This window comes from Ischnura elegans, chromosome 5, assembly GCF_921293095.1.
Source record: "Ischnura elegans chromosome 5, ioIscEleg1.1, whole genome shotgun sequence".
NCBI classification, from domain to species: Eukaryota; Metazoa; Arthropoda; class Insecta; order Odonata; family Coenagrionidae; genus Ischnura; species Ischnura elegans.
The window spans coordinates 44477175-44621353 of record NC_060250.1 but is presented as its reverse complement, the minus strand read 5'-3'; the positions used below and the strand labels follow the sequence as shown (position 1 = coordinate 44621353).

The 144179-nt window shown below is 37.4% G+C and overlaps 4 protein-coding genes and 1 long non-coding RNA gene across 6 annotated transcripts; 3 read left to right on the top strand and 2 right to left on the bottom strand.

The window, feature by feature from the left end:
• Window positions 1-1265: 1265 nt before the first annotated feature.
• LOC124159813 (pro-resilin-like) lies at window positions 1266-6397 on the bottom strand. The gene is made up of 3 exons (XM_046535725.1): window positions 6320-6397; window positions 6136-6203; window positions 1266-2429 (listed from the first exon to the last, which is right to left on the bottom strand). The coding sequence occupies exons 1-3, from the start codon at window positions 6329-6331 to the stop codon at window positions 1457-1459; spliced, it is 1053 nt and encodes a 350-aa protein (XP_046391681.1). The 5' UTR covers window positions 6332-6397; the 3' UTR covers window positions 1266-1456.
• Window positions 6398-26771: 20374 nt separating this feature from the next.
• Window positions 26772-37015, top strand: LOC124158791 (motile sperm domain-containing protein 2-like). Of its 2 annotated transcripts, XM_046534107.1 has the most exons (11): window positions 26777-26880; window positions 27127-27293; window positions 27364-27510; window positions 28247-28424; window positions 28537-28700; window positions 28792-28994; window positions 29113-29197; window positions 29313-29425; window positions 30133-30330; window positions 31762-31914; window positions 35895-37015. In XM_046534107.1, the coding sequence occupies exons 2-11, from the start codon at window positions 27215-27217 to the stop codon at window positions 36078-36080; spliced, it is 1506 nt and encodes a 501-aa protein (XP_046390063.1). In that variant the 5' UTR covers window positions 26777-26880; window positions 27127-27214; the 3' UTR covers window positions 36081-37015. The 2 variants fall into 2 exon arrangements, with proteins under 2 accessions (XP_046390062.1, XP_046390063.1); XM_046534106.1 differs by having other exon boundaries at window positions 26772-27293.
• Window positions 37016-39538: 2523 nt separating this feature from the next.
• Window positions 39539-65991, top strand: LOC124158790 (probable ATP-dependent RNA helicase DDX28). Its single transcript, XM_046534105.1, has 11 exons — window positions 39539-39831; window positions 39897-40043; window positions 40124-40234; window positions 40311-40508; window positions 44489-44639; window positions 46117-46223; window positions 48081-48194; window positions 59430-59581; window positions 59749-59932; window positions 62490-62642; window positions 65830-65991. The coding sequence occupies exons 1-11, from the start codon at window positions 39679-39681 to the stop codon at window positions 65917-65919; spliced, it is 1560 nt and encodes a 519-aa protein (XP_046390061.1). The 5' UTR covers window positions 39539-39678; the 3' UTR covers window positions 65920-65991.
• A 1660-nt stretch (window positions 65992-67651) lies between these two features.
• Window positions 67652-100110, top strand: LOC124158788 (late secretory pathway protein AVL9 homolog). The gene is made up of 12 exons (XM_046534104.1): window positions 67652-67899; window positions 68083-68289; window positions 68485-68713; window positions 69146-69335; window positions 71536-71619; window positions 74244-74451; window positions 78257-78634; window positions 82426-82560; window positions 83394-83613; window positions 84389-84566; window positions 86725-86813; window positions 97498-100110. Exons 1-12 carry the CDS (start codon window positions 67813-67815, stop codon window positions 97896-97898), a joined length of 2406 nt encoding a protein of 801 aa, XP_046390060.1. The 5' UTR covers window positions 67652-67812; the 3' UTR covers window positions 97899-100110.
• A 35184-nt stretch (window positions 100111-135294) lies between these two features.
• On the bottom strand, window positions 135295-137816 carry LOC124158787. Its single transcript, XR_006864869.1, has 2 exons — window positions 137454-137816; window positions 135295-135454 (listed from the first exon to the last, which is right to left on the bottom strand). It is a non-coding gene; the product is annotated as an uncharacterized LOC124158787 (long non-coding RNA).
• Between the last annotated feature and the right edge of the window lie 6363 nt (window positions 137817-144179).

Sequence of the window (144179 nt, the reverse complement as noted above, 5' to 3'; positions counted from 1 at the left end):
AAGGTGGATGCAATAAAATGATCTTGATAAATATAAATAAGTTTTTTATTCGTCATTTGAAACGAGAAAATTCCAAAAATTAAACTCTTTAACCATACTTACAAGACACAATCACTTTTCTACAAGCTTCATAAATACGAATGAAAAACCTTTTGTACGACTGAGGAAATTTCGTTTTTCATGTTAATACGTATCATCTCTTTGGAATCCAAATACGAAAAAATAGTTTGCTATTTTTCTAAAGTTGACTCATTTTCCTGATACTATTATTCAGTCATTAGTTATTTTGAGACCTTTGCGATTTAGATAGCTGTTTTCCATAGTTTTATTGTATTCATGAAATAAGTATGTAAGTAAATTGTAGGAAATTAATTTTAATTTAATTTTCTCGTGCAAAGCTCTCTGCTAGCACACTTTCACAGGTTATAACATTTTTGCAAAAGGGTTTTCAGAATCAAATCTCATCAAAATCATTTAACGAAAGTTTACTGGAGTCCTTTTCTTGCTGTAAACCGTAAAGATGTATTCAGTAAATATGAATCGTAATGATTCTCTCATTTATGTTGAATTTTCCAGTAATCATCATTATCATATGGTCACCCGTTCAAATAAACCTTAGCATCGTATCTTTCCCGTTGTAGAGGTATTCTTTTCTGATTTACCTCCTCTGCCTATTTAAAGAGTCCTACTAAACGAGTTCTATTAACATCACTGTATCATAAAACTAGGAATACTCTACAGCTATTGACTACGATGAAAGACCATATTTTTTACATAAACATAGAATCCTTTACCCTACAGTAATAGAATTATCATGTATTCAGCGGTCTTACTCTATCTTACTCCGCTTTTTTAAACGAAGTCTTTGGCAACAAAATTATTCTCAAAGCCAATCTGGAGACATTTCTCTGCGTAATATCCGCTAGTATAACTTAGTATTAATAGAAATAAATTTATTTCATCCTGGTGACTATCGTCCATTTTTCCATGGTGTCTCCTTGGCGTTGAAATTAATCATCAGTCAATTATCTTCCTTTTTTTATCCTTGTCATCCTTATTCTGCCATTTTCCCTCTCTCAAACTATGACTCTCGACATGTTTTTATTATTTTCGAATTAAAATATTCGTGTTGAAATGAACTCATCGCACTTTCCCTCACTTCCGTTCTGAGAATCCAATTTTCCAAGAAAAGAAAGCCTTTTTTTCAATAAATAGTTTATTATATACAAAATTCAAAACAGAAAACAAGTAACAACGAGTAGGTAATAAAAAATTTGCTCATTTCCTTCATGATTGACATGTATCGTGAAAATTAATGACCTCCCCCTCTCCGCTGATCCGCGAGCATGAAAATACGATTTATTATATAAAAGAGAAAGTGACTTACTAAGATCCCTGGACTGACTATGGATTGACTTGGTACATTCGTGATTAATTGCTCACTCCCCTCCGGTGCTTATGCAGAATTCAGTACGGCGTCAATGATGGGCTGGAAACCGGAGAGGTCTGGCAAGGGCTGCGAGGGTCGGAACTCGTCCTTATCGGGTCCATCCGACTTCCTGTTGTGACCCTCAGGGGGCGGGAGATACCCGTTCCCTGGAGTCGGCCCTGCTGGAGGACCGTAGGAAGAGCTCGGAGGGGATGTCGGGTTACCGGGTGGTTGATATGTACCTGCGGAACCGAACTGGCCCGAACTCGAACCGGACGGTGCCGAGTAGTCCGGTGCCAAGTACACGGTACCCTGTTGGGGCTTGCTGAAGTCCGGAGCTCCGTAGCCGTTCCCTGGAGCGGGTTCCGGCGGGCCGTAGCTGCTGCTGGGGGACGGATCCGGTGGGCCGTAACCGTTTCCTGGTGTCGGTCCGTGACCACCGAAACCATTCCCTGATCCGAACCCGTTCCCGGGAGCCGGACCTGACGGAGGACCGTAACCGTTTCCTGGTGTCGGTCCGTGACCCCCGAAACCGTTCCCTGACCCGAACCCGTTCCCGGGAGCCGGACCTGACGGAGGGCCGTAACCGTTCCCTGGAGTGGGTTCCGGTGGGCCGTAACCGTTTCCGGGAGCCGGCGGATTCGGATCGGGTGGCAGGTATCCTCCCCCTCCGTTGCCTCCATTACCCTGGCCAAAGTCCGGTGCGCCATATCCATTGCCGTCCCCGGAGTCCGGAGCCAAGTAATCCGTTCCGGATTGGCCATTTCCGCCGTTCGAGGTCTGTGTCAGGTCCACGCCGTCAGCTCCGTTCTTCTTGGGATGCGGTTTGGCGATGGTCACCCATTCTTGGATCCACACTGGATCCCACACCTTCTTCCAAATGGGTTTCCACACTTTAGCTTCCTTCCATTCCCTGATCCACCTCGGTTTCCACACCATCTTCTTCTTCCAGATTCCATGCGGTCGCTCCTTCGGGGGCTCGGGTTCATTCTTCTTGAATCTATTGGCGTAATAAAAGGCGGAATTAAAAAGTGTTCTCAGGGAATTGTAAGCGTCAAGGCCGTAGCTAGAATAATATTTTGGGAAGCGTTTACATAAGGAGGGCATCAGTCGCGGATCCAGGATAGGGGCAATGGGGGGGGGGGGTTAAAATTCCAGCAGTTGTGGGGATCGGAAAAATTTAACATTCTATCTAATGTAAATTGGATACCCAAAGGGGGGGATATAGCCCCCCTTAGCCTCCCCCATATATCCGTCACGTAGGGGTTCAATTAGAGGGGAGGTATACGCCTCAGAACTTATCTCATTAACGAATTGTGAATATTGAACCCATTAACCCCTTCCCTCTCGCTTTGGCCTTTTCCAGCTTGAGTAATTAGTTAATATTTGCATAAGTTATAAATCAGGAGGTTCAGGTTCGAATCTCGATCGAGTCAAATTACTTTTTCATGGCGAATTTCCTCCAGTGATATTTATATATCTTTGCACCCGTATTCGTAGCTACGCACAAATTCAATTCCACAAAATCAAATTCAAATATCCTGTGAATTATAAATATCTTTATATTGTATCCATGGTGACATTTTAAGCATGGTAGATGTATTTTAAAAGGTAAATACCTAAACTTTAGGAGTAATTAGGGGGTTATAGAAACTGAAATCTAGGTGGACTACGTCGTCTTAAATGAAAACAAGCCTGGGAAATTATGATACATAATAAAAATAACTAATTGCTTGGTTTGTGAAATTCACCAATCCACTCGTATCCTGCGTACTGGGTATCACCCCAAGTAAAGTCACGCAACGAATAATAGTTGAGTAAATAAACAGTCAAGTTCTCTGGAATAAAAAATTTAGGTCCCAAGTCTTTTAAGGTTATAAATTTGCAGCCTAACACACCATAACTCGCGAGACACAATAGGCAAATAGGTAAAATTCTCGGTTAAAATAATCCCACACAGAAGCACAGTTTGCAATAAGGACGTCACGTTATGGCTCCATAAATCCTGCGAAGAGTTTCACTCCCCTACATTAATGAACACTAAAGCATTTGTTTATTTACTGAATGAGAGAGGAGATAAATATGATATGAGGAAATATATGAGGTTTAAGAAAATGGCATAAAATGGAATCGATCAGAGCACGATAGGATTATGCCGACATCCATCGCAGATGCGGCAACTCCCGGTAACGTGTACGGAATGCCCATCAAGTTTTGTGAACTTAATGACTTTTGCGGCACCATGGAAACGAGCATTGATATTCGCATGCATGCCTGTCATGCACAGCACTGGGCACAATGTCCTTTAAAGAAACGTTCTACATAAACCGACTGGATAGAAAGAGATACCGTGCCGTACCCTCGATGTAAGCGTGGTCGACACCCGAAAACCCACTCCACAAATGGAGAATAAATTAATTGAAAAATTTTGTAATTAAATTTGATTGTTGACATTACGTTGAAATTTTGTAACTCCACTTTTATTGGGTTATTTTCCATTGTTTATTCGCGGCCCCGTTTTTGATGGCTTTATACCATCTTCATGATGCTTGACTTATACTCCCGAAAGTTGAGTAATATATCAAATTACCCAGTAAAATAACCTATTTTTTCATGATTAGGTCATATTGCAAGGAAATTCCGGATGACTAATATAAAAAAGCTGATAATTCCTCAGAAATACAGATATCATTATATACAATATTCAATATAAATCAATAGAGATATCAATATATATAATACAATAATCGTGGCAGCACCATTTTCTTATCCTACCACAATTTGAGTCATGAATGTGTCCGTCATAACCGGAACAGTTTTTTCTTCTACGCGATTGTAACTTTTTCTCCAAAGAGAAGGAAAAATGAATGCCCTAAACGTGCGTCGAAAAAAAGGTCACTTAAAGTCATTTGTTATACTTCATTTAAAAAATAATATAGTGTCATTGACTGACTTGCGCAGTAATATCTTAGTAAGTATTGTAAGCATTTGGAGTATAGGGATCTTGAACCATTTTTTTCTGTTTCAGCTCTGAATTCGAAGAGGATATGCCCATCATATTTGTCTACAAAATGAACTGGGCGAATGCATGAATGACAGATTAATTTATTAATTTGGTACCTATGAAACCATGAACCACTTAAGGAAAAAATAATTCATAAAACAAATAATTTGTGTCCAAGAGAAAAATTCTCCAAATTGATAATTTTAATAGATGTTTGTTTTTTGTTCTATATATTATAGACTTTTACCTTGTGTGACGTATAACGAAATTGAACGAGATCGCATAAAGTGTTTTAAAAATACGATTCATCAATGTGCATTCAGGGCATATTTTACGGCGTCCTAGGGAAAATTTTTAAATGTATATTAGAAGAAAACTTTTCGGAACAATAAAAGATAATAACTATTTGTTATTCGAAGTTTTACAGAATGAAACGTGAAAATTCAAATTGCAAAAAGAAAGTCAATGCGAATACTTCAATAAGCCGACATTTTTAAGGGATGCGATCCTAAGAAATTAATGCCTGTCAATCCTGTATTGGTCCTTGACTTTTATTCACTTTACGTGCTTCCTTAAATTATTCCAAAAACAACTCGCACGGTAGGCAAAACCATTAGCAGTAATTCTGCCTCTTGTGCCTTCAGTACAATATTATTACCACTTAAATTGCTCACTTGAAGGCTAAAACGCGCAAAAGTACTTTTTTGAAAGGCTATTGGAAAACCTGGCATTTATATCTCACATAATGGTCTCTTCGGTATTCGGTTATCTTAATAGTGCTCTATATGATAATTCAAGGACGATCTAATTTTCTCCCAAATTTTTCATTCTTTGAGCTAGGGTAGGATCCACCAAGATAGCTCTTCTTAAGACGCCCGTTGGGTTAAATCAACTCACAACAATTATCAATTGGAACAATTATCTATTTGTGAGATACATGAAGAAAGTTTGATTGGTCGAAAAAATCAGAGAATTTGAAGCTTTACTTGAATTTTCATGCGGATTCGGACCAGTAAATCTAATCTTGCATAGACGAATAATTTAGTTTAATAATGCAGAATATTTTTATGAGATTAAAGGTTTTGGATTCTATGGGGGCGGGGTTTGTGTACTAGCCGCAGTGAAATTTAATTTCAGTATTTATCATTATTTTTCCTTTGATGTAGAAATAATATTAATTTTTATGAATCGTACGGTTCTGTTTTTCACTTTTTGGATATAAATGTTACCTCCATCTTGCCCCACACTATTAAAAATTAAGAATATAATTGTGCGTAGTAATTTTAATCGCGGCCCGGAAGTTCAATGCCATCTTCATTATGCATGATAATAATCCCAAAAGTTGAGTAATATATAAAATTACCCAATATTATTGCCAATTTTTTCATCATTATGTTATTTTGCAAGGTAACTCCTGATGACTGATATAAAAAAAAAACAGATAATTCCACAGGAAACAATACAATACAGCATTTGTAACTATTATTTAACTTTTACTCGACCAGTTACAACCGTTTCCCGTTAGCATCATAAAAACTTCTAATGATAACCATTATTGGTCTATATCAAAGTTATATAAGCATATGGAGTAAAGATTTTTTTTACTGCAGTGGTGTCGGCAATACACCAAGTTCCCTTGAAAGATACTGAATTTTTTCCTTTTCGAGTTCAGGGGCACGCTACAGATTTAATCTCTACTCACATGTACTTGGTGAAGGCGAAGGTGGCATCGCAGACGCTTAGCGCCGCCACTAGCGCCACCAGGACAATCTGCAAAGACAACAATCCATGATCACTCGTAAGTGGAAAAATCGGCCTGCGGCGACGTCCACAAGAAAATAAAAGAAACACTAAGAGCGATGAAAATTATCCCGTCGATTCCGTACCCAGATCCTCATCGCCTCGTCGTGTCGTCCACTTGTACGTCCGTATCCAAACTTTGAGTTCCTATATCCTTGACTCGCTGGTCGGTCACTGATGTTGGAAGGTCGCGACAACGGTCTTTTTATACGACAATGCTTCTCTAGTGAGGTAAAGGGTGGGGGTTAACGGGAAAGAAATACGCATGGGGCATCTTTTTGGTCAGCCGCCATCTCCGTGGCGCGGGACACTCGCGGACAGCACCCGCAAATGTTACTTTCTCGCGGTTGTCTAATTTCGGATGCGTCTTGTGTCTCCGACCTAGACCCTCGGACGAGCTGAGTAAAGAGAAAGGGATGGGTGATGGGGAATTCCTCGTTTCACCCCACGTTAAGTTGGTTGGATACCATCGTACATGAAAGCTTACTTTTTATAGGTATTTATTGATTTATTGCCTAAGACTTATCATTACCAAGATATTAGTACGCAGTGGAAGAGAAGAAGTCAAGACTAACATTAAAATAGGCAAACAAAAACCGTTGGAGGTTGATGAATTCTGATATTTGGGAAGCAGGATAACTAAAAATGGCAGAATCAAGAACTGCATTTTCAGCAGAATTATCCACACAGCGAGAATTCCACAGAAAGAAAGATCTACTTACAGCAAGAAATTTGAACATAGAAGTAAGGAAACAATTTATCAAAACTTACATTTGGAGTTTGCGTCTATATGGAAGTCAGTGGCGGATAAATTTGGGCGACCCCTCCCCCTTGCGGGGCCGCCTTCGTTGCCGAACATTGCAGAACCACAATTGTATCTTTCTTATATCATAAGATGGAATTCTCTTGTATACGTGTACAATCGTTTTAAATATTTTAGTTTATTTAAAGTTTGAATTCTTAAACTTTGAATTTTTCTTGATTATTTTTCATTACGATAAAAGTCTGGGTAGCTCAAAATATCTTTTGCGCCCCCTGCCCCCTTGAGTATTTTCTGTATCCGCTACAGATGAAGTGAGGCATGGAAAATGACAGCAGAGGAGAAATCATGGGTAGAGGCCTTGGAAATGAGATGCTACAGAAGAATGATGAATATCAAATGGATATCGACCGAGTTAGATGTTGATAAGGTCCTATGAAGAGTAGGAGAGAAGAGGAGCCTCATGAAAACATTGATAAGAACACGGAAAAACCTGATAGGTCACATCTTGAGACATGATCGCCTGATAAAGACAATCGTCGAGGGACAAGTAGGTGGCAAGAACGGAAATGGAAGACCTCAAGCAAAATATATGGAACAGGTAAAGAAGGATGTGAAATTGAAGAAATACGAGGACGATTGAGTGGAGAGATTCGTCAAACTAATCTTAGGAATGTTGACCAGGCAATTAGCCACTGAGAATCTGAGAACTAGCCGCTGCACGAAAATGCTAATGGAGAAAATAGCTTAAAGCGAGAGGACCTGAAGTGGACCAAGAATGAAATAAACTTATATCTCCTGATTTATTTCCTGATGGAAATTTTCCTATTAAGTAGCCGACTGCGTTTTCAGTCCAGAGTACTGCGGTCCTCTTAAAAGGGATCGAATGAATTCGTTCTCTCAGACGGGAGCGGAGATATACTTCTTTTGGAGACGTCAGGAGGATATTCAATACCTTTTTGATAGGATAATTCATTAACATGATCACCATTTTCCTATTTTGCCGGAAATTTCGGAGGAGCAGTAGTTCCACCCTTTGTGAATCCGCCACTGTTTAAAATAGCCGCAAAATTATGCAAATTACTCATTTCCCGCACGCTTTATTAAAGAAATATTTGTTTCGCATAAGGAGATGAGGCCTGTTTCGCTAAAATATTATGTGTTTTAATCAGCACATACTCCCTAACGAAGCTATTTCTCATTCAGTGACAATTTCTCGCAATAGCTCCTTTCTTTTTTATGAGTACATTTTATTTTTTGTTATTAAATTAAGGCATACTTAATTGTTTTATGAACTTGAAATACGTATATCTTTACTATTTATATCGAAATAGTGGTGAATATTATCGTAAGTATATATAAACATAAACAAGTATGGAAAAAATAAATATTATATAGCTGTTATCTTTATAAGGCTAGCTATGTTGTCGATAGCTTCCAACGGGGAAACATTATTTGTTTTCCAAGATTTTCCAAATTTCTTTAAAGACTGTGCTAATAAAAATTGTGGGTTCCATAAACGTAGTACATATTATTGTATATGTGCTATAATTGCTTAAAACTAAAAATTCCAAGTTCTTATTTTTTTCAAATAGTTTGGAATATAATAAGAAATCAAGGCATGATTACTTCAGCCGATGAAAACTCGATTTTGTGGACTGTAAAAACTACATGGAAAGAAAAATTTCTTAACGTTTCTATGAATTTAAATAATGAACGTTACTCGCTTTAATTTGCTTATAATTTTGAAACTTTAACCAGGCGTTTAAAACGATTTGATTTATAACATTAACTTTAGGACTATCTACTGCAAAGTAAATTATTTCTCCCTTCAATTCACCTTGCTGATGAGACTGATCAACAGTTGTATTTTATTTTTTTTATTTTTTATTTTAATAAAGAGATACACATACAGCAATACTGCCAATTTAAAGTGCACTTATAACAACAAATATTAAATAATTAAATAATAATGATTTGATTACAAATTTAAATAGAATAAAAAAGAAAAACAAACATTTATCCGGCTATCTAGTTATTTATGCGATAAATATGTTAATGCCCGATGAGTAAAATTTTTAAGTGTCAGACCAAACGGATCAATATCACTGGGCAGAGTATTTATTAAAAGAGAAAGCCTATGGAAAAGAGTATTTTTCATAAGTTATGAGAGACCATTATGTATCCTTTCGAGTGATAGGGTAAACCTCCATCGATAAACATTTTGTGAAGGGTCCGCCATCTACCCGATTTTTTTCAAAGTGCAACAAAAATATTACTTAATTCAAGGCGCATTGAATCGTATCGATGGCCATATTTGATGAATCTCCCCACTTATAGTTTCCCAATCAGTTTATTTCATTATCGAAGGAATTAACCATAAACTACCCAGCGGTGTATATTTACGTAGTCATCCCCAAGTGCTAACATGGTGCAAAAATTCCTTTGAAGAAAAATCATATGTCTTTGCAGCGACTCGAACTCGGCTCTTTCGACTTCACAACAGATACAACTTTTACTTCCAATGCCAGCGATAGCATTCAAAATAATCTGGTTAAATTAATATTTTCGTTAAGGCCGTTTTACACGGGGCACGGAATTGGGCAGGTTAGAACTGCTAAAATTTCTGAAATGGCGTGGAACTGCGCGAATGCATGAACGAAATTATAACAAGAGCTATTTTGCCATCTTACTTCCACGCATTCTCGCATGTGTTCTAGCAATTCACCGCTTTACACGACGCAATGTTGACTGCGCCTCCGTACACACGTCAGATTGTGCAAGTACGTGCTCCGTGTAAAACGGCCTTTACACTTCTTTTCTAAATTTCAGGTGATAGACACATTGGCGTGATTCCGGTGAATTGCTGGTCAAGGCAATTGATTTATTATTCTGCAGAATTTTCGTACCTCATACTTTTTATATTTATTTCTCTCAGAATATTTTCCAGTAAAATTCGGTAGGCAGGGTCCCCCGAAAATTTGGCATGTGTTCCAACCCTTGAGCAACCTAGGCCGGAGGTAAAAATCTGTGTGTACTGTTTTATATATAATTTTTGCTACACACAGGGGTGCCGACTTAGAAAAAATATTGGGGGGCCCAAACCAGGGATCTTGCCCCGGGAAATTTTATAAGTATTGAGTTTTAAGTTTTTTAAGCATTTTAGAAGAGTCATACGATCGACATTAGAACCCTGATAAATTTAATCTCGATATCTGGACACTCCGGGGAAAATCGACAAGCCTGACACATTTTTTTCTCACACCCATAACGAATTATTGAGGGGGCTCGGGCCCCCTCAGGCCCCATGGAGTCGGCGCCACTGGCTACACATCTTTTTAAAAGTTCAAGTGCTAGAAAATCTGGGTCGAATTCGGCCGGTTTAGGTGAACGATTATTCCTCTGTGAAATTTATACGTCTATGCATAAGTTCAATGGCAGAAAATTTATGGGATTTCGGCTGATTACCAGCCAAGGCAAGCAAATATTCCTCTGCGGAATGTTCATACTTCATACATCTTTCCATGTTTATTTCTCCCGCTGCATTTGCCAGGAAAATAAATGTCAGGCATAAACTAGCCGTGGTAAAAAAAGAAAAGGAATTAAATGGAAGCAATGCTTCGCACGTACCCTTGGCAAAGGTTTGCATCGGAGATTCCTTTGTGTCTTTCCCTGCCCCCACCTCGTGGAGTGAGGTGGGGGGGGGCGGCGGAGCACCCACCGCGGTTGGCCTGCTTCGAACGGGGGTGCAGCGAATGTGTGATGCGGGGAACAGAATTCCCCTCCGATCGATATTTCGGAGTCCGATCAGCGGCGGTGCTCTCTCGGGCGAAAGGGAATTTTTCTCCCGCTCAGATCGGACGGACGGCTTCTGAAGTTCGCGGGAGGAATTAGAATGGAGAAAATCCTGTCTACGGTTCCAGCGAGTTGAATCGTCGTGCTTTTAACCCCCTCCATCTCGCCTGTGTGAAAAGAAACGTTCATGTCTATTCATGAGCGATGTTCCCTACTCCCCTACGGCTGGGTTTGGCACCGCTCCGACCCGCAGAATATGTGTCACGGGATGTATTAACGGAGCTATTTCGCTTTCAATCACGTAGCTGATCGATCGTTGTCTATTCCGCTAATTATGTGAGACCATTATATATCCATTCGATCGATTAGGTAAATGTTAGATTGAAATATACAGTTTCCGGCGTAATTTGATGGAAATATACGATATTTAACCCCCTCTAATCCAGAGCTACTTTCAGGACAACTTAAATTTCAAGACTTGTCATTTTAAAATTGTGAATTTTTCCTACTCAATCATAATTATTGAGGCAGCTACATATTTTGCCATTAAATTTTACAGCTCAAAAGAACACGTAGTTTAAATCTTTTATGAATTGCGCTGAAAATGTATACTTTTGATGTTACTTAGAAACAACATTTGGTAGAAATGGGTTAACATAATGAAAGCACTTGTCTACTTCCACACTTAATCATGTCTACCGGCCCAGGTGTGGGGACATAATGCCAATTTCAGGGCTTTGAATATATGTCGCGGAATGTTTTAACGAAGCTATTTCTCTTTCCATCACGTAGTAGTGGATAGCGATCGATCGTTGTCTATTCCGCTAATTATGTGAGACCATTATATACCCATTCGAGCGATTAATTAAATGCTAGATTGAAATATAAAGTTTCCGGCATAGTTCTATGGAAATCTATGATGTTTAACATAATGAAACTACTTGTTTACTTCCACACTTCATTATTTCTACCGGCCCAGGTTTCGGCACATATAATGCCATTATCGAAGCCTTGAAAGTGGCATTATGTGAAGAAATAAGAAGTAGTCGGTAAAAATAAAGAAGTGTGGATATAGACGAGTGCTTTTATTATGTTAAACTTTAGTTTAGTTGAAAATATTTTCTGGGGGGTTGTTTCCACGAGAAGAGAAGGTGCATTTTAGGGGGGGAGGCTCTTCTGAAGGGGACGTATTATACCCTATCTTCCATATACATTTCAAATAACTGGGGGGTTTGTACCCCTCGAAATCCCCCACGCTTTACTCATCACAGGCATGCATAGAAATACTTTATGGAGGTCCCAACATCTACCCGATCTTTTGTACAGAGGTTTTACAAAATTATATTTTTTCAGAGTCAACGAAATAGAGATGGGATTTTTCCAGTTTTCTAATTTTCCAATCCGTGGAAATATACAATCTCTTTTTCATCAACTCAAGATGTCCTTCCACCTTATCTCGCCTGCCCCTATTATTTTGATTTTTTATTTTAAATTTTGAATGTTATCATCAGTCATATTCGACGCTCCCCTCCACTCATATTTCTTATTAACATACAATTCCATGCCTACATAATGCTTTTCCTTTGAGTCCTTCATAAATTTTTATAAATACTCAAATTACATGATATTATTTTCTACAAATGAATTTTAATCCCACTCGGATTTCAATGTTGCAACTCATTCTTCTGGGTGATGCTGTAACATGGGTGGGAGAAAAAGTTATTTTGTGGAATATTGCACCTAATTAATTAAAAATTGACAAATTCCACTCCAAATCGCTATAACCTTGGGATTATATGGTATCTTCTGCGGACTCTGATAGAAGAAAAAATTGCATGCAACCACCCCAATCGGTCGTCATAGCCAGTTGGCTATGACAACCAGCATTGGCGCTGTTGGATACTGGGATTTCAGTCTATTAGTCCAAGTAGTGGCAATTATTTTAGATATGCGACCCAGCATTATCCTGTATCGATTCCTATTCCTCGCCCATCTTGCATATGAATCATTCATTAAACATAATATATCATCGGATATTTAATTAACCAACTATCTTACGTGGATATGATGCGGTACGTGCACGAACGTGAATGATCAACTAAACAATGCCTCTGAGTAGATTCAAAGCAATGAAAAAACATCGAAATGACGAAGCTAAATTCCGCACAATGTGGCTATTGCTTCAATGATTACCAATCGATGCAAAGTTTTTATAGCGGATGTGAAACGGCGAAAATCTTCATGACTTGCATGAGCGGAGTTCCCGCCCCAAACGGATTTGGCACCTCTCCCATCTGCAAAGCCAGCAGAATATGTGTCATTGGATGTTAAACGACGCCATTTCGCTTTCGATAGATCGATCTTTTGCCTACTTCTACTAGTAACGTGAGACCATTAAATCTTCCCTCGATTTATTTGGTAGAAAAAGATTTTTGTATATCTGGGACCTTGAATCCGGTTCAAAAATGATGAAAATTCATAAGTAGCTTCATTTATACTCAAAGGAATATAAAATTATATTTAAATTCATTTAATCATGTTAATATGTCAAGTTGGTTGAATAAAAATGAGCCCTACTTGAAAGGTCATCGTCACTATCATTCGACAAACTTATAATTGGTTGACGTAGCTCTCCGCTCAACTCTGCTATCAGCTATCCTTTCATGCTTAAGCATTCCTAGTCCTTTCGAGCGAATATGCTAAACTCATCTGTGACGAACCCAGAAATTTATAGATATCCTCCGTACACCAGATCTTTTGAAAAAATTCCGATATTTTATTTTAATCAGAATAATTTGAAAATTTTCACAGGCCATATTAGTTATTTAATTTTTGCACCGCCTAATTACCCATAGAAATAATAGACGAGAAAAATTACTATGATTTGAATAGATTAAGTTAGTTTTAATTCATTTGATTTTTATCCTTGACCGATTATAAATTTTAGAAATTACAAACCCCTTATAAGATTAAGCCAGTGGAAATGGGCCTTATGTTTTGTTTCTCGAACGAAAATAGGGAGATACGATTTAGATATTAATAGTAGTTTTACTGGTAGCATATCAACTATTTTTCCAAGCATAGAAATAAATTGTTCATACCTATTCAGAACTTCTCTTTATTCGTGATTTTTTACTGATGCATGAGAACCTATATATTTCATTCATTGCCTTGAAGGCTACTCGATATTACCTGACTTCATTTTCATTTATATAGAGTATTTTTTTATAGCCTTGACTAAAAATAAGAACTATTTGTGCCAAAGGTTAGAGCGCTCAAGTAAAAAAAAACTAATAAACTCTTGAATGGTCAATGTAAACGTTATATATTCACTGTAATAGTTCCTTGGAGTTTGAATCGAGGAATTGGAATCAGCCAAGAGAAAGTCGGAAAATTATTTACGGAGAATCGATGGCCAGCATTTGGAGGAGAAAATATTAAGCAGAAATGATAAAGGAGGAGAATTGAAATATGTATTTCATACTGGTTTGATGGTATTTATGGAGAGTTTAAACGGAATTAAAATTTACCATATTTTACGAAATGAGTCAATGAAGCGCAAGTGTCAAGAAGAACGACCTGACGGAAAGGTCAACGCTGGACTTTTATGGGCACAAAAAGTCATCCAAAGCGCCCTTGCCTTGAGGTTAAAAGACATGAACTTGAATTGCTCATAAAATCCAAAAGAGAAAGAAAATTATCAATATTTTCCCAAATTTTCAATCAATATTTTCCCCCAATAAACGAGCAAAAATAATATTTCGAGTGGTCGAATTTCTTCTCATTGGGATAGCCTGTTTACACATTTTCCTCCATGAATCATGTGAAAAATAATTAACATTCATCCTCAGAAAATATTTTGGTGAAAGTCTATCCCCGCTGCTGCTGTGATAGTTCAACAGACGTCAAATTCTAAAGCATCCCTCAAGTTTATTACGTGAAGAATAATAGTAGAATTAGGTGCTCACTAGAGAAAAAAAATGCTAGTTTACAACATGGTTAGATTTTAAGTGTCTTTCATTGCTTATTAGTTATACTCATTTCCGTATCGTTATCTAAATAATTTCATTAAAATCTATTGATTTCCATTATTACAACGAGTTTAAGCGTTCGTCAGAAAATTTGTTAAAGTTTGGAAATATTTCAATATGCCTCTCAGAAAACCCTCCTTTAAGAAACCTTAGTTCAATTCATTTTCTATTTTTGATGCATCAAAAAAATACCTATGGCCCGCCCAACAGGCTACATAAAACAAAACACATACTCGAATTCCATAATGGGAATAGAAAACTAAAACCTTGTATATATTGCTTTGAACCTTAACCCCTTATCATTGACATTATGGTAGATGCCTTTATTGGAAAACGCCCTTGTAATTTAGAGCCTTTAAGATTGAAAACCACGATACTCAATCGAAAAAAAACTCAAAAATTAATATTTCTCAGGCGAGAAAACTAGGGCTTAAGTGGGAGTGATTCCAGAAGTCTAATCTGTTTTTCGCTTAATTAGCATAGTAATGAAGTGTGATTATACCTTTCAAAGATCATAAAGCAATCCTCAATGAATTCCTGCTTGTGGCAACGGTCCAGTCGACGCTTCCTCCTTGTGGTCACTCATTTATAATGCCAGGCTCGCCTATCCGCTAAACTTGAACTACACGAGCGAATCCGTGCGTTCCAACACTTTCCCTGGGTGATATGACAACCACGTCCCAGACGAGAGTCCGTGCTCCTGCAGGAGAGAGAGAGAGGTTTCGATCTGCGGTCTACTGTAAATTATCTTTTGACAATCGGAGAAAGTAATGTGGTCAGCAGATGGAAAGCTATAACATCATCGTGAGTCTTTATCTGATTCAGACGCAATCGATCTCGTTAATAGGTTCTATAGAAAAACACAGGTTCAATAAGTGGGAGGGATTTCAAACAATCACACGACAAAATTTGATGTTTCCTCGATATTCTACTTTCATCAACAACCTAGTCCGCAAGTCACCTAAATAGTCGTGTGGCCGGAATTGGTCTATCATATACACATGTAAAATGCACTAATCTGATCACTTTTTCGTTAATTTGGTTACAAGCTATCACTTTATACTGTAATTTCCCAAACGATATCATGATTCACGCTCTCTAAACACGAATGATAGAATTCAAAGTGAATTATTTAATAAAAGTATCTTAACTGGGACGCGAACCCGAATCTTCCAATTGCCAATAGGATACACTACCAGTCTCAGGGCACCACCGAGTAGACATTAGCCGTTTACCAGTTTGAGAATCCAAAAAATTAAGTACACTTTGTAAAAGACTTGACAGCCTGACCTCTCACTAGCATTTGTTAAAGTCTATTATTATGCCGCGGAAGACGAATCTATATCCGATCGGCAAAATATCTCTCTTATTATATCGTGTCCTGGAAATATAATAGATTGAGATTATATTCTCTGAGATTGTGTTCTCTTTGTCACTCTGAAATATACCTATTCTTATATTCTCCTAAAATCTAAGCGTAACAATGGTAAGAACATGAAGCAAGAGACAAATTACTGCTTGTAACAAGTAGGTACCTAACTTTGTAAGCATTAAATTGCTAGATTACAAATTGATCTTCACGAGGGATGATATGAAAATTCCCATAAAAATCAATTTGCTTGGTCCTACCCGTATCTTTTGGCCAAGCCTGGTTTCATTGAGTGACTGGTAATATTATTGACTGGCAAAGCGCTACGTCCGAGTTCTAATTCCGGCTCAACGATATTATCGATGGCTAATCCCATTCTGGTATTTAAAGTGCGAATTATTATATCCTTATGGAAAATTAGTATAGTTCTAAGGAGATATAACTCGAAGACAAATTAACGAAAAAACAATCGAATTCTTGAGATGCTTGCCTTGAAATTAAAATTTTCATTTAACCAAAACTTGAAGACAAGTTAAGAAAATAGTAATCGAATTGCCGATATTGTATGTATTCTTGTGATGCTTGCCTTGAAATTAAAATTTTCATTTAACCAACTTCTCAATATTTTATTCGTCTTATTTTACGAAAAAACTTTGTGCATCTTATAATTTTTTGACAAACGTAATCAGAAATTTTGAATCTTTTATCTATTTGATAGTTTTATATACAGGCAATAATAACGTCAATTCGTAGACTTGATCATCGATAAATCGATCTCACAGCGAGCTATACATAGAATTTTTAACATGATATTAATTTAATTATTTAAATGATCCAATTAATTTTTAAAGTTCCGAATGACAGTTCACGATTGTAGGTAACATTGAATTCCGATGATATGTCTGTCCAAAGGAAGAAAGGACTAATTGGAAAAAAATGGTTAATTTTCGTTTTTTTGTAGTGGTAATGAGAATATTATTGCAATTTAAATCTGCGGGTTATAAGCACACTTCATATTTACAACAAAAGTATATATTGTGATATTAATATTGTATTTTCAATTCATCTGCGGTCTTAAAAAGTACTCGATATGTAAGTAACTACTTTCTGGAAAGTCGTTAAAACACGTAATCATTTATATTTCGTATAAATTGACTTGGTTTTACCCACTCAACCTTATAAGTTTTTTAGCCATCAATGATTTGTTATAGAATTACATTTTGAGCTCAAGTAGAAGTACAAAGTTTTTTTTATAAAATACAACCAATTTATCGTCAAAAGAAATGGCTTTGGTAAATTTTCTAGTCATCAGCCATATTAACGACAATATGATTTACGTATTGCCACTCTTTCGTGTATTCTGTCTCGGGAAAATAAATTATTGCTATTTCTCTGATTAAAAATATCCGTGTTGCCTGTATAGCGTATTTTGTAACGACCGTCACCCAAAAAAAACACAACCGATGCGGGACCCTAATGTGTATTTTTTCCAGTTTATAGTCCGACCTTTTGCATTTTAAGAGCAAGTTATTGTTCATGCCTCTTTAATCCCAAGGCAAGGGCGCTTTGGATGACTTTTTGTGCCCATAAAATGCCAGCGGTGACATTTACGTCAGGTCGTGCGATGAAGTGAAACTCACTTTTTCAAGAACTCCTGCCGTCTTGTTCCTTGTTTCCGCTGGGGCTGAAATTTGGTCAATATTCCCACCATAGACCTCCACTTCACATCCTGTATAATATATCCTATCCTTAACAGTCTGTTAAATATCGCTTTCACGTGTCGCAGTTAATATTTCAATAGGACGGGTTTGTTAGCAATTTTCCCCTACAGAGTTGAAAACGTGGAAACATGTTCGTATCAACACGTATCCATCACACGTCCATCCATTATACCGTGATGTCCACAGACGACTCGTATATCGTAACGTCTGCAGAAATCCATCAGCAAACTTGAACAAAAGTCCTTGCTATAATAAAGATTTCGCTATGTTAATTGATTTATTTATTAATTAATAATGGCCTCGGTGGCGGCGGGGTTAAGTCTTCGACTGCCAAACAAGAGGTCGTGGATTAGAGTCTCGCCTGGGTTGGTTGTCCCTATCCAGGGCATGATTGATCGTACTCGTGTAATCGTTGAATTTATTGAATTCCTCGATGTAAAATGGTCAATATGTGCTGCATTAAGTGGTATTGGAATAAATAATAATATTAACTATTCCTTGAATTCTCTGGGAAGTCTTTAGTACGTCTTCGCTTCAATGATTAATTCTAAATTGAAGTATTTTTGTAATAAGTATATTAGACAAACGGTCAATAGGAGAATTTATTACACAATTAGAGGGGTATGGTTGAGATTTTTGGGTGCACATCCATGTATCAAGCTGCCTAAATCTTATATGAGGTATGACGAGACGCATGAATATTTGCTCAATGCAAAGGCCTAGGTTATCGGTGCACCTTTGAAGCCTTATTGCACTAGCTTCAGAAATAAGCCACGGCGGCAATCCGAATGTGGATCATTGACGTCCAGCGGTGGCCTGTCACGATCGAGCACTTTTCCTTTCGAAGACTGTTGTCTGAAAGCGTTCCTCTAACCTGATTAGCGATTTCACAATAATCGATCTGCGCGTTCATTTAGACGAGAGTGAAGACAAATCTCAAGGATAACTTTATCCATGAGGACCCATGACATTTCGTTGCGATTATTGTAACGACCTGTGTCTCTTATTGGCTCGCATAGACTTTTGTTAGATTTAACTATGCCTTTTGTCTTGCCCTTTATTGCCCCCGCGGGTAACGGTAAAGAAGGTACTGAATCCAAAAAGAGCTTCTCATTTAGCATCGTCCATGAATTATACACCCATTTAACGAAATTTCAGCATGAAATTACTCCCGAGCATATGCTGATCTAGGGGGGGGGGGGGAACGGGGGCACGTGCCCCCCCCCCCCCCCCCCCCCCAGACCCTTGAAAAATATGCAAGATTTGTAATACGATCCCATTATCATTGCGCTCGTTTTGCATTACGAGGAATTCTTGTGCCCCCCCAGAAAAAAATCCTGGATACGGCCTTGCTCGTGCCCTCCCACCCAGAAAGAAATCCTGGATTCGCCCCTGCTCCCGAGTATGAATGGATTTTTAGATAAATTAGTAAGTCAAAACAGATTAAAGATGTTCACAGATGCGTAAAAACTAAAACAAATACATCAAAGTGGGCGAAAAGGCGTTAAATTATTTCATGATGCGGTATATTTTTAAAATAAAGTCCACGAATGTTATATAATTAGACTGAGATTAAAAAAGTTAGGCTCTCTTCCACAGATAGATATTCAAAGCGCCAACCTAACAGCATGGTAATATTGACGTTGGCTCCTTAACTTTTGTTTTAGTACTATTAAGTAATAATCTGTTGAAATTTTTCCAGTTCCTACCTCAAGTACACTATAAATCTACAATAATCAAAATCTAATCCTGTGAATTAGAGATAAAATACGGTGAAACTGCAATAGCTTTCCCGGGTAGATGAGGGAAGTTTTTCAGTAATAATGGCGTGAATTGAAGCTATAATTCTCTTGCATAGAACCTGAAAGCTGCCTTACAACGAGGTCCGCAGGTAACTCTTTTGCGGGCTACGAGAAACCGATTCCTGCTCTAAATAACGGTATTATCCTCCCTCCAGTGGCATTAGCAGAATCTACTCTTTGCTCTGCTGTAAGAAAAGTGTGAGGATTAAAAAAATTCAAAATATCTTCTGTATCGAGACTGCTGGAGGTAACGAGACGGATCAATCAGCTTAATGTGCATTCATGTTGCAAGAGCTAAAATTAAGTTGTATGAGTCATGCGGTGACTCCGACTCCAACACTGTGATTAACAACAGGAAAAAGTGTAGCCCAACTAAAAGTTTTTAAAACATTTCAGTTCTCGAACACGCCAGGTTTAATTTTAAAAATAGCAGTTCTTGTCTCAGGGAGTACTCGAAAAGCGAATAAGCGAAGATTTATTTTGCATTTCACCAATGTTAATTTCATCATGGGCTCATTTTCCCGGATAGGGGAATGGAATTGATAGAGAAAGAACGGGATCAATGTATGTAATAAAATAAGGTGGGCTATGTTTGAAGCTAAAAAAAGGGAAATAATTTACCGTTAACAAATAGTATTGACTTTCCCATACGTTATCTTAAAGTTGCATAACTTTTGAGAGAGTATACCATAACTATTGTGGTCTTAAAAGCCTCTAATGCACAAAAATACATAAAGTATATGCGAATATTGAAACTTCCTTTTATTGATAGTATTATCTTAGTTAATTTATCACCCTGGGAAGGCCTGCTTGGAAGTGAAATAACCAGTCTTGAATCCACTTATCTTAATTGCTTTTGTCACTGAAATTATTTCCCTTTTTTAGCTTCATACATAGCCCACCTTATTTTATTACATCCATTGATCCCGTTCTATCTCTATCAATTCCATTCCCCTATCCGGGAAAATGAGCCCATGATGAAATTAATATTGGTGGAAGGCAAAATAATCCTTCGCGCTGGCATTATTCGCTCACCTGAAAAGGAGAAGAGAAATTATGGAAATTAATCCTTGAAACAATTTTTGACAGTGAAAATATTTTGATTAAAGTATACCGGGACTAGCCACGGTGATAACTTAACGGAGTCACCCGCAATGCACAAATCGAGCGAAAATTCCTCAGAGAAAAAAATCATTATCTTTGACGGATTCGAACGCGGATTCCCCAATAACCGGTCGAGTGCTCTAGCCAGTTAAGCTACTCTCACACAATTTATGTGTTGTGGGTGACTCTGTAAAGTTATAGTGGCTAGTCCCAGTATACTTAAATTGGTCAAGAGCGAACACCTCTAGTGCTCAAAGTTCGGGCTTCGTTCTCCGGCTGTGGCGCAGTGCACACGACTTGGACTGCTAGTCGTATAATATACCAAGCAGTCCAGACCATCTTGTCCGGTATTGTCCACAAATTTCCACAGAGGGAAAGTACGCCTCAGTACCCTAATTAGTTAAAGAACCCGTCCTGAAATCGAGGGATTCAGATTCGAATCCCGGTAAAGGCGAATGATTTTTCAATGTGGAATTTTGATTTTTATTCTTGCCCTCTAACGACATAATTTTCCTTCTTATATTATAATTCTCCATAACCAACTAAGGTATTCCTTACTGTTCTATAACACGATGCTGTCACAGTTATAGTCTGGAGCATGGTGTCTTCTCCGAGTAGTTTCCGCATTGGGTGAAACGCTTGCACTCCCGGCTGAAGGATCTATGATTTCCAGGTCCTCGCGAAATGATTTTAGTACATCGGGAATCTGTAAGCAATCAGTTGAGCCCCAGGGGCACCGATCCTTATTCAATGGAAAGGGTGATCGTTCTATTTCTCGCAATTGATCAGCGGAAGCCACATCGGAAAAATTAGGCCCATTTCAAATTGGAAAATATGGTAAATTTTAGTGGATTTATCTTTGACGAGCGTAAACAGTCGGAAAGGAGTGCAATGCATCCAACATAGATTACGTGGTCCTAAGAAAACTTGGAAGTTGACTATCGCGATTCAATTTTAAAGGGTTCGTTGCTCAACGAGTGAGTATCTTTGAACCGATCAAGTTGTCAATCGATTTTGAGGTTTTTAAGCACTTTTAATACTGAAATTGCCTGTGACATTTTTTCTCTCGCAATGATTTCAATCGGTTTTGAATGCTTGATTATTTCACACCACTGGCTAATACGCGTTGAATTTTACCTCCACCGAAAAAAGCAGCCTTTGAATTGAGATACCGGAATGTGTGATGGATTTGGTTATCATAAGATATATAAATAAAAAGTGGCACATAGTTTGCTTTCCGGCAAGTAATGAGGCACAGAATAACATTTAAAAAATTGAAAACTATGGTGCACACCATTGAACGAATGGATATTGACATTTTCTTTCTCTAACGTACCAGTTTGACTGCCATGTCTTCTTCGCGTTATCTATTGGAGCTAGAAGATAACCTTCGGAATGAGTTATCGCTAACACCTGATAAACGGAGGTATGCGCAACAGCTGGCATGATTTCGTAAGTTCAAATCGCAAAGAGTAAGTCCATGGATGAGTCGTCATAACTCACAAAAGAAATATTTAGAAGTATTTGAATTACGAATTTTGTTTGTTTCGTGTACTTATGGCCATTATAGAAGCTTTCAATGAATTTCAATGACTCTGAAACACCATGTAACATTTTTTATAGATGAAAATAAGTAAAAACCTTTGTCGTTATAAAAATAAGCCTGGGTAATCCGCAAAATTAAAAAATAAAATAGCGAAAATCTTCAACGTGTTCATTTTAGAAGTAGTTTGTCACTAAATGCACCAAAACTTTATTTTATTGCGCACAATTAATTTGTTGATGCGTGAGCAGGTAAAAGCTTGGTTCGCAGGTCCCACAAAGCATATATTTGCTAGCAGGTGTCAATTATACGCAAGCGCAGTTTATTGTACACACGTCGAACTTAATTTTGAACTTTGAACGCCAAAAATGTTTGGTCACTTCATTATTTATTCCAAGTGGAATATATGGAGGATGCACCAGTCCGTCCCGTTGAAGCTTGATTGTTATTCGCAATTTGGGTGCATTTTAATCGGTTTTCATGAATGCCCACGGCGCGGCGTAGACTGCTGAGCGATCCATTCATTGTCAATGTTTACTAGACGGTATTCAAAATCGTGAGGAATAACAATGAAGAGTTGGCAAAAGCCAAAAAGTTGATAGATTACCTCATCACGAATATAAATTCCGGTGTACAGCCCTAATAGGGTGGTTTCCTAATTTTTTTAAAATCTCCTAAATCGAAATATTATTAATCCCGGAGTACGTCTTTCACCCTTATAGATTTTTAAATGGCGATATCTATTTTTCGCTATTAAATGAAAAGTGAAAAATATCAAGCGCGCGAAAACGCGACGGCTAAGTATGAATTCTGGGAAAAGCCCGTTGTGACGTCATTCTGGTTCCGGCTTCCAGCGTGTGAGGCCACCTTGGTGCGAGGCTATGAGCGCCACTACGATGCAGGCTGCTAGCAGGCAGCAGAGTACCCTGCTAGCAGGTAGCGCTTGGCTTTAGGATTATAAAGGATTATTAATTGAAATAAGGGTTATTAATTCCCTATCAAACTAAGGAAACTTTCCGACCACAGGCAATTTTAATAGGTGATTATTAAGAAATGTTTCCCTAAGCTCTTGACCACATGCATGCATTGGTAATCTCAGATGATGTAAAACTCCTGACTAATCGCATATAATCTAGGTCCCTGTGAGGTCACGTATTGACATCGCATGGGCGCCAATCTGGCCTTTTTCAAATGCGGTTAAAATTGACCATTAACATTCGTCTAAACTGGGATTTCTAAAAACAAATAATTCGTATATTATGAATATCCTAATGGTGGGTAACGAATCGCAATCAATGCTTTTCATTTTTTTCTTTGATGAAGGAAACTACCCTATTGTAGCTTCTTTCCCAGTGAAATTCGGATCGCTTTACTCGTCAGCGACAAGAGTGGTGACTTAAATAAACTCTTTTTAATGCTTAGCGGGTGACAACACATCTGCAGTCCGACTGGAGAATCCTCTAACGTAATATCCGTGACTAATCCCACGCCATTTTACTGTATTTTTGCTTGATGTTGCTCCCCTCAGGTATTTACCGTCCGGTTTCTCTCTTCCAAATCCAATAGTGGGTGTTGTAAACTTTCTAACCATGACTGATTCTGACCCTCCCACTTCCGAGTTTTCAAGGTGCCTTCTCACCACCGTAGTCACTACATGCATCGGAAAATGTGATAAGAGTGTTATGTTTCCTTGTCGAAATATCGCCGGGTGTGTCGTTTTTCTTCGACTCTTGAGAGCGCGATAACCTTATCGGTTGAAGCAACGGAAGCCTTAACAACAATTAAATGGTCTTGCAACTAACGTAATTAGATTTATAGCAGATAAAAAATGAGCGCACCTGTTTCCTTTCTATTTTATAGTTTTTTAGGATTTTATTTTATTTTGGGCTATTTATTTTGTTTTTAGCATATTGTCGTTCAAATGGAAATTATGTTTTTAATCAAAAGCAATTAATCTAAAGTCATGGTCAGTGATTTAAAAATTGTCCATAGGCACAAAAAAAGTATCCATACACACACCATATATATCTCGCCCTCTTCATGATCCTACTATTACGACATTTTTGTACGTGATGCGGGAATTACAATAATTTAGAGAAAAATATTTTAAGCTTTCTTTAGAACCATTCGAAGGTGTCCCGCGTTAGAAATTTCCTTACTCGTGTTATTACATCCTATAGCGGGGAGTAATACTCGCCCGTCCCTATGAGTTTAATGCTGTGAATAACATCGGCTTCTCAAGAATGACCATGAACGCAGTTGCCGGAGGTTCTTTCTTTTACTCATTTCCAAACACCGCTTGTTCCTAAGTAGCATTTCTCCATCTCTCTTTCGAGGACTGACCTTTTCTAATAGATTTGGAATGACATATACCCGTTTCCCAGAATACAGATATCCCCCATTCCACCCAGATTAAGGCCATAGCTGGGACAATATGCTTTATAGTCATGCATCATCAGGGGCGTAGCTAGGAATAAAGTCTAGGGGGGTTTTAGGCGCTAAACACTGGGGTGTCTGAGGGTGTGGAATACCCGACAAGGGAAGCGGGAGGTGCGGGGGCCCTCCCCTAAAACAATTTTCAGATAAATGGTTCAATATGATGAGTTTTACACCCTTCTGAGGGATACTTTATTAATTTTTTACGTTATTCTATAAGTAATATTAATCCAACTAAGTAAAATGGATTAAATTTAAAAATTTCTCTGAGCTCTGGTGGGGGGGGGGCTTTATCCCCCAAAAGCCCCCCCTCGCTGCGCCACGTTGTTCATCATAACAGCTCATAGTATGTTTGAGGACAATATTTTTTTTTGATGAGCCACTATGAATTCCAAAATGTTGATGTAGGCTTGGCTACATAATATTCTAGGCCACCATCATCAGTCATCAATCCTTAAATTGATCTCCCCTCGATTTTATATTTACGAAGTATTTTTATGTTCTATCATTTACCTAGTATGTCTGCTCATTTATGGGAAATAATATTTTTTAAATTCAATAAACACAAAACTTTCATTGTTATTTTCGGGCGCTAAAGCCTCGCTTGAAAAATTACCTTACGTTGTAAAGTTGATTTACTGACTGACGGAAACATCTAAAGAAGAGGTTTTATGTTTAAGCTTTATCTGCGTGTGTTCAAATGATAAAATTAGAGCAATATTTTGTGAAGATATACGTTGACTGCATGAAACAGGTTTTTTGGAAAAATACGTAAATACTTTTGATTACGTAATCAGAACACATTGTGTGGACGGTGGGAGGGAAGCTTTTCTTCTTGCGATTTTTTCGTATCATCCACCGCGACACGATACCAGGCACGGCACTTGACAGAAGAGGATATCGGCACTGGACTTAATAAGAAATAGGCCATTAGGTTCGGCACCTACATTGGGCAAGTACAAAACATATATATTGTAACAGTATGGAGTAAAATTTGACTACTACGGGTGATTCAATTTATTTTTGTCTCATAAAAATGAAAATCAATCAACTTCCTTTTCCAATACAAGGCTTAAAGGTAAATCAATGTGCAAGAGATATACTCAACCACCGAAATATTCATTTCTATTAAATATCCATAGCAGAATTAATGGAATTATGAATGCAAGGGAAAAAATTGACTCATAATACGCTGCTTCCTTTCCCCGGTATGGTTAAATATTTCCTTACTTTTGGACTAATATAGTATATTTTATCAGATTGATGTACTGAAAGGGTTAAAAGCCATAATTTTATTCTCTGAAAAAGTTATCAATATTTACAATGATTTTTTTGTTAAATTTACTGTATATTCCAGTTTTCTTGTGAAAAATTGTTTGGGGATCCCTTTGTTACTTGCGTGCAATGGAACGCATGGGGGCGTAATTTTTAGGGTAGAGAAGCAGAGAGATGAGTGGTCTTGCGAGGTTGCCTTATCTACTCCATGATACTTGTTTTATTGGATGTCGTCTATAGATTTCATGATGCATGTTCATTAGCAATCAATGATTTCGCTAGTAATTTGTTGGCTGTCTACACCAGGCGCTGCATCCATTTATAAAACTTTGCCAAAAAATATATTCATTTGGGACAATTCTTAAGATAATGCAAGGTATTACCTATAAATTACTGTAATTCTTTGATAGTTTAATGAAATCTCAAGTTAAAATACGATACAATAGCAAACGCGATGAAATAATACCGTGCACTAATCCTTACGCATTTGAATTAGCGGCAATATAAAGAAGCTGTTATGAGAAATTCAGTTGACGGTGAAGAAGTTCATGACTGATTTGTTCTATAAAAACTCAGATCAATATCTCCACAAGTAATAGATAGTAACTTTTGCTTATAATTCAAACATACTATATCGCGTTTGCAAAATGTTTCTCTCTATTAATGTTAATTAGCACTTATACGGAGATTGTGTTGATAAAAAAAGACTGCCACACTGCGTAGCCAGGGCAAGGTCTTTCGCAGAATTGCCGAGTAATTATTCCGGGTTCGCGCTTAGTGTTGTTTTACTTGAATTGTGGTCAGCGTAAATGTAAGCGTGGAAAACCTAATTCAATGCCTGTATTCACTTCTTTCGAAATGAGCTTATGTGCCCTGTGTACCTATCTTACCCCATCTTTTGGTGTGAGGCTTATCACTGCGCTTAGGTCTTCCTTCGATTCTTGTTGATACCGTTCCGTGTGATGGAATACCGCAATTAGATTAAGAAATTGGACTTACTTGTATGATACTGTGCTCCTTTTTTATATTGAATCTGTGAATGTGTTTCGGCAATTAGTGTGTGTCCCTTATACACCGAGGATAACTTCTACATTGGGAAATAGTTAAGCTGCACAAAACCTCTATAAGAATTTAAGCTATCAGCAATGGAGCCGACTGCACAGCAAATACAGGAACTTCGAACTAAGTTTCTTCAGAAATTAGAGCAGCAGACTCCAGAATCTGGTAAGTGATGCTCCATTTAAATTCTTTTACTCATTTTGGTGTCACTAATCTAATTGCAAGTATTTTCAAGGTGGTGTTCACCCAGCTGATCTTGCTAAAATAAAGAACGGAGATGCTTGGCTTAGACGTTTCCTTACGCACAATGATTGTGACATGAAAGAGACATTAGATATGTTGTGGGAATCGGTAGATTGGAGAAATAGAGTCGGTGCCAATGGTATGAGTATTTTTATGTTATTTCCTTTTGTAGTGATCTTTTAGTTGTAAGCTACTGCTTGCTTGTGAATTGCATGTTATCTTATGTAGTTAGAGGTGAAATATAGGGTAAGACCTTAAATACATGTTGTTTTTTGGCTTTCACTGTTATGTGGTACCATATATTGGAGTTTTTCCTTATTGCCGTCATTATGGAGAAAACACTCACATAGTTACAACAAAAGAAATGCCTCAATGTTTTCATCTGTCACTTTTAGGTTCCAAACGTTTCCTTTCGCAAAGTTTTATTTCGGCATTTGTATTGATTTTTTTTTCTTTTTTGAACATATAAGTTCATTTTGAAGTTTTAATTCATTTTACTTTTTCACTGGTCTGCATTTTTTTGGATTCTAGATGGTTATGCAATGAGGAACATTGGCGGGTTGAGAAAACCGTTCAATTAGTGATCATTTGTATGTTCAGTATCCCAAGATTTGATGTTATATGCTTTTCATGTTCATTTCTGAAGCTTCCGAATATTGTGCATGTATTTCATCTAAATTCATATTTCAATGTCTATTTGGATGGATTGAATGTAACAGCCCTGGTTGCTTAAGTTCTTTTCCCTAATTCTCCTTTGCCATTTTGCCATAAGTTAATTTTAAAGCTGCTCCACCATTTCTTTTACCTTACCCCATCAGATTTAGCAAGTGATTAACTCTGTTCCCAAATTCATGAGGTTAAAATTTTCATTTCAGAAATAACTGAAAGTTCAATTAACAGGAACTTTTTAGAAGGTGGAGTCTTATTTGTCCGAAGTAAAGATAAAGATGGCAAGCCATTGTTAATTCTTAAAGTTAAGAAGCATTCCAAGAACCACGGTGATGCTGAAGGTCTTAGGAAATATGTTATTTACTGGTTTGAGCGATTGGAAAGGTTTGTTGCTGAAAGTTTTTATTTATTTTTTTTTTTATTTTTGTTTGACTTAAATTGATCCTCGGGGTCACCCAGCTTAAATTTAATTTTGTTTTCTCGCTTATTATTTCAGGCTCACAAAAGGGGACCAAGTTACATTATTCTTTGATATGGCTGATGCTGGTCTATCTAATTTGGATATGGATTTAATTAAATATCTTATTGGAATGTTTAAAACAAATTACCCCTATTTTCTTAATTTCATATTGGTGTTTGAAATGCCCTGGGTTATGAATGGTAAGAGAGGTGAAATTTAACTTGATTGCGATGCAAGTATTTGTGTGAACTTCATTTCTTTAAGAAGAAAGGAATCTCGTTTTAATTACAGCTGCTTTTAAGATAATCAAATCAATGCTTCCTGCTAAGGGAGTTGAAAGGCTCAGAGTTGTGAATAAGTCGAATCTGAAAGAGTATGTTGATCCTGAGAATGCACTGAAGTGTTGGGGTGGAAAAGATGATTACGAATTTGTTTTTGAGTCAGAGCAGTTACCACCACCTAAATCTGGTAGAGGCGATGATACCAGGAAAAAGGTTGGTGATCCAATAACATGAGCGAATTCAAAAGCATTTGGTAGTGAAAGCATTATTTTCCTATTTCTTTTGTATAGTCCATTTGATTTGCTTAATTTATTTTCTTGGTTCCTAAAAGGTGACATTTGCTGAGAATTCACACAGTGACATGAGCGGAGATGCCAGAAATGACATGAAAGCCTCTGATTCTATGTACTCAGGATGTAAGATGATTTCTCACGTTGTTAGACTGTGGCATGGCTATTTAGATGCTGCATGATATTTCTTTTTACTACATTATGTAGCTCTGACTTACTCTAGTTTTCCATTCCATTATAGCCAATTTGGTCAGTATTTCTCCAAGTGACTTCCTAAACTTTGTAAATGATGGTTCTAATTTGATGGGGACAATCACGCTCACCAACATTAGCGACGGATGTATCTCATACAAGGTGAGGAAACAAATTGGTTTCAAAATGATATTGCTAGTCTCTTCTAACAGCTGCTCTGTTTTGTCTTTCATTTCACATTCTATATCTTATACTTCTTGAATATTCGATTGCTATAATGTCTATGAAGTATAATATTTTCACTCAGACCTATGTCAAGCATTAAATCAATATTTTGATTTGGTTTCCAAAGGTCTAACAGGTTATATTTAACAATAGAAATTGATCTTTAATTTCTTGCTCCAACGAAATCTATATTGTCATTGTGTGATATACTCTTTGTCAAATGTAATGAATTTTTAATGTATCACCCATCATCTTGATTGTTTTACAATGTCATCATATGCCATTCACACTACAAGTGTTGAAGCCTACATCTCAAATTCAAGGATACCTCGTCTGAGGTCATGTCACAATTTATCCCAATTTAACCATTGCGGGTATGATAGTCTATCAATTGCATCTTTGAGACTATAAGTGATGGTCATTTAATTGCATGTTTTGCCAAAAAGTAATCCTATAAACCCATATGTATTTGTAGAAGTTCACTGTAGAGTCCTTTTAATTGATATTGGTGTGCCTGAACATCATTTGAGGCCTTTTGGTGGCTGTAAAAGTTTCTGATCAACCTTAGATATCTACATAGTTTTATATACTGATACTTACTTTGCTAATTATTTTCAATGTTTGCATTTCATCCACTCAATCAGATCAAAACTACCACTCCTGATAAATTCCGTGTGCGACCTAGCACAGGCACATTAACAGCTGGGTCAACAGTAAACATCACCATCATCCTGCAGCATGGCTATCCGATACCAGCATATTCTAGAGATCGATTCCTGGTGATGTGTCTGCCCATTGAATCGTCTTCCTTGGACTCTCAAGAGCTTTCTGAACTGTGGAAGGTATTAATACTGGGAAATGAAACAAGATTGTACTGATATTTGGTGGAAACATTTGCAATCTATTTTTTCTGGTTTTAACTGCAACGGCATAATTTTGGATATTGCTGTGAAATAACACTGGTAACATATTTCCTCCCTAGATGTACATAGTATATGCCTCCTTTATAAATCCTTCCTGCCTGGTTACGAGTGGGAAAAGATGCATTTAAAGGGAACAAGACACTATTTTAAGCCTCAAAATAATTGATCGAATCACTTGCCTCCTTCAGTTACGCAAGAGATTACGGAAAAATGCTAGGGAAACAAATGTACATCATTCCATAGTAACCTCATTAAAATGATTCTCCTAAATGGCTGATGCCCTCTCATCCGTTTTCATTTGAAATTGATGATTTTATTTCATATTTTCAAGATAATATCATTAATTTTAATTATACTACTACATAAAATACTGTCATCTGCAGTTATTAAAATAAAAATTATACAAAATGAAATCATCACCAAAGGCTTTTGCCTACAGTTTTCTTGCACACAATTTTGTAGCTGAGGTTTTCCTGGCTATTGTAAAGTACATTATTAAGCAGTGATTGGCTACTCTTACCGAGCCAGGTCTGTCGCTTAATTTGCTATGTCTGATATTCAATGGCGTCGAAAGCTTAAAATTTAACAATGCATGGAATGCAGTGGCCCCTGATAGCTTCTAATGACCACAGTAGTCATTGCAAAACCCACTGTCTAGACTGTGTATCTACCGATTTGATCGATAGATTTTTCTTCCTCATAGGAAAATCTACTAAAATTGGTAGCATATTAATTGCGTAAGCTTGGTTTCGCTGATGGTAGGACCTGCCCGCCTTGTGACGGTGCAGGATTCCTCGTCCCCTCCCGTCCTTCCCCTGGAGGCGTCGTCAGGCTCTCATCGCAGCGGCGCCTCCTTTCCTTGTTCCTTCCCGTCCATCCCCTTCTGGTGGCAGAGGAAAAAAGCTGATCGCATACAGTCCCTGCCCCAGGAGTGTATCCCGCGAGCCCGTCCTAAGAGATTCGTTCCCACTGTCTAGACTGTGTATTCCTGCTTATGTATCATAAATATCACCTTTGATATGCTGCATATCTTGCAGTATTATTAAGAGTATGATTCATAAACTACCTTTAAGTCCATATTCTTATGTTATTTCTCCTTTTTCTCTTATGCTTTTATATATTAGTCTACTTTTATTGTGTGTGTTTTAGTATACATAATGTTTTTCATAAAAAATGAGTTTTACTTGAAGCAGTTACATGTTTAAATTTTTTTTTCTAATGTATGGAAAGTATTGATTTTATTTCTACCTTCTATGTTGCGCTTCATAATTTTTTTGCCAATTAATCGTTTTTTTTCCTATCACTAAGCATAAGAATATTTTCTAAGAATGTGTGTTGCTTCTCCTTTAGCAATGCAATGGTAAAAATGTGGAGCAGCACCCACTGCGATGCAATCTTGGTTCTGGTTCCTGGCCTGCCGATTCTCCTGCACGATCAGGATCTTCTACAATGGCATCAAGTTCTGCAGACGTTGACAAGCAGCTGGCAAATATATTAAGAGGGGTGAGTTGTACATTGCCTTTGCAACCATTTTTCATTCAAACTGTTGTAATAGGTAGTTTAAATTTTCTAGAATAAACTACGGTTGTAATATTGCCATCTGTTGTCTTATCTTAGCATTTCCTGGCATTTAATTTTATTCATTGTGCCATCGTTTCAATATATATATCTTGTTGGATAATATGGCTGTGTATGAGGCACCATTAAGTCTCTTCAAGTAATCCAGAGAAAAACGGTCAGGTCTCCCTTAGCAGATACATATGTTTTCATCAGGATAGAGATAGGCATTTGTGGTCAAATTGGCTGAGCCAGAATTTACATAGAGAACATCAACATGGAAATTGTTGATGCTTTAAATCTGTTAATATTGATAGTAGAGCTTCGTTCAGAATTTGACAATTCTCATAATAAAACAAGGAATTCAATTCGAAGTTTGCAATTAACGTGCAAGCAACAATTATCCATGTAGCTAATTCATATAAACAAAGCATTAGTTGATCGCAAGCCAATGCCGCTGGTAGGGTTATAAATGCCGAAAGGAGGGTGCCAACTACCGTCGGTGTCTGAGATAATGCAGAATGGTCATAAAAGGTTGGTGCTAACAGTGCGTGATTATCTGCAAGACCCTTTTCAACGAATATCCAGAAATAATGCTCCGTACAGAGGGGCGTAAGAGTCTCTTGGGGCTCAGTCCACCAGCCATACTAAGGAGAGCTCCACCGTTTCAAAAGGCTTAACAAGGCTGGATATGAAATGAAGTACAATCACGTTAAGATCAGGGAAATAAAAAACAGGACTGAAAGTCATGGAAATGTCAGATGATATAGGTTATAGTCAGGGAAAAACTTTATAGACGTAGCAAAGAGATGAAAATTGTACTCGAACACACTGAGAATGGTTGCGTTTGAGCTGCAAGGTGGGCATTCTGTTGCTGTCCTGGCTGGGTGTCATGGGCCAACTTGGTACCACTTGACATCATTCCTACTGCTACTGCTCACACTAAGAAAACAAAAATAATGTTGGCCAAACATGTATTTCAGTTTAAAGACCTACACTCCAAGATTCAAATTTAATATAAAATATAGAGGTCAGGAAAAGGAAAAAATTTCACAATTTACCCTCCTGCATTTTTCCATCAAATGTCTATTAACAACTGCTTTACTCTTGACATAAAGTCAGGGAAATTTTGAAATTTCTGATTGGAAATTAGGATGAAGTAAGAGAATTGGGAAATGGAAAGTACATGTGAACCCTGTAATGGCAGGCAAGATTGTAGATTACATGGTAAATCCCTATCATCTCGTAATGAGGTAACTCACTCTTACCCAAAATTGCAATTTCAGAATCAATCAGAAGAATGTGGTAGGAATTGTTAATGAAGATGAAAAGAAAATTCATTCCGCTATTCTCTTATAAGTAAAAATGAAAGGCCCAAAACTTGCCGTCTACTTTTCATAAGGTGGTGGGTTGATAACAGTTCTGGTTGCATTCTTAACCCTTAGGCTGCGGGAATGTTTTTATACGGTTTGCATGCTGACTGCAGGAAAAGCATTATAAAATGTTGGACCATTTCTCAACTATCTACAGCAGTTTCCCAAAATTTTTATTGCTACCCAGATACTTGGGCACTCTCCCTCACTCTAAGAATCATCAAAGGGCTTATATCTCATGGGCCAGCCCTCACAGTTGGGGGTGCTTCCTGGAAATTCCTTTTTGACTGCCTATTTTGTATTGTTTCTTAACCACTCCACACTATAAATGTGCCTGCAAGACTCTTGGCCAGGCTAGGGGGGGAAATATTTCTTGCTTCTCTCCCGCATAGGCTGGTAGCTATAATAGGGTAGTTTCCTTCAAAGAAAATGAAAGGCATTGATTGCAATACGTTGCCCACCATAAGTGTATTCATAACATACAAATTACCGTATTTCTCCGAATAGGGTCCCCCTCTGAATATAGTCCCCCCACCCCTAATTTTGAGGCTTCAGTTTCAGGAAAAGTAAAAAAAATGCGTTTGAATATAGTCCCCCCTGTACTTTTACCACAGGCATTTTTTGAAAAAAAGGGGGGACTATATTCAGACATATACAGTATTTGGTTTTAGAAATCCCACTTTAGACGAATGTTATTGGTCAATTTTAACCTCATTTCAAAAAGGCCAGATTGTAAGGCTGTGCGAGACTCTCGACTCGGCGAGAGTCTCGCCTGGGTCGAGAGTCTTGACAAGAGTCGAGAAGTCTCGCCCCTTCGAGATTTCTAGACACCCGTCGAGACTCCCGGCTCCTCGAAAAAATAAAACTATTTCTATTTTAGGCATTGAAAATAATTTAACAAAAAGATTATTTTAAGACATCTTATATATTTCCAAAACTAAAAATGATTGTAATATAAGATCATCATTGACAACTTAAGCATATTTTATTATTTAATTAACCGAAATTGATAGGTAACCATGAACCTTAGTTACCACAAATAAGCATCGCAAAAAGATATATAAAATTCTATAGATTTAGACTATGATCTCTTCTTTTTTGTTCATTTACAAGTGAATTTTTTGTTATATTACTATAATAAGAAACATTGATGTAAACCTTTCATGCCTATATATCAAAATTATTTCAATTTAATTTTAAGCCCTGATAATGGTTTGTAAATAAACGGAAACGTCGGCAAAATTGACATTTCAGTTTAAAGACCTACACTCCAAGATTCAAATTTTATATTAAATATTGAGGTCAGGAAAAGGAAATATTTTTTTTCCAAATCCCTCGTTGGGAACTCTATTAACATCGTGCACACTCTTCAAAAAAATTGGATGCAGAGGGTAAATCATTAAATAAAATACTTTTATAATGTGAATAAACCCATAAAAGTCGTAAGAAATACCCCAGTAAACTCTATCATTGACTGAGTGCGGTATTCTTCGGAAATTCTTGCCTTGCCCGGGAGTCTCGACCGGTGTGGAGAAATCTCGAAGGGGCAAGACTTCTCGACTCTTGTCAAGACTTTCGACCCAAGCGAGACTCTCGCCGCGCCGAGAGTCTCGTCCTGACAATGCCGAGAAATGAAATTCTTGTCTCGACCGCCGAGACGAGACTCTCGCACAGCACTACCAGATTGGCGCCCATGCGATGCCACTCCATGTGACGTCACAGCAGCCCAGATGCTATGCGAGCAGTCAGGAGTTTTACATTGTCTGAGATTACCAATGCATGCATGAGGCAAAGAGCTCAGGGAAACATGTCTTAATAATCACCTATTAAAACTGCCTATGGTCGGAAAGTTTCCTGCGTTTGATAAGGTATTAATAATCCTTATTTAAGCCAAGCGCTGCCTGCTAGCATGGTACTCTGCTACCTACTAGCATCCTACGTCGTATCAGGGTTCAAAACCTCGCCCCAAGGTCACCTTACTTGCGGCTGTGGGAACCAGAATGACGTCACATGGGGTTTTCCCAGCATTCATACTTAGCCGTCGCATTTTCGCGTGCTTGAAAATGTTCACTTATCATTTAATCACAAAAAATAGATATCGTCATTTAAAAATCTAAAAGCGTGAAAAACGTACTTCAGGAGTAGTAATCTTTCCATTTAGGCAATAAAACCATAATAGGAAACCACCCTATTGGGGAGAACAGCTAGTTGAGGGAAGGAATTTCTCACAAGAGTATAAGCAACAGCGAACCACTTGAGATAGTTGCAAGGAGCCGAGGTATTGAAGACGAGGAGTGATGCACTCAGAAGGAGTTCATGACGACTTTATATTTTATGTGGTGGGGTAAAGGCAGTCAATTTTTGCCTCAAATAGCTGGAGATTTAATGAATGGTTTATAAAACAAAAAAGTTTGGTTCTCTTATTTTTCAAAATCTATCACGATCTTCAGATTTATAAAATTGATGGACGAGTAGCATGAATTAATTATATTCATATTATATAATTTGTGTCTAGATGTGGCACTTAATTTCTTTTTCAAACTTTGTACATAGGTAAATGAATTGAAAGAAGCTCAAAAAAGAATGCATGGAGAGCTGAAGTGGACAAAGAGATTACAGTGGTTCTCCGTCATTTTCATCGTGGTCCTCGCCAGCCTAGCGTACTACTGGGAAAAGAATACAGTGCCAGATGATGTATGCTACCCTCATCGTGGGGTAAACTATGATGAAATGGTTTAAGAACAAAAGTGTAGTATGAGTTATTGAGATACACAGCAAAGCAATATAACTTTGTGAACCTATTTTTGTATTAAACCATAATGTTAACTCTTTGAGCAATATCTAGTGTGCTTCCATTCCTTGGTATTTAAATAATTTAAAGGTATGGAAAAAACTCTCCAGTTAATGGAGTTTCTGTTACCATTTTTTAGTATTATTACTGTTTTTGTGAACTCTTTGGGAGAAACCTACCATATTTATGTGTATACTTGCAGAAGTAACACCTTTGTATTGTGCTCATACAGTTATTGTGATGTCTTTGGCAGCCGAACAAAATAAAGAAAAAATTGACGATTGCCCTTTGTCATTTCTATGGCAATCATTTGTTATGTGTATGTGAATGTTCAGTGTCAACTGTCCACTGAAACTCTAGAAGTGTTCTCTGTCTTTCTCATTTGAGCATTTGTTATGCATTTCTTTTCCACCACAAATGTTCACTGATTTCCATCTTGGTCTGTATGTATCATATTTAATAAAGATGAGCGTTGTTGTTTATGGGTGTGATAATATGTGATTGTTCAGTTAAGACAATGTTATCCTTGGATGGGTTATGATTCAGTTACGCAGAATTTATTTTGTGTGCCCTGCTTATCTAGTCTGCTGTATGCATTAAATTGCCGAAGAACTGTAGCTGAAATGACCTGTGGTACTTGCCATAAAATTCGGTACATATCAAAGCTTTAAGCACAATGGTATATTTTTGGGTGAATGTGAAGTGCATTACACTTTTTAGTTGAAATATATTTTTTCATGTAATACCTACTCTTCCTCCAAATGTCTATCATTTTTAATGTATTTTTTCACTCGTGTAAGAAAAATATTGATAATATATACAGTGTACATAACCGTGAGGCTTTGAAGTACAAATTGTTAATAATATAAAATTGTTAATGCTATTTCCATTTTGTTGTTCTTGTTTTTTTTCTGCATGTTATTCTTCACTGATTTCATGTGCCATTTGGTTTTGGTAGCTAATATAATTATTATTCCCTGACTATTATTTTGGAGTCTTTGATAGTAGTTTCAGTCTCTTTGCCCAAAGTGCTTCGCGCATTTTTATGCTTATCAAAAGGCATATAACCATAAATTATATGATTGCAAGTAATTTCAATGGACAAAGTATTTTTTATGTAGTGGTTTTTATTTTAATTCAGATATTTCCCTTTTCAAATGGTAAAAAAATAAGTGTCATCAAAATCGATTTAAGAAATAAACATTTCCATGCTTTTCATGTATTCTTTTTTATTCTGTTGTACACAGTCTGTAATTATACACATGGTACTTAATTTTCTTCAGAGTATTTTTGGAGAGTTTAAAATGCCAAGCTTAATGTTAGGCAATTCCAACCCAGGGAAAGAAATATTTCTTGATACATTTGCGCTTTAATTTATTTCAACAAACCCTTTCCAGCAGTACTGTTATTTTCATTTTTTTCATAATTTTTCAAACTTATTTAACCATGATCTGTTTGAATAAAGTGAGAAATGAATCGGGTTCTATTTCTTTTCAGCTATTTGTGTGAGTTAAAGAACTTAAATATTGATAAGAAGATCCAATTTGTTAGCACTATAGTTAATATACGAGTTATATGTAATTATTTACTATAACTATGGTTAGAGCCACCAATTACCGTATTTCTCCTAATATAGTCCCCCTCTGAATGTCCCCCCTCCCCTAATTTTGAGGCTTCAGTTTTGGGAAAAAATTTAAAAAATGCGTTTGAATATAGTCAATATAGTCCCCCCTTCACTTTTACCACAGGCATTTTTGGGAAAAAAGGAGGGACTATAGTCAGATAATTATGGTAAACCCTGTATTTTATATGAAGGGTATAAACTAATGTTTTTAGTTTCTTATGCCGAATTTTCAAATCGTTATTAACTAAAGTAACAAACCCATCACAGTTTACTGAATTACTTAAAGTATTTTTCATCAGAAGTAAATATAAGTGTTGAGTCAGCTTTTTCTTTACGAAAGAATGTGAAATCTTTAAAATTATTTAATGAGTTGGTGAATTTAGGATGTACACTTACCACTATTTGGTGATGCATTGTAGAGTCAAATATTAGCTGTTTGATTAGGCAATTTTTATTTTGAATTCCATTTATCAACTCCTACTTTTCCTCGATGCCTCAACAATCGCCCACCAAATCAAATCTGTTCATCTATAGTAGCCCAACAATACAGATCCGCTCAGCTGGCAGTGTACGGAGCATAAACGCTCACCTTAAACTTTGGAGAATACGAGATGAGCATTTATGCTCCGGACACTGCCAACTGAGCAGATTCATATTGTTGAGCTATAAGATGAGCAGCTTTGATTCGGTGGGCGATTGTTGAGTGTTTTTACAGTGGAGGTATCGTCCTGTCTCTGAGCACTCAAGTACCTTTAATAAATTACCAGGTCTTAAAATGAGACTCATCATCTTCGACCTCAGACATTATTATCACTGAGAGGAATTGCATACCACCAAGATATACTGCAATTCTTAATCGATTGTTACTTCTCAGCTAAGTTCTTGTGGAGCAGAGCATTAGAAAATGAACAGTGTAAGTTATCTTTCATTGAGACCAACCTTCATAAACACCCAAAATAAAACATATAGTTACACCTCAAGGGCGTACTCAGGATCAAAACTGGAAGAAGCAAGCCATGGTTGTTCAAGTTGTAGGTAAGATTTAAGCATGGAAAAAGTGAATTAAATCAACATTTTAAGGAAACTGTAACAGCTCTTTATTAGTTTTTAAAATTATTTGCTTTAAAAATATTATTTTCCTCAAAGACATTTGCAATTTTTGCTTCTGGGGGGGCAGCTGCCCCCTCCTGCCCCTTGCTGGGTAGGCCCATGTTACACCTGGATACAGACAGAACATAAAAATCCCAAGTACAGTACAAAGTGACACAAATAGGCAGCTGTACTTTTCCAACAAAAGAAGGGCAACTTATATGATTTCAATATGTAATGCAGTGGCAAGAAAAATCACACACTCCAACAAGGAGCTGCTGAAAAAATAGACTGCATCTCCAAAAATAACGGTACTAATCTGCCCCTGCTATAATTCCTGTATCGATGGGTCACAGCAATAATTTCCAAATTACTAGTAAGTGTATTCCTTTACCATTTGGGACTTCGAAATTCATTTTGTATGTATTAGAATATATATTCAGTTCAGGATCGTGTATTGTAAATTTTTACATGATAAATAAAATAGATGCGTCCGAACAGTGCAATGATTACCGGGAATCGGGCACTCAACTGTAATAGGAAAATGTTATTACTAATATTACTTTAAATCTAGCGCCATTGTAATACAGCGCGTGAGCGCTTAGCTAGAGAGAAAGTACTAATATTGTACGCTAGGAAGCAGCACAATGACGACAAGAAGCTAGAGCCTCTTATGGCCAACTCATGAACTTCGTGACTTCGTACAGATCAGTAAAAACAAAGACGAAAATATGTCCGCGGTAATTGCGGCTTGAAGAAAATGTGGAGAAGTAGCTCGTAATTCGAAATCTAGACCTGTGCACTTAGAGATTTGTTGCAATTAAAGATTTAGAATGATACCCACGAGTGTAGTGATGCTAGACGCTTCGATTTTATCGTTAAAATTTGGTAATTTTTTTAATATATGTTTACGGAGCTCGCAAGTCCTAGCTAAGATACAGGAAAACGAGGACGTCATTCAACCAAACCCAGCTAGTTCGAAAAAAGTAATAATTATTATAACGTCCATAATGTGTACGTTAAAAATTGGATATTAATACTGAGTTTTCAGGTCCTTGCTATCGATTGTAAGCGCAAGGAATTCAATCATTACAAAGGCCAAAGGTATGACAAATTCAAGCCGATCCCATTGGCATCTAAAGGATGGTTTCATAAGAAATCTAAAGGTGACTTTTTCACCATTAACAACAATCTTGAGGTAAGGCTCCTGCTATATGTCATCTTTTGCTCGTTTCAGGTATTAAAAACCTAACACTTTTATTATACTTGTGTTTTTAGGGGCGGTTAAATGAAGATGCACAGAATACATCTTTCACCGAGACCAATCTCGACATGCCAATTGTCAATTTTCTCGCCAAGCAAGGGCTTAACAATCCCACTGAAATTCAGGTAGTTATATTTACCCTGCAGTGTTCTTAACTATGAGTTTTAAGGACTACTACTTTTTTTTTCTTTTTCTATGCAGCTGAGAGGCATTCCATCTATTTTAAGAGGGCGGAATACTATCCTTGCCGCAGAAACAGGTTGTGGTAAAACTTTAGCATACCTTTTGCCCTTAGTACAACTCATTATGAGTTGGAAAAAGAATTTGAGTGAAACTCCTTTCAACTGTCCACTTGCCATAATATTGTCACCCAACAGGGAGTTGGCTCAGCAAATACATGTAAGTACTCAGCATTCTGTGATTCTTTCTAATTTTCAGGAATCAAACTTGATTTTACTGTAAAGGAAACCCTAATCTTGGTCGTATTTGGAAGGGAAATGGGGTATAAAATATCCTAATGTGAACAATAGATCCGAAAATTTTGAACCTATGTATCATTAAATTACAAAGAAAAATAAATTTTGTGATGTAATTGTACCATTATTTTGTGCTGAAAACATGAAGACTTTTACATTATTAAGGTTTACAACCTCATAATCCTTGTTGAATTAGGCTTGGGTGATTAAACCACACTATACCAATACTCAATGCTCAAGTATTGAGATTGACTTCTATGTTATTGTTAATTGAGTTGTTGATCTTGCCGGTGAGCTTAAAGCCACGTGCATCCATAGGGTTGTGGATGTTCGGTCAACCTCTCGATGTGGAGGTTAGCTGCTATATAAGCGAGTTTACTTGTCCAGTAAGCAGTCATGGACAAAAAGCAGTGGCATTCTGAGGTGGTATGCATCTATCTCTGGATAAGATAGGCCATCTGCATTATACATTAAGCCTGTTAATATGCTGTGACTTAGCAACAGGAGGCCACCAACAATTATGCCTCACATCACCCGGGGGAGAGGGCAGCAGCTCTTCTTCACATGAGTGAAGGTGTACACTACGGTGGTCAGTACAGCGACACTCATTTCACTGCAGGCATGGTAACAATTTCTTTAACGGCTGTAGTACTGTGATGTGGAAGGCAAGGGGAAACCACCACATTATTATCCCGAGGAGGCGCAGCTACTCCAACTTTAAATTGTCTGACATGATGGAATTCTCTCAGGTAAAAAATTCCGGAGGTAAACTAGTCCCCCATTCGGATCTCCGGGCGGGGACTACCCGAGAGGGTACATCGGTCAATTGTGATAAAGTTATGAGGATAGGTACATGGAATGTGAGATCACTCAGGACTTGCGGTAAGCTAGAAAACCTTAAAGTGGAAATGGAAATATTGAATATCGACGTGCTAGGAATCAGCGAAATGAAATGGCCTGAGGATGGAGACTTTTGGAGTGGAAGCTATGGGATTATACACAGAGAATCTCAAAACGGTAATGCTGGGGTTAGGATTATGCGCAGAAAGAGTGCCAGAATGCCTGTGAAAACTTCTTATGGTACAATGAAAGGATAGTAATGGTAAAGTTAGAGACTAAGCCGGTAGATACTGTAGTGGTACAGCTTTACATGCCTACGACTACGAGGATGAAGAAGTTGAAGACGTCTACGATGATATCAGGGAAGTAATCAAACAGGAATGAGGTCAAGAAAATCTTATTGCTTTAGGTGATTGGAACGCTGTCATCGGCGAAGGTCAGGATGGAAGAATAACTGGAAAATATGAATCAGGAAATCGAAATGAAAGAGGAGAAAGGCTCCTGGAATTCTGCACAGAATTAGTGGTTGCCAACATGCTATTTAAGGATCACATGTGAAGAATATATGCATGGAAAATGCAGGGGGTAGAAGAAGATGTCAACTAGACTATATTTTAGTGAAGCAGAGATTTAGGAACCAGATAAAGGACTGCAAAAGCTACCCAGGAGCAGATATCGACAGCGATCATGATCTAGTGATGATGAAATGCCATCTTAAATTCAAGACAGTAAAGGAATCAGTGGAGAATGCATGGCACCTAGAGAAACTAAAGGAGCCAAAAAATCAACAGGTCTTTCTAGTAGCAGTAGAAAGCAAGATAGGATTAGATCAGGCTGAAAAATCAGTGGAGAATAGTTGGACAAATATCAAAAGTGGGCTTCAGGAGGCCGCTAGAGAAGTTCTAGAGAGAAGAAAATGCCATGGATCATGGATGATGTCCTAGACCTCATTGAAGATTGGAGAAAGTATAATAATGCATATATTGAGGAAGGACAGGCTAGTACTAGAGAATAAGGAATGAGATATGCCACAAAGCAAGGAAAGCTAGAGAAGTTTGGAGGAACATATGCGAGGACGTGCAAAGTAACCTCACACAAGGGAAGGTGGAAGCGCCCTATGGAATAGTGAGGAACCATTTCAAGGAACGAAGCACAAGATGTACCATAGATGAAGGCCATAAGGGACAAGTATGGAAATATTTTAATTGAAAAGGAGGACAAAGCTGAGAGATGGAAGGAATACCTGGAGGAATTATACAACGGAAAAAATTATCGAAGAGGAAAGTTAAGTAGAAAAAGAATAACATGGGAGTGAGCATCTTAAGATTGGAAGTTTATGCTGCAATACGAAACCTTCAAAATAAAAAGGCCCCTGGAATGGATGGCATTCCAGCTGAGCTAATCAAAAATGCAGGAGAAAAGGTCGTAACTCAACTGCATAAAACTATCTACGATATGTACTCAACAGGAGATTTATGTAGTGACTTCGAGAAGAACATCATCATCCCATTAAGAAGAGAGAAGAAAAGTGCGAAGATTTTAGGACCATAAGCCTGACTACTCATGCATTGAAGATTCTCACAAGATTTATCTACAGGAGAATAGAACGAAAAGCAGAAGAATTCCTGCATGAGGACCAATTCGGATTTAGGAAAAGCAAGGGCAGAAGAGGCACCAATTCTGGCTCCTAAGCTGATCATAGAGAAGAGTATGGAGAAGAGCAAACCGACTTTCTTAGCATTTAGAGAAGGCATTTGATAATGTGGAATGGAATTCAATGCTTAGAATTCTGGAAAAAAATCAGAGTGCTGTACAGTGATTGTGGAATTGTTCACAGTTTGTATAAAAACTGAGTAGGTTTTTATTAATTACTAGCTCCTCATCTTTTTATTACCACTGGTGAGGACGGGAGTAAGTGATACATAAATTGTGGTCCCACAGGACTTGAATTATCCACTCTTGGGATTAATTTGATGGGGATTCTTCTCTTTTAACCATGAAGAGACTTAAACTCTGTTTGAATATTTCGTAAATCACTTGTCCTGGCACCTGTGCAAGATGTTGCTGTGAGCAGGAGGTTGAACTCTTGTGTGGAGGGACTGCACTGTTGAGTTTTCGAGATGGTGGTGTGGAGACTGGAACTCGACAACTCCTGTTGTGGGAATGCACCTTCGACTGAATGGAACTCGTCCCACAGTGATTTTGGGGATGTGGCATCCTGCTACATATCTTTCGCAGTCTGTCACCCCTATCAACCCAAAACCGCACCTCCTCTATGGGTGCTGGGATCAAGGCCTGCTGCATCTCATTCCCGCTCCTCGTGGTCATCATCATGATCTCAGTCTCCCGTATTGCCTTTCTCCGTCCCTCCTCTTCCTTCTATTCACTCCTGGTTTCAGTGTTTGACTATTTTAGTCTCTAGCTTTCGGTGAACTGACCCCTGCCTGGAGTCGGAACCTTGACCCACTCTTATGGCCCACGTGGTATCACCCTAAAAAAATCTAATTACCTCCCTTCCTACATTATTCTGGCGAACAATCACTTGTGTCGTCACAAGGTGGCGTGATTCTTACCATGTCTATTTTACTAAGGTAATTTTACTCAACCACTCGTTTCTTAAGGCCATCATTCATTCCATTCGCTTAACAAAACCTCGTTTGGGAAAAAAATGACCAGCGCAAAGGGTGCGCTAAATTCAAATAATGGCATATGACAGCCAGTCTGTCACAATATACATGTAATTATGGAAGCAGATTTGGAATATTTCAATTGGTATCTCTTCTACTGATAATAACTGGTAGCTGTGTGTCTCTGATCCTTTTTCCACCATCTTTGTTAAAGTTGTTTTTATGTTTTTTTTTTATATGCGGGGCTTCTCTAAAAATTGTCATTTTCTAATGCTTATCACATGCTATGATAGTGAACACCAACCTGGAAAGTTTTAATACTCTGATTTCAAATTTTATTGCCTCCATCTTTTTGTAGAATTTTTATTACATTATGTATTGTACGCTATGTGTAGCATGAATTGTAACGAATGAAATGTGTTTCTTCTTATCACAGGAAGTAGCTAAAGAACTTGGTGATGAATTCAATATTAATACCAAAGTTATTGTTGGTGGCCATACTAAAAGAATGATGGTCAACCCTAATTTTAATAATGTTGACATTTTGGTTGGAACTGTTGGAGCAATCAGCAAATTGGTTTCTAGTGGTAAGAGTTAAAATTTTCTAGTATATAAGCAGATATAATATGCTTGGAAGAGCCTAATGTTTAAATTATTTTGCCCAAAAATATAAGATTGAAGCTCCCCCTCTTATAATTTCTTTCTCCATGTTGAAATGAATTTTAGTGTGTTCATAGCCATTAAAACAGATGCCTAACTTTATCTAATTAAAAGAAGCTTTATTTTAGAATTCTGGGACATAATTAGTTGTTATCTTTGATAAAAAAGTCTTTCAAACATGACGATGAAATTTTTTATACTAGGCCTTCCTCATATATCACTCTGAATTCTAGCAATGAGTGCTGTGTGTGTATATTATATTGTGAGCAGTGGTGTGAAAAAATTAGGGGAAAAGAAGTTTATAAATGTTTCAGTCAAGGCCTATAATTGAATATTAATTAATTTCATGTCTTGTTTATCTGTTTGCAAAGATACAATGCATTGAGTGCATCATTTAAAAAAGAAACTGGAATAGTGGTACCACAATGTTTTAAATCACTATTTCTGCAACAATAACCTCTCGTTTAGTCACCATTTTAGTCTATGACGACATATTGACGAATCTGATACCTACATTTGTATGGTCTGCGGAGAATAAATTATTATGATTCTCATGTGTGACTCTAACAACATAGGTATCCATCTTTCTTTCCTATCCTAACCTATTGTTTGACTTAAATAAATATTTGTTTTAAGATTTTCTTTCTTTAGTTAATTATGCTTATACTTGATGCATTCATACCATATCTATGGACGAAAGAAGTATTTTTTGTGGAATTACATTTTTTTTCATTAGTAATTCATGGTGGCAAAATTCTACCAGGTAATAGCTAAATATTGTTCATTATACAATCCTCATCTTGTGAAATGCTCATTTTCATGACTTAATAGCAAATTGTAAGTGGCCCTTGGAAACGCATTTGGGCCATTAAATTTCATTCTCAAATTACTCAGAATGTAGTGAGGTCTATCCTCATCTATATAACCAGCCTTCGGGTTGTTGAGAATTTTTTAATTATAGTAGTTATCTAGATTCAGTTTTAGTTGTTTGTGATTATAAATTTGGGTTAATCCTTTTCAATCAAAATTTATGTTAAGTGAGGTAAATGTTATTTTTTGTTTTTTTTTCTTAGTAAGGTAGACATACTTAATTGAGAGATGCCTTTGTTTATTTTATTATAATTACTTAAAATTTTATTTATTTTAAGCATCTAGTATCCTGATAATGGGTATCTGGAGTCCCCAGAAAATGTATTTGAAGTCCGCATGTTTGGTGAAAAAATGTATACATCCTATATAAAGGCTGTCAATTCTGTAAGGGTTAAGTTAATCATTGGTTTGGTTTTAGCCCATTTTTGTGCAATATACTATGTCATACAACTGAGTAATTTTGCGTTGCATTAATTGATTCTACTAAAAAGATGACCATTAGTAACAAGTTTTATTTTTTTATTTTCATCTCAGGAATTTACAATATATCCTTGGTACGTCATGTGGTGTTGGATGAAGCTGACACTTTGCTTGATGACAGTTTTGAAGAGAAAGTCACTCCATTCCTCAACCGTTTTAAAGTAAGTTCTGCCACTTTAATGTACACTATTACTTGATCATAAAAATAAAAAGGTTCTTAAGTTTCATTGATTGGATGCATATGTGTAATGAAGTTCTCTGGGACTAGACATTTTGGTAATCATGGAAGAAAGCTGATGCATGACCTCCTAAGTTCTCAAATTAATGCAAGTGACAGTTTGTATTGTGACTTGGACCTCTTATATGTGTATTAAACATTGAACCTGTCATAAACTTTTGTATTGTCGGCAAAAAATCTTGTGAGCTTAAGTTTTATATTAATTACAGTTCATTAATTAATGATTTATATAAATTATTCACGAATGGTGACACTCAGGATTTATGAATAGACCTCTCAAATTTTTAATTAATATAATATGTTTTCTTTTCATATATAATGAAGAAAACATATTACATATATTAATTTAAAATCATTTTATTTATAAAATTAAAATTTCATTTGAGATACATACATATACATATGTTTATTACGTAATGCCAGCAAAAATATGTTCATATATGTCTTTTGTTATCAATTTAATGAGCATTAAGGGTTATCAAAATTTTCTTAGAATTTTTAATAGTGCCCTTAAAATCTCACTATATTTAATAAATTATAATTCCTACCTCATAATACTACAAATGCAAGTTTTCATTCTCAGACCATCTGGGAAAATTTATTGAGTCCTTTTAATCAGCTGTGTTTATTTCTTGTAGGTTTCAAGTGCTACTCAGTTGATTTATATTTTTTTCTACTAATTTTATACCATACATATGTCTATGGACCTATTTCAACTTTGAAATTTGAAAATTACGCTTGAATTTTTTGATGCCAGAATTCTCTATATTATTTGTTGATGAATATCTGGTCGCGGTAGGGAAATTTTAAATTACCGAGTAAAGATAGTAAAGTAAGGCACATGAGCGGTTAGGAAAAAATATGTAATTGAGCATATGAATGTGACAAACTTATGCTGTTGGTCTGAGTAAATAAATAAATTGGATTCCAAAACTTTGTCAGGAACTTGCCAGCACTTAGAGGATCATGGAAATTCAGTTAAATATTAGATAAACTGAAAAGAGAGGGAGAAAAAATCAGAAAATTCCTGGTCAAAGTTTCTTATCATTTTATGAATGTGTGGAAAGTTATGTTCTTTCAGTAATATAATTAACCTCCGTTTTTGGATAGTCATTTTTTTTAATAAGGGATCAGGAAAGATGTCAGAGTTGAAAATAGAAAAAGAAAGATCTATGGCTTTCCTAGTGGATTAACTGGACAAGGCTTTCTCGAGTTTCCAGCCAGGTCATAGAATCTATCGTATATAAGATTTCAGGGATACAATAGTTTCTTTCACCTGGCTTCCAGTAAACACCTATTTCCCTTACTTCCATGAAAACTAAATTTTTCTTTGCTTTGTGTTACTACTTCTTTTTTTTCTTTCACTTTGTTTCACGACTTCATTATTATGATTTTTTTAGCATTTTATTTTTATGATAATTTTCATTAGTGAAGGAAATCCATCTATAGATAAAACTATTCAAAAATCTCATTTATCAATAAAACCATGATTATATAACCCGGAAAATTTTCATCATTTTATACTTGAAAGCTGGAAGTATGATTGGGTTTTACATGCTAATGTTTGTGGGTGCTCTGATGTACTATACCATGTCATTCAGAGGAGAGAATGCATACACAGACCCAATAACTCTCATATTTGCTACAATATGTATCAGTGTCATAAAATCATCATTCTGTGTTGCTGTTTTCCTTAGCTGCAAAAATTCATTTGAAAGCAATGAATGGATTCATTTTTAATTTTGTATATACATAATATTCTTCATCTCTTTATTTTCAGTTCAGTTTTAAATCTGACCATTCAACAAATATGTACCCTGCTGGAGTTCAGTTGACTCTTGCCAGTGCTACAATGCCCAGAGGAGCTTCGGAACGCCTCTCCCAATTTCTACCTGTGAGTGTTGTCATGTGCAGTCATATCCTTTATTTTTAGATGTCCCGGAAATAGCTAAAATATTTCCGATTTCATGAAATTAGCAGCAATTGCAATCTGGCCATTGCATTAACATCTCAGGTAAATCGAGTAGCTTTTCTTATAATTTTGTTGCCTGTGGTGTGTATTAGTGGAACTGTTCACTAGTTGCTTTTTTGTATGAAATGCAGGTTAAAAATAAGGAGATCTGTATTTTTTTATTATTTAATGATGTCATATATATTTAATATCATAAGGGGAATGCCGTAACATACTGGGTAAAGTGTTTAGCTGTTGACCGAAGGGTCCAGGGTTCAAATCCCAGGTGAAGCCTTCAAACACCACCCAAATAAAATCTTCAAAACACATGATATGCCGTGGGAAATGCCCTCATCCCTGAATGTTTGATATTCACATGCCTATAGCTACGACTGGATTGTGCTTTGCTCTTACATATCCAAACCAACCTTTTGGTTGATTTAGGGATGAGTCGATTCCAAATGTCGATTCCCGATTCCACCGATTCTTGGGCACGGAATCGGAATTGAGAATCGATCGCCTAAAGTCGATTCCGATTCCATCGATTCCAGGAAGATAAATGTTTTGAGCGTATGCGATAAGCTTGGGGCATAAATGCTGCCACACACCTAAGCGGCCGCGGTGTTAGCCTTGCCCGCGCGGAGGATACGCCCGGCACGCGGGTGCTGCGACGAACATACCTAAGAGACCTCGGAAACATGAAAATGTCGGCAAGAGCGACAAACCGACGAACCCTGAAATGGCGCGTGTTCATGAGCAACTCTCAGAGAAAAAAAATTGGAAACCACGGGATCGGGAAGCAATGCATGCGTTTTCCGTTCTTTTATTAACCGCTGGTCACGGCAAATGAAATTATTGCGATTATGAATCACATTCGGAGAATTCATCTGGACCACCAATTTTAAAGCATAATATATCAAAATATTTTTTTATTTTCGAATGATATTTGAAGTCCGATGATAGTGAAACGTGCAGAGAGCGAGTTTTCCTGCGAAAAAAGTTTCTTATAAATACGCGCTGAGAGCAGTTTTTTTATACATGTAACTTTTTTAGACTAACACGCGTCTGCGTCAATAATAATAAAATTAGACACATTCGCGTTTGTATAGCCCAGTGTCATCAATGCAACCCTTGAGGAAGTTGATACTTGCTTGGCATAAGCCGCCGCGGCCTCCGGGCGGACTCGACAGGTTGCGTTCGGCCGCCACCGCGCAGCGCGCACCCGCCAGGCTGCTCTAGTGTGTATGGACGCAATGAACGCTACATTCTTGTTTAGCCACCGCGGCCAAACGAGGCTACCGCGGCTATTGTTATTTTTAGGGATGGTCGGATCGGATACCTCGGATCCAAATATCCCCGGATATTGCCCTTCATCGGATCCAAAGTCGCGGAAGACATCGGATCTGGCTCCGAAATTTTAAATAATAGATTCAGTGAATGCAACGCCCCATCAGGGTGGAAAGAGTTCCGATTCTCTCTTCGAATGCGTCGTTGCATGCGATTCTTGTCCTACTCATGAACCGTTTTGTTTGAAAGCTCTCGCAGAGGTTGCGATTAGAATTTCAGCCGTGGCCAGGATTTTCAGCCAGAAAATAAAAAAGGCAAAATACGACTGGCACATAATGTGACTCTTCCCAAGAGATTAAACAATCATCGGAGGAATCTCAGCGCCATAGGATAATAACCACGTCAAAAGTAACTACATCGCAGATTTCAGAAAACCACCCTCGGCCGTCCATCAGCCCGTGCCTCTGTTGTTTTTTTTCGTGTCCGAAATCACACGGACAAAAAATCATTGTCTTCTAAGGAAAATATCAAATCAAACGAAAACAATTGAAGCGTGTTTCATCCCTAACTCGTCTGACCAACACCTTTTTTGGCCTACCTGCATCATTTCTCCGTTTCTAGACGACAAATGCTAGGAGAGTGACTTTCTGAGCCAGAAGATATCTTGATAGCTTCGACAATTAGATGATATGCACGAGATTTAGAAAAGAATTAGACCAAACGAGATGCATTCCTGACAATATTTCTGTTTATTTTTCAGCTCTAATTGATTGCCACTCAGTTTTCTATCTACAATTCTACAATTACACTTTACTGATATGCAACATTGCCCAAACAGCATAATTTTCAAAGAAACAAGCGCAGCATTAACCCCTCAAACAATTAGAGATGGATTGGAAACGCCAACTGCATGTATCACGTAGCGCGCCCGGCTTCGCTTTGAAGGCAACGACGTCACTGAAGCAAGATCTGACTTCGTCGTCCGACTCCCTCATTTGTAGCCTTGTTGTTTGAAATACGGAGGGAGCGTGCTCATTCCTCTCCTCCTCTCCTTTACGTGCTCCTTCCCAGTGGCGTAGCCATGGGGAGGATCCGGACCCCACCACCCGAAATATAAAAACACAGTTATTGTCCTTCACAAAAGAAAACAAAATATTGAAAAATCAGGAATATACAAAATTTTTTCTTTAACAAATTAAGTTTTTCAATTATAAAAAGTGTTAAAATTAGTTTAAAACCCATTATTTAGTGCCCGGTTTTTTCAAAAATTTCCCCCCCTGGTTTTGGATCCCCCCGATTGAAATTTCTGGCTACATCACTGCTCCTTCCCCTCCACCTCTCCTTTACGAGCTTCTGCTGCCCACTCCTTCCTCATGCTGAGCGGTTGAGTACCTCGTCGCACATGATGATAATGCCGTTTTAAATACTGATAATTGTATTGCTGATACACCGATAAAAATGTCTTTCATTGTGTATAAATATTTCCATTGAGATAAGGAGAACCAATGAATGCCGTGTATGTGCACTGTGGCGTAAATTATCGCGAGGATGTGCTAAATCCACCTCACCATACTGAAGCATTTTCGGACGAAACACAAGTCCGTATGCGATGAGAAAGTAAAATTCGGGGGAAACGTGCATGAGGAAAATTTGAATTCAGTTGATGGCAGGGGGGTAGCCAGGAATTTTGTTAAGGGGGGTCCAAAACCAGGGGGGGGAAATTTTTAAACAACAGGGTAGGTACAAAGGAGAGGGTTTCAAACTAATTTTAATGCCCTTCATAATAGAAAAAACTTCATTTTTCAAAGATTCATTTTTTTTTTTTCATTTTTGTAAATTCATGATTTTTAAATATTTTGTTTCCTTTTATGAATGAAAGTACCGTATATCTCCGAATATAGTCCCCCTCTGAATATAGCCCCCCCCCCAATTTTGAGACCTCAGTTTTGGGAAAAATTTTAAAATGCAAAGGAAGGCAATTTTTTTCTGTGGTTAGCAAGTTAAGATTCTAGAGTCGATAAAAACTATTATTTTCGTGAAGATTAAGAACAAATCTGTTCTCATATTTTCCATCGCAACAAAAAAACTATACCTAAAACATGTTGTGATCCATTGCATGTATCAGTAATTTATAGTTCCTTAACCAGATGTAATGAAGAAATGAGAACATTTTTTAAGTATCCAAGGCTATTGTATTTTTTAAACATTCACAAATTATTAATATTTTTGATTTCCAAATGACTACAAACAATGTCAATATATAAGCGTTAACTTAAATCCCATAAACAGTACTGCATTTGGCCCTGAAACTTCCTTAGATCCAGTGTAACACACCCATCAAGTCATCACAAATCCAAGTGACCTGAAGAATTTAGGAAATCTAAATAAAATTGTGTTCAATAAATTATAAACATTATAAAAATATTGCCATCAAATGCCTGCTAAGCAAAATAATTAAACTACAGGACTTACAAATATCTAAGTAATAAAATTAAGAAATAAACTTTTTCCAACAAACATTAAAACTGAAAAAAATATTATATCAATTTTCAATGCCTCGTCACGAATCATTGCATAAGTTACACAAAGAGCTTCTGCTCTGCATTTGCGCACAAATTCGACGATATTTTCCTCTAATTCTTTGAATCTGCCGCATCGAGACCCCCGAAATGACTTCCGCGATGTAGTAGCGCTTTGCAAGCGCTGTGAATACTATGATTTACAGCGTATTCTGCAACGGCTATTTTTAAATTGGTATCGAAACTCCGTCTTTGATGGCCTCTAATCTGCCGCAGGATTGATCCTCATCTTTCTACTTGATCCATCACCTCACTGTTGAACGTAAAATTATTTTTAATAAAGAAAATATCGCGGAAATAATTGCGAAACGTTATGTGACGTAATTTATCGATCCTACTTACCCTGGCGAATTGAATATATTCCTCAATAAATTGATCACACTTTCAATGCTGAGTCGCTGGATTTCGATCAAATGCAGTAATGCTGGCGCTTCTGGTTTAAAGTCGTCGATTATTGCGCCTTTTCAGAAACAAATACATCACCTATTGCGCATTCTTGTTCTGTGAAGGCGGTAAAGGCAGTGGTTGTAAACACGAACCGCACGGACGTATAGTAGCTACGGACGCAATGAAATGCTAAATCGTCACGAAAGGTTCACTTTATCTGTTTATTTTTCGCAATTATTTAAATCGTGTAACTATTAAATGAGCGACGGGTACATATACTATTGATTCAATTCCAGTGTTCGATTGATGTAATGATAGTGTTTTCATTTTAATTATTTACTGTTTTGCGTCATTAAGTGATCAGTGTCGATTGAATTATTCTAACAATACTTTTCCCAGAAAAAATAACGGCTACCCGATGGATTCCGTGAAAACGCCTATTCGATATGCTATTTGAATCGGAAGAATCGTATCTTTGCAACATTTGTGGAAAAATTGTATAAATTTCCGGTAAAACGTGCCATATTTACTAATATCTCCGATTATAATCCTCATAAATAAACTCAAATAGAAAGACTACGAGAACATTAGCCATTATGCCGTTATTTATAACTTTATGGTCACCTTTAGTATGCTAAACTGGATTACACTCGATTATAGTCCCCCCCCTTACTTTTCCGCGGCCATTTTTGGGAAAAAAGGGGGGACTATATTCGGAGATATACGGTAATTGTGTTTTTATATTTTGGGGGGTCCTCTCGCTACGCCACTGGTCAGTGGTTCATCCTAAGATTTTTCCTATTTCCATTTCCTAACCCAAGCGTAACAGTTTAGGCCCTGAGTATGTAAAGATGCTTTTAAAAAACAACTTGAAAGCCCATAAAATAATTTTTAATTTAAAAAAATATTAAAATGTGTATGAAAATCTAAAAAGCATTCCATTGATTGTATGTACCCACGATAAACTTGAATAATGACTTTGAAAGGAATTTGAAAATGCATTTGGATTCGAAAATATCCGATTCGAAAGATCTGGCTCCAAAAATCCTGGATCCGTCCATCCCTAGTTATTTTATTCCATTTAATTCTTAAATTTTAATGACAACAATGCTACCGATAAATCAAAATCCCACCTGTTAGAAGGAGTAAGAATCGATGGAATCGGAATCGAGAATCGGGAATCGATTTGAAGGAATCGAAATTGGAATCGGAATCGAAAAAAAGTGGAATCGACTCATCCCTAGGTTGATTCACTGAATGAATGAATAAGTCTTTGCCTTTAGTTATGAGCAGTTTAAAAGACCACTTCCTCAACAAAGTCAGCATTTGAGAAAGTTAGGCTGCAGTTAGTTGGGATAGTAAGTTAGGTTAGGCAATTTGGATATTTGTAGCCATCCTGTGGTAGTATTCATAGGAAATCAATTATTTGTTTTTTTTTATTCCATTTTGATTTCAGTTCTAAGTTTTTACGCATTGATTTTAAAAATAGGTAAACACTTCTTCCATTTTGAATCTGAGAAAGAAGCTGGTACTTGTACTTATTGTTATTGGTGAATAATGTTTTAATGTGGTTTAAGTTGTATTTCTCTTAATCAGGTTCCATAAGGACTGTGCAACTTAAAAGAAATGCATTTTGCATACCTCATTGCAAAATTTTTGCTTTCATTGCTGAAATTGAAATGTAAAGGATAAATGCTCAGAATGTGGTCAGAGCATAATTTTAAGCCACCTAATACTTTTTCAAGCTTTGGGAGTAGCTTGCATGATTTTCACTCTCGCTCAATTTTTTCCGCGATCTTTATAAAAAAATAAAATTGGACGCAAAATCATCGGAATTACTGCAATAATGCTAGGATGCCCCGGACTCAATATTTCCGTTGGAATCCCCTTCGTGAAACGGAAGCGACTGCGCGCTAGATCCATTCACGAGAACACCATGTTCCTGTTTTCCAAGCCTCGCAGTGATCACGGACAGGGGCGCAGCTAAGAATTAAGGCTAGGGGGGTTTATAGACACAACTAATACTTAGGGGTGTGGGGGTATTGCATACCCGCCTGGATAAATGGGACGTGTGGGGGCCCTCCTCCAGAAAATGTTAAGGTTAATGGTTCAAAATGACTAATTTTACTGCTTTATGAGAGATATTTGACTAATCCTAACACTTTTCTACTTATAAGTTATACTCCATTAAGTAAAATGGATTAAACTTAAAAAATTTCTATGAGCTCTGGGGGGGGTATTATCCCCCGAAACCCCCCTTGCTGTGCCACTGATCACAGATACACGTCCCGCAGCAGTTGCAACCCAGGCAACTTGTGTAAGATGCAACTACATTGTGTGATGCCTGACTGTGTAGTTTCCAACGTCGAGCAGTGGTTTTGAAGCATTCGTGCTAACCACTTTTCTGTATCCTTGGTCACATAGCCTCCGATGTGTGGTTTTCAAAACCAGGCCTTACATGGAGGATTAATAATATGAGTACAACCATGTTATCGTCGCTAAAAAGATCGCGAACTGGCAAAGAAAGCTCTCATTGAGTCCGGGAAGCACTCTAAAATAACAGAATATCTGCATAAATAATAATATAATGTTTCCGGAGATTCTACATGTAGAGAAGAAAGGAAGGAAATTGGATAAAATGGAGGAACTAGAAATAAGGAGGAATATGACCAACGGTCAATTACTTAACGACATCCTTTATGAAAGGTTTTTTCCACTCCTACAAGTGTGCCTTAAAATCACGGACGGGCAAAAATCCAGAACCCTACCACCCCACTCCACATCCTCTAATTACCTACCTCTTCCTTAACCCCGACTCACGGAAGAACCCTTTCCAGTCCACCAACCCCACCCCCTCCCTCCGTCTCACCTACGCCGTCCTCCAACGGTTGTTTTCTCAATACAACCCCCACTTGGGGTTTCCAACCCAGCACCTTCCCCCCCCCCCCCCCCCCCTCCTGACACCCACTCCTTCCACTGTTTCCCTCAACCCCTTCAAGAGTACATATATATGTTTGCTTAACATTCGAAATTTTTGTACTTGATAATGACCTCGTTGGTCGAAACATGTCGTACCGCCAAAATAAATCTGTGGAAATGAACGAAGTCTCCTTTTCATTTTCGTGTATTAATTTCCACATAGTTGAGCCTAATACAATTGAACGAATAATATAATGTTTGTTTGAGGTAAATAATGAAAATTGCAAGACATTCAAGTGAAAGTTTGGGTTATCCATAGGGATGAGTCGATTCCAAATGTCGATTCTCGATTCCACCGATTCTCGGGCACGGAATCGGAATTGAGAATCGATCGCCTAAAGTCGATTCCGATTCCATCGATTCCAGGAAGATAAATGTTTTGAGCATAGACTATAAGTTTGGGGCACAAAGGCTGCCACACATCTAAGCGGCCGCGGTGTCAGCCTTGCCCGCGCGGAGGATACGCCCGGCACGCGGGTGCTGCGACTAACATACCTAAGCGGCCTCGGAAACATGAAAAAGTCGGCAAGAGCGACAAACCGACGAACCCTGAAATGGCGCGTGATCATGAGCAACTCTAAGAGGAAAAAAAATTGGAAACCTCGGGATCGGGAAGCAATGCATGCGCTTTCCGTTCTTTTATTAGCCGCTGGTCACGGCAAATCAAAGTATTGCGATTATGAATCACATTCGGAGAATTCATCTCGACCACCAATTTTAAAGTATAATAGATCGAAATATATTTTTTTCTATTTTCGAATGATATTTGAAGTCTGATGATAATAAAAACGTGCAGAGAGCGAGTTTTCCTGTGAAAAAAGTTTCTTATAAATACGCGCTGAGAGCAGGTTTTTTTTATATACGTAACTTTTTTAGACTAACACGCGTCTGCGTCAATAATAATAAAATTAGACACATTCGCGTTTGTATAGCCCAGTGTCATCAATGCAACCCTTGAGGAAGTTGATACTTGCTTGGCATAAGCCGCCGCGGCCTCCGGGCGGACTCGACAGGTTGCGTTCGGCCGCCACCGCGCAGCGCGCACCCGCCAGGCTGCTCTAGTGTGTATGGACGCAATGAACGCTACATTCTTGTTTAGCCACCGCGGCCAAACGAGGCTACCGCGGCTATTGTTATTTTTAGGGATGGTCGGATCGGATACCTCGGATCCAAATATCCCCGGATATTGCCCTTCATCGGATCCAAAGTCGCGGAAGACATCGGATCTGGCTCCGAAATTTTAAATAATAGATTCAGTGAATGCAACGCCCCATCAGGGTGGAAAGAGTTCCGATTCTCTCTTCGAATGCGTCGTTGCATGCGATTCTTGTCCTACTCATGAACCGTTTTGTTTGAAAGCTCTCGCAGAGGTTGCGAGAAGAATTTCAGCCGTGGCCAGGATTTTCAGCCAGAAAATAAAAAAGGCAAAATACGACTGGCACATAGTGTGACTCTTCCCAAGAGATTGAACAATCATCGGAGGAATTTCAGCGCCGTAGGATAATAACCACGTCAAAAGTAACTACGTCGCAGATTTCAGAAAACCACCCTCGGCCGTCCACCAGCCCGTGCCTCTGTTGTTTTTTTTGTATCCGAAATCACACGGACCAAAAATCATTGTCTTCCAAGGAAAATATCAAATCACATGAAAACAATTGAATCGTGTTTCATCCCTAACTCGCCTCACCAACTGACCTATTTTGGCCTACCTGCTTCAATTCTCTGTTTCTAGACGACAGATGCTAGGAGAGTGACTTTTTGGCCCGAAGATATCTTGATAGCTTCGACAATTAGATGATATGCTCGGGATTTAAAAAAGAATTAGACCAAACGAGACGCATTCCTGACGATATTTCTGTTTATTTTTCAGCTCTAATTGATTGCCACTCAGTTTTCTATCTACAATTCTACAATTACACTTTACTGATTGTCCAAACAGCATAATTTTCAAAGAAACAAGCGCAGCATTAACCCCTCAAACAATTAGAGACGGATTGGAAACGCCAACTACATATATCACGTAGCGTGCCCGGCTTCGCTTTGAAGGCAACGACGTCACAGAAGCAAGATCTGATTTCTTCGTCCGACTCCCTCATTTGTAGCCTTGTTGTTTGAAATACGGAGGGAGCGCGCTCCTTCCTCTCCACCTCTCCTTCACGTGCTCCTTCCCAGTGGCGTAGCCATGGGGATGGTCCGGACCTCACCCCCCGAAATATAAAAACACAGTTATTGTCCTTCACAAAAGAAAACAAATTATTGAAAAATCAGGAATTTACAAAATTTTTCTTTAGCAAATTAAGTTTTTTGATTATAAAAAGTGTTAAAATTAGTTTAAAACCCATTATTTAGCGCCCGGTTTTTTTTTTTAATTTCCCCCCTGGTTTTGAATCCCCCCCGAATGAAATTCCTGGCTACGCCACCCCTCCACCTCTCCTTTACGTGCTTCTGCTGCCCACTTCTTCCTCATGCTAAGCGGTTGAGCACCTCGTCACACATGACGTTAATGCCGTTTTAAATACTGTTAATTGTGTTGCTAATTGCACAGTTGCAATTCAATTTAATGATACGCCGATAAAAATGTCTTGCGTGTAAACATTTCCACTGAGATAAGGAGAACCAATGAATGCCATGTGCGTGCTTTGTGGCGTAAGTTATCCCGAGGATGTGCTAAATCCACCTCACCATACTGAAGCATTTTCGGATGAAACACAAGTCCGTAAGTGATGAGAAAGTAAAATTCGGGGGAAACGTGCATGAGGAAAATTGGAATTCAGTCGATGGCAAGGGGTACCCAGGAATTTTGTTAAGGGGGGATCCAAAACCAGGGGAAAATTTTTAAACAACAGGGTACAAAGGAGAGGGTTTCAAACTAATTTTAACGCCCTTCATAATAGAAAAACTTCATTTTTCAAAGATTCATTTTTTTCATTTTTGTAAATTCATGATTTTTAAATATTTTGTTTCCTTTTATGAAGGAAAGTAATTGTGTTTTTTATATTTATATTCCTCTCGCTACGCCACTGGTCAGTGGTTCATCCTAAGATTTTTTCTATTTTCATTTCCAAACCCAAGCGTAACAGTTTAGGCCCTGAGTATGTGAAGATGTTTTTAAAAAACAACTTGAAAGCCCATAAAATAATTTTTAATTTATAAAAATATTAGAATGTGAATGAAAATCTAAGAAGCATTCCATTGATTGTATGTACCCACAATAAACGAATAATGACTTTGTTTAATGGCAGGAATTTGAAAATGCATTTGGATTCGAAAATATCCGATTCGAAAGATCTCGCTCCAAAAATCCTGGATCTGTCCATCCCTAGTTATTTTATTCCATTCAATTCTTAAATTTTAATGGCAGTGATGCTACAGATAAATCAAAATCCCACCAGTTAGAATGAACAAGAATCGATGGAATCGGAATCGAGAATCGGGAATCGATTTGAAGGAATCGAAATTGGAATCGGAATCGAAAAAAAGTGGAATCGACTCATCCCTAGTTATCCATGTTTTCCGATTATTCTTACCGTCTCTTCCCATCATTAGCCTGGATAATCAGGATTGTACTGTACTGATAAATCAAAGAGCAATATGATGATGTGCAAGTTGTATGGCCTACAAAATTAGTTTCAATTTTTCATCAATATGACATTCGTATTCTGGTTTTAATCAGTTTTCCTTTGCATTGACATCCCCATATAAGCCTATTTTAACATTATTTTTTTCAAAAGGACATGCCAGAAGCCATGGCAGGGAAAGCTCAAATTTTGCAAATATCACATGAAGTTCTCTTAGAAGATGGTTTTTTATACATGTGCAAATGATACTTATTTCACATCCCAGTGGAACTTTCGTGGTCATATGCAAGTCTACTGTTGGTGATTGAGATTTTTAAAACCTCGTTATAATATTTATCATTTTCATTCATTCTCTCTGTCCCTTTCAGGATGAGAGTCTATTCACCATAAAAACCAAGAACTTGCATCACATCCTCGGCAATGTTAAACAGCACTTCCTTCGACTTGGACTAGCACATAGACCAGCAGAATTGCTTAACACTGTGAAGAAAAAAAATAGAGGCCCAATCATGATTTTCTGGTATGATGTTTTTGAACATTAATTGACTCAATAATTATATTTATATGTCGTGTGTCATTCTTTGTGGTATTTTCATTTTTCACAATTACTGTTAAATTTCATTTGGCCTTGTAGCTTGGGATGAAAATTTAATAATTAAAATAAATCGATATTTTTTTATGTTGCAGCACAAAAACTCCTACTAGTCAATGGCTTTCAATGTTCCTCAATGAGAATGGAGTTGATTGTATAAATCTCAACGGAGAAATGCCAGTTGAAGTTAGAGCTGGAAAATTGGATAGTTTTCTAAATGGATCTGTTGATGTAATCTCATGTACAGATATTGGATCTAGAGGTCTCAATACTGTTCAGGTTAGTATTTTACTACTTTTCATGTTGAGTATTGCGTAACCTAGGGAAGAAATATGGATTCAATTTTTGTAGGCTGACACCATATCAATTCCCTTTTGGTTGTATGTGTTTTAAACAAATTTTTGTGGGTCTCCCATTTTCACACTCAATGCGAATGTTTACTTTTTCATTCCTCTTTACTTATTGTAACCCACCCCAACTTTCTCCCATTTTGTCTTTCTTCTTGACATTGTGGTCGTAGGAAGTGACGGAGGAGATGAGGGGTTGGTCTAGGGGTGCTGGGAGTGGAGGAATATAAAATTGTGGCTAAAAAGTATGTATAGGGGTGTATGTAGGTGCCAAGCATGCTGCTCTTATTGCTGGAGAAGGCAGTCCAAGAACAGAGCAGGACAGTAAAAAGAAAAAAATGGGGAGAATGGGACTGCCCCATTAGTTAGTGAGCTTGAGCTCCTTCAGGGATGTGACCCATGATGCATGATCATGTACACTCTTTAGAGAGGGAGATATTGAAGTGGTCAAGATTTGGATTGGCAAGACACAGCACAAGCAATTTTACCCAGCATCTCAACAAATAATTTAATTCAGGAAAAAAAAACAACATAGTCCATTTCAATTCTGATTAAATCCTTTCGAAAAAAATAAGGGATTGCTGAAAGTTCTAAATGCCAGTACAAAATCCCCTGCAGAACTTGCGATAAGAAAAACATTGGGGAAATGGAACGAATGGTCAAAACTCGAATAGAAGAGCATAGGCGGGCCATTCGACTGGGTTACTCTTCAAATTCAGCCATAGTGGAACACGAAGCCACCGGACACGTGATCAATTTAGAAAAATCAAGAGTCATCGTGAGGGTAAAACATTTCAAAGCCCAACTCATCCGCGAAGCCATAGAAATAAAGAAGAATAAGAATAATTAATCCTTTAAGTTCAACAGATTCAGGCTTCAATTGGTGGAAGTTAGACATATTTAAGTAAATGAAAGGTCGTAGCACTTTTCCACAAGAATTTTTAATGCGTACAACGCGTTTCGGCTCACTGAGCCATCATCTGGTACAAGACGCTTGAACACATGTGAAGATCCCTTTTATACCCTTGAGAGAGGAGAGTATTGGAGAAGGAGAGGATTTGACATCTTTGAGGATGGGGGGGGGGGGGGTGGGAACGGGTGTACAGAGTATAGACAATGGGGAAAGATACAACTACGGGATGTGGAGAACCCACGTTGGAGGGAGGGTTCTGGTCATAACTGTAAAATGACGACACGTGCGGAAGACCATAGCAAAACAGGAGGAGGGGGTGTTGAGAAGAGTGAAAAAAGGGGGGCTTAGGGTAAAAGGAGGCCGCGTGTCTTTTGAAAGTGAGAGGAGTAAGTAGCGACGCAGGAAAAAAAGGCGGGGTGAGGAGTCCCTTTGGGTTAGCTGAGAAGGAGTGAAAGTTAGTGGGGGTACAATGGGGGGGGGGGGGGGGAATTGCCAGCAATAGAAAATGGTCAAATGCGTAGAGAGGATGGGCGGACGGGAAACACCCCGTGGATGTTGGGGCACTTAAGGCGTGGGTGAGGAAAGAATTTCACCATTTGTTTTGGTGAAGGGTATCTTTAGGAGAGGGGAGTGGGTGAAAAACACTTGCTCATTCATAAGCGTATTCAAATCACTTTGTACAATTTCGAATTGCTCAAAAACATCCAGTCTTGTACCCTTACTTTCTAAATGTAGAATTTCAGGTTTAAAATTACAATTACAATTAGCCGAAACGCGTTGTACGCATTAAAAATTCTTGTGGAAAAGTGCTACGACCTTTCATTTACTTAAATTAATCCTTTATCTAATTAATTAATATTAAATAATTAGATAAAGGATTGAGAATCAGCAGTACATGGAACCCAGTCATTCGCAACATTTCGTCATCTACCCCCTCCAATCCTCACTCCTCACACCCTCCGTCCGCCCCTCCCACCTGAAATAAAAAGGCAGCAAAAACCAAATCCCAGCATCATTCCCTTGAAGAAGTGACCAGTCAGTCATGAAACGTCAGGGCAATCTCCTCTACGTCATGCGGCATACACCTGTAGGTTTCTCCCTTTTAATGAAACATAAGCTCAGGTACACTAATCGTGTATGTTCCACTGATTTTTTAATAGTCTGACCCAGGTTTCAAAACTGCACACAATATCATTCTCAAAGGTGAAAATACACATTTTGTGAGCTTATTTATATGTACCATTTTGGAAGGTGGAGAGGGGTAAAGACAGGTCGTTTGAAGGTGGGAGGGGGAAGGTAACAGGGATATGACTTTCTCAAGGTCAGTTGGATGATGTGTTTTGCTTGGAGTCGAGGAGACATGACCGTAAAAGAGAGGAGTGAGAGTAGTTCATAAGGTCATTTACCACACTTAAATTTTTCTTGTGACATACATGAGATGAACTTTCATTAGATTTAACCTTAAGAGACCAAAATAAACAAGACTCATTAGATGTCTTGCATTCTCTTCTGTTTTTTATGGTCATTGTGGTTTCCAATTCGTGATTTGCTGATACCTAATTCTTATTAATTTTAGGTGGAGCATGTTCTGAATTATGAGTTTCCACTTCACATTGCCGATTACATCCATCGATGTGGTAGGACTGGCAGACTTGGAAGCAAAGGATGTGGTCTAGTAACAAACTTTATTTCTGGCCCAAGGGAAATAGACCTGGTTCAGAAAATTGAAGTAAGTTATCTGATATAATTTTGAAGGTTATGTATTTACAACAATTGTAAAGATAACTAGCAGGCCACCCGGCGTTGCTTGGGAAGGATACCCAAGTAACATTTTTGGTTGGCCCTCTGTTGGCAGATGGTGGGACACAGCGGTTGGCCCATGGTATGATTTGGCCACCTCGCCAACCGTATCCCAACCAACGATTCCCCAACGATGGGCCAACAGAACATTACAGTCGGGCCTTCGTATTCCCAACCAGAGGCCAACCCCTCTCCAACGATACACCGTTGGCCCTTTTAAATTCTGCCATCTGTTTCCCAACAAAAGCTATATTTTACTGGCATTTCTCATTTTTATAGAATGAGAGTTAAATTAATTTACCTTCTCACTTGATATGATACCGGTAGATAGAATCTTTACCTTTAACTCCCTATAAATAAAAATGAAATTAAATACATTAACAATCAATGCTATAGGACAAAGTAAGGTTACAGTGGTTAAAAGTGGAAAACAAAAAATCAATATCAGTTCAGAAGGTCCCCAACTTTTATTTTCACAAATTAGGACAATTTTTATTAGGACAAAATTAGGAAAATTTCAACAGCACCTTTCCATATTACAATATGGCACACACAAAAACTGTCCATCTTCTTTGTAGGGCAACAAAACACACTTAGATAAAATCTCGGTGGACTGCAATTTGCATCCAGGTACTAATTTTTTTTACTACAAATATACCAATGGTACCACTTCTAAGAGGTAATTCAAAGAAATCCTCCTTAATTTCAAACATGTTACACTGCAAGATGTACACCCCTGAGTTATTTGATTCACTTGCCTTCACAATTCCTATTCTCTGGTCTTCAGTAACGAAATTGTTAAGTTTAGTCCATTTTACTTAATTGGATTAATAAGTGCAAGATTTATAGGGATATTAATAGGAATCACAGAAACACAGATTGAGTATAATAGTTGATGTATTTTCCATAAAATAATAATTGTGCAGTTGTTATTTAGGTTTACTCATACAAATTCAATCTCATTCTCTTCAGAGAGGACTAAATCACTCACTTTGTCCATTGAAACACTGTTTTCATTAAAACTTCCACTTATACTAGATATGCCACAATCTGAAAAAATATACATATCGATATATCTAAATTAATGATGAAAAGTTTAAAATTCCACGAAACTATCTGTTTAAGGTAACATGATTTTAGGAATGCCAGTTTTGTAAGACTTACCAAATGAGGTCAATGCCTTATTTTTGTTAGAAGCACTCTACTTATTTTATTTAACAGCTATCACAAAGACAAACAACCAAACAAGTCGTGGTTGTTAGGTTGCTAGGGAAACATGTGAACCGTATCCTGCAACGTATGCAATCGAGGTATACATCGTGCTTATTCACGGCCCATATCGAACTTCCATCGGTTAAGTTAGACTCGAAACAGACAGATCTTATAAGTCTACAATTTTCCATGTGCCCTCCGGGATATATATACTAACAAGTCGCATTAAAGAAGCCTCCCCTTCTTGGAACCATTTATGTCAAATACCATGCTTAAAACACCAGAAAATTAGCAGAACATTACTTAAAAAAGAGTTATACATAATTTCCAAAAATTATCTTATAATATATTCTTAAAAAATTAACTTAAAATAATTATTCTGCATGCACATAGTCGATAGCACTGACTGTCAAAGCAAGTGATTATGCCATCCCTATTTTTAAATGAATAGATGCTATACCGATCCGATAACCATTTGATACGATAAATCGAATACAATGGAATTTCGCCCATCTCTACGTTGAAGATCTTGTCGGAATTTTGTTTGCAGCTCTCATGGCGGAAATTGAGGAAATGGTATGATGTCCCAACGGTGGCCCAATGATAATCTATTTCGTAGGGCCATCGTTGGGGATTTCCGTTGGGCCAACAGCATAAACCGTTTCGTTGGGCCGACGAACAATATATGCGTTGGGCCAACAGCGGAATTTGGTAGGCATATCCACCCACAATGAGCCAACCGTGACTACGGTTCCCCAACCGAGGCCCAACGGTCAATGTTACTTGGGTAGTACTCAGGGAAGTGGAAAACTTGGAACTTAGATTTCATGATCATACAGGATTTTTGTTTTCTCTTTACGCGTGTCAAGAGGTGTGCCTACCCGACAGGATGTCCAACCACAGAAGTTTTATGATGTGAAGTAACAAACAGTAATGATAAAACAACACAAAGGATGCGTTGGATACAACCAAAAGTAGCACTACAAAGTTTGGTAGCATGAGATGCACCTATATGCAAACTTAGGTTGCAATCCTTGCAGCAGAGTGGAGATACTTTAACTAGCGGACAGATGAACAGACATCCTCTTATACATATATATATGCAGATGTATGTACTAGGTTTGACATTTAGGTGGCGGTGACATTGTTATTCATTATTTGTTATTTATTTGATAATACTGTTGAATATTATTTTGTTCATTGTTGTTTACGTTTTGCTTACTATTAGTTAATAGATTTCTTTGTTATTGTGAGTCCTCTGTAAATGGCCTCGTGCTGTTTTTGACTGCGTTAAATAAATAAATAGATATAAGTTGGTACCATTGATACGCAGTTGCTTGAAAGAAAGTTTATCAGACGTCAAGGTGGGTTTATAATAAATAATATGTATGGAATATCCACAAAGTAACAGATGAATTTCCACTATTGTGTGTGGATCCTATTTGTTACAACAAATTCCGTAGCCATATGGCACCCTTAATTCTATAGTGGAAAGGTAGGAGTCACTGTCAGTGCCATGTCTCATGTTATATATAAACTAATGAGGCATTTACAAATATAATTTTCTTGTTTTCCATAGGCATTACTTGTATGAATAACAGATACATGCATACTGTTTTCTCTTAAATGTGTTTACAATTTTTCTTTTAATTTAACTCTTCCAATAGTACTACCTGGGCCTATCATGAACCTGATTTTATTTTGAAGTAAAAAAAAACTTTGTGAATTTCACATAGAAAATATAAATGGACAATTCCTCTCAGCGACAAAACGAGTTGATTAGAATTTTCACCTATGTGAAATTTACCTAGTTTTTCATTTCAGAAATTGCAGTTTCATCAAATAATGTCACATGCTATTCATATTCACATGTTATTAAATCATATCTTTTTATTACTTTATAGTTGGCAACCCGGACAGGTGCTGAGCTACCAAATGTGAATGGCAATATCAAGAGGCTAATCATTCATCGAATAAATAAAAAAACCACGTGAAGAAAAAAATCCTTTTATAATTGTTATGAATATTATAAAAATACTGTAAATATATTTAGTAAATAAATTTGTACTACATTTTTAATTATATTTTTCTCTCTTCTATTTTTCTGTTATCAACTTTTAACTTTGCCAGAAACTTATTCTCCACAGTTAGTGGGCATTCACTGCCACCACGGTTTAGTAAATCAGTGTGAAATTTCTAATAAACTATTTAGACCATTATGAATACAGCCAAAGTAAGAGTAAGTGATAAGCAACTCACCTGAAACAACCTCTACCTCATTGGCCAGGCATAATGATAGATCTACAACATCAGGCAAGAGCTGGCACTCCAAGCTATGGAAAGGTATCCTTCAACTGAGTGAGCCATAGCTACCTACCTATTTTCTGTTATGAAAGTTATTATTTTAAAATAGGTAGGTATTGACAGGATAACTTTTGCTCACCAAAAAGGAGCATCATGCTCCAAAAGGTTCCCTTCAGCTCTACCAAAGGCAATATCTTTCAAAAAGGGCATGAGACAAGGTTACCAGAAGTGGGGTAGCTATGTACACCTGCCATCAAGCTTCTTACATGCTTCATTAGATTGCATGGTCCCCTTCCTTTTACTAGAGAACCCTCTAATATCACTTGCTTATTCTGTACATGCGATAAACAAAAAACAATCTTCATGAGTATCAAAATTCTGTAAAGAGCAAGAAAAGTTTTTCACCAGTCTGGTAGCATATTGAAATATATGCTGTAGGCATTAAAATTGGGATAGAGTGATTTTTATCCAATGAAGACATGGAGAACATTCAAATTCTTAGCTTTGCAGGTATGATAATACCAGCACTTTGCAGCACGTATGATAATAATAATAAATTTTATGATGATACAATTCTTCTCCATAATAATAATAATTTTATTGGTCAATAGTATTCAGAAATACAGAGACCTCGTCAGAAAAAAGTTGTACAAAAATATACAAGAGAAATCACATACAATCAAATATATAGGTTACATATGCCTCGTGCACTTTGTGGCAGGGAATTGGGTTCTTTATATAAATTTTGTTCCTTAATCAGAACTTGTAAGAGAGATCAAGACGTCAATATTAAACTGAAAAACTAGTGAATAATTCCTTGTAAGTAGTTTTCTTGGAGCTCTTTCCTCAACCTTGTGATCCCACCCCCTAATTTCCTCTCTCAACTTAGCCATTACCCCTTTATCTTCACCTTCCATTTCACCTCTCATCTACTTTACTTTTTTCCCATCATCTCCACTACAAGATTATGAGGCATGGATCTTTCCACATACTGAGTTGCCATGCCACAATAATCCAGAATAATTCAAAGAAAAGTATTTATGTATATTAATAGAACTTAGAAAGGAAAAACTGAAAGATTGAATTAGTTACATTAAAAAGGAGGAGGCGACGAAAATTTTCTTGGAGCCCTCCCCCTGAGCAACGTAAACTTTGGAGACACATACGATTGGAATAGCTGTCACTTGATAAAGGATTCTATTATACTGGTTTCGCTATTTCCACGATGGCTGCTGCTTTTACAAAAAATTATCTAATCAATTTATTAATTTAAGTCTATTAATTTGACTTTAAGTTTAATTTATTTTCTAAAATCTATTTTTTATACTGATATTTTGAAAATATCTTTTGAAAGTGGCGCTAGTTAATGACGTCACTTGAGCAAACAACCACGTGACCCTATAGTTCGTCTGTCAAATAAAAATCTGAAGAACGTCACCAGCCGCGTAGGGAGTTGAAGATTTATCTCGGTGTTTCTTGGTTCCTGCATTTGCTGTGTGAACTGCGGAAGTTCGTCATGTGTTCGTACTAATTATTTCTCAAATATATAAAATATGTTTATATAACTAAGTCAAAAAGAGAACATGACTGAAGAGAATAAAAACGCTGGACCAAAAGGGCCGATTCTGCATGTTATCGTTGTTGGCTTCCATCACAAGAAAGGATGCCAAGTGAGTAAACAGGCACCTTGTGTTTAATTTGAACTTTAATGTACCCTAAATACCATTTTACATGACATTAATTGCTTCAAATAATTACTTAAGCGATAGCGATGTGGATGAATGGACAGAGTCAAATATCCCGTTATCATATCCTTTCACTAATGAGACATTGTCTCGGTTTGCTCTTGTAAGGTTGAGTATTCATTTCCACCCTTAATGCCGGGTGGCTCTTACGACTCAAATGAGTGCCCACCTGGTTGGAAGTATCTACCAACTTTGGCTCTACCTGATGGTTCCCACAATTTCACGGAGGACACTGTTTATTTCCATCTCCCGAGCTTAACCAATCCTAAACAAACAGTGTACGGTATATCCTGCTTCCGACAAATCCCAGTTGAGGTGAGTAAAAGAAATCTGGTACTTGACTTCACTCATTAATTCGTATATATTTGTGCATGATGGAGTCATCGAAGTTTTTATTATTTCCGTGAAAGTTATGTTTTGCAAACGTCCTAAGGCAACACAAAGGATTCCTCAACTATGATGGAGCAATCTCCTCGGAGTGTTGAATAAGACCTTTGTTTTTCATTGCAGAAAGTCACCAATCGAACTGCGGATATAACTCGAGGGACAGTTCAAAAATCAGTATGTGTACTGAGCACTTTGCCTCTATACGGCCAAATACAAGTGAAAATGGCCCTTATTACTCATGCTTATTTTGAGGAGGGAGATTTCAGCAAGGTGTCCCTGCTTCAAGATACGTTTACGAATTTAAATGACTGTCTTAGTGAAGAGATGCTGAATACTTCACAAGTTTTTGTTGGTAAGTTACACCTGTGATTGAAATAAACAATTTAATATTTGCATTAAACAGGAAACAGTAAATCTTGGGATTTTCCTAGTGGTTGAAACTATTAACCCTCAACATTTAATGACTATTCTGGGGCTGCAAACCTCATATCACCGAAAATAGCGAATTAAATCATGTCAAAGTGTTTTCCCCTATGTAATTCCACCAGATTTATATAAAAACTTACAATATCATTATTGTTTACTGGCAGCAGTAGATGATTTGAATATGTATGTCATGACCGAAGCATATGTTAATGTTTATTATTTTATTACTTTCCTATTTCTAAGCATCAGTTGGCAATTACAGCTGAAATCGAGGCTATAGCCCTATTGTGTGATTTTAGTTTCAGTTGATACATCATTAAAACAATAAAGCTATGAAGATATTTCAATTTCTTTCAAGGTCTCTCACCTCAAGATCTGATCCTACAGTTCAAGCACAAGGCATTGCTTATGTTTAAGTTGATGCTATTAGAAAGAAGAGTGCTATTTTTCAAATCTCCTGTTCAGCACTTGTGCTCAACAATTCTATCTCTATTATCTCTGCATCCTGGAATGATTGAAAAAGGTCTCATAGAGTCAGCTTGTGTTAAGTAAGTAACATTATTGTTTTTATAAAATATTATGTAAATGTTAAATCCTACTCTTTAGCATTTCACCAGTTGGTTTTTGTCTTTCATCTGAATGGTACATGCTACCATTTATGGAAGTACAGTAGATTCCGGTTAATTGGGACATATTGGGACTTGTGCACTTTGCCCCAATTAAGCGGCTGCCCCAATTAGGCGAACTCTCTTGTATATGGGCATAAAAAACTTTGAAATGGTAGAAAGAAGACTAAAAAATGTTTATAATGCAACATAGGTATTTTAAAATAGTAATTTGATTAATAAATCAGCGAGTTTAGTTAATTTATTATAATTTTTAATAATTATAACATTTTGTCAAAAATATTTTTCACAGCCACGGGCGACGCTGAATGAATGTCTTTTACGAAGTCCTATTAAAGAAAAGTCCTATTCTCTTACTGATACTATAACAACATGAGCTTTCAAAATAGGGCAAGAATAGGAACATGTGTGAAAAATAAGAGTGAATCGAAGGAGGAAAATATAAAAAATAGTATTCTGAAAACAAATAATTTTATTTTCGTCGCGAGTATAGTCTATGTCGCCGACTCATGGCCCAATGAAGCAGCATGCTGTCCCAATTAAGCGGAGAATACTCGGGGATATGTATTTCTCTATTGGGTTCTGTTCGTCAAGATCTGTCCCAATTAAGCGGCTGCCCCAAGTAATCGGTGGACCCATTAAACAGAATCTACTGTATTTCTATCTATCGTTGCATTTAGAATTGATATTTTATTTTGGAACATATTTGATGTTAATCTAATGAGGATTGTTCATTTCTGGAGGGAAATTTTGGCTTATTGCAGAAAGAAATCTGTATTATTAACCTATATCGAATTAAGTACTTGATGTTAATATGTCTACATACAGTATTTATGATCATGGAAAGTACTTGGTATCACAGTCTATTTCAAATGACTTTGTGGCGAGATTTTGATCACTCCCATCAGCTCTCATTTTTGTGTATCTGTGGAAATATGTGAATGTGATCCGGCTGGAGAGGAAAACATGATTCAGGGTAGAGAAGAGTGCTTGGAAGGCATTGCCGTTTTAGGAACTTTTAAAATTTAATGTTTTTGGAGAAAAATGAAAAAGAAGAAACTTTGTGCCTTCACATGAATGTTTATTCACACATTTACACAACCATGGTTTCAACATTAGACGTCATCATCAGGTGAACTCTACTGAGGTCCATCACGTCATTTAATACCAGGCTTAGAGGGGAAGGGAGGAAGGTATTTAGGTTGGACGGATTGGTCAACAGACCTAGTTCCAGCTAGGATTGGTCAATAGACCGTCCAACCTAGTTACCTTCCTCCCTCCCCCTCTAAGCCTATAATGATGTATAAAATGATGTGATTGACCTCTGTTGAGTTCACCTGATGATGACGTCTAACGTTGAAACCATGGTCGTGTAAATGTGTGAATAAATATTTCATGTGAAAGCCCATAGTTTCTTCTTTTCATTTTTCATTATAAATCGCTTTCACAAAGTTACGTCTCAAACAATCAGTTTTTAGAGAACACAAGGTCCCAATTGGGGAGGTCAAGGGGTTCACACCGTCCGTAAAAATGCTTTGGAAATACAGTTAAAGGTGTACCCCCTCCAAATGACCCCCTAAATGATGATTGTTGTTTAAATGATATAACTCCCCAAGTGGATTCCTCTAAAATTATATTGGGACTGTGGCCAGAAAATATTTTTGGGGAACATGCTAAGTAAAGTGTCAAGGTAAAGGAAGATCTTTTAGTGGCAGAAGCCAGATTCAGACTGAGCCCTCGGGAGGAGGAATTTCACTTCCCCAATCCCTTTGGTTACTTCAGTACATGTAGACCTCATGCTCTTCTACCCAGTCTTAATTGCCTCTACAAAATTGAAATACACTATAACTATGAAAAAGAATTATGTGAAGGAATTGGTAGGTGTGTTGCTATAACTCGGAAATGTTGACCATTGTAAATCTAGTGCTAAAGAGAAGAGAGATTCTTTTAAACCTTTGGTGTATGATATATATATATATATGCATGCTGACTACAAACTTGGGATGGATAATTATGTGCTTATAATCCCACCTTTTTCGTAATATTACCGTTGGAAAAATGTCTGTGGTTTGTCTTAATATTGTTTTGCCCAAAATGGCTGAGTTAGGTTTTTTAATTGCAGACCATCACGACCCATGTCTCCAATTCCAGACTTTAGTTCGGATGTTGAAGACAAGAAGGATGTGGAAAAAGTGGAGTTAACTAGGTATGGTACACATTTGCATGAACTTAAGATTGGATTTCTAATGTACTCCTGCTCAGCAGTTTTTATCCAGAGTTTTCCTTTTAATTTGATCATTCAGTTATTATTGGTTGTGCAATTGATGAATGAAATGGTAATTTCCTGTGTGGATGTTGATTTATTGATCACCGGTTTTGACATTCTATCATTTTAAAATTTGAGCTTTTAATCTCAAACATATTGTTGTTGTAATCATATACACGGTCAAGCACTATCTAGTAGATTGAACTTGAGGGGGGATAAGATGTGTTGGTAAATGAAATGCTCAAGCATGCCACCCATCCACAAGGATTATGAGGATAGTTAAAGAGTAGGGAGTTCTTGGATTGGGAATTGGCCTATTTCACTATCAAAGAAGTTTATATCACTGCATAAATCACTAATGATACCACAGAATGGAAACTAAATGGCCTATTAAACCTTCAGAAATTAAATTTGCCACGAATTTGGGCAATGACAGAGCTATTTACTTAATTTGAGAGTAGGGGTCATTAGTCTGTACTTACAGCTCTTCTACTATCAAGGGGAATAGTAATAATCAGGGTTGATTAGGGTAAGGTTTGGAGAGAAAAAGAGAAGCAGGGGTCACAAAATGATACCTATTGGTGGTGGCTTCATTAGTCATGTCATCTTCTTTCGAGTTGAGATGGGAAGGGGGGGGGGCACAATTGGACTGAACTTATAGGAATTTTAGTAATCATTGTAGCTGATGCACTTGCAGTGGCATTTCAAGACTCCATTAATGATTTGCCATTAGGAGAGGTGCCAGTGAAGATACCGGGAATTGGATTTTTACTCAGTCCAGTGGCTGCGACTTCTTCTCATCCTGACTCCTTGTCTCCTGTCCACGAATATCTTCATAGCTGCTACCTCCATTTTCTCCACTAATTTTTCTTTTTTCTGGCATGGTATATGCCCTTGTATGCTGTTTTAGAGGGACAGAAGTGGGGAAATAAAACCACTGTCTCAGGGAATAAGGCTGTACCACTACTAGACTAGGTAGGCCATTCAGATCAGTTGCAATAATTGTGTATGAGGTTAAGTGTGGAGGAGGAGGCGTTGAGTGTGGGTAGAGGAAAGATTACTTGGCTGAATGCTCCTTTGGAAATATGGGAAAAATAACACACATGGCACGCGTCATCAGTAATGCGTTTGCACTCAGGAAGGGAGGAAAGGAGCTTGAGGGGGTTATATTCACCCTGTTTTTCAGCCATTATACGAGTCCTCCCGCTGAATTTCACCATTTTGTGACTAGTCACAGTGTGCATTCTGTCTAGAGGTATGAGGCTGTGGTATTTATGATGGGAAAAACCTATCCATGGATGTTCTTGATGTTCTCTGTGGGAATCTTGTGGGGAGGAGGGTAGGATGGAGGAAGAGCACTTGGAGTTAAGCTCCAAAGAGCTACTTCAGTAAGTAGGGTCTTTGAGCATGTAGGTGGCACATGCCCTGCCCAGTAGATAGAATAATCAGGATGGTGTTGTGTGACAAGAATTAAAGACCTCAAGGTTTGTCTGAAAAGCAGGGACAAAAAACTCTTATTCGTAAAAACTTTCAACTATATGGGGCATCTGTGTTCTAACTATCCCAAAATCAGGTTCCCATTGTTTACTATTTGGTCTTATGGTTTGTCATATCTAATTTAGTGTAACTCTTTGTGTACTTCTTCACTGCTTTCATTCTCCTGTTCCCATTGCCTTCCAGCCCGGTCAAATTAGCCCAAAAAATAGGGGTACCCTTGCATAAATTGCCAACAAGCTAAAAATTTGCATGAACCTCAAGGATACCACTCTAATGAAATCTTGAAAAGTCCCCATCGATCCCGTGTGTGCAAAAAACTCATTTTTGTGACCTTTGACCTTGAATAAAATATTTTGCACACACGGGATCGATGGGGACTTTTCAGGATTTCATTAGAGTGGTGTCCTTGAGGTTCATGCAAAGTTTCAGCTTGTTGGCAATTTATGCAAGGGTCAATGTCTATTTTGACCGGGCTATTCCTTGGATACATGAGTTTTTCTATTTTATGTTTCTACTGTGATTTTATTTCTCTTGATTCATCCTTAGTTCAATATTTATTTCATTGGTACGATCTTTTGATTGTCGCTTGAGGTAATAAGTGCTCAAAGATAAAAACTAGTCTAAAATAAAGGTTTTATTTTTTTAAATTATATGTTAATCTTTCACCATGTCAGTATCATTTTATTATTCTATTATATATGTATATTTATATGCATTAGGAATACTAAGTAGGCAAATCAACACAAATATTTCTAGTCTTTATGTAAAATGATGAAACTGCCAAAACTAAGCATATGAAATATATTGGCATATATGAAGTAGAATGCCTCTGTGGAAATTTTTATCACCCCTATATGGAAATGGAAATTAGTATATGGAAATTAGTCTTGATAAACTTTGATGGAGAGAAAAAACATATTGAATATATTGTAGGAAAGTCTCACTAACTTGATTCTATGTGATGCCTTATGTTCTCTAGTTTGTTGGTCTCAATAATTGTTTTCCTAATTAATATTTATATCTTGTTTTTGTTTGTTAACTAACCTCTTTGATTCTAATTTTTCTAGCACCAATACCAATATATCTTCAGTACCTAGTGAAAAAGGTGATGGTCAAGATTTGAATGTTTCGAGAGATACTGAGGACAATAAAGGGTTAGTCTCTGAAGCTGAGGAATCGAAATTGGTGGACTCTCTGAAGACAACAGCCATGGAAATGGAGAAAGAAAAAAATGAAGATAGACAGAATTCAAGCGAAGATCTCTCCTCAAATAAGGTACTTGCTTGGCTTTGATTACATGCCTGTGAAACAAATGTATTAGCTGGGTAAGATAGGGATTTTGGACCTGAAAGGAAAATTCATTGGGAGTGAGAAGTATCAATTATTCCCATTAAATGGAGATAGCTATTGGTATTTTTATCTTGGCAAATTTTTACTAAAACTGATTTTTTTGATCAATTTTTGTAATCCATCAAAATATAGACAAGATCAGTAAATTTTACTGACTTTTACAATTATTCTTGACAACTTATGTTTCTAAGTCATGCTTCAAACAAAGTCTTTATTTCTACATCAGTATCACCATTTCTGCTTTTGAATGCATTTGTTGTTTTTTACTAATTCTAAGTCAGTTTTCCTCCATTTTTTAGAAATATAACAACATTGACTCCTTTTAACACACTTTATTGGATTCATTGTATGAGTGTACATCAAAGTATATTTTCACAATTTCATTTGAGTCATTCTGAGCCAGTTCAAACTGGAGTTGGCCCTTGTCCTCATTCATTTCTATGAACATTGGTAGTATGACTTTGCCTCCTCAAATAACAAATACCAGTTCAAGGATCTCTTTTCCGGCTCTGTGTCAGTTTACAAGCTTCATATGTGTCAGCCTTTCTTAAATTCAGTGTGAAATCTGACACAGTGAGATTAACATGCCTTGAAAATGGAAAACAACTTGTTATCAGTCACATTGGTGGAAATTAATCCAATAGCCTGGTGCAGAGCTTGAGAAGACTTCCTAAGTATTATTCACCATGAAAAACTTAAATAATGTATCAGTTAGTGTCTTGCAAAGGTTAAAAAAACTGCTAAATAATGTGTACTTTGTTAATTGTAGTCTTTTGGAACACAAAATGTACAATGTCACTATTTTTTTGGAAGAATCCACACAAGCACATGTTAACACGTTCGCTGGCGGGCCCGAATTCTGCTATCATTCAGCGTGTGCCAGGCGAATATTTTCAAACCTATTACCAAATGGCCATTATGATAATGAGCCTGACTCCGGGTTTTACTAATAATTTTTGGTATATTTACACTCATTACGTGATGCGCTATCGCTTGTAACTTTAGTCACGTGCGACGCCATAGGGCGTCTCCCCACTTTTGACAATGCCTAAAATTTGATGAGACGCCATTTGGCGGCTCAGGCAATTGGATCTGCGTTCCAACTTTTTAGTGTACACTCAAAACCTATGATTTAAAATAATGTTAAAACAAATTTTAATTGTTAATTATGCTTTTAATAATATTTGCTTTCGTATCCAAAGATGATTAGTGCATTGATTTAAATTTGGTAGGTATAGGTATGGCTGGTCCGAACAGAGCATACATTTGGTAGAAACACATTTGGCTTTACTGAGGGCAACTTTGCGGCTTATCGTCTGCGTGAATTCTTTGCAACATCCGCGACAGCCAACACGGGCTTTTCTAAAATGAAGAAACAGCACTAAAAATAGTGCGAAAAATACTAATTGTCAATTTTACGTAATGATAATTTTATCCTCTAAATTACCAGACTTCGAAGACTTCCTCCAGTGTTATTTGTATTTATCAGGTAGTGCGTCGATTTTTTTTAGATCCAATCAACGGAATCGCAAAGAATATGCAGCCATTCTTCTATAATTTATCGTCATAACTGCAGGAGAGAGATCATGTGGGCACCTGGATTCCGTGTTTCATTCCACAGTATAAAAGCATTAACAATGCAAGTCCCTAAAAGAGCATTATCGGCCACCTTGTGGTACCACCTTACTGTTTTTCGATGGGTGCAGTGATACAACGAAAGGGTGTCGGCAATGTCAATTCCTCCCTTTATTTTATTATACTCAATCACCATCTTTGGCTTAGTAACCACTTCCCCTCTTCGATTTCTTTCCCCGTTGGGATTATCTCTGATCTGATGGTGGTGGAGATCATCAATACGTCGCGCTGATCTTTCCATTTCTTTACCGTTACTCCACAAGTTTTTCATAGCACTGAAATGCCTTTCTTTAATTTAGCAGTTGTTATTTCTCTTAATAGCCCTTTCATATTTTTCCTAATGGTTCCCTCAAAACGAGTCTTATCTTCCTAGCTTTCTTTCCGTAGGCGTGGGATTAATCACCTCACTAGAAGTATCAAAACATTACAGGAGGATTTATTAGAAAGTGAATAAAAAAATCGAATGGGGAATCATACCTGTATTAGAAGAAGAAAGGTTACCTGACTCTGAGGATTCATACGACTTCTAAGACACCCTGAATTAGCGGTGTCTCCTTCAGAAAATCCTTCAAGGTCGTTGGTGGAAGCCGAATTGTCAGAATGAAAATACGCTCGATTTCTTCTTCGTTAAAACGTTTCTTTCCCCCAATAATGCGTGACGGAGTACACATGATATATTCACAGAACTGGTTATCACTTCCGTATCGAAGGCACAGACACAGCGAATAATTTTGGTATACTGATGCGCTCCTCACTCGGTTAAGTATGAGCGACAACTGACGGAAGGGAAAAAAGCTCTGGATATGTAATTTGAAACATTGTGTGGAGATATAACACCTCAAGCTTCCACTTGAAACATAGAATGATATAGCCATTGAAATATGCCACTCCCGAAAAAAAACACGAGAAACCGAAGGCGAAAAAAAATGAAATTCGAGCTAGAACGTGTTACCAATACCCCCCTTTCACAGAAGATATCAATGTCTCATTAGTGCATTAGGAAATGTAACTTAAATTTCAAGTTCTATGCATCGCTTGATGATTCAACGAAAACGCAACTTTGACGCCCATTGGCGTCTCACTAGTTGCGTCCAGCAGCAATGCGAGACGCCATATGGCGGCTCACTAACTCGGATTTGAAGTTATGTTGCGGCGCGTGGCAGGGAACGTGTTAAGGGATTTCATTTTATGTTGCATAATTTGAAAATTACAAAATCATAACTAAAATGTAATTGCAATTATTAATTGTTTAAACAAATTTTTGTTAAACTTTTTATGAAGGTATAGTAATTATGGTCATTTTTAATTTTTTTTACAATTAGACATTGTTCTATTGAGAATGGTAAATAAAATATTTGGCCGTGAGCTATTCCATTTACAGAGAAATGTTATATTGAGTGTCTTGGGCAATGTCCATTTTGAGTTAATTTAGAGATAATATCCGTTTGGAGATAGGATAGAAGACCAGGAAACCAGAAACTTCTAACTTGTTGTCTTTTTGGACATCTCATTTTCCTTGTTTTTTTTCCTCTAAAATTTTGAATTTCTACATCCATAAGGCAGTTTGACTGCATGGTGCAATCGCTTTTATTATTAATTTAATTAAGCCATTTTATGCCTCTATAATGGGTTAGCCAACTCACTCTGCACCAAAAAATTGCAAATGTGTTAGTATTTCTTAAAACACTTTCCTGAGTTCCCACTAATTTTAACTTTTGCCATGGCAAAACGTTTGTACCTAGGCTATGAAATAAAAATTTTGGCTCTATATCAGATGTTATAATTCATGAAATTCAATTGATAATATTTGTAAACATTAGTATTTAACAATAAAGAGAAATGGCATAAAATACATCTAATTAATATTTATTGTCTGGCATTAATGTGCAGCGTTAAAAAAAATGATTTAAAAATCATGATTCAGGGAAAACTGGTAGCAGAGATATTAAGAATACATATTAATATTATTCGAGGCAATTAGATTTTTCCGTATTTTGATTTCTTCCAGAAAAAAGCCGATCCTGAATCATATTGTTTCTAATATTTAAGCTCCCAGTAATTGTCAGTTCTTAATTAGGCATTTCTTGTATTCTAGGCTCTGAATGGATCCACCCAAAGAGAAGTCGATGATGCATCTCTAACTCCTGAGAATCCATCTGAGGACTCTAAGAATGCCCAAAGTGATTTGCCAAATTCGCAAGCTAACTTGGCCACTCATGCATTGAGTATGGTCCCAAATTTGAAAGGTAAATTAACAGGGGCAATCAGTTATTGGGCAGCTGGGAGAGACAAGTCTCCCAGCCCAGAGAAAGTGGAGATAGCAGTTGAAGCTGACATGGTTGGCATGGTTAGATCCAATTCAGATGAGAAACCCTCGGAGGGATCCGTGGAGATAAAGGTGCAATCCACCCTTTCATCAGTCGCCAGCCTCACTGCCGAGGAGTGTGGCTGCCCTATGGCTCTCTTCACTAAGGTATGTCATTTGTAAAGCTTACACTCCGTACTTAAACCTTTAACTGCGGAAATAAGCTGAAATAGAGCTCCCTACAGGCGCAAAAAAAATGACAATATTTTTTTTTATTTTTGCATAATTTTATTAATTATAACTTTTTACTTAAGGAAAAAATGTTTCAAAAATATATAATCGACTAATTTTCTGCTGCTTTTACTTGAAATGATTAACTCTAGGACATGTATTACAATTATGCGAAAAATAATTTAAAAATATACATAATAATAAATACTAGAGATGGGTCGAATAGCAGATTTCTCGAATTCGAATATCGAATTCGAATATCGAATTCGAATATTAAATCATTGCTTGAATATTCGAATACCTCGAATACTAAATGATGAATGCTGGATTATTTGACTCGGTTGCCTATGCAGCAGGCAACACAAGATTTTGGGGAGTAATTTTGATTTCCTTTAAATGATTCGAACAGGAATTTAGCTGATTAATGAATATTTTAATTTTATGGAAACAATTGGGCATATAATTAATTCAGCTAACATCGCTTTGCCCCCACTCCTGCTGCCAAGTGCTAGCTCACAATCTGAGGCATTTCGCAAAATACAAGCTCTTTTCCACTGGATTTTCTTCAATTATTTTCAGTCCATCTTTCGGAGTTCTCACGAGATAAGAAGATGAATTGGAATTGCTATCAGGGAGAAAACAAATATTCTGAGAAAATATCCCTTCGTCTGTGACTGTAACAATAAATATTTATAGCACCACTAATAAATTGTAACTTGATATATGTTTTCGGAAAAAAATACCTCATCAACTTCGGAGAAGCTCTGCTGCTCATATCGAGTTTCGCCAGAATGCTAAGTCTCCGTCGTATTTTGACATTTATTTCTTTGCGTAAAATGCTTAAATAAACTCAGAAATACGTCGTGTTTGGTCTTAATCTTTTTGAAATTACGCGCACATTACTAATATTTCAATTCAATAAAGGTGCAACATCAATTGACGAAAGTCATTCTTAGACACCTTTTGTGCTAATAGATGACTCATGCAGCGGTTGACCTCCACAGAAATGGGGAACTTCGAAGCTGGTAGGAAAAAAAAGGTCAGTGGGGGAGAAAAGGGAGGGCCCGAAACACGTTTCTATTGTTCTCGAAACACGTTTCTATTGTTCTCGTGTAACTTGGTATTTTTTCGATGCCAAGGTCTTCGTAATATGATCCCTGCGCGAGCTGTGACCTTTTTTTTTCGAAGAAGAGGAAAGCCTCAGAGGGGGGCTAGTGCTGAATGGAGAGGGATACCGGATCTTGGGAAATGCGCTAATGTAAGGGTATCGTATGGTACTCACACAGCAGTTGACATCCAGAAATGGGGAACTTCGAAGCAGGTAGCCAGAAAAAGGTCAGTGGGTGAGAAAAGGGGGGAGGGCGTGAAACACGTTTTTATTGTTCTCGTAACTCGATATTTTTTTCGGAGCAGGGGTCTTCGTAATGCGATCCCTGCGCGAGCTGGGACCTTTTGTTTGATTTCGGAGAAGAAGAAAGCGTCAGAGTGGTTGAGGCAAGTGCTGAATGGAGGGGGATAGCGGATCGTGGGAAATGCCCTAAGGTTGCTATCCCACGGCACTGAGGTTCTCCTGGTGGGGGGGATCGGGGATTTTTGGATTTTTTCACCCGACCATTTTCGGTTCCCCTCGTGTACTCTTTTCACCGCTAAAATCCACGAATTTGATGTAATTCGTCAACTTGCGTAAAACGGCGCTGCGAGCACTAAATGCCTACAGATCTCTACATTTTTCCGAGTCAACTACCAACGACGTACGTGCGACAGTGTATGACGCGAAATTCAAAGTATTCGAGGCGGTACTTTTCGCATAACTATTCGAAACCTCGAATATCGAATACTTTCTAATATTCGAGGTATTCGAGTATTCGCGGATACTATTCGCACATCTCTAATAAATACAAATCGTCAATAGACAATGGGAGCTGGTTAAGGTTTAATACTTACCTATATAGAAATTATGTCTCGTGACAACAATTTTAGTAAGATACAAATGATGGTACTTGAAACATTCACTACGAAACCGTCACACATAATCTTTAAGAGAAAGAGAGCATCATCTTAACTTCAACTGAATGGTATGTTAAGGGTCAACTGCTTCATATTCTAAAATGGAGTGTGTTATACATCTTGGCATGCCTTGAGAGTATGTAGGCATCTTACAAAAACCCTTTATTCAGAGCAAACATTTTGGATATTAAATCTGTAAGCGTTCAAATCCAATTGTACAATTAAGTAGGTAAAACTGACTTTGAATTTACATTCAGCAGACTCCCAATTATCTGGCTGCAGTATATCCGTGATGCGCATTGTCTGTGCATGATTTTCACTCTCGCTCAATATTTTACGTGATCTTTATAGAAAAATAAAATCAGACGCATAATCACCGGAATTAATGTATTTTAATGCTAGGGTACATTGAGCGTATTATTTCCATGAGATTTCCCCTTTTTAAAACGGAGGCATTTGTGCGCTACTTGCATTCACGGCTGCTCTGCATTCCTGTTTTTCAAGCCTCGCAGTACGCGATTGCACTCGGTGATCACGGATACACGTCCCGTGGCAGCTGCGACCCGGGCAGCTTGTGCGAGACGCGACTACATGGCGTGGTGCCTGAAAGTGTTGTTTCCGATGTCGCGAAGTGGTTTTTAGGCATTCGTGCCAACCACTTTTCTGTATCTGTGATCATGCAGCCACGGATGCATGGTTTTCAACACCAGTTCATATATGGAACCGTAATAATATGAGTAAAATCTTGTTATCGCTGCTAAAAAGATCGCATGCTGGGGATGAAACCTCTCAATGAGTCCGGGAAGCACTATAAAGTAACAGAATAACTGCGTAAATAACATAAAATTGTTTTTTTTTACGTAAATTAAGAAATTACTGGACATTAAAGTGAAAGTTTTGGTTATCCGTGTTTTCCGATTATTCATGCCGTCTCTCCCATCATTAGCCCGGATAATTGGGAGTGTGGCGTAATTAAATTTTGTGCGTATACTTATTCATAGTGCTTAACGTTGCGTACGGATGGCGAGAATTCTCGTCATTTTTTTTGCGAACATTCCGGACGGATGACGAAGATTCTCGTCATTTAGGCACGTCAACCTAAACAATTTGAAAGCGTACAATACGTGTTCGTTAGTACGTTTTCAGTTGTTGTTCGATATTCATAATGAATTAATGCATCATAAAGTTTGATTCGGTAAAGTTATATTCTAAACAGTAGCCTTTTAACCATGTTTAAACCTACGGTATAACGCCCTCATAGGCACATATTTCCCTGAATCGGCATTCCTAGGAATTTAAATACCCCGGTATGCAACGTGTTAAGATTTTCTCTTATTTTATTGTATGGAAATCACTTCATAAGAAGCCTGTGCGAATGCCTTGCTTTAACTAGTGGCTTCTTTTTGTGACTGCTAGTAATTTTGTTATTGAGGTTTTAAGTGGTAATTATGTGGTTCTCTCTCCTATAATAAATGATTTATCATACTGTGAAACATAATTTTCAGTTTTCAATGACCATCTATCTTTGCCAAACATTTATTGCTAAATTGTTGAAATAATTTACCTTTCATTGTCTTTTTTTTATTTAGTATTAAATAAGAAAATTTTACACCAGAGACCACTTTTGTGAACAGTAATACTAGAGCACAGTAATAAGTTAAGCCTTTATGTGAATACATAAATAGTTGAAGTCTTTTTAACATCTTTTTGTCATATTTCAGGGTTATTTGTGTCATCCGTATCTATCTCTACCATATCTTGATCTCCTCAGCGATGTGAAAGTTCGTGGATATGTAATTGGAGCTACAAATGTTTTATTCAAGCAGAAAAAGCAAGTCGCTGATGTAATTATTGAGGTGAGTTCAATACGACATTAATTTCTGTTGATTGAAGAATTTTAATATTTTCTACCTTATCATCAAGTATATGATCATACATGGTAGGCTTCTCCATCAAATCTCTCGAATAAAAAGGTTGGGAATTTGAAAATGCTGTCCACATTGGGAAAAATTTTATTGTTTTCACAGAACTCTGTCATTTTGGTTTGTAGTCTTTGCTGAAATGCTTTTTAGCCATATATTTTTTAAGGCTTGTGAGCAGTGCATCATAGAAATTTGAGGGAAGAAAAGATTATTGATTCAAGGAAGTGTTAAGATGGTCTTTGTTACTGGGCAACAGACAATCAATACATTTTCCAATTCAGTCCTCTCAAAGCAAAATTTGAATAATTTATGGAAATATGAAAATTGATACATGTTGCTCCTGAAAAATTAATTACAACTTATGCTTGGCAAAAGCTTTTCAGCATTCTGGTAGCACCCCATGGGTATGAATTAGCATCTTTCATGTTGATTGTATTGAGAGAACTAGTGCATGGATAGTTTTGAAGCAAGTATTTTCGTTTCTAGACTGACAGGTACAGGGTTAATAAATGTTTATGGAAGTAGATTGGTGTACTTAATATTTTAGTAGATTGATATACTTCATATTTTCAATTTAGAGTTAAGATTGAGTGACATGAAGTCACACATTCCTGTTTATTCACCTTTGTCTTTCCTTTTGTTGAGGATCATTTCTTAGTTAAGTGATTTGTGAAAATATCAGAGTATTGGAATTCTCTTTAACAATACTCAGCATTGAAATCGTCTAGGTAATAGGTTTCTTATTCCAAATCTCTCATTTTACTCAGATTGATGACATGAGGATTGAGACTCAAGATTTAGAATTACGGAAGCAGCTTCACTTAACCACACAAGATCTACGCTTTGCTGATTACATTGTACGGCAAGTATCTGAGGAGCGAACGGATGTCTTTTTGGATGGCGTTCGATGGGAAGGAGGAGATGAATGGATTCGCGCACAGTTCCGTCTTTACTTGATCTGTCTTCTGCGAACATCACTGATGGAAGGTTTGTATAACAGGTTTTCTCTTCATTGAATGACTTAGTTTTTACATTGTATGAGGAAAAGGGTATTTCATTTTTAATCTGATAAATTTAAGTATTGCGGGACCAGCCATGGTGATAACTATAGGGAGTCAGAAATAGTGTGAAAATTCCAGAGAGAAAAAATCCTTCGCCTTGACCAGGGTTCGAACCCATATCTCCCGATTTCCAGTCGAGTGCTTTAGCTGGTTAAGCTACCTAGGCGTCTTTCCCCTCTGTGGAAATTTGTGCACTCATCAAGAGCGAACATCTCTTAGTGTTGTTCAAAGTTCAGACTTTGATCTTTGGTGGTGGCCCAGTGCGCACGACTTGGACTGCTTGTTGCATAATATGCTCAGCAGTCCATACCTTCTTGCCTGGTAGAGTCCACGAATTTCTGCACAGGGGAAAGACACCTCTGTAGCTTAACTGGCTAAAGCGCTCGGCTGAAAATAAGGAGATCCGGGTTTGAATCCCAGCCAAGGAAAACATTATTTTTTTCTTTGTGGAATTTTCGTATTAAAACCTGATTCCCAAAAATTATGCTAGTACCGTATTTCTCCGAATATAGTCCCCCCCCCCCCCTAATTTTGAGGCTTCAGTTTTGGGAAAAGTTAAAAAAATGCTTTTGAATATAGTCCCCCCTTTACTTTTACCTTGGGCATTTTTGGAAAAAAAGAGGGGACTATATTCAGACATATATGGTATTTACGTGAAACAGGAATCAATAATTTTTTTCAATCTTAATTTTCTTTTGCAGATGGATGTAAGGACCATGAGTACTTCAACTCCAGTTTCATGGCCGCATGGAAATCAACCCATAGTTACAAATTGTGGGAAAGCAGTCAGCAGCACAAAACTGCTTTGCTCAAAGTACCTCCAGGACATCCTTTCTCAGGGCAACTCTCCGTTTCTGATATGAAACTAAGGTTGTCACAGTAAGTGTATTTTCATTTTTGCTGGACAAGATATAGTGAAGTAGTGAAGGCTGCCTGGGTGCTCCACCAGATATTCAGATAACTCATTCAGCCCCGAGGATGAAGTACAACTCGTACCCCGAATTGTCGGCAGCCATGGAGGAAATTATCGGGTGGAGGATCAGAGCAGTTTTCACTCCCAGAATACTCCCGGAAAACATTATTTCTTTTATAAGACTTAGTATGTTACTCCTTTTTCCCCATTTATTAACCTGAAAAAAATTCCTATAGGTATAATAAAAATCCATTTCTTTTCCTCTTTTAAGCAATGTTTTTAATGTCCTCAGCTGGAATTTTACCTTCTTCTGCTTGCTCCCACGATAACACAGTGGATTCAAATAAGGTGCATTGTGGAAGGAATAAGCTGCATCAAACCTGAAATTTTTTTCTGACAGACAACAAAATCCCTTGATACACATGCATACCAACTTAGTAGAATTAAATTGAAGTGATTCAAGCATTGTCATGAGCAATTGCCATTGTCAATTATAGCCGTAATCTCTTAATTTCTCCTAAGTCCTACAGTGTGCTTTCATTTAACATATTTCTGTGGAATGTATTTCATGGTGGCAAAACTTCATATCTGTTCTATTTTTGTGCCCTTTGAATTTGTGAATTTAAACCAGCACTTGGTTTTGGGGCTTAAATGGTTAACTTTGCCAGGGAATGAGAAAGTTGAACCTATACTAAACTTCTTAATCCAAGTACGTAACTTCAATTTCTCAATAGTTTTAATTGTATCACCTAATTTTGTTACCTGGTCTTAGTGGCTATCTTTCATAGTGAAGATCATACTTTTTGTTCTTTGCATTAAACTTTTTGCCTCCCGGATGTGAAGCCTCCTAAAAGAATTCTCTTGGGTTTACTGTGTCATGTTTTACTTTTTGTTGAACTAAAGGTCTCATTGCAGTTCAGATTTAACTTGTGGTAATTTCATTATGTCTAATGATGGGTATTTGTAGTTCTATAGAGTGGAATTTTGTTAGTCTTGATATTCTTGACTTTTAAAGTCTTGCCAAATCTTGAAATTAAAAGTTCTTTCTTGGAAATATCTCTTTGTTCAAATATATTATATAAGTCTTTCCTATTGGTTTCTTTCCTCAAAATGATTATACTTTTTGAGATATAACTACCTGAAATTTTAATAATAAAATATGTGGTTGTGACTGATTTGCTTGACTATCTATAATGGAAGTGTGTTTTTGAGTGGGTGACTCATAATGAGGTATTTTTATGTCTTTTTGGCATGTTCTGACAGTGTTTGAAGCACTGCAATGTAATTTTACTTTGTTGGGATGCATCTTGGAAGACTGGAAAATGAAAATTTTTTTCTAAAAATCAGGAAAATTTATTGTTGGTCAGGAAAAGAAATGCTCAGATTTGATACAGCATATTCCTTTCATAATGCACCTCATTTGATTGCACTGTGAGTACTACTGAGGTGATGGCTAATTGTGGAAAACCAATTTCTTATGACATTTGGTTAACTTACTCTGTTGTCATCATCAAGACTTCTGAATGCCATATCCTTGACTAAGACATCAGAAGCCCTTATTACATCTTTTGTGGTGAAGATGGATATGTCAGTGCATAGTGCATAGGCAATCAATAAGTGGAAGAATTTGAAAGAGTTCTCGTGACTGCAAGTAAGCTGAAGAGCAGTCTTTTAGAACGCTCCTCATTATTTCGTCAGTTTTCTGTAAAATAGGTCCAGAAAGAACTTATTTGCAATGAAAATTGCCTCATACTTGCAATGCTTACCTAACTTATTTTATACAAATAAGACTAGTATAATAGTTGTAATGACAGTCAAGTATAAGTAGATTTGTTTGTGCGCATGGAGAGATTTCCAGGTAACTGAAGTTGTTGACATCATTGGGTTCTTTCTTCACTAAGGGTTAGCAACTGCTAAAATTTGCTAGCACTAAGAAGGAAACTCAACAGTTGCAGCTAGAATCTCTAATGTTGTTACTAACTTGAATTAGCAACTTGTACTAGTAAGCAGAATACACCATGGTTAAATATTCTGGCTGAGCTAATCGGCAATGTTTTTCATGCTTCTTTTGAATGACCTCCATCAATTTGTTTGTGCTTAGAAGTTTTTCCCTGGTAATTACAGCACAATGCAGAGCACAGAAGGTGGGAGGAAGCTAAACCAGGCCATGACCAGCACAGGACGAGCTGTAGCTCACACGGGGAGAGCAATGGGTGAGTGAGGTCTATTTATCTTCCCTCCTCCATTTGCCTATAAATTTCTATTATGGGTGCATTCCAGTCATGATTGCATTGTTAATAGTGTAAATATTCATAAAAACATAGAATTTTCATTAAATGTGTGTCATTTGCCTTTACAATGGGTATCAAAATAGGTCTTAGCCTTGCCTTTCATTTGCCAAAGATCTGGCTCTATTATTGGCATGACAATTTAGAAAGATAAGGTGTATTTATGAATTTGGAATATTTTTATAGACACAATGCCTGTCAATGATCAGAAACTGTTACATTGGGAGTTAATATTAGTGAGAGGTATGAGTTTATGAGTATTTCATCACATTCTATGTTTAAAAAAAGATATCTATACTCTTTTGATAATTTGTCTTGCTTAATGTCTTAAATGATTATTCTTCAATATTTCAAGCATGATAGCTATAAAATTCATTGCAGTTGTATCATGAATACTTCCTATTGTTTCCGTTTAATTTGAGTTTTCTGTTCTTGGGTGTTTTATTTGAGGGCATCATTGAATTCCGTTGTTCATAAATTTATGAGTTAATTACATAAAAACATTATTGTAGCTAGATTAATATCATTATCCATGTTAGAAGCAAACATTGACATTTCATACCAGTCGCTGTTACAGAAGTGAAATGATTATTCTCTCTCACTGTGTCTCATAACCTGCATGCAATGATTGGAAAGCATCCATTGCTGTGTGTTTTTGTTTGCTTGTGCTTGATAACTTTCAATCTTCCACCAGACCATTTGCATGAGTATGTTTGGCTGTTACTCATTTTGAAATATTTATGGAAATAAAAATTACCGTATATGTCTGAAAATAGTCCCCCTTTTTTTCCAAAAATGCCCATGGTAAAAATAAAGGGGGGACTTTATTCAAACGCATTTTTTTAACTTTTCCCGAAACTGAAGTCTCAAAATTAGGGGGGGGGACTATATTCGGAGAAATATGGTAGTTTTAGGCAAGTGCATTGCAGAAATCCATCAAGCCTCTGTGTTTAAAAAGTTGAAAAATATCTGTTTCTCTGCATGTTTAAGATTTTAATTTTTAGGAATATTTTATTTTTTAATTATCGTTGAGTAATGACTGCATAGATGTCTATGCAAGCAGCAATTAAGTGTTTTCCGTAACTAATCTTCGGAAATGGTCAATTAGTGCTACCGTAAATCTTCAATTTTCTGTCTTATCCATTCTTTCTCTCTGATGTCAGTCGTGTGAAATGTAATACAGTGATCTAATTTATTTATTTATTATCCTTAAAAAGTTAATTTATCGTGTTAAATTATATTTATGTTTTGTCATTTTCTATTTTCTGGCAATTTGCAAATTTCAAAATATCCTTGGCTTTTCTCGTTTTTTTTCCTAATTAATGAGTGTTTGTAGATTTTTTTCATCAAAAGTTTTTCCCAGTGCTTTGCTTTTTCTGTGAGTGATAAAGAACTAGAGCATTATTATCAAAACAGCCACAGTGTGTGTTTCTGCTGGCTTAATTAGCATAAATTCAATGAAGCATGCCTTGAGGGATATTTCTTCCATTGGGGGTGCAGGAAAATTCTTGGCCAGAATGAAGAAGATGGGAACAAAGGAGTTAAATCACTGATGGAAAGTAGGTAAATACCCAGAACTGTAATTAACATACTTTCCTGACGATATTCACCCCTTGATTAGTACACTTTGGAATTACATATTTTTTGAGGAGCTTAAAAATCCAACGTACTGATCCTGTTAAAAATTTGGACCCACTCTCTTAGCTTTTTTATTTTTATTGCCACATTTACATATATGTATCCCTGTTTTAATGTTTGATTAATCAAAATGATGATAGTTAAGGACAAGTATTTCAGTAATATGCTTGTAAGAAAAGCTAGGAACCATATTAACAACCTGTGTATAGTTATTTTAATACATTGGGGATAATATTCTTTTTTATATGAGATTTACTTTATGAAACATTGTGACTTGCATCATTTATATTCTATATAATCAAACCTGCTTTCTCTTAAGTTAGCCCATCTGACATTTGAACCTTCTGTTTAAAGATAAATGCATGAAGAATTTTTGGCACTTGGTGATACTTAGCGAGATCTGTTCAAGTACCCTTCTTCACACGTTCGCACTCAAAATAGCAATCATCTATCAGCTAATAATCATGTCTATCATCATGCCAGAATTTTTGTCACATTTATGTTAAAAAGAACAGAAATAAGTTATGATAAATTTTTATACATGTGGACATTACAGGGAATACAGTGAATAAAAAGCCCTTTGCAGGAAAAAATTGTTTTGTGGCATTCTGAAAGCACCTGAATGCTTTCACCCGCACACTCATTGAAAGGAAACTTTTATAATAATAATAATAATAATTTTATTTCTGTTGGGTTACAAATGTAACATAGAAATCGTCATATAGTGGACAAACAACACATGAGATAAAAACATAAAAGACAGATGACATATATACATGTTATGGCTTGCAAGATGTCGAGTTCTTTTTGATAACATATTTTTTACACAAGTCGTAGTACCCATCTAGTGAATAAATTGAATTTTGATATATAAGCGTTTTTAATTTGTGCTTGAATGAGTTGCTATTTTGGATTGCTTTAATATCTGGTGGTAGTAAGTTAATATCAGCTTATGACTGACACTGAGGCATCAACATTGATATTGCATTAATCAGCATGTTTTTAATTTGTTGTATTGAGAGTGAATGTTTTCTTTTGTAAATTCTGTATTTATCATTTGCCATGTGCCTGGAATTGGATAATATGCATTGGTATGTAACTCTATGGCTTTATTTGGAGGAGCTATTCAAAATGTTGATTGCATGAGACTTTAACTTTTTATTTTACATCAGTATTTTTATTTACTGAATGGCATAGTTACACATTTCATTTTTGGTGACCATCAGTGAGTATTATTATGAGACTAAGGTGGTAAAAGGGGGCAATGGTAATGGTCAAGCCTCTCAAATTTTGAGTGTTATTTAAGGAAAATACTCATTTTGACCATTTTTATTAGGGCAAAGTCAATAATAATTTGAAGTAGATAAAAAAATGGTTAAAGCCAAACCATGTTGCACAATGTGTATGGTAGTGGGGAAAGACCAAGATGTTACATTAGTTCTTGTCCTTTATGCGAATCATTCTTTTGTGTATTTATATTACATCCATATGAAATTTGCTGAAGGGTTACCTCTTACATAGCTCAACGTAAGTATCATGTTTGAAACCTATTATCTGTTCACTTTATGTTTCCGGGTGATCTTTCTTGAGAGCCCGGACACTCTCAGAGGGCTTCACTGATGGGGAAGGGGTGATACCAAGAGAGAGAGATAGCCAGAGCGAACTCAACAATGCTAAATGTACATAGTCATCCTAGTTTTTATCACTGAAAACGTATGAGTAATGGGTGTCGACAGGTACTTTGTGCCCTAATGTATCTACTCATTTGGAAGGTGTATATGATGATCCCTTAAAGGAGCCCAAGACGTCAGCTATCACGCTGAATACGGCACCATTGGTGAAAGGCATACTTAAAGACATACAAGAAAAACACATTAGATTTGGCAATACTGCTCCATGAGCATATTCACAATGGAGGTCTGAGAGCGACTGAATTTTCAAAAGCATTTAGCTATGACTATGTACATTTAGCATTGTTGAGTTCACTCTGGCTATCTCTCTCTCTTGGCTACGCCTACTGTCTGCCGATTGGCCAAGGGAAAGTCACGTGTCAAGAAACTTTCCCTCACCTCACCCCCATTTTCTTTAGCCACTCCAGCTCACCCGCGAAGATAAAATGAACTGAGTGTAGTATTTCCATTGTGTTATAAATTTAGACCAATTAGCTTCTCAATTGCATGTAATGAAAAATATATACATATCCATGTTCATAAAATTTTGTTGATGTTCACATGCATTTAATGGTATTAGCTCAATCAACAATTAGCATACTTGAAATTACTGATTAACTTTGTCTTTGTGGGACTGTTCCAGAAAATTGCTTTGGTTAACTGGGAATATCAGTGCTTATCATCGTAATTCAGTAGGGTCAGGAACTTAGTGTAAAAGATTTAATTAATGTAATCATGCCAAGTTTTATGTCTCTTCTGACATGGATTGAACTGCTGTTTTTTGATTGCAGCTTGCTTTGTTTCAAGAAAATGGGCTCTTAATTCCTTTTCCTGCCTGTATTGCGACAACATCTCTTATCAAGGAGAATGGAGATTTAAAATAGTTATTTGGTAACATTAAGAATGTGAGAGTTATGTACATATAAATATTTATTCTCGCATCATAAATTATTGGCTGGCTGAGCGTCCCTACCCAGGAGTGGTACTTGCCAGTGTGTTGGCTTCGTCCTTATGGATTTTTTTTTTTTTGCTGTCTTATTTCAGTTTCTGGGGTCAATACATGACTTTGACTTAGCAGCTAATGTTTTCAGCTGTTGTCATTAGCCTTTACTTGCACTTGTACTGTATGCTTTGCACTTATTATCCTTTGCTTGAGGAACAGTACTCAGACCATGGGTTAAATATGAAAAATGTTTTATTGCTATTATTTTGTTAAATTCTTTTGCTTGAATGTATCTAGGAGAACAATTTCTGTCAGTATCTAAGTATAATGTAAAAAGTATGTAATCTCTATGTTAATGTTGCCTTTATTGTTTGTATGTCAATAGATCTGTGTGCCCTATGATTTGTCTGGGCTTTAATTATTAACTTCAGAATTCCTGGGGAAAACTTGATGGGTTCATATGAAGTGATTCTCTCACACTGAGTTTTGTACATGGGTTATCCTATATTTCTAAGTGAATATACCACATACGGAGCACATGGCATGTTGGATCTTCGAATAAACTGTGCGATGAGTTATTCATTGCTCAAGGCAACAGTAATCGTACAATGAAAATTAACTGTTCCTGTGGAATAGAGCTGTTTTTGAGCTGTGTAGGTGGTCTCGTATTGAATTTCCAAGCAATGGCCATGTTTGATAAAGCTGAGGCATCATCCAAAATTTGGAAGTACAGAAGAATCTCCCCCAGGACTATACCCAGTTTACTGTGGCACTTGTTCTATACTGAAGTCCTCTTGAATTCAAATTTCTCAGCCATTATCCCCTAGGCCAAATTTTACATTGGCCATCTGCTGCTGATTCAATAAATCCATCTAGTGATTGGCATTACTCAGCTCTAAGGCCCATTTAACATGGACACGCTATGTGTATGGATAAGGTTTCATTGACAACAATGGAAACTTACATATGAGTGCGGAACGTCCACATGCAGAGGAGCCATCCGCATGGCCCCTCCGCCCCACGGATCATCTGCTCGCATACGGTCCACAGAGGCAGGTTTGTGCTTACATATGAACGAGGACGGCTGATGCAGACCAAGCAAGTTTGTCAGTGTAATTAGAGCGAGCTTGATGATAACAATGCGATTACGTCTTTTCGCCTTGTATATTGAATTAGATTGTCTTCGATGGTCTTCTGTTTTGGGTGGGGGCATATGAAAATAATTGAATAACTTATATACATCAGCACCAGTGGCGGTTTGCCCATAAGGACTCTCGGACGCCGCCCCTCCCAAATATTTGAAAAAGTAAAAAAAATAAATATCCATTAATTTATAATTATACATCTGATTAATCAAAGCGTTTTTTCAGTCCCATACATCGAAAGTGTTGGAAAAACACGAAAAGAAATAGCGCGAGAAGTTCGTATTTGTAGCCGTGGGGCACTGGCCAGAACGTCCCAATCCATCCCCATGCAGTTATATGGAGAGTGGTAGTGGTGGGGGCCGCTGGTGCTATGACGCGTCTAGCGTTGTGTCTTATGGAAGTCTTGGGACGTCGTCCGAAAATGCGCAGAGCGACGAGTGAGTTGACATCGCTGCGCAGGCCGGCGGGCGTATAATCTGGCGTCTACTTGGTGCTGCCACAGAAAAGGGACGTACGGAATCAGAATGGTCACTGTACTGGGTGTAGTTATACGATTTTAATTTTTAATTACTGGTAGGTATTGCTACAGTAAATAAACTATCCCATTATGCTTGCGTTTTTTGGTGTTTGAATTCCGGAACACATAAAATCCAACCAGTTAAAGGCCGTATTGACGAAGGAAAACTATTCTCGAGTATTTGACACAGTTCTGTTATGATTACCTACGAATTTCAAGAACCTTGGGGAAACTAATATTATAATATTTAGGCCTTAACAATGTATTCATATCTTCCCGATGATTAGAAATACGGTACCTATTTTTCAGATAAATTTGTCAAAAGACCTGCAGTATTAGGAAAAATCAGTTAACATTCCCCACTGATTTATAATTTAAGAAATAGTTGCGTGCGTGATAGGGTGAAGGATTAAGTATGATTTAAATCGTTAAGCGCGACTTTAAATAGAGTCATTCAATTAATGTCATGAAGTTCCGCGTACAATGCACCTTTTGTGTGTAGGTTCATCATTTTTCTAGCCGTCCTTGTTGTATTAGTTCATGTTCACCTAATTCCTCAGCGGCAGAGCGGTAGCTGTCTGACGGAAAATGCCCACTTGGGTCTGATTTAAGTGGCCTCGAAGAGTTCATATCAGTGCGGAAATCCTTACAGCTCCCATCTGTGGCTCAGTCGAGTCGTCTTCTTTTACGATCTAGAACTTATTTTCTATTATATCATGGCAATGATTTCGAAGACACGGTTATTCCAAATGCGACCCGTTGGCGTCTCGTGTGTTTACCACCTATGAATCTTAGACTCAAGGAGATGGTCCGTGACGTCCTTTGTTTGCTTGAATGGCTTTGCTGACCTTAAATTCGTCCCTCAGCTGAATCAGCATTAGTGGACCACGACTTCTATCTCCCTTGAGTCGTCCTTATAGTAACGGCAAGACTCTCGGAAAGAACGGAGTGAAATGAGTTCAGACATCATTTTCGAGGAGTTAATTGTGCGTAATTGCCGATTAAGAAGTTTCTTAGTGCTGTGTGTACATTCAAGAAGACAATTTTGAATTAATCAACAGTGCTCGTTTTTTTAAGGGAAATATAGGGAAAAAATTTCCCAATTCTGTGTCCAGGCACCTTGTTCTTTTTGGTCGTATTTTTCGTCGGCCTATTTTGTGTTGTCCCTTGTTTATTTATAGACTAGTGCCCTTGCCATGTGTTCAATCAGAAAGAAATTGTTGTCCAGCGCTGATTTCAACGATCGTGTAATTGATCACCTTGCTGGACAAAATGAAAGAAGGATGGACTTTTGCAATATAACTAAAGGCCTGTGAGTATTTCATATTTTGTTAAAAATGTGTGAGAAATGTTTAATTGTTGATTTTAAATCATACTGTATTCAAGAAGCAACGCGAACACCGCCATCAAAGTTTACATCTGCAATAGCAAAGCGCGCGCATTCTAGTAGTGTTTGTTGCCTAGTGGAAGTCAGTGACACTCTCCTCCCTCCTCAGGTGTTAAAAGTGTCATTGCTACCTAAATCATTGCAAATGTTGTATAGATTTGACAAATAACGTATTATGATTGCAAAACGAACAACAGAAGTGTATTTCGGGCATATCCTCACGAAGAATGTAGACGCTAAAACCTAAAGTTACGTATTTTCGTTTGTATTTGCAAAATATCGCAGCAAATATATTTTTATTCTTCAAGATCATTGATCAGTATCATCGAGAGTCCGGACTAAGCCGATCCGTATGACCGAGAGTCTACTGCATTTAGTATTTATTAATCAAGCTTTATTAGGAAAACTAGGTATTTTTGTTGAAAAGAAACGGAACGTATGGCATCACAGAATTTAATTCCTAGATTGCCGTAAAAACTTAATAAAATACACGAAATATTAAAAAATTATGACCCCCCGGTGGAGTGCGCCCCCCCTAGCATTTGACTCACGAGCCGCCACTGATCAGCACATAGCTCAGTAAATGTGGTCTCAAAAGCAGCTTTAAATTTTCTTGTGCCACAATAGGGTGCACCCAAAACCTCCTTTGACGGGCATTTTTCTTCCGTTGTTTCTAACCTGGTATATTGCAATTGCTTGAATTGCACCTGGCAGTATGACGTTCTTCCACCTTGGCAAGCTACACATCTGATATTGTGCTGGACGCGGATGTTTTTTTTCCGTGCCTTTGTGAACAGCAGCAACTGCTCTCCTCGCCCCATGAGAGCATAGCGAGGCGTGCGGACTGTCTGCATCCAAGTGAAATGGGCCTAGGGGTAGCATTCTATTTTAAGTTCCCTTAATCATCTGGGAACCCCACCGTGAATTTTCAGCCAGTTAGATTAAATTTTTATGATTACTGTTTTCTTACTAATGACTTTTTATAAACTTACCTATTTTTAAGTATGCAACGGTCTATACAGGGTCTGCCAGTGAAACTGGATGACTATAGGTTTCCTTGAGGTGGAGTTGGGAAGTAATAGGCTACTGATGCGTTACCAACTGCACAATCTGCTATTACAGTTGCCATAGATCATTGGACTGGAGAGCCTCAATGCTCCGCATGCAAAGTGTTTTATCAAAATGATGGACTACATCTACAAGAAGGTATTCAGCCCTGAAGATGAGTGCCGAGACGGTACTTGAAACGTTGGCCGATATTAAAACATTAACCCGGTGGGAATCCCAAGAAAAGTTAACCCACATTATTCGCCGGGAAAGCATTAAATCATATTTTACATCTACAAGAGGTTACGCAAAATTGCCAGGCTGCAAGAACGACTTTACTGCGATGGTGGGCATAGTATTCAGAAAATAATTTTTCTCAATGGTATTCAAAATGGCTGTTTTTGTACATACTGTTAATTAGTAAGAAAATATTATTTTAATTTTTTTGGCAACCAATTCCTTTATCTAATCATCCTGATTTATTGGTGGACCCTGTACATATAAGCCATTGTATGCATGTAGTTTTGGTAGGAATAGGACAAGTGAGGAGTTACTCAACGTGGTTTTTGGGGATAGGAAACCTTTGGTGGAGATAAGTTAGATTGAGTTGGAGGTCAGAGGCAATGGTGAGGGACAAGGGAGTTTGAAATGTGGCAATAGAAAAAAGGATTTTGGGGGAGGAAAAAAGAAGTAAAAAGGCTTTTCCGTGGGATGAAGAGAAGATGGGACATGCATGTTTATGAGACATGGATTCATGTGGAAAGTTAAGTTTTATCATTTGGTTAAGGTTGCGGGTTAAATCGTAACTATTGTGAAAACCTGTTTTAGCTGATCTTGAATTCTATCTTGACGTGAATCAAAAGCATGTGAGACAAATGTCAACATTCATTCGTTTACTAATCTTTATTATGTATACTATTGGAAGTGAGGGTTTTCAGCAGGAGAACATCCTGTGCTAGTCATAAATAATCCTTGTGGAGTTGTTGAATTTCCTTGTTTGAGGCCGCTACTAATTCTTAAGGCAGTAACTACCCTGAGAAAAGCTATGAATAAGTTTTTCTCCAATAATTATTTGTGATTTGTATCCAAACTCAAGTCTGAAATATTTCATAGCCAATGGTAATTCCAAAATTCTCTGAAAAACTGCATCCTAATCAAGGATGTGGAGTAAAATGGTGGTCTATGAATGAGATCTTTCTATTTTTTTCAAAATTAATTCATGTATGGTATGGTATTTGGAGGAGGCGACCGACAGCTGAGGTCATTTGCGCCATGAGGGAAGGGTGTGGAAGGAAGGGCGGAGAGAAACCCGGCGTCGGCGTTAGCCTGCTCTTAACGAAAGGCACCAAGGGGGCCACGGCTTAACGTCCCATCCGACGGACGGAGTGTTGCGCTTGAAATGTCCTCCACACAACATTCAAGCAGGGATCGGACAGTCTCTGAAAATTCTCTGCCACTGCCGGGATTTGAACCCGAGCCCGCCGGGTGGGAAGCCAACACTCTAGCCACCACACCAACCCGATCCCCTTAATTCATGTAATTTTAACCCTAATGAAACTGCCGGTTATGGTATCTTATTTTTGTACAAAGGAAATGGTCAGCTGCCTAGGGAAGGGGTGCACTAAGAGAACCTTTTGCATTATGAACAACAAATGGAATGGCACTTAGCAAAGTATGGTCAATTGGTAGGACTGAGATCTTACAACCAAAATTTTTAATTTTAGTGCCTAACTGTCCAGTTTTTCAGTCAGAAATATCTCACATCATTGCAAAAAGTTTTTTGCATCCTCCAACTTCACTCTAACTGTATCAAAATAATTGTTTGAGTTGTCGTGTTCAGATGTTACGCATCAACAATAGGTTTTGGTTGTGCTTGTGCCTCACTACAAGTATGAGTAACTTGCAGTGGCACCGACTCTATGGGGCCTGAGGGGGCCCGAGTCCCCTCAAAAATTTGTTATGGGTGTGAGGAAAAAATGTGCCATGCTTGTCGATTTTCCCCGGATTGTCCAGATCTCGATATTAGAGTTAACAGGGTTCTAATGTTGATCATATGACTCTTCTTAAATGCTTAAAAAACTTAAAACTCACTAATTATAAAATTTCCCGGGGCAAGATCCGGTTTGGTCCTCATCCGGCAAGGTTTGGGCCCCCCCAATATTTTTTGTAAGTCGGCATCCCTGGTAACTTGTCCAGATTAGAGAGGATTTAATGCTCGACTTAGTGTCGTTAGTGCTTTATGAACATACATTTGCTTTGCAGGTGGTGCAATTTCTCAGGCCAAGGGGGCACTCTCCAGTTGGTGGACTACGCTGACTGCGGCACAAAGTCCTGAATCTCAAAACCCTGCTGAGAACCCAGAGCAGAGTGATTCTGGTGAATATGTGGGCAACGTTGACAATAATGAGGAAGAAAGGGCTGGAGATGAGGCCTCTCACTCTGATTCAGAACTGGATGAGATGAAAGTCAGGCAGAGGAATGCCTGCAACTCCAAAGGCTCGGGTGGCAAGGCTGACCCAGCGAGACACTCTTGCCTGCCCGAGCTGTCAAAAGATAACTTTAATGAAAAGCAAGAGTCTCAGGAGGGAAAGTGTGGGCAGGAGGTGGAATCTTCTGCGAATCCACTGGATCACAATGACGATAAGAGTAACATTGTGAGATAGAATAGGGAATAAAAAGAAGTAAGAGGAGATCATTACATTCCAGTCATTATTTTATTCATATAACATGATGATGATGTACATATGTGATTGATAGGAGTGCATGTTTGATTTGATTTTGAATTACCACACAGAAGTGGTTTTTTCTTATTATCAAATTGTTAAATGCTGAACGGGATACCATCTCCTCAATGAATATTTACTCTCGTAAACTTTTGCCCATGGCATCAGATAATGAGAAAGCATTGAATGGATGAGAATATAATAAGCCAAAGAGTATTAGAACTATTCATACAATGTTGGTATTATCAGTCACATAGGGATGCATTTATGACAGTCCTTAACCCTTGCTCTCTTTTTAATGCGAATTAAAAATTTGTTACTTTAATTTAAGGATTTATCATACTTACTGGCAACATTCAAAGGCATAGATACTTTACATAGTTGTTTAATTTCTCATTATAGGCTAGTGTGTATTGCATAACGAAGGATTTAACCATGCCCCAGTTTCCTTTTTTAAGATGCAGTCTACATTGCATTACATTGATTGCATTATACTTTTTCATGGGTGTAATTGGTTTATAAAAAATTTAGTTTTTGGATTATTTTTGTAAGATGCTGAATTATAACATCATTATCATTGTTCACTCCTGTATTTATAAGTTTAGGAGGACTATTTAAAGAAAATGATACTACTTATGCTCTTTTAATATTTTTGGAAAGATAATGCCATAAAAAAACATTAGATGAACTGTAGCTATTGTGTGATAAATTTCATAATATATTCATCTGTGATTGTTCTATCATTGGTGATGCCAAATATTTATTAAATAATTGATGTTGTCATTCAATAATCCTTCACTCAATTAAATAATAAATCATATATAAAATACTACGTACATGTTAGAAGTTGTGAATGATAGCATTTTTTATACTTTCATGTTTTTTATGAGAATTTTTTTCTTCATTTTTGTGTCTCTATTATTGCACTTCAGTCACATGGTGATGATAATTGTGGTGTTAAGGTTATTTTTGTTTTGAGGCGATGAAAATGCAGCTAGTCAGTATATTTATGTTGTTGAAGATGAGTTTTATTGTTCCTCTGGTACAACTTTGTTAATCTTTTGTCCTAATCTCTTAGTAATTTTATTTGCTTTACGACTCTCAAAACTTAATAGTTTCTTTGTGGTAGGTAACTCACAAATTTTCAGAAATCAGTGATATATATTGTGTAGTAATTAGTGTTTTTATACCTACACAGCCAAGCAAACTTGCCAATTTGACCCATTCCAGAATGTGTGCTAGAAAAGGTGGTTTACCTAGTATGAAATGGAAACTAGATGATTTGTAATTTTGGATACCACTGGATATGGTGGAAAAGTTAGTGGATATAATTGTGGTTTATTTATTGGGCATAAATAATTTATTAATAAATTAGTAAATTTGCAAAGAGGCATAGTGTCACTTAGCAATGATGACAAGTATTTCGTCTGCCTGGTGTTTGCATAGCCAAGAATGCATTGCAATTGTGGAGTAAGGTTTATTGATGGAGAATTTTAGGCTTTACCAGTGAATCATCTGGATGAGGTATTTCCTGATAACAACAGCAAAGCCCAACCCAGTGTAATATTGGTGAAGGCTTCATCCGGGTAAATTATTGTTTTCATGCTACCACTGAAAGCTTTGCTTTTGTTGAGAATTTATATGCATTTTATTTACGTGCATGGTGTGGATTTTGCTTTTAAAAAAAAGTAGAAATTATTGGCCATATATTAAGATCAATGTGCTTAAATTTATTGTTGCAAAATAGTAATTCAATTTGCAATTTGTATGGAACATCTGAGCTTAAATACTGTTGTGAAATCAATATTCACCGAAGGTTGAAGTGGAAGACACTATTTTATGAAATCACTTTTATTAATTTTTCAAAAATTTCAAGAACCAATGAACATATTTTCAAACTATGTATCTGGAATCTTGTTGAGATTCTTACCAAAGGATTTGGCTTAGATTTTATATCGTCTTTATTATTTGTCAATGCTGTAACTGTTGATTTAAATGGAAGAGTATATATCTTACTTAGTTACAATACTGGAGCCCAATATCATGTTGTATTTAAAAGGCATCAGTTATGGTTTTCAATTGAAGGTATTGAATGTAGCAGCCCTCATACATTTTAAATGCCTCAATAAAGCCATTGTTATTGATATTTGTACAAAGTTTTGTTCTTGTCATATTCATTCCTTTCTTCCCAATACTCATTCTGTATCTTATCATTTATACCAGAAGACTTCTTAGATTTTCACTCATGTCTTTTGGAATAGTTGGAAATTTTAGGAATAGAAAGATAAGGGGACTTTTATTTTCAATTATTTTTACATCTACTATACAAGTGTTAATCCAAAAGGAAGGTTCCCTAAGAGCTACAGCCGCGAAGGTGCTGGGCAAAGTCCAGCAACACTGCTGTGTGCAGCAGTTCCTTCTCTGTCGATTTTACCCATCCATGCTTTTCTTTGCTGCTCTGTCTTGGGTCATTAACCGTCTGTAACGGATGTGCCCATTGTTGATCCCGTTAAGTCCAAGATTCCTTCAGTAATTCTGTTTTTGCATGTGCAAGGGATTCCTCACATGAATATTCATTGTCAGTTGATTCAAGCTTATGGTGCTAAGTATATGTCCGCTCAACAAGTCAAAAAATGGTAAAGGGAGTTCAGAGACCCTCAGGATGAGATCCTTGATGAAGAACGGAGTGGAAGACCTTAAGTTTCGGAGGAAGTTATCAAAATGGTCCAATGTGAAATGCTTCAAATCCTGAGGATCACCATCTATGAATTTGTTTTTCGGATACCTGGAAGTTTTTATGGTAAATTGAAAGAGCTTTGATTGTAAAATTGGGGTATTACAAGTGTTGTGTTTGATGGGTATTGTGTATGCTGACAGCAGAGCACAAGAAGGAACACCTTGACTGTGCTCACCAATTTCTTCAAAAGTGTCAAGATCAAAAGGAAGTATTGTTGAACTTCTCCGTTTTGAGAGACAGAGTGTGGGTGTTTCATTTCACCCCAGAAGCAAAAGAAAAATCCAAAAATTGCATTATTTAATATCACCAGTTGTGAAGAAGTTCAAACGAACTCCTTCATCTGGCAAAGCCATGGTCACTGTGTTTTGTGATTGTAAGGGGATAGGTACTGCTGGTCCACTTCATGAAACCTGGAACAACACAGTGCAAAAATGCACAGAGAAAAAATCATTCGCCTTGACCGGTATTCGAACCGAGATCTCCCTAGATTTAGCCAGTTAAGCTGCTGAGGCACTTGACCGGAACTTGGGAGATACAGCGAACGAAAGATCCACGGAGAAAAAATCATTCGCCTTGACTGGGATTCGAACCCGGATCCCCCGATTTCCAGTCGAGTGCTTTAGCCAGTTAAGCTACCGAGACGTCATTCTTCCCTGTGGATATTTGCGGACACTACCGGACAAGGTGTTGCTGGACTGCGGGGCATATGATGCCACTAGCAGTCCAAGTCGTGCGCACAGCGCCACAGCCGCAGAGCAGGCCCGGACATAGAACACATAGAGGTGTTCGCTCTTGACTAGTTTTAAAGTGAGCCGGGACTAGCCGCGGTGATAACTTTTACGGGATCTTTCGCACGATTGTGCATTGCGGGTGACTCCCGTGAAAGTTATCGCCGCGGCTAGTCCCCGTATACTTTAAAACTTGGGAGATACAGGTTCGAATCCCGGTCAAGGCAAATGATTTTTTTCTCTGTGGATGTTTCGCAAAGTATTGTTACTGGTTTCATGTAGTCAGATCAGCAACATATATCCCCGTAAAATCCCAAAACACAGTGGCCATGACTTTCCCAGCAGTAGGAGTTGCTGCTTCGCGATAATGCCCGACCTCACATCTCCTTCCAAACCCATGAACTCGGGGGTAAATTTGGGTGGACTGAACCTCACCCACCTTATATTCCAGACCTCACCCCTAGTGACGATCACTTTTGCCCCAAGTTAAAGGAGCATGTAGGTGGCCAATTCTACCAAGCGACGATGGAGTCAAAGAAGAGGTGTAACACTTCCTTAAAGGGTTGGAGGTGGAGCTATACGAAATGAGAGTACAGAAAGTGGAGCACTGTTCATAAAAAGCAGGGTAAAAGATGGTGATTATGTCAAAAATTGGGGCAAGGTTTATTCTTTTCAACAGTGTCCATTTTTATGAGAACAAAATATGATGTGCATTTTTAAAAAGAAAGGGAACCTTACTTTTGGAGCAACCCTCAAGCAATATGTCTATAAGTTCCTTATTAGAATAGCCTTTTGTTACTTTATGGATTAGCAAACTGAAGAATGTACTTATTTAGACAATGGATTAGTTATTTTACTCAAATTAACATGATTGAATCTTTGTTATCATCGTTTCCACTTTCATAGTTGTAGTAAATACCCTTCTTATTATTGCAACAACTGCTTGATTCATAAATCTTCACAAAAGAAAAAAGGTAGGCAGGTGTTAATTAAGGCACATAACGAGGATAATTTCACTGGAAAAATAGGAAAGATCGTAGTCATTTAGGTGGCCCTTAAATTCAATTTTTTAATTCACCAGCTCAACAAACAATGATCAAAGACAATTGGAGAATATCTTAAAGTGACTTGTATGTATGCAGTCACATTAACATTTGAGAGGCATTACATACCACTGAAGAGCTATGGAAATTGGCGAGCTTCATTTTTGTTCTATATTTTGTGAAAATTTTTCAAAAAACTTGGGTGCACATTGCATATGGTTACAGATGAAATATGTATTCTTCACAACAAATGTCTGTCAAGTGAATTCATTTTATACATTGATACCTACTAATGTGCATTAAGATTATTTATTTTATTTTACTGTCATTTACATTTTGCTGCTAAAATTTTAAGCTTTCCTAAAGGGACATTTCTTCTCTGAGAACCTGGAATTATAAGCTATCATCATCACTGGCATTGAATGTCAGGAAGGTGCGAGCAGTACACATACTTGTAACTCTTACCTGCAGTTGCTAAGACCGTTAAGGCACCTCTCAACTTTGTTTTTCCAAGCACTCAACAGTGGGTGACCAATTCATCGGAAAATGGTGTCTCCTCTATTCAAGGTGAGTATTTAAGTAGGAAATTCTCACATAATGCTCACAAATCTTGAGTGAACCTTATACTGTATGCATTTATCCTATGTTGAAAATTATAATATATTGTGAAGAAAATTCCTAAGTTTATGACTTAATTTGTTCAATTTAATTTGACTTACATTTTTGGTCTATTCAACTTTGCTTTGTATGTAAATATATAAAAAGTTTCATTCCAAATAAAAAGTAGTTATTCATGTCTTTATTATGGAACCATTTATTTTTATTATAATTTCATGAAACCCTTGAATTAGGTCATTTAAACTTGTCATTAAATTTTATCCTCTCTTTTACTTTTTTCTCATGCTACAGCCTTACAAGCTCAATTCATTTTACAACTAGAAATCCCTGGCATTGAGCATGGGCTAGGTAGAAGTAGCAAAAGATAGGTATACAGATAAGAAGCTAAATTGAAGACATGTCATAAATCTTATGATGAAGGAGGGCTGTTTATATCCTCCAAGTTGCCCAGGAGTTGTGGTGTAAGTAATTGCTTTCATTTTATCTTTATTTTTATCTTTCACTTTAAACCCTTATTGGAATTAAATATTGCATTCATCCAATATTTGTGATCAACCTGCTTTCTTGAAATTAAAGGAGGAAGTATGATTCTTTTTTTAAGTCCATCAACTTGAGATAGATGTTTGTATATGATAGTTATTTGTAGATGATTATAATTATTATTATTATATATAAAGGTATTCTACCATTTTATATCAGTTTATACTTACATATCACTTTGGGAATAATTTTGGTATGTCCACCTCTCACATCGAACTTTTCCTCTTAAATTTAGCATAAGAATTATCCCCTTTCATTCTATCTATATATCCCATTCAGTGGCGGATACAAAAAAAGTGGGGGGGTGCTCGCCCCCCCCCACTTGAGGGCCCGCCCATATTGCCAAACATGGCAGATCCACAATTATAACTTTTTTTATATCATAAGATGCCATTGCCTTGTATATGTGTGTAATAAATTTAACTAAAATTTTCTTAAACTCTGCGTGTGACTTGATTATTTTTTATTAGGATAAAAGTAAAGGTAACTCAAGATATCTTTTGCACCCCCCCTCGAGTTTTTTTGTACCTGCTACTGATCCCATTCTCTTTCTCTCCCAAATTCCATCCATCTCTCATGCTTTTCATCATTCCTGCTCTACACACTACTTGCTCCATTGACGCAGTCTGTCTTCCTCTTTCTGAAGGAAGAGTAAGACAGGCTGCGTCATTTTTGGCATTGTCAGCAATTTTAAAATTCTTCGTTTTCATTCGTTATTTTATTTTCAACATACTCTGCATAAAAAATTACATGAAAAAATAATGCACTGAATTGTTGAGGCCTTTACTTTGTAGAATTCCATTATATGGTTGGAAGAAAATTACTTTGCTTTTTCTATAAAACACACATTTTATTACAGACTAGTTTCGGTGCACTGTAGCATTTTCAAGACTAGTGAAAGTCCACTAGTCTTGAAAATGCTACAGTGTACCGAAACTAGTCGGCAATAAAGTGTGTGTTCTGTAGAAAAAGCAAAGTAATTTTCTTCCAACCATGAAAAAATAAATCAAATAATGGTGTCAAAAGATAAAAAAGAACCCGATGCTTTGTGAAAGGGTTATTAAGGGTTCTTTTTGAGATTTCAGTGCAGTTTCATGCAGGGGCGGATCCAGGATTTTTTCTGGGGGGGCTAAGGGCGGGACAGGTCTTCTCGTGTTGGAGATTTAAAAAAGTACAATAATTACTGTAGAAAATATTCTCTTTATTTTGATGTGAAAGTAATTTATATTAAATGAAATGATTTAGGCTCTGTAATACAAAAATAAAATGAACGTGATGATAACCGTATTAAATATCTTGTCTATATTTTAAGCTTCTGGGGGAGCACATGTCCCTAAGAAGGCTGATATTTACAACCTCTTTGACGTGCCCCCCCCCCCCTAAATCCGCCTATGGTTTCATGTAAAAAAAAGTCACTAAATAGATAATAAAACTATAATACATAATTAAATTTTATAATCTGTAAAATTCTCACTTTTCATAATATTTTGTCTTACGAAATTTCTATTTTTGATTAACTTTCCCTAGTTTTTAAGAGCCAGAAGAACAGCAAAATCCATTTCCGGGCGTGCATTTTCCTAAAATTTTCCGGGGCAGGAGCCCCGCATGCCAGAGGGCCTCCTTGCCAAACCTCCCTGCAGGAGCCCTAGCCGAGGGTCGCCAATCCTCCCCAGACCGCTTCTGATTAAGGTCTAAACCACGTGAGGCCCATGCGTAAAGCCGAGGAGTAGCCGAGAAGCGGTGACCCGCTCCACACACATGCGTGACGTCATCAACTTTTCTGTGAAAGGTTTAAGGCCGTCAATTTTTCGCCGCGAATAGCTCTATAAGTCGGTGGCGGATCGAAAAACGGAAAATTTTACTGTTCTCTTTAATTTTCCAAATATTTCACAATCGGAAGTAAAAGCATTCTTTGGGCGAACCCATTCGCTAGATGCTGCTTCATTGATTTCCGCCCGTTCCGTTTAACGAAAGGGAGCCAACACTGGTAAATATCGTCCCTATGTTCCAAGGCGTGCTTGCACCATCCGCCAAATGCTGATAAGCATCCAGTTTTAAATAAACTGAGTTAAGTTTGGGTATTAGCTACACGTCAACATTCCGAAGATTGCTTCTGCTAATGCTCTCCACTCCTGTCTCTTATCAGCAAATCTCTTAACTCCAGCTAAATATGCTTGGAGTTCTGTTTTACATCTTTCCTCACCCACTCCATCTCATCCGAGATAACCTGGGAGAGGTAGATGTGGGAATTAAAGTAGGCGAATTGATGTTTTATTCAGTTCGTGGATGATTGGACGCGGATAAGCGAAACGGCGAACGGTTTTCAGACGCTCGTGTATGACTTAGGTAAATAGTGCGAGCTATTTGACATGATGATTAATCCCAAGAAGACCTGAGTCAAGTGTCTTTTTAGGAAGTGAAGAGCTAAGGACGTTAAGCTCTATTGAATGCAGCAGATGATGGCCACAAGCTTGAACAGTTTTTTTCCTATCGTACTTGAGTTAAATAATAATCATTCCTCGAAGGGGTGAATTTTATCTGGCCAGTACAACAATTAGCAAGTCACTTATGGGACGTATTTTCATGTAATGTATATTTTTCCCTTGCCATCTCGGATTCGAGCTGACCCTTGACCCCCTACATTGCGATGAGAATTGGTCAAAAATGTTTTCCTCTCCTTATAAAAAATACTATTTGAAGCGATTTTCAAAAAATAGAAAATGCGGAATATAATAACATCGTATTTTCAAAATGTTGGTTTCCGCATACCAGGGGCGCAGGAGGCGCCTCTTCCCCCCTTGCGTGTCCGCCCGCTTTGCCGAACTTACCAGAACCACAATTGTAACTTTTTTATACCGTAAGATGGCACTGTTCTTGCAATGATCTTGTATATTACATCAGTTTAAATAAAATTTTCCTAAACTTTGCTTGCGACTTCATCATTTCTTGATGACAATAAAAGTAAAGGTAGCTCAAGATATTTTTTTGCGCCCCCTCCCCCCCCCCCCCCCCCCCCCCGTTGAGTTTTTTCTGTATCCGCTACTGCCGCATACACGGATATTTTCAACGTCACATTCTACGGAAGTTAATCAATACAAACATATACTTGATTGCCTATTTGAAAAATCCGAAAATGTAGTTAAAATACTGTTTAAATACCTAATAATTATTTGAAACTCATATGAAACTAATAATTTTTTGACAGATCGTAAGAGAAAACGGACGTAGCATTGAAGATATCCGTAATAGAACGGCCCAGACAAATTAGGCGTATTTTTTATTGCGAAAGATGTGATAAATTACGAACCTGCCTCATTATCGGCGGTGAAATTCACAATAATGCCATTGCAAAAAATTCTCCTGGACCGGGAATGGATCCACGGACCTTCAGCTTTCCGGCTTGTAACGACTCATCCGTACCCCTCACATTTTACCTGCCTTGGATAAGAACGTCCTTTCTCCGCACAGTACCTAAAGCTGCCTTGACCGCGACTGCTCGTATTCCGCACATTACCTTTAACCCAGCTTTCCTGACCGTCGAAACTTCGCATTATTCTGTTATCCCAACGGCGAAAGCGCGTCTCTCGCATCTTAAGTAGGTACATAACAGTATGTCTCGTAATGTATAATGTCTCGTAATGTATGTCTCATAACAGTATGGCATAAAAAGCATCTTGATTTGTTGTGAAAAAAGTTGTTAGCTGTTTTTCAAATTGTTTGTTTAGATGCAAATGATGGACATAACTTACCTTACCGAAAACCAAAATTAAATTTCACTTTCAAGTTTCTGTGAAGTTTTAATTAGTAGAACATCAATGCTAAAAAAATCACAACGCTCGGAACAGATAGCTCCTGGTCATTTGCGGAATACAATCGCATGGATTATTGAAACTTTTTCGACTCTTTTTTTATGTCATAAAATTTGCGGAATAAAGATGCCAGAAAACAGATGACGTAAATTGCCGTGGGAATAAAGGAACTTGGATAGCGTAGTGGTCGGCGCCGGGGCCCGAAAAGGCACGGGTATCTAACCGCGGGGTCCGTGGTTAGATACCCGGAACGGGAATGTTTTGCCCATGACAATTAATGTAAAGTATGATAGGGTTAATGATAGGCGAATTTCCTTATTTATTCCTGAAGTATTCTTACTTTCGGGTTAATTGCTGATGGGTTAACTCCCCCACTCAAACGCCTATTAACATTACCGACATTTTGAAAATAATAATTATTCAGCTGTTTTTTTTTTAAATATATTTTTCGCTTTTTTTACGGAGAGGCAAACATTTTTGACATATGCTCATCAAAATCAGTGAGGCCAAGGGTCAACTCCACTCCTAGATGGCAAGGAAAAAATATATATTGTATGAGAGTCTTACAGGTAAGTGGAAAGATTTCTCTCTTAACTGGAAGAACACCCTCTCAAAATGTTGATATAATGTTCTTAGTGGTACAAAGTATTATCTCATTCTCATCATGAGTCAACAAGCCGAAGATAAGCTCCTCTCCACTCCGTTCTCCTATCTGCAAACCTTTTCATATTTACGTATTTATTCTCTTTTACGTCCTTAATAACATGTCCTATTTAACTCATTCGGGGCCGCACTAGGTCTTCCTTGATAGTTTATAATATCTAGTATTATAAATGACAATCGCTGAGTCATACAAGTATGTATTTTAAATCGATTTAAAATTAGATATTAAAAAATTATTTTTGCTGCATTTTTGTATTTTGAAAATAATGAGTCATAGAAATAAGTAATCAAGTATCTGCTTGGATTGATTCCTTTCCGTAGGGTGTGACGTTTAAAACATTGTGTTCACGGAAACCGACATTTTGAAAATAATAATTATTCATCTGTTTTTTTTTTTTTTTTTCGATATTTTACGGAGAGGCAAACATTTTTGACATATGCTCATCAAAATCAGTGAGGTCAAGGGTCGACTCCACTCCTACATGGCGAGGAAAAAATATATATTGCATGAAAAATGACATGAAAATACGTCCCGTACGTTGTCTGCGCGGATTAGTTTACTGTCCTTATCCGCATGATTTTACGCTTCTGACCTGAAGATGCTGAAGGATTGCCGGTCTAATTGTCATCTTGAGGCAGCACAAAGCACGGAGAACACAAAACCAATCATTACCAAGAACTATGCACTTAGCCACGGGGGGGGGGGGGGAGTTTGGGGGCTTCATTCTCCCCCTCCGAAATGATTTCCCTTGTGGCGACTACCCACTATACATCTACTGAGAAGGTCACTAGCCTAGAACACTCTATCCTGGGACAGTCCATTTGCCGGTATAGTTATTTTTCACAATTTTTGCCAATAACGTACGATGAATTTTGCTTTAATTATTTTGCTAGCGAAATATATTGAAATGTATGGTTTTCCGATTCGTGCGCACTGACGCCAAAATATGTAACCCCCATACCTACCAACCACCCCCTAAAGCGAATGTCTATCTACGCTCCTGCCAAAAGCCAAAAAATTAATGCATATTCGAGTGTGTGTAGAACAGCAGTGCACCTTGACGCCCAATAGAGGCGGCAGAGCAAGCAAATACTTCTGTCGTCCGTTTAAAATGCCGATACCGACATGTTTCTGCGAGCCGCCGCGAGTATAGGGTGGTTTCCTATTATTTTTTATTGCCGAAATCGAAAGATTATTACTCCTGGAGTACGAATTTCACACTTTTAGATTTTTAAATGACGATATCTATTTTTCGCGATTAAACGAAAAGTGAATAATTTCAAGCGCGCGAAAACGCGACGGCTAATTGTAAGTAGGAATGATGGGAAAAAGCCCGCGTGACGTATTTCTGGTACCCCCTGCCGCCTTGTGAGGTGACCTTGGGGCGAGGCTTGAGCGCTGATACGACGCAGGCTGCTAGTAGGTAGCTGAGTACCCTGCTAGCTGGTAGCGGTTGGCTTAAATAAGGATTATTATTCCCCTATCAAACGAAGGAAACTTTCCGAACTTAGGTATTTTAATGTGTGATTATTATGAGATGTTTCCCTGAGCTCTGTGCCTCATGCATGCATTAGTAATCTCAGACGATGTAAAACTCCTATCTACTCGTACAGAAACTAGGTCCCTTTGACGTCACGTGGAGCGGAATCGCATTGGCGCCAATCTGGCCTTTTTCAAATGAGGTTAAAATTGACCATCTACATTCGTCTAAACCGGGATTTCTAAAACCAAATAATTTGTATATTATGAAAACACTAATGGTGGGTAAGGAATCGCAATCATTGCATTTCGTTTTCTTTGATGAAGGAAACTACCCTATTTGACCCCAAAATCCGGCCAAAAGTATTACAGGCACTCCGAGATGTTGATCTAAAGTGCGAAATTAGCTATGGAGTCCTCAAAATTTTACATTGATATAAAAAAACAAAAATACGTTAGCGAAAAGTTTGGTCTTCCGCGGACAGTGTCGTAACTTTACTTGAACTTCATACCGACTTTTATGAACGCTTTTGCTACACTTACTTCCACAAGTGATTTTTGTGATAAAAAAATTGATAGTTTTATTTAACAGTTTACCAACTTCCCGCTTGCCTACGAGAACACTTTAATTGCAAAGATAACAGCGTAATAATTATACGAGATACGTTCTTGTTATCTCCATAAAAATTAACTCCAGTGAAAGGGAAATGAAATAAGTGAATATGGTGGATAATTTTATTACTAGACTTTGCTAAGTTAACGGTATGAGGTATATTAGCAAAATAAAAATATGTTTGCGACGATTTTAATGAATTATTCACTACTTAGCATAGTTATTGAAACCAAGCGATTAATCAACGCTTAAGTTTGGTTTATCAGCTAATATCAGTGGCGCCGACTCCATGGGGCTTGAGGGGGCCCGAGCCCCCTCAAAAATTCGTAATGGGCGTGAGGAAAAAAAGTGTCGGGCTTGTTGATTTTCCCCGGAGTGTCCAGATATCGAGATTCCAGTTATCAGGGTTCTAATGTTGATCATATGACTCTTCTAAAATGCATAAAAAACTTAAAACTCACTACTTATAAAATTTTCCGGGCAAGATCCCCGGTTTGGGCCCCCCCAATATTTTTTGTAAGTCGGCGTCCCTGGCTAATATTCATATGTAAGAGACCTCAGGATAAATAAAGCGTCTGGTATTGATGACATTCCTGCAGAACTAATTAAAAATTCAGGAGAGAAGACGTTGAACCAGCTATACAAAATCATTAGTGAAATGTATACGACAGGTGAGATACCAAAGGATTTCGAGAGGAACATTATAATCCCTACTCCTAAGAAGAAAAGAGCGGAGAAGTGCGAAGATTTTAGGACCATAAGCCTTACTACACATGCATCAAAGATACTGACAAGGATCATCTATAGAAGAATAGAACGAAAAGCAGAAGACTACTTGGATGAGGACCAATTTGGATTCAGAAAAAACAAAGGCACAAGGGAAGCAATATTGGCCCTAAGACTGCTCATAGAAAAGAGAATGGAAAAGAACAAGCCAACATTCGTTGCGTTGGGGACTTGTAGAGAAAGCATTTGACAACGTGGATTGGAGTACAATGCTTGGAATCCCAAAGGAAATTGGGGTTCTTTAAATTACAGAAGAATCATCCACAGTTTATACAAAAACCAAGTAGCCGTGATAAAATCAGGGCCCACCTGTGAAGAGGCAAGAATTAAGAAAGGAGTGCGACAAGGCTGTACATTGTCACCCGTAATTTTCAACGTTTACATTGAGAAAGCCATTAATGAAATCAAAGAAAAGGAATTGAGAGTGAATATCCATGGAGAAAAAATTAGCATGCTAAGATTTGCCGATGACATAGCCGTTATAGCAGAAACAGAGAAGGATTTGAAAAGTATTCTGGCTAATATGGGTTGGGTAATGAGTAGATATCAACTGAAAATAAGCACGAAGAAAACCAAGATCTTAGTATGCAGCAGAAGAGAAGAAGTCAAGACCAACATTAAAATAGGGAGGCAAAAACTGAGAGAGGTGGATGAATTCTGTTATTTGGGAAGCAAGATAACTAGTGACGGGAGAAGCAAGAAAGAAATTATCAGCAGAATAGCCCAGGCGAAGAGAGCATTCCACCAAAAGAGAGATCTGCTTACAGCGGGAAACTTAAATATGGATGTAAAGAAACAATTTATAAGAACCTACATCTGGAGTATGCTCCTGTACGGAAGTGAGGCATGGACAATGACCGCAGCGGAGAAAGCAAGGATAGAGGCCTTTGAAATGTGGTGCTACAGAAGAATGATGAAAATCAAATGGATCGACCGAGTTAGTAACGAGGAAGTCCTAAGAAGGGTAGGAGAGAAGAGAAGCCTCATGAAAACCTTAATAAGAAAACGGAACAACCTTATAGGCCACATCTTGAGACATGATGGCCTGATGAAGACAATCGTCGAAGGACAGGTGGAAGGCAAGAATGGAAAAGGAAGACCTCGAACAAAATATATGGAACAAGTAAAGAGAGATGTGAAAGAGAAGAAATACGTAGGAGTGAAAAGATTAGCTGATAGGAGAACTGAGTGGAGAGCTGCGTCAAACCAATCCCAGGATTGTTGACCAGTGATGATTCATATGTACTTCACTTTTATTTTTAATTTCACCTTCTTCAATTTCCTAATTATTGAAAAAAAATTATTATGCGAATGAATCATGGTGGCTAAAGTAGAATTAGATATTATTTACTATGTGGTTTACTTCTTTTTATTTGAAATTTCCTTAAATATAAATATATGAACCGGAGGTCTTTAGAAGTCTATTGAGCACATTTTAATACAATAAATGCTCTCAACAATCTGAACCAGAGTAGCCCGTACTATTTTAATGCTTATTCCTCGCTTCAGTGGCCTATTTGGGTAATTATACAATAGCAAAAATAGCATTTTGACCCATCGCGAGGTCAAGATCCAATATTATACGCGGTCGTTGGCCTGTAATATACCAAAAATACAATTCCGTGTCCAGTTCAGTAATTTCATTTAACTTTTTAACGAATGCATTAAAACTTGTCCACGTCAAATTCGCATCCACTACATTTTTTCTCATAAATTTCCTTTAGTTTCTAAATTAAATTTATAGTAAATCCATTTATGCTTGAATAAATTTATAAACTATCCCAAAACCGCCCAGATGAATTACTCTCACTACCATTGGCTTTCTTAGACATTCCAGGAGAAATCGTACAGTATATTTTTATTACCGTTATTTGCTGCTTTATATTTTTGTTTCTATTCCATTGTTCTTGCTTTCCATGATTTACCCTGGATTTAGTTTGCCTGATACAAAGTTCTTTGATGATGTCTCCATGCTTCTGGGTTTCACCGCGTGGATTTCTTTGCGACGACAGTTTCTCCGGTATTCCAACCGGCGTCTTCAGGTCTATAATCGACCTGAAGACGCCGGTTGGAATACCGGAGAAACTGCCGTCGCAAAGAAATCCACGCGGTGAAACCCAGAAGCATGTGGATATCATCTAGACAACGCCGCGGAAAACTACGCTTCACAAAGATCTTTGATTCGGAGAAATTGATACTCGTGTGGTAGAACGGCCATGGAAGCTTAGCTGTGCGACGAACCTCTCATTGGTATCCCTTCACTTAATTTGAATATTGAAAGTAAGACCACGAAGTAGCATTTCATAGCATAAGTTTATCCCTGATTGTATTCAAAAATAATTTGTCGTTTCTTGAAAAAATGTGTTATCACCCAAGATGGAAGCGTTTGGAGAAAAACCCAACTGCTTTCACGACTCGCGGCACTTAGGGCACGCTTTACAGTAGCTTGCTACCGAAATGTCTCATTTCGGCTCGAATGTTTCATCGTATTATTCAGATTTCAGAATGTATTTCAGAAATTCAGGTCAGAAGCCGTCTTGAGCCCTGAGGAGCCCTTCGAGACCAGGCCTGTGAGGTGCCAGGCCCCGTCTTTTCCTCAAAGTTCCCCGAGTACAAACCTAATTAATTTCAATGGAAGTTTCTGTATATTTTCATAAAATAAAGGCAGTTAAGGGGACTTATAATGTTTGGAATGTTTAATTACAAAATATAAACCCACACGATTGAGTATTAAATGTAACATATGAGGAAATATCGTATTAGGGTTGGGGTATTAGGGATCGCTTATACAGCAGTGCTTTGGCCCTGGAAGGAATTTTTGAATGTTTAACCCATATTCTTTAATTATTGAATTTTATTAGGTATATGAGAAAATGTTTTGCTCCAAAATTGATTATTTTATACATTGCACCTTTAATAACTTACATTCATGCGATAAAATGCATAAAGACCGTGATTTATGAGAATATGGTAAACCAAGATTGAATTTATGATTAAAGCTTAAAAATATAAAAAGTGCAAATATCAAGATTTTGATCCTTTTCCATCCCTTAAAAAAAGATCCTATTTTACTGTGCACTAAAAATTCGTGCCTGACGAAATGATTGCACCAGAAAATAAACAAGTTTTTTTATTTTGACACTTACTTCGGATGCAGTTTTTTAAGGCATGAAAAGCTAATAAATTGATTATTTTATATTTCATCGGGGCAAAAATTAAAAATATCATAAAACTGGAGGGTCATGAATTTTTATGCCGATCCGACCGTATTTTCAGCTGCAGCTCAACGATGAAGATATCAATTCAACCGTATGGCCATGGTCCGTATATAAGGACCATGCGCATGACAATGGTCTCGTTTTATGCGTAAATTAGAATCGACTAACTCCAGATTACTATGGCAAGTGACGGATCCTTAGAGGGGGCTGGGTAATCCAATTTACACTAGATAAAATGGCAATTTTGTTTTAACCCCAAATACAGCTGGGAGGTTACCCTCCACGCCCCCGCTACTAACCTCCCCATTGTCCGTATCCTGGATCCGCTTTTGGCTATGGCTGAAATGAATAGGGCGGTTTCCTATTATATTTTTATTGCCTAAATCGATTATTACTCATAGAGTACATATTTCACGCTTTTACATTTTTAAATGACGATATCTATTTTCCGCATTCAAATGAAAAGTGAAAATTTTCAAGCGCGCGAAAACGCAACGGCTAAATATGAATGGTTGGAAAAGCCCGTGTGACGTCTGGCTGCTGCTTTGTGAGGATACCCGGGTGCGAGGCTATGAACGCCGTTACGATTCAGGCTGCTTGCTGCCGAGAATGGAAGCGTAGTGTACCCTGCTAGCCGGTAGCGCTTGGCTTAAATAAGTATTATTAATAGCCTATCAAACAAAGGAAACTTTCCGATGTTAGGCAATTTTAATAGGTGATTATTAAGAAATGTTTCCGTTTGCTCTTGGTCATATGCATGCATTGGTAATCTCAGACAATGTAAAACTCCCGACTACTCGTATAGAATCTAGGTCCCTGTGACGTCACGTGGAGTGGCATCGCATAGGCGCCAATCTGGCCTTTTTCAAATGCGGTTAAATTGGCCATTTATTAAAATTGACCATTAACATTCGCCTAAACTGGGATTTCTAAAACCAAATAATTTGTATATAATGAATACACTAATAGTGGGTAACGAATCGCAATCAATTCCTTTCGTTTTCTTTGATGAAGGAAACTACCCTATTCTAACATCGGGTGTTGTATTTATTAGTTTCGTTCAGGGGCGCAGCTAGGAATTAAGGCTGGGAGGGGGGAGGGTTAGGTGCAACTAATACCGGGGTGTGTGGGGGTATGGAATACCTACCAGGATAAGCGGCAGGTGCGAGATTAATAAATTGCGGAATTTTTTACGTAAATGGTTCAAAATGGTGATTTATATGGCTTTATGAGGGATATTTTATTAATCCTTACACTATTCTATTAGCATTATTAATCCAATTAAGTAAAATGGATTAAAATTAAAAAATTCTCTGAGCTCTGGGGGGGCGGGGGTTTATTCCCCAAAACCCCCCCTCGCTGCGCCACCGGTTTCATTAACTATCTAACATTCTGGGAGCAATAATTTTGAACTTTTTCCTTACTTTTGAACTCGAAAAATCTTAAGAATTTGCACTATTGGCTAGGTTTGGAGGTTATTTACTCCTCTGTGCGTCCGTCTGCTGGTGTCATTCAAAGGTCTTTATACCTGACTGCCATCAAATCAGCACGTTCTCTTACGTATTTGGCGCTGTTAGTATCCGGTAGAAAGCGATGTTGGTTTCCCCCACCACCTACTTCCTTCGATTGAAGCTTGTCCAAGCTATGGCCTTGGCCAATGTTACTTCGACGCTTCTAAAGATTGCAAGTGATCTATTAATCTTGCTAAATATGGCGCGCGATAGTAACATTTTTCCAAGCTAACGATGATGTAAGTCTACTGCAAATCCACGATGTATCATATCAGTAGCGTGAATAGATTACACCTTCGGGAAGCGGTTAAGATCAATTCAAGATTCGATAAAGAACTTTTTAACCCATTATAACCCCCAAGTCTTCTCATGTTTTCAACCAATTGGTAATTCCATCTTAGTCTCGGTATTCCCCGTGGGCTCCTTCCTTCTGGTTGACCTCTCCACACTCTTCTTATCATTGCATCATCCACCCTTTCTTCTTACCAGACCACTCAGTTCTCCTACTTCTTATCACAGCCACAGTATCTGGTCTGCTGTAAAGGTTCCTGAGTTCTCTGTTTTTCAATGTTCAACATACATTTCTTCAAATGTTGGCCTATACGTCCCTCTAAGTACTTTATTTTTAAAAGTTGTTAACTTCTTCTGGGTATGTTTTGTTAGGTTCAATACCTCATAGTTAATAATTCATTAAGTATCAGGCCTTTTTGGCCTTGAAATATACTTTTTCCCTGCAAAATATTGAAAATGACTGGAATCCATTTCGTCAGATTGATTGACTCTATTTGTAATGGATGGAATGCTGACGTAGAACGACAAAGATTTCTGAGCTAATTAATTGATCTGGAAATAAAACACGAGAGGCTCATTCCTGACTGAAATTGAAGATGTAAAATTGGATAGGTGTGACATTGAAGATAGTTTAAAAAAATATCGAGTATACCATATCCTCATAGCGAAGGTGGAAAGTATAGGTACGTTCTAAAAGAAAGAGGGAAATATTTGGACAAAGGAAACTGATGAGTAAGTGTAAGTATAACGTCGATTTTCGTGCTTAAATACTTCTAAAAATCAAAAAGAAAATAAATTGTTTGCGCTAATGCTGCATTGAAATGTTTTAACGTTGGAGCATACTCCCCTAGGTGACAATGAGTATCCAAGGCTTGAACTAAAGGGGTAAATGGAAATAATTATTTCCATTATAATCAAAGTAGAAACTGAACTGTTGGACAGAAAGTATGCCTTCAATTTGAGAGTAAAGTCCTGATAAATAGATTTACCTCTGACTAATGGCTATAGTGTTTGAGCTAATTTTACCCATCAGAAATAACTTCGCATGTGGTTTAGAAGTTAAGGCGTAAGCCAAAAACATGAAGAAGTAAACCCAACGAAGCAGGAAAACATTCGTCCCAGTGTACCGATGGAGTATTCTCGCGACAGTAGTCTGCGAATAGATGAGCTCATGGCGGAAGATTTAATTACACTCATCCAAGTATTCTCGGCACTCAGCATGTCTTGGCCACTAACTCATCAATTTGATCGCCTCACTCGTGTCGCTGCACAAGCTCCTCACGCTCTCTTTTGGTCTTCTTTAATGCGATTTAACACATTCCATCAGTGGCGCCGACTCCATGGGGCCTGAGGGGGCCCGAGCCCCCTCGAGATTCGCTATGGGTGTGAGGAAAAAATGTGTCAGGCTTGTCGATTATCCCCGGAGTGTCCAGATATCGAGATTCGAGTTATCAGGGTTCTAATGTTGATCATATGGCTCCTATAAATACTTAAAAAACTAAAAACTCACTACTTATAAAATATCCCGGGGCAAGATCCCCGGTTTGGACCCCCCCAATATTTTTTGTAAGTCGGCATTCCATGCATATAGTTAGTTGTTTCAGGTGTGACTTTATGGAATCTACTTGACATATTTATATACAAATCTGTATCTATATATTTAAGCACATCGATATAAAATGTTTTCTTTACTTTTCAACATTCCACGGGCATCATATTTTGAAAGCCAACCCTCCGTGACTGAAATTTAGGTAAAATTTAATATTTTTCAATTTTATTTTGAATAAGCGAACACGTGATATTTGATGCTGGGACCGTGTTTTCGTTCTTTTTCCTTCAATAATCCATCTTATCGCATAAATTTTAAATTGCATTGTTGCACGTATCCTGCCTATTTGGTGATACTTTCCCGTAACACACATATTTATATCCGCTAGTTTTTTCTTTTCATCAGAATTTTGAAGAAAGCCTAATCAAGCCTCGTAATTTTGAAAAAAAAACTAAGCATCAACACGATGCTGCCATAATTAATTTTCTGGCCAGGAAGTGATACTAGGTGATACGATTTTATTAGTTTTGTTAGCTAAAGTAAATTTTACGAGTGATACTGATATTCTCACGAAGATGTTGTTTCCAATTTTGGATAATACGCTTACGCACTCAGTCACTCACTAGCGGCCTCCATGATGTAGATGTTACGTCATGAGCAAGAAATTTGGTAAAAAGCTGTTTCTATCTTAGATAGCTGACCGTCTTCGGTAGTTTTAGATGGAGAATTTACGTCACCCTTCATTTTTACACTCTTCTTCTTTTTGTCTGCTGGAATCTTATAATTGATTTTAACCCACATCTCATAGTCGAATCGGCTTGAAATATTGCACACTTCCTTGCATTTGATGACAGTAGAAAATTCAATAATCAGGCTTTTGACATTTTGTTCCACTGTGCTCTAACTAATTATCTAAATCTCCATTTTGAAAAATAGTTTTAAATTTTCTCAATTAATAGCGTAAGTTATAATTTTTTAACAGTTCTCGTTTCATCGATTACATGATTTACCGCTAAAAAGTAGAAAATAAAAATTCAATGCAAAAAATATTAAAAGCCACGCTTTTTCCAAAATAAGAATAAAATGCGCTAAAAAGTAATGAGTAAGATTTTCATCACTCTAAAGGCCGTTTTACACGGTACACGGAATTGCGCAGTCTGACGTACGTGTGAAGGCGCAATCAAAATTGCGTCGTGTAAAGCGGTGAATTGCTAGAACACATGCGAGAATGCGTGGATGCGAGACGGCAAAATAGCCCCTGTTCTAATTTCGTTCATGCATTCGCGCAATTCCACGCCATTTTAGAAATTAATACAGCTCTAACCTGCGCAATTCCGTGTACCGTGTAAAACGGCCTTAAGAATAAAGCATAAGTGATGATAGAGTTTACATATTAATATTGCATGCCAATCCTTAATCACCTATCAGACTCTTCTACACTAATAAGTATTTAATAAACCTAATCAGCACCCAAGCTGTGCTCACCGAAATATGAAAAACTCTTTCTACCTCTTTTACCGCACACGTGGTGGAGATAAACCAGATTCCTGGCATAGTAAATACCACTGCGATCATTGGCGTAGTCAAGGGGGGTCCAGACTACCCCCCTCCCCCGAAATATAAAAATACAATTATTTTTTCCATAAAAGATAACAAAATACTGAAAAATCATGAATCTGCAAAATATTCTTTTTACAAATGAAGTTTTTTCGATAACGAAAAGCGTTAAAATTAGTTTAAAACCCTCTACTTGGTACCCTGTTTTTCAAAAATCTTCCTCCCTGATTTTGGCCCCCCCCCCCCCCCGAACGAAATTCCTGGCTACACCACTGGCTGCGATGTAATTATCAGTACAAATTTAGTAAAATAATATTTATCCTAGTTCTTAAATTCACAACGCTCATACTCTTAAAAACTTCAGGAGTCAGTTCTACTAGGGAAAAGCAATGAATTTCATTGGTGTCGATTGCAGTAAAACTTTGTGGGGAACGAGCTTCCAGGAGATCTGGGGGTATGTAGTATCTTCCAGTGGAAGGGAAATCCGGAAATTACAGAAAAATTAATTATGGAAATTGTGATTTTTAAGCATTTTTAACCCATTTCATACCCAATTTTATACCTCGTTAAATTCTGTGGAGGACATATCGTTCATATCAAATATTTAGGCGACGCGTCTCACACGTCCACCACAGGATCGACGTCAGTGGTGAATTGTAATTAGAATTCAATTTATAGCTAGAATAAACATGCAAGAGACTGATGAAGCCAAACTCTGGTTTCCGCGCCACGTTGCCCTACACTTCATGTTAAAATTTTATGCAATCGTCTGTGTTTTTCCTCTGTCCTGTATTCACTTATTCAATTCCTTCCTTGTTAATTCATCATGCGCCGATGTTATTCATTTCCGCAATGCATATGTAATCTCGGAAGGAGGGCGAAGGGAGAAAGTTCATCAAGGGTTGGCTCAATGCGATGACCCTCGTCAACATGCACATTCCCTTCACAATGGTTGCCCTACATACGCAACCATACATACCTCCATCAACAATATGCTTTTTTTCTTGTCATCATTGAAACTAATGGTAGTTATTTGCTTAGCAAATACGTTATTTTTCTTCCGTTAATCGCTTGTTAAGGGATTGCTCACTCCGATCTGTAATCGCAATTTAACGCTAGATTTCGGTAGATGCAAGGAAAGGATGAGTTGAAATGAAATGAAAAAAATCTTCCTCATTAAGCCATTCTATCGAAAATTAAAAATTGGAAAAAAAATCGTGAAAGTTGCCTCCCACTTCACAAGAGTTGGTGACATCATTGGTGTTCTAGTTCATCACCTCTTTTATGGATAACCGCTGAATGAGGGAAGTAATCGCTAAAAAAAATTAAAAACAATGAATCGAGCGAGGACGCCTTCCGAGGATGCGGAGTTGCCTCCCACTTCACGTGAGTTTGTGACGTCACTGGAGTTCCAACTCATTAACTCTTTCATAGAGAACTGCTAAATGAGGGAAGGAATCGCTCCCAACAATGTAAACAAAAATGAATCACGCGAGACCAATGCGAGAACGAGAGGAATAGCTAGCGACCCGCTCAAGATGAGCGCGTGACGTCATCAACTTATCATAGTAAGGGTTAAGGACGTCGATTTCTCGCCGCGAATCGCTCAAAAAGTAGACAACGGCTCTATAACGGACAAATTTATACACCTTTTCATATAGAATTTCTATTAACTCATTAAAAACTTCTAATTTTTATTTTAAAGGTAGATAACCATGTACAGTAGTGTTGCCATTTTATAGTGGCCAGGTAACAATGATAAACTGATGCAATGTCAGCTATTTCCTTTCACGTATCAAAACTTCCTATCTCATTCTGAGGAACTCCTTGTCATTAGGGATCGTTGACGATATAACACTCCTTCAGCACTAACTATGAGAGCTGTTACTCCTTCGTTGAACAAGTTCAAAGAATGTATTATGAAAATTCTGACGTGAGTCTGATGGAGAAACGTGCCAATTTATTATTGAGTTGCTTTTATTTAATTCATATTTCAATATATATCTAAGAGTAAAGAGGTAAATTGTGGCTCGTAAAGTTGCAATTGATAATTTTACAACCGTGAAGAAAGATGGGAACCAAGGATAAAAATGGGATATTCTTCCTTAATAAGCGATTTATTAGGGCATCATTTCGACGAATCAAATGAAGGTTAATATGCTGGTACAAGATTTCCGTTATTCCTAAGTAGTCGCCTCCCTGACGTACATGCGAGACGTTAAAAATTAAATGATAAATAAATATTTAAAGAGCAGCAAAACTTATGTGCGAAACCAAGATACCTTTGGGTCAATTACTTGAGGGTAATAGCCTTCATAATCGTCGTATTTATGACGGGGTATGCGTTATGATGGTGGTGAGTTTAGATGGAGTGTATCAGGTCTCAGTCATTAGGCTGCGACGTGAGAGGAATAAAAAGGAAACAAGTGCGTTTAATAGGAATGTCCCCATTTAAGTAAGAAGATAAGAATCCAGTTGCAATCAATAGATTATCTTTCAGATTGGCAAAAGTCGTGGCCAGCTAAAAAATACGCCAGCAAACAAGGATAATTCCTAATTACTGATAATGTTTCGATTCAATCCACGAAAAAGTTATTTATTTACCAGCTCAAATGCATGGATATTTTTGAGAGACCTATTTATACACAAATCTAGACTGGAGGGATCTCTCATTTGCATTAATTCATCAATGACTGTGCTAAAAAGAATAACTTGCCTAGTAGTTTACCTGATACATCCGTTATAATCTCTTGAAAAATTCAATACTCACGCCCAATCCTTGTTTTCCGTAAACATCTTAAGGCATTTATCTTGTCCTACTTTTACACGATATTTTCATTTTATCAATTAAATTTTTTGTACCTATCTTTTCTAGTTTAGATTGCATACGCATTTGATGTCTGAAGTTACCTTAGAACTTGGCAGGAATGCCATATGTGAGCATCTACTTTGAGAAATAGATATATCCTCATCCAGTGGCGTAGCGAGGGGAGGGGTCCTGGGGTTCCGGACCCCCCCGAAATATAAAAGCGCACGTACTTTGCATCACAAAAGAAAACCAAATATTGAATAATCATGAATTTACAAAAGCTTCTTTGAAAAATTCAGTTTTTTCGATTATGAAAAGTGTGTAAATTAGTTTAAAACCCTCTACCAAGTACCCTGTTTTTCAAAAATTTCCCCCCCTGGTTTTAGGCCTCCCCCCGAACAAAATTCCTGGCTATGCCACTTTCCTAATCAGAAATATTACTATTACAGGCAGTGGGAATTAGGAGCAGAATTATGCTTGAAATTCCTCTGCTAATTCGATATTCAACCACAATGAGAGTAACGAAATTAAACCTATCGATGTCCGCTATCAATTTCTAACCTGTTTAACCAGATTTTTATGCCTGTAGCTCGACAGATTGGCATGAAACTAGTTACAAATACAACTTTGGTAGATTCCAGTGACTTGTTTTAACTATTTATAGCTTGAAGACAACATCTCTTGTCAGAATGAATAGCTCAAATCTATTCCAGGAATGTTTTTTGCTGTAATCTAGATGTGTCGCGTCGTCTTCCTGATAACAAAGAGACGTTTTTGAAATAATTTATTTTTCACTCTTAGAAACCAAGGCAATGATCTCTGATTGTGAGAGTCCAAGAGGTATTAATGGTGCCTTCTGCCAAGGCCGTAGCAAACAGATTTGAAGAACTTGACCCCCCCCCTCCCGCTGAATTCGATATTTTCTGGGGGTACAGGGTACAGTCTGCCCAGAGGTCATGACCCCCCCAAATTGTATCCACAATTTTTATTTAAATTAGCTTAATATTTTTTGTATCCATATGTGGCTAACATCCATTGTTCCATTTCATCTGTTGTTTGGAATAAAAATGAAATTTTTGGTCCCACACAAAAAAATTGTTTTTCTTTAATTTGATAAGGGAGGACACCCATCTCTCCTGGGGATATTCCTTACTCCCCGGGCCAATGTCATGACCACCCCCCTCAAATTTGATGCTGAATCCGGCCCTATGTCTACCGTGAGGTTAACCACCTTCATAGGCATCCACCCCCAACGGAAATAATTTCCTGACCAAGGCCTTGAGCTAGTCGGATGCTTTTCTTCTACACTTAGAAATTCGGCATTTTCCAATGTATTTCATTTTTCGTGCAATTTCTCTATCAATGAGCTAGCTACTTAATAAAAAATGTTTCAATGGAAAATCGTTAATCAATATGCCTACTGTTTGGAAGAAAAGCCAAAAAAGGCAATGGATCCTTGACCACCTAAAAATGACGCTAAGACATCGAAAACCGGTCGATAAATTTAAGTACAGTGGACATTTGTCTGTTTGATTAAATCAAAGAAACGAAATGCATAGATTGCCATTCGTTACCCACCATTAGTGCTTCATAATACACAAATTATTTGGTTTTAGAAATACCGGTTTAGAGGAATGGCAATGGTCAATTTTATCCTCATTTCAAAAAGGCCAGATTGGCGCCCATGCGATGCCACTCCAAGTGGCGTCACAGGGACCTAGTTTCTATACGAGTAGATAGGACTTTTACATCGTCTGAGATTACCAATGCATGCATGAGGCACAGAGCTCAGGGAAACATGTCTTAATAATCACCTATTAAAACTGGCTAAGGTCGGAAAGTTTTCTTCGTTTGATAAGGTATTAATAATCCTTATTTAAGCCAGGTGCTACCAGCTCGCAGGGTACTCTGCTACCTGCTAACATCCTGCGTCGTATCAGCGCTCAAAGCCTCGCCCCAAGGTCACCTCACTTGCGGCAGCGGGAACCAGAATGACGTCACACGGAGTTTTCCCAGCATTCATACTTAGCCGTCGCGTTTTCGCGCGTTTGAAATTTTTCACTTTCGTTTAATCGCGAAAAATAGTTATGGTCATTTAAAAATCTAAAAGTGTGGAATACGTACTCCAGGAGTAATAATCTTTCGATTTAGGCAATTAAAAAATAATAGGAAACCACCCTATTGAAAGAGCAGATGACCACAGGTGGGGGGAGGGTGATTACTAATATCGGTGTGTGATGTTACACGCAAACCTGTCGGAACCGGTATAGCACATGTAATTATAATGTCGTGAAGTGGATATAAGCTAATTTACTCATCGCGGGTAAATTAGTGTCTATCCTGGCTCAGAATGATACTGATATTTCTGATTTAAGTTGGATCTTTAATTAAATGGAAATAACGGTGTAGATCATCACATCTAAAATCAAACAAGAAAGGACATGACGAGGTGTAGAGGGCGCTTTTGCCTCCTGGCCAGATTATTTGAGCTCGACTTCTAAGAATGGGAGAAATAATTATCAGCCTTATCATGAATATTTGAACCATTTTTGAGCGATAACCAGGAAATTATGAAAAAATAAGAAATAAATGTATTTTGACTATTTTTATCGGCACGGTAGCATAGAAATAATTCTCGTGTCATTGCAATACCGGCGAAACGATGAATAAAATTGTGTTATAACGCCAATAATTATTATAGCTTTGAAGCATCTGTATGGATAATACGACTGACGTAATAGCGGTAATAACTGGTAGATTATCTTGGAATTCATCGGAGAAATGAACTTACGTCACGCCTTTTAGTAGGTCAATAGATACCCTACAACACTCACAGAGTGTATGTATCCTAAATATGGAACGCGTTTTATGGACTGAAAATCCAGAATTTTAAACTTGCGCATTTTAAGAATAGGCCTCACTTAATTTTGGCAATACATTGACTGGTGAGGACGCCGGTTGAATATCAAAAACCCTATTTCACACGGGATTCAGGCTCCAGTGAATACTACATTACCGTTTTCGGTGACTTTTTGCGCCCTCCTCTCCCTTCGTCGACAATCATAACATTTTTTCACCTTTTAACATAACACTTTTCCCTTTTCAAGTTTGATCTCTACAACTGTAACTTAATAGGAAATATTTCCTCAGCTATTTAACAAGTTATTTTAATGGATAGATTTGAATTGAGACGGATAAATCTGCCTCATGGGATATAAAATAACTATCTAATCGCAATCGAAACAAGTAATATTAAATTTTAAATTATCAAATGGAGTGAAAATAGGATTGCGATTTAGGTAATCTACGTTTCTTTGAGTAAACTCCTTCGATCACATTTATTTTATAGTTTTTTTATATTTTTGCTATTAATAGGCTAATTCCTTTGAGTAAAATGAAAATAAAAATAAACTACTTATCAAAACAAGCGCAAATACATGGGAAAAATGCATTTATGCGAATCTTAAAATTTTATCCTGGTAAGCAATTCCACTCCTTTATGCCTCTAAGTATGGAGGATTCCATCAAACTCTCCTGCTTTTAAACTTTAATTTTGAATTTTTGATCGTTCCTTCCATATAATAAAGAAGGTACGCCTTCCATACACTAGGCCAGTGGTTCCCAACCGGTGTGCCGCGGCACTAAGGGGTGCCGTGAGATCTTTTGAGGGTGCCGCCAAAATTTCGGGGAATCGTAATAATATTTTTTTTATTAAGGCAGAATCAGTGTAAACAGTATTCTCATATCATCTAGGACTAGGTATAAGGTGTTGTTGCATGCAAACTCTAATGAATGAAACAAATAAATAAATAATATTAAAAACCCTACGGAGATTTTAAATATCTATTTCCTTATAAGGGTGCCGGGAAATTTTGAAAGGCTTTCCAAGGGTGCCTCAAACAAGAAAAGGTTGGGAACCACTGCACTAGGCAGTTGTCCCAACTTTAACTCGGAGTACGGACGTCGCATGGTTTATATTTTCACCTGAGGAGCCTTGTCATGCATGGTTTTGAATTGTTTGTTTTAGGTTACGCTTGCACAGTGCGATTCGCATGGCGTGCGAAGATAATGGTTAAGAGCAAACTCCTCATGACTAAGCACGAAAAAGTTTTGACTTTTGGACCACTGGAAGTAACGCATTCAATATCTATATGATCAAAGGTGAACTCTGCACCCACTCATCACCTGCCTGCACCGTAGTTTTTAAGTGACTGCTGAGGGTGACCCCAAACACATGAGTAGGTGACGTAACTCGGCAAAAGAAAATCTTAGAACATTAATTGTGAGGTAAGGGTGCGTATTATCTAATGATAGGCTCATGGGCGTACCCAACAGAGCAAGAGTCTTTAAGGAAAATCAGGACTGGATTGAAACGAAAGTTTTCAACTTTCTCTCGATTTTTCTTAAAACCCATGAAAAATGATATTTGAATAAGACACGTAACTAAAACAAACTTTTTTCAAAGCGAATAATTTTAAAAACGAATAAAGCGCTTTTACAATTTTCTTAAAATACTGATCTCATTCACCTTTTCCATGCGCAAATGTTACAATTTTAACGACCATAGCTTGCCCCCCTCTAGTTTTCATCCTGGGTACGCCCTTGAATAAATAGGCTCTTAGCATGGTTTGGTTAAATTTTAAAATTTCGTTAAGTGGTGCATACTTTTCACGCGCGCGTTTTCGTGCTTCAAGATATATTCCTGGGAGGTGGTTGGAAATATTTGGAGCGTAACCTCCAACTCTGGGGAAACAGGATGATGATTTTTTTGCTTCCCGTAAGTGCATAGAATCCACCCAATTTTACCCCTATTTTTAAAAGGATAACCAGCTAAATCAGGAATGACCGGGAAACTTTCTGGGTCAAGGTCACCGACTACACACTCGCAGCGCTTGGAAAGGCCCTGATAGAAAAAACTGGGGATAAGTATCCATGCTTATAGAAAGCTAAAACTGTGCACTGTCATATAAATATAAGCTCAAATACTTAGTCATTTTACAAACCCTTGATGCATCTGTGACAGAGCATGGGGATTCAAAAACTAGTACTGAACACTTCTTCCAGTGGCACAAACTTTAGTAAGAAATTAGAAAATTCTTTGTACAACAAAGAAGTAGCTACTTTCATCAAGACTGCGGATGCAGTGCTAGGGGCGGATTTAGGCGGTGTGTCACAGGTGTCATGACCCCCCTAACATTCATCCAGCATTTTTAATTTTATTTGTTCATTAAGTTTTGTATCCTTCTGAAGGAATAGAGGTAGTGAGTATTCAAATATAAATAGCATAGCCACAAGAACCAAACGTGGGAGAAGTGTGAGTTTATTTTTCGTAGAGCGTAGTACTTACTTTCTGCTGTAAAAACGCCCCTCTCTCCCGGGAGGTATTACATACTCCACGGACCCAGGTCATGATCCTACCGCCCCAAATTTAATGCTGAATCCGCCCCTGGTTAGTTCATACGTTACTTTTATTTTTTATTATTTTCTAATTAAATCAATGCCCTTGAAAATGCGAGGTATTTAGGCTGAGGAGTTCACCGACGGATAGCAGTGGCTTTTCCCTCTGTTCTTTCCTCATGAATGGCCGCAGATTCCTCTATATTTTTCACCGCGTCGAAAATCCACCACTTGATGACGGGCTTACGTCGTTTTTGTCAAGTTTTCTATTCCCTTTTTTTGGGAACATGATTGCGCTGCAAGAAAGTTTTCTATCGCCTCAGGCTGAGGCATAAATTTCATAAAGAATCCATCGTCAACTATTCGACCTAGTTTTTTCATTCATTTAGCATTATTTTTTAGAGCCTCCAATGATTACAAGGGTCACCTTTGAGTTCTCGTGGAGGTTGAAGTGGGTGATTTCTTTTTTACTATTAATTTTTTAATGACCTTGGGTACAAATTTTTAAAAATAACTATCAATTATATTGGACCCCGTAACCACAGGATTTGTCCGGCAATCTATCCGCGTAAATCTGGCATAGATGATGCTTTTTCAAACAGCTAGGGATGATTTATTCAGTGCGATCGATTTTTCTAAACTTGCCATCGATTTTTCAGCAGTCGCGGGCATTTAGCGAAGTTTGAAACTTGCACTCCGACATCGCGCGCGAAAAAAAAAATTCTCCACGGCAAAATTAAGGCAGCGCGACAACTTTCCGGGAGCAAATCTGTCCCTCCTTCCCTGATGAGCATTGTTCAAACCAATCTCACGCGCGAGTGCAACGCCTAGAATCCCAGGTCAGATTTCAAGGCTAGGTGCTCATGATAAGTTCCTGATGGCATTTTGATGTACCCTACCTCGACAATTACACGCGGGACCGGCCGAAAATAGCCGAAGGTGTCATGACACATGACGTCACGGTCACCTATCACTGCAAAACAACACAAGTTGAAGTTGTAAGACTGTGGGAAGCATGGCCGCGTATTCGTGTAACTAGTTGCTACAAGCTTAAAAACTACAAATAGATTTAAATCAAGCGGGTGACTCCCAGGAATTATATTAGACTAGTGGAATACTCATATGTCAGGGTAAATCGTGATTTTACCCCGTTGAGAAGTGACCAAGCAAGAAGAGGATGTCGGCAACTGGCGGATGGACGCCATCTTCAATCTGAGTTTTTTTTTGCTATTCTCCGTGGACGATCATACCCTGAAGTCGGATTCTCATGTACATAAACTCAGGATATTCAGGATTTAACCTCTCATGGTAAGAAAATGAAATATTTCACTGTTTTTTTGAAACCATTTATAGGCATTGGGCTGCTACAGGAAGGGGAATAATTCATTCATAAATAGGCTGACCGCGCCATGGCGATGGTATGCCTAGTATGTAATAGCACTAAAGGAGTGAGGTGGTCAGTGTTCATGCAATTTCATGGCAAAATTTATTGCTTAAAAGTTCTCGCTCCTTTCGCTTTGAGTCTCCCGTCAACTTACATAGCACTTTATTGTTGAAATCCCATTGTATAAATCGAACGTTGAAGTTGTTTTGTTTGGCATGGTGTTTATTGTTTGTAGGTCCATCCCAATTTATGTATCATTTGTAAAATGGAAGTAATTGCGGTTAAAGTTTATTCACTTAAATTAGCGTGTAATCTTCTCGCATTAACATACGGAATTGAATAGTCGGCGTACTACTACGAGTTCAGTTGACACCTCATTGGGAATGCTCGACCATTGTTCTCCAATCGTCTTAACAATATTTTACTCCATACCCTACTTAGTTGACAAAATAAAAGAAATAATAAACCATGATTAAATTTTTCAAGAATGTGGGCAGAGCTTTTTGATGGACTTCGAAGATGAATAACCGACCAGACAATAATTTCGTCGTTTTTAGTGTGTGGCTTTGAGTTACCGTTCACTATTTAGTTCATGTCTATGTATCGTTAATGGATGATGTGATTGCAAATTTAGATATCAAGCTGATATTTATTAATTTAAAATCTCTTCTTGGCATATCATAATGAAATTGAGGGTAAGATTTTGATAGATGACTTAATTAAAGATTCCACTACCCAATCAGTATTATCTCTTTAATAATATTTCGCCAAATTTTCTTTGTTTTTTATGTTTTACTAGCCTGAAAGTTGGGTATATTGTTGTATTTAGCTTTCAATCCTAATTTTCTTTCTTTGATATGGTCGTTAGATAAATTTATTGGGCGGATTCTTCGTAATGTCTGAAGAGAATTCAGGGTTGGTTTCAGAATTTTGTAATGTTTTAATGGAAATTCGAGTATTTTGGGTTTTTAAATAGTTTTTTCAGTTTTGTTTCATGCTAAGTAGTGGTGTCATGATGAACCCCACCGAATATTCTAGCATTTTATTCTTTGGTTAATTTGATACTTAATTTTTTCATTCGTTCGTTAGATACTGTATGTGAGGAATTTTCCAAGTTTTATCTGCCTAAATTTAGTGTAAATTTTAATGTTTTTAAATTAAAAAACTATCTCAGTCAATGAGAGTTTGCAATTGTTTCACGACTTCTTCCTAAACAATCAAATACTTAATTGTGTTTGACCAAGAATTAGATTAATGGCTTATTTGAATTATTACCTCTTTCACTCTTTTGTGGATGATATATATCGCTAAAATTATTCGTCTTATCCATCTTGCTTGCTATTCACTGTTCAAGGGAAAGTACTGTCTATCAAAAAGAAAATTTATAGTACCCTCCTGCCAGGGTTTTTTAAAAGGCATACTTCTTTTGTGTTATAGACATCATTTAACCTTGTAATTTGTTGTCAGAATTGAATTATGGCTAATCAATGTAGTATATTTTTTAGGAAATAATTTGTTGTTAAGTTTACTTTGACATTGCATACATTGGTACAAATTCCCAAACCGCATAAATGTGTCCTTTTAGTTGTGTACTTTTTACCTTGTGCAAATTTCTGAGTATATGTCCATCTTTGTCATTGAATTTTAGCGGATTGCCCTGTAGCCATTTATTTGTAAATTTTCCCTGGAATGTCAAATTTTATCGTTTTATTTCCATATATGTCTTAATGATTCTAGTATAAAGTTAAATTATTAAGCATTTCACATTCTATATCAACTGCCAAACTGGCAGCTCCTAATTTAAGAAATGCCTAATGATGTTTCATGTGGTTGAACTGCAAAAATATATTTTACTGAATGATAACTTGACTTTAACATTTTTTTTAACATTTTAAAATTTTTTTCTCATAGTGGATATTTAGATTGTGCATAAGTACTCCAATTTTTATTTGAGGAAGTGAATTTTTGTCTTATGATTGGATAATAGTGTATTTCTTCTAACTTTTTAGGCATCAGCTTTGGAATTTAGGAACGTATAGTAATGTACTTGTAAAAGAAAAACACTTTCTCTATTGAGTTTCTTTGGCCTTCTCTTAAATCATTGAAATTTGAATGATTGGACAAGTGAATATTTTGAGTAATTGAGAATTAGGCATGATACTGAATGCTATAAGCAGCTTCACAGTCTTGGGTTAATTGCTCAGGAAGATAGTTAAGTTTATTTTGGATCTGCTCCAGATCACTTCCTCCATTGCTACGTCTGTTCAATAGAATTACTCATTATTAATCTCTGGGACAGATATCGATCTATAAAATATGATCGACATTTAGGATATGGCTCAGAAAAGTAACCCTTCCCCACCAGATGGTCACAGGAATGCTTAGTATCTTTCTGCCCAAGTATCACATCTAGAAATTAAGAGAGACTATTTTATAAAATTTAACTACGAGAAACCATCATGTGCATCTTTTTTGCAAGTGAAAGTAAATTGAAGGCAGTAGCTACTTATTGAACTGAACCAGTTTTAGATAGATACATTGTAATTATTTGAATAAGGGTGATTACAATACGGTGCATAAACATTAGAATTTCATGCAGAGATCATCCAACTATACCTGTATATTATGCCGTGGATGGTAGTAACTAAAGGCAACCAACTAAGTGAAGTACCTGGGAGTTGCAATAACTTCAAGCCTATCATGGGGAAAACCTTCATGGAATATTTATAGCAGAGCCCTGAAGAAGTTAGGATTTGTCAACTGTATTTTGTCACGAAATTTTCGGGCGAGAAAGTAAAAGAAAGGTGTCATTTCGCACTTGTCCGACCTCACCTTGAATATACAGCAAGCATATGGGATCTGGTGAAGAAAGACTTAATCTGTAAATTGAATAAGATACAAAGGAAAGCTGTGTAATTTGTGAAAAACTGCTTCAGGCATATAGACGGCATTACCCAGATGTTAAAGGAAATAGAGTAATATTTTGACGTGAGGGTCTACTGTGTTCTTTCTAGTGTACAGTAGCACTATAAGACATTTAATTAATTTCTTCAGTTTGGTTTAGTTCAGCATGTTAGATTTGTTTTTTTATGCATATGACACCCTTTAAAACTAGATTCATGCAACACCAGGTCGTGGGTATATTTCATCCTAGCTCATTCAGTTGGTTATACCCTCAAGTGTTGCTGTATAACCACAAGCAGTATGTAAATGGAAAGTATTTTCTAAGGTAGCAATTTGCTACAGTTTCATACCTGCAGACTCCATACATTGGCATGTAAATACAGGTACATACTTTTTGAGAATTTTTGTTGTATAGTTATTAATGAATTCTCTTTTCCTCTATGTTCATAAACATCATTTTAACAGTATATGTGGGGCACGGGTGGCTGAATCTAGAGACAGCTCGCTTAAGAAGGCATGCTTACTCAAGTAACTTAGGATTATATCCAAAGCATTCCTTCTGCTTTATTAACTTGTCTGAGGTATGGCTTGCATTGTAGGAAGAGAGAAGTTTAAAGGCATTCAGATTTACTATTGTGCTGATTTCGAGCTTTTAGGAGATATTCAGTTATAATATACTCCCTAATATAATTATTACATACATTAATCTAGAAGGGCATAACTGGAGTTATTTTTGTTCAGAATACTTCTGGTGAATTTCCATGTACTTCTATGGAGTTATTTCCTGATTTAGTGCTTTCCGGGGGAATTGATTGCGTGAAGAGTTTTTGGGATCACCACCGGGTCAGGAACTTCATTACTGCGGACGTTTTGATGTCTGACTTGGCCATCAACCTCAGATGGCTGAGTTGGACAATGAAACGTCAGCAGTAATGCAGTTCCTGATTCAGGAACTCTTTACAGAGATTTCTTTCTTTCTCTGTTTTCAAGCTATTAGCCTACTTATAATTTTTGATTCGGACTTCTGCGGAAGTTATGGTGTTATTTTTGATTTTTAATCTTTCTTGCAATAAATCATTCAGTGGTACAAGTTGACCCAGCAGAGGTATATCTTTCTCAGTCAGAACTAAGTTTTTAATATGTACTAATCCACATCTATTGATTTCTAATCGTAGTCAAGGAAAATTATTTTTCCCTCTTAGTAGATTGCACTTCTTGAAATCTTTAGAGTGATTCCATGAAGATGTGCTAGTCCTGGTTGGTTATTTCCTTGAGTAACGTCCCATATGGATGTCCTAATGGTCTATGTTCTGGCTTTAGCCTAGGGACTGTAACTCTGTGGGCACAAATACGCTACCTTGTGGGATTGCATGTCTGGCAGTGTAAACCATTTTATCCTCTTATAGCAAAAAGAAACTCGACAAAGAGGAAGAGATGCCTTAGTAGTTCAAGTGCTAGTACACCTGGCACAAATTTGGGAGATCCAGGTTCAAATCGCAGTCAAGGGAAATGATTTTTCCTCTGTGAATCTGAGAAGTTTCCTCCCTCTAAGTGCACTTGCGAGTTACTCCATACACTGCTGACTATTCTGTCATTATTTCATTAAATAATCTGCTATGTTGTCGATAAGATGGCTGCAGTCGATGAATCAACATTGGTCAACAGTTATGTCTGAAAAAGAAGTTGACTTGGTTCTTTGTTGACTTTAATAGCAATCACATGTAATCCCGAGGCAAAAATTGTGTCTGGATTTAAGACTACGGATATTAATTCACCATAAGTAATTAGTATGTATGTTGTGCAAATACATTTATCAAAATGTAGGGACCGTATTAATCTGTTTTGCTTCACTCTAATATTCGTCGTAATCTTATACATTCCATTACAAAATATTCTGTTCAATTGGCTTAAATGGCTGCTCATTTTCCTTTCCATCTTATCATCTGTAATTTGTGATTCAATTCATGAAAACCTCTCACAATTCACTGAATTACTTTTTTTTTACCTTAATTGAATTCACTTTATTAAATCATTATTATGGCATGGATAATTCCATGCATGCTGAAATGAGGATCTCGGTTGAAACATGTGTCATCGCTGAGTTCCAAGGTATGGTCACTTAAAAATTGCCATGCCCTTTGCTGCGAAATTACAAATTTACTCATTGAAAGGTTAAGTTGGGTAAATGTGAGCTCATGATTGCTATTGAATGTTGATGACTAAGTCTAGGGCCAGATTAAACCTCACTGAGACAATTCATCGAGATTGAATTTGCTGTTTTGTGTTGAACACATATTTTCACTGTCATAATCAGTTATTGTTAAAAAGTATTTCCTTCATCTGTAAGATTATTCCTTGAATATTTCTCTGGCTTTTGTTTCTCCATTCACCAAGGTGTGCTCACTAGTGATACATACCATGACCACCTAAATACTCAAGGCCTCCGCACTGAGTTGTGACGTCACAGCTTTGGGGCTGACGGACGGCCGGAGAACGACCACGGAACCCTGATCCCGTACCATAGGACTGGGAGGGTAGGCGCCGGTGGAAAACAATGCGAAACGCTTCAAGAATAAACACGGAATGAATCTTTTGGCAATTGCACGGTACAATGCCTTCACTTATCTATTGGATGATTTGTTTGAGTTATCCTCCAATATCATATTCGCCTCAAAATAATTATCAATGCGCGGAATAATTGTCAATGATCATCATTATGAATGCATTGGAAGACTATATTTCTGTACCTGACGGCTCTTAAGACTAAAGAAGCGATTTAAGTCCTTCAACTGCACTATTAGCGCTACAGTCATTCACCAAAATAAAACTTACGAATGAAGACGATAGCGGAATTCTTGCCAAATCACGAGAAGAATGAAGTTCTAGATATTGTTTATGAAGTTAATATCCATGACCATACCGTTCACGAAAAACATTAGAAAAGGGAAAATAAAGCATTAATCCCGGTATCAAGGCTAGCACTAAGAAACCGTAAGATTTTTTATGGATATTAAAATATCATTTTAAATTTGTCCAACCTCGAAAACGGATGAAAATCTGTTGATTAAGGGTACGGAAGAATCGCGACGGAGAAAATCAATGAGGTCTGTTTAACGAAACCAAAAGAGATAATATATAGACTACTTCCTGCGCTAATGATTTTAAAATGTGTCAAAAAATACCTCGTTTAATCGCATTGTTCAGTGTCGGACGAATTATTGAACAGGTTCTACGTAAAGGATACACAGAACACAACAGTCACAGGCTTGTGAAATTTTCAGAATAAGAACCCCTAAACTCATTACATTCAGACGCACTCTAGAAGGGGTTAGGAATATGTCTGATCTCTATCAGAGTGAAACCAATCATTAATCAGATTTAACATCCCAGAGAGCCAGACAACACTAGACCATTTGCTACCCAAATCATTTAAAAATGTGTGAAACATTTACCTCCATTTCTCACCACCAGCAGAGAGGACACCAAGAAACCAAATGTCACTTGCTTGTCTGTGAAACTTTCAGAGTAATACCCCTAAACTCAGCCCATTCACAAGCACTCGAGAAGGGTTTGGGAAATTGCCTGATATCTATCAGGGTGAAAACAATCATTGATCAGATTTAACAGCACCTAAGTTGTATCTCAGTGCCTCTTTCTTCTTATGAAGTAATTGCAGTTGGGTAGAAAAAAGTCATTAAATTTTTTATTGTTTTTAGCATTTATTTTAATGTCATCAAGAAGCTTACAAATCTTTGAACAGTAGTTTATGTGATCAGTTTTTGTCTGCCAGAGTTAACACTTTATCGAATGAGTTAAGTTCCTGTCGTGCCTCCCAAAGGATTTCATCTTAATGGCAACCCTGGAAAAAAGATTATCTTGTTAGTTTTTGACACTTATGGGCACTGTAAGAATAACAAATTTCTAAGCTTTCTGGCTGAGCAATGGATATCAGAGAAATAAATTGAAAGATTCAAGATGCTGTCATAAAATAAGGTAAATATTCTGAACAAATTACTAACTTATTGGACCGGCAAGTATCCATCCTTGTTACTAGGGGTCACAATAGACAGTCATCATGACTACCAAAAAAGTAAAAGCACCCTCTTTCTCATTTTTGACTATTTATGCAGCTTCTTAAAAATAGGGAGTACAAAGAGCATGCATCAATTAAGTCATTGGAAACGACAGTTTTGAGAAAATGTAATTTTGATACCATTCGCCGCTCAATGCAACCCTATGGCGAGCAATCACCGAAGGACTCACACAAATGAATGAAATAAAACATTAATTGGTGAGGGAAGAAAATTGCTGATAAAATGGAGGTTGGAATGAAAAAATTCAGATGATATGCTTTGTTGCGCATATTTTACGAGCACAAGTCCCAATATAGGCAAAGATAAGAAAACCCAATAAATGAAATCGGATGTGAGAAAACAGAAATGAAGCCAGATGTGAAAGATGCAAGAGTATGTGGATGTGGGGCATACATCCAAATTCGAGAGACATTAATTGGACAAAGGAAAAATGACGATTTTAAGTAATGTGAAAGGACAAATGTTTTGGGATCCTAAAACCTGAAAATCTGTGAATGAGAGGAATTTGATTTCTAATAGAAATAAGAAAGTGGATGGCAAGATGTCATTTGAGGATCACGATAGCGAAGAAAAAAATGTGAAGCCACAAATTTAAAATTTAAAAAATAGTAGCAAATTGATCACGATATGTATTTTGATGACATATTTAATTACTATTGACAATTCTTCAGGAGTAGCATTTAGTAATGAATGAGCACCAGTCATCATACGCAGGATCGAGATAATGGAATGTGGTTAGAACAGATTAAATACCCTTTAATACATAATATAACTTTATCAGTAAATATCGCAAAGCCAACCACTTGCTAATGAACGGGATTACGAATACGGGACAAGAATAAGGAAATTTTATATAATTTTGATGATAATTTAATATGAATAGTATTTCCGAAGCTTTTTTTTACTTTGAGATACAAGAAATTGACGTAAACATAGCTGAAACAGTAGATTCTGATAGATGGAGAGAGAGAGAGAGCGAATAATTCCAAGCCATTGAAATAAATAAGTGTACGACAAGGTTAGATGATTCACATTTGAGGATCCATATGATGAAGAAAAAAAGAAGCGAAGACTAAATAAAAAGCAAACAAATAACCTACACACCCGCCTTATAGAGTAGCAGCTTACTTCACGGATTGCTTTCGCAGCTATTTTTCATGAAAATATCGGTTAATAAATGGAAAATACATTAACACCTATCAATGCGATCAAATAAATAACCTTACCTTAATCACAACGGTACTTTTATGATGCTGGAAATATTTCTCGGCGTATAGTAATGATTCTAATCCATGATTTTGAACGACTAAAATTTATTAAAATTCACAACTTTTAAAATCCTTCTCTTGCAAATAGAACAGTTAGCAACAAATGCAATAGGACATGGCCAATGTGACTATCGTTTTGACGATCAATGTAAAAATTAATCTTTGAATTCACGAAGGATAAGTTCAGGAAGCTGCAATAATTAATTGAGACCAACAGATGACCATTTCCTAACTCAAACGTTTCACTGCTTTCTATTCGTACAATCTCTGATGCTACATAGTTGATATAATAACTTTATTCGGTGCACATGTATACAATATAAGATCAAGCCCAGAAAGAATTTAACCCCGAAAAGTTTATGAGAAGAGAATGCATGTATCGATATGGCAGCAATTACCTCACGTTTAACTCCTCTAGTATAAAACATTTAATTCAATTATTAGAAAATATTCACCTTACTATGCTTAATTTTAATAGGGAAAAATAAATACTTACTCTTGAGTGCTTTGAAGGTTGATAGTCCTTCCTTGGGATGGCATTCATCCACCTCCTTCTCAGTCCTTCTTTGGGAAACTGGAAAACACTCACTATCTCTCTCCCGTCGTAATTACAACTATATTGATGTACACAACACTTGCCTACTATACTGAAAACTTTTTAAACACAGCAAATCGATAACTTCACCACAATAAAGGCTTGAAAACTCAAATCGCTTGCTCACACTACAACAACAAGGATCGCAACTGACGCTACTCACATGTGCTCTGTCGCCTATGTGCCTATGATTCCGGTTTTTTCGCCAGCCGCAATCCTGTGACGTCAGAGAAAAGAGAAAGTTCAGTGCGAAGGCCTTGAGTATCTAGGTGGTCATGTACATACCCACTTGTCCATGTATGTAGGATATGATCTCAGTTATTTATGTGCTTTGGACTGATCCATATACGTAGCAAGAATAGGCTCATGGCCCAACGATATGGTTGTCTTGAGCATCAGTGACTTTGTGGCTTTAAAATTTTGATATTGGGTTTAATTAGGTGGAATTCAGTCATTGCCTAACAGATTTTGTCTGTTGTCCATATTATATTTGTTTAATAATTTCACTTTATTTTCTTCATTAATAATTTCCATATTTGTCTTTTATAATTAATCTTATTCTATCATTTGTAATTTTATTTCATATGACCTCTACTTCAGATTCACAAAATTAAAACTATTCTTTGGTTCAGTTGTCCGTCATTCTTGCTTTCTTCCTATTTCTTATGCTAGGGGTCTCATTTGAAATCATTCTGGTCTTCCACTCATTTTAATTGGCCTATTTAGCTAGAAGTCCTATCAGTTCTCAAATTTGGCAATTATATCACACATCGCTTTCTTATCATGCAATTTTGGTGGAGCTTTGACTCCTTGGTCACCCAAATCTCTCTTAAACTCAAATATATCTATCTACAGTGTCATATGCCATATTTGAATCCAAAATTGTAATATACACGTGGCGTACAGTGTAATTTTGCTTGTATTAATCTCTATGTCCTTTTAGCAGCAAAAATCTTCTGCTCAATGTTCTGCTCATGTTTAATTCCTTTGTTTTTTTACCAAAGCAACACCAAAAAGTGTTATAATAATGCTAAGTGTTGTGATAACTCTTTCATTTGGCCGAACCACCCTTCTAATTTTGCAGCAGTGGCATTGCTGACATGTAGAACAGTATGGACTTCCATTCATTAATTGAAATATCCACATACTCAGTGAAACATCATTGTCTGTCAAATCATGGTGGCCGGTTCATATCCGACTTGAGTAGTTAATGTTGTTCTTTGACATCAATATTTTAGCTTGTTTAACTGAGCTTCCTACAATCGAGGCCAATCACACTGAAAACATGTTTGATAATGACAGTATTATCCCTTCTGCTCATGAATACATTTTCTCTGTCCCAACTTTCATGCATGTACATAGAATAAAAATCCAATTGGTGCACCCCATTTATTGCTATTCCAATCCAGTTCCTTAACGTCCCAGTGGTTCTTCGTTCAGTACTCTTCTTGGCTTTGCCCGCATACTTTTCTCTTGGTCTTCTCAAAGAGGCTTACCCTCCATTTGGTTCTCACTTGTGTAATGACATGACCAATCCATCATCTTTTTCTTTGTCCCATGTTGATCCACTGTGCCCTTTCTCCAATTCATATGATTACATCCTCGTATCTCACTTGATCCATCAACATTTTCTTTAGCATTCTCTTCTAACACCACATCCACTCTTTTCTGATCAGTTTCCGATCATCAGTATTTCTTACTCATAGATTGCTCATGACCTTGCAAATTTTTTCTCATACTATTTCGTTGTCTCCTGTCATGTGCTCTTAGAGTGAAGGAGCAGCCTTTATTTTATGAATGCCATTTTAGTTTTGCATTCAGGCAGATGATGTCTGTTAGCATATCAGGCAATTCTGTTCTCTGAATTTTGTAGGTCTTTTCCTTTTCTTTTTACAATTTCCATATCAATCAGCAGAGCACAGCATGTTCATTACTTCTCTATTCATCGGAATTTCCTCAGATTTTTTTGTTCTACCATTTCTTTTATGATTTTTTCCGTGCACATACATATCGTAAAGTACTGGTGATAGGTAACTCTTTTGTGAGACTCCTTTGTTAAATTTTTCCATTTAGTACAAATGTGTGTCATTCCAACCTGGTTCTTGCAAAGCTGTCAAGTGAATATTCTGTCCTTTTAGTGTAGGTGTTCTAAGTTTTTTTTTTCTAGGTGCTCTTTTGACGTCTTATTCCAATACCTGTACATATATTTGGTCTGAGGCGTTTCCTGCCATGTCCCCCTGTTCTTAAAGAGTTGATACTTGTTTTCCTTGATGTTTGGCGTGATTCTTTGATTCTTCTACTAATGTTATGGACAGGGATTTTGTAGGCATTGTAGACTAAAATGTTTGGTGCTTCACGTATGTCTCTCATGTGTTGAACTGTTTTGTAGGGTCATCATTTAGCTCCTATTGAGGTCTTCTGGATCCTTCAGGATTGGTAAAAATCATTGATTCGGATAATAAATTGTGTTATATCATACTAAAGAAATGTAGCTTTCTTCAGTAGTCCTCATATTCAATTAAATTAATTTATTATCGTGGGCCTTTTTGGCCCATGAGATATTTTACAAGAGCATAGCAGTTCAGGAAAAAGCATTTGACTGAGGTACAAAGAACATGGCAGCAAGGCTCAGGAAATTAAAAAAAAATATGTATAAACCTATACAAGGGTATACATAAAATTCCATCCTGAATGCAGATACCTGGGTATCTAGCCACACAACATTTCCAGACATTTTAAATACATTGGAAACAATGTCACTATTTATTCAAAGGAAAACTTTCAGGTCTAACAGAAAAATGCAGCACCAATAGAAAATTATATCATGAATGCAAAGTATATTCTCCCCTCACCACATCGGTAATCAATTGCATCAGCATAGCTATTTACACTGGGAATTGCCATGAACTATAATGAAACAACTTATGCACTTTAGTCTTAAGTACATGTATTGATGGCAAATTTCATAAGTTTTATCAGTAGCGAGTTCCATATTCTGGTGGCTGTAACTATGAAAGATGGGAGGTGGGATGTTCTATAGTGGGGTATATGAATGTCAAAGTTGTGATATCTGGTGGGTATTAAATGAGTATTTCTTTTCCAAACAAATCTTTCATACAGATAAGGCGGGGTACGAGAAGAAATTGAATGTAAGGCAGCTGAGATGATAAAGGCAACGTTGTTTGAATTTCATCCAGTTTAGGTGGGCATACGAGCTTCTAATTTGATCCCATTTTTTGAGGTCCAAAATAAATCGTATTTTTGAGGTCATTGTCATTTGTAGTTTGTTGCTGTTTTCTTCATCTATATTTGTAAGCAACAAAGAGCAGTAATCCATGTGTGGAAGGATTAATGTTTGTACAAGGATGGAGTATATTTTATGGGGTTTAATATCCTTTGATCTGTGCAGCTTGTGTGATATACCTATACCATTTTTCCGAACTGACGGCGGCTGGGTGGAAAATGGAAACTAGCCAATCAGAAGCGCTGCCCCTTCCACCTCTCCGTTCCCCTCCATCCCCTTCCCTTTTCCCCTCCGCTCCCCTCCATCCGGCCGATCGGCGTTGCCAGCCTTGGGAATAATGTTACTTTCGGGGGCTGCAGAACGAGCGCTGTGCGATCTCCAAAGATTCGGCTTGGCATCACTGCTAGCTGGAGAGCGGTGTGCACCGCACGGAGTTCGGAGAGAGACTGCGGGCTCTTCCACACTTTCTCCTGTCGCTCTTCTGTGATTGGCTAGAAGAGTGGGTGGGTTTCGAGCACGCTCAAGGTCAGCCGCCGTCAGTTCAGAAAAATGGTATAGGGTTTTCTGTTTAGTACTTTGTACTTGGTGCTTCCAAGAAAGATGTTTATCAAATGTTACACCAAGGTTTTTTATGGCTTCTTCGTATGGTATGGTGTGGTCTCCACTTTGAATGTGGGGCAAAGATTAAATGTCTATTTGAGCGTGCAGGTAACTTTGCTCAATTATTATCGACTTCATCAATCTGGCTGGTTTCTTTCATCCACCTACGGAGCGTTTTCAAGAGAGAAAACTTTTTCTCTTGAAAACATTTCCTGTTGGAGGAGTGAAATGTCAAGCAGAAAGTTTTACCAATGCAGCATTTCCCGAAAGCAACCAGCAAGATTGATAAAAGAAGCTGCAAAAATCTTCAGTCAAAAATTATTATTGACTTTGTTTTACATTCATTTAATCCAAGGTGGTTTTTCAGTGTCCAAGATGACATTTGCTCAACGTCTTCATTGATCTGCTTAATTGTAGATTTTAAGGCCGGAATGGGGAACATGCACAATTTTTTGAAAGTACTGGAATAAGAGCCTCTACCTCAAATGTACTCGTCGAAAATTTCGCGTATGAATAATGCTTTTTAGCTGAGTTATGAGTCTTTAAAAATTGATCTTCATCGCCTGATTGAAAACACGACGTCATCGGAGCGTGACGTCACGGAACAACATCCACTGATGACAGACTGAGGAAGTGGATAGAAAACCGATGAACGAGGGCTCAAATGCAAATTTGGCGATAATAATGGCAATTTCTACTTTAAATATCTTGCATTCAAGCCTCTAATACTCTACTCTCTTAGCGAAGTGAATGGTGTTCCGTGCGATGACGTCAGAAGGCGTTTCAGGTCACGTGACTTCAAGCGATATTCGAGCATTTTTAATTAGCATTTATTGACGTTTGTGGAGTACCAGGAGAGTTTTGGCATATATATTTGGACTCGTGAGAAAATTTTCTATGCAATGATACTAATTAGGATGATGAACAAATTCCATGCATGTTCCCCATTGACGAATGGCAATATATCTGGAAATCGTCAGCGTAAAGATAGTATTTACAGTGTTTTATGACATCGGGGAGATCATTTAAGAATAATTAGAAAAGGAGAGGGTTGAGGTCTGAGCAGTGAACCACGCCTCTGGAATTGTATATCCAGTTAGAATGTGTGTTGTTGGGTCCAACCATTGATGAGGTTCGGTTACTAAGGTAGGATCGAAACCAGTTTAGCGAACTTCTTGAAAAGTTATATTTCATCAATTTATGAAGAAGCAGTTCATGATCTACCATATCAAATGCCATTGAGAAATCAAATAGCCCCAGGACTATGACTTCTCGCTTTTCCATAGCCCCTCTTATAACTTCAGTAATGTTCAATAGTGCAGTTTGAGTATTGTGCCCTGTTCGGAAGCCGAATTGTAATGAATTTAATATGTGGTTATCATTGATAAACCTATTGATTCGTCCAAATACCACACGTTCTAGAGTCTTAGTAAAAGCGCATATGATGCCAATTGGTCTATAGTCTGATGGATTGGTAGGTTCAGAGCATTTTGGGATTGGATGTATTATGGAATGTTTCCATATCGTTTGATATTGTGCTGTTTGCAAGGAAGCATTGAAAACATTTAAAAGCTCAGGAAGTATGACGGGAAGAGCCATCTTTATTACGGCAATATTTGATGGTTTGAGGCGTAACTTTGTGAAAGCGATTCATTTTGAAAAATTAAAAAGAAGATGCTTAGTGTTTTCTCATGAAATATTTCATGTGAAAGCACAAAGTTTCTTCTTTTTCATTTTTCATGGCAGTATTTATTTCGTCATGACCTTTTGCCCTTGTTGCAATGTCTTTTCATGCTCTCGTGACTGTTAAGGAAGAAATGTGAGAGAAATAAAAATGGTTTTCAGGGAAATTAGTTTTTTTATAAATTTCTCAGGAGTTGCTCACATTGAATTCATAGTTAATTTCTTTTATTGAAAAATAATTATTGAGTATATTTAGATTTATGTTGATAACATTCATATGTTTTGGCTGTATTACACCAAGATCACGGATAGTTTTCCTCATAGTTTTGGTATTAGTCTGCATCCCGATGGCATTTTGGAAGTGTTCGCTTTTGGCCTTATGAGTCATATAATTGACTCGCTTTTGTAGTTCTTTGTATTTAGCATATGTGACCGGGACCTTATGGTGTCTAAATGCAGCTCGAGCTCTGTTTCTTTCTTTAATTTTAAGCTTTATTTCTGTTGAAATCCAAGGTTTTGGTGGGTGTGTAATGTGAGTAGTCCAAATGGGAGCATAAAATGTGGAGTGTGTCTAAGTGTAGAGAATCTAATGTTGCTACTTTTTCATCAATCGAGTCAAGTTCACCAATAAGACACCAGTTTATTTTGCAGAGGTCTTTCGTGACTCTCTCTTGATGGAATGACTTAAAATCTTCGTTTTTGGTTTGAAAGCAGGGGCTGTGACCTTATAGGCAATGTACCATTGATTATGGCAAGACATGGGGGGGTCCGATGTTTGCCCACGGGAGAATACTTTTTGGTTTCATCAACACTTATTAGATCTAATGTAGTACTTGTAGACTTTCAGTGACAGGTATGTGCTGTAGGAACAATATTAAGGTTACTGCTTTGAATTACATTAAACAACCGGTCTCTTTTTCCACTCTTCTTAGCAATATTTATATTAAAATCTCCCATGACTATAACGTTTTCATACATCGGTACCTTAATAGTCGAAAATGTCTCAAAGTCAGACAGATTATGAGTTTGGTGGGTTATAAACTACTGCTATCATCAATTTAAAATAAAGGGAACTAATTTCTAAAGCAATAAACTCCAGT

Coding starts and splice junctions, on each gene's coding strand:
- LOC124158790 (XM_046534105.1), top strand. CDS start 39,679: ATGATACCCACGAGTGTAGTGATGCTAGACGCTTCGATTTTATCGTTA. Junction 40,235..40,310: donor ACAATCCCACTGAAATTCAG/GTAGTTATATTT, acceptor TTTTCTATGCAG/CTGAGAGGCATTCCATCTAT. Junction 46,224..48,080: donor CATTCCTCAACCGTTTTAAA/GTAAGTTCTGCC, acceptor CTTTATTTTCAG/TTCAGTTTTAAATCTGACCA.
- LOC124158791 (XM_046534106.1), top strand. CDS start 27,215: ATGGAGCCGACTGCACAGCAAATACAGGAACTTCGAACTAAGTTTCTT. Junction 29,198..29,312: donor TGATTCTATGTACTCAGGAT/GTAAGATGATTT, acceptor ATTCCATTATAG/CCAATTTGGTCAGTATTTCT. Junction 31,915..35,894: donor TGGCAAATATATTAAGAGGG/GTGAGTTGTACA, acceptor CTTTGTACATAG/GTAAATGAATTGAAAGAAGC.
- LOC124159813 (XM_046535725.1), bottom strand. Junction 2,430..6,135: donor TTCGCCTTCACCAAGTACAT/GTGAGTAGAGAT, acceptor TTACGCCAATAG/ATTCAAGAAGAATGAACCCG.
- LOC124158788 (XM_046534104.1), top strand. CDS start 67,813: ATGACTGAAGAGAATAAAAACGCTGGACCAAAAGGGCCGATTCTGCAT. Junction 68,290..68,484: donor TCCGACAAATCCCAGTTGAG/GTGAGTAAAAGA, acceptor TTTTCATTGCAG/AAAGTCACCAATCGAACTGC. Junction 69,336..71,535: donor ATAGAGTCAGCTTGTGTTAA/GTAAGTAACATT, acceptor TTTTAATTGCAG/ACCATCACGACCCATGTCTC.